The 144,179-nt window shown below is 39.5% G+C and overlaps 1 long non-coding RNA gene across 5 annotated transcripts; it reads left to right on the forward strand.

Annotated features, from left to right (window-relative positions):
- The first annotated feature begins 1,440 nt into the window (after window positions 1-1,440).
- On the forward strand, window positions 1,441-93,086 carry LOC146439675 (uncharacterized). 5 transcript variants are annotated; one of them, XR_014850871.1, is made up of 6 exons: window positions 1,441-1,574; window positions 11,381-11,475; window positions 14,542-14,729; window positions 68,803-70,076; window positions 73,297-73,469; window positions 74,607-74,935. It is a non-coding gene; the product is annotated as an uncharacterized LOC146439675 (long non-coding RNA). The 5 variants fall into 5 exon arrangements; XR_014850874.1 differs by lacking the exons at window positions 68,803-70,076; window positions 73,297-73,469; window positions 74,607-74,935 and adding exons at window positions 82,342-82,433; window positions 92,902-93,086; XR_014850873.1 differs by lacking the exon at window positions 68,803-70,076.
- Window positions 93,087-144,179: the final 51,093 nt, after the last annotated feature.

Consider the following 144,179-nt stretch of genomic DNA (forward strand, 5'->3'; position numbering starts at 1 on the left):
TAGGGTGGCAGGGGTACACCAGCATTTTCACTGGAGTAATGCACTGGCTGAGGCACCTGGCACGGATGTGGGCAAGAGAGTGCAGAGTTACCCTGTGGGCCCCCCTGGCTGGAGGAGGTGAACCTCTTGCCTGTGCTCACTTTTACCAGATTAGGTGGGGTAGTTTTTTCTTTTCATTTTTTTTTCTTTTTTTTCTTTTTTTTCTTTTTTTTTTTTTCCCTCCTTTTTCTTTTTTTGTACTCTGGGAAGATATTCTTGACTCTGAAATGTCAGAGAGAAAATTCAATTTTTTTGCAAGCTATGCTTGAATCCCGATATTTGCTTTTAGTCCTGTTGCATATTTAAGCTCCTTCACTTAGAAAGAACTATTTAATAAGCAAATCTCTATCTATGTTCTTCTGATTCCTTTTGATTCCTCCTTTTGTTTTCTCATACTTCTGTATTCTGCCACAGACCCGCTGGACCTGAGGTAGCCTCCTTTTCCAATATCCCTTTTTTCCCTAAAACTCCTGATCCAAACACTCCTTAACAGTCTTCCCTTCTTTTTTCTTTACCTCAGTTGTAGTTATTCCCTCACACAGCTCTTCTGCACTGCACAGATGAGTTCCAGTTTTGTAGCTGGGTCTTATCCCATGCATTTTTCTTTCAGAGGTGTTCTTTAAGGATATCCATAAAGTTTTAAAGGTTTAAAGGCCAAACTTGAGAGGAAGATCTGGTAAGGGTGCAAGGGACTTTGCTATTCTTTCCTTTACCCCCATTTTTTTCTTCTTAAATATTTTTCCCATTTGCAGCTTTGCTCCATGAAGCCCCTGAGGCCCGTTAATTCAGTCACCCCAATGCTTACACATTTGGGGTGCAATAAAACGGGCTCCAGATATCATCAGCTCCTGCTGTTGGGTAAAAGTCTGACTAATGTTATTTTGATAAAAACCAAAGACCCCTCCCCCTTCCCCCCAAGGGATTCTGCATTTATTTTATGCTTTAAATTGAACAGAAAGCAGCCATCATTTCATTTAGCTTCTCCTCTTTCTAGCTAGCCTTTGGAAGGTTGGGAAAGGTGGGGTGTACTGTTGGAGCACCCCTATTTTCACATTCCCAGCTCCCTGTCTCTCCCTCCCCAGGCACAGAAAGGCACACAGGCAAACAACAGACTATCTGCAACTCAGTTACCACTGCGAGCAACTACAGCTTTTTGTTTAACTGTGTAATTGCTCTCTCGGTGGGTTGTGGGTTTTCTTTTCCCCATCTCCATTTGTTTTCTTAATAACTGACCAGTACATTTAAATGGTCCTTTCCCTTTTTTTTTCCTCTTTTACATTTAAAAAAAAAAATTAACAAGCATACTGGATGTAACAAGATATGCAGCTAGAAACATTAATCATATTAAAACTAATTAAAAACTGCAAAGTTTGTGTGCATTCCAAGCACTGGGGGTGGGAGGGGGCGGGGAGGCCTTTGGTCTGAGCATTGGCGTTTCCTGAGCGCAAGCAAATGCCTGACACATGGACTTCGCCGAATTCCGAAATGTAGCAAAACAGTGCCTGCATATTTGGCAGGAATCACCACCAGTTCAGGTCAGTGTCTGTTTCAGCAAAAGACGAAGCCCTGCATGTTAACAGAGGAAAATAATTCAGAGGAAAAGGGGGGGAACAACATGTGACATTTTGTAAGAGCAGCACTTGCGTTACCCAAGGCGCACCACTCTGTAAACACTTCCTCCGGTGCCAGTGCCTCAGGACGCATTTTTTCGGGTTGGGGCAGGGGGAGGCAGCGGGAGGGGTGAGGGGGAGGTCAGGCCTTTCAAGCTGTTGGGATATGAATGAGCTAGGGTTCCCCCCGCCCCCCCTTTTTTTTTAACTTCTTTTTACATGTTGAGTGCAATACATGTTTTAAGGAGACACCGGTGAATCTGCGGCCGAAAGGATGGGCGAGCAGTGCTGCAGGACAGCAAACCCCTAAGCAGTGGGAGCGTGGGGCAGAGCAGGAGCACAGCTCCGGGGAAGGGGGTGCGAGTGATGGGCTCTGCAGTGCCATCGCACTACACCAGGTGCAGGGGAGGCCAGCTGGGAAGGGTGGGTGGCCCTCGGAAGCCCCTGCACCTCACCTTGCTTCCACCTTGCTGCTCCATAAGCCTATGCCGTGCATCTCGGTGACTGGTCCCCGATGCTGGGGTGGGACAACCCCTGTCCACTTAGGGACATAGTCTGACAACCTCCTCCTCAATTAATTTAGAAGCAAACCCTCTTTTTAAGCCCTTTCCTAGTAAAAGCAAGAGTAGGTCATTAAGATTTAAAACACTGTTTTGGTCATTGTCTTCCTACTTCTTTCTTGAATTTCAGCACCTTAAGCTGCCTTTGTTGTTGAGGAACTTGCTATTTCTTCAGAAATAGGGCTGGATCACTTGTTATTGTAACACTTCTTGGTGATAAAGTTCAGTCTAAAAATTAAGCAGCTGCAATGTTGCAGCACAAATTAGTTTAATGTAAGCAGTCAGGAGCAGCTGTTTGGCTCGGGACTCCGCTCCGGCGGTGGGGGAAGGGCGCTGTGATGCTGACAATGTTTTTTTCTCTACATAAACATTTTCGGCTGTTGCAGCTTTTGTGCCGATCATGTGACAGTGTCCCTAGGCAGATAATTTATTTCTGTAGCTTTCATGAGCAATCATTAACCTTCAGACACTGAGCTTGCTTTCTGCTTTGTGGCATTTGTTATTTTTTTTTTGTATCCTAACTAGTTTAATTCACAGAGTGTCAGGAGAAAATTACAACCAATTTATAATAGACTGTAATGCATAATACTTATGTTTCTATTAAAACAGACCTTGCTTACAAGACTATTCTTACGGCTTAGCTTGTGTTCATGGATCAGAATAATTATTTTCAGTGATGTAAGTGCAGCTGTCATCATGATACTCCCATAGTGTTTTATTCTGAATGCAAAGCCCTTCAGAGTCCTGATTTGGGACCACCCTTTTGAATTCCCCCTTTGCTGGAGACACTGCGAAGTTTATTGAGATGCAACAGGCTTGGGAGAAAGGGCATAGCATTTATTGTGGTGATTGCTATTCTCCCACCATGACCGGCTGCTGAACAGGTATTGACCGCCATAGAAAGTGTGGCTGGGGGAGAGGCGAGGCATTACTGATAACAATTACAGCTCGGATCTCTGCTAACTTAGTCCGGCGTTTCAGAGCACACCCAGGCGACAGGCTTGGATCACAAAGCGGTTGTGGCTGCTAGAAAAAGACTTCATTTTCATTCCTGTCCATTTTGTTACAGTAAGGGAAACAATAAATTAGGTGACTTTGTCAAGGTCACTGAAGAAATAAGTGTCAGGATAGGAATTTCCCTTTCCCTGATCCTTTTCCCCAAGTCCTGTGCTTTTGTCTAGGGAAGATTACAAAAGAGTGAAAAATACAGTCTTGGGCAAAAGAACTAAAAAGTAAGCAATAAAAAAAGCATGAGGTGAGTGGGGGCAGGGAAGAGAAATCATAAAAAGAGCTGAAAGCCAGGGTGACTGCTGACTTACAGTGAATATAATTTCCCTTCAGATCAGAATGTGATTTTTGCTTTTGTTCACTGCCTGCCTGCCTTATCTTAATTCCTTTTTCTAACTGGTCATTCACTAGCACTGGCTAGTTCATAATTTTTGTACCAGAGAGCAAGATATTATGTTTGTATATGCCTGTGAATAGGTGTAATCTAGACATGTGTACTTTTTAGTTTATTTCTTATAGCTTGTACCATAGTGGAATCAGACGTTTGTGATAGAAGTGCTCCCAACATAATGTTGCAGATACAATGGACGAGACAGACACAGGGTGGAAGGGGACAGAGATGGAAAAATAAAAGGATATTTCCAATGCCCCAAGGGAAAAAAAGGATGTTATCATAATCTGGTCAATGAAAGAGCAGTACTATCCAGATAGTTCAACTATTGCTTTATCTCTTTAGGACTCAAATGAAACTTTGTCCATCCTATGATTGGCCCTTAACTTTTGAAAAAGGCATGTAACTGAAAGAAGACCAAAACATATGCTGAAGTCTGAGATGTGGCAGTAGTAGATGCTGTACCATCTTGTAAAACATACAAATGGGTGGATGGATTTTTGCTGTCAATGTCAAGAAAAAATATTGTTTCCTCATTAGTTAAAAAAAAGGTCTGAAATTGGTGTTTTACTGATGCTAGGTTTCCGTGTGGAAAGATGAATGAATGAGTAGCTCACTGTTTGAAGCCTCCATCTTTCAAAATGCTTAATGAAAATGAAAGTACAAGATATGGTAAATGTAGACTGAAATCAGGGATGAAAAAGCAGAAGCCTGGGACGCCCACTGAAGGGCAAATGGGACTACAGAGGCGCTTGGTATGGTGTTACATGTAGAAGTGGGTAACATTTCTGGATGTATTATGAGTGATTTAGGAGTTATCATCCCATTGACTTTTGACTAGAGTCAGGATGTAACTGCCTAAGTCAATTCTGAAAATGGGAATTAGATTTCTAAGTCATTTTAAGGTGCTTTTGAAATTTTTAGCTCTAATCCCAGGTTGATTAATTTGTAACAAGGTGATTCATTCGTATCTTTCTTGTCTTCAGAAGCCTGAATGACACATTTGAGATGCACTCTAAAAGCACAGGTAATAGTCAGAGTGCTACCTCAGCGACTTTAAAAGACGATTAATTTGAATTCATGCTTTTATTCACACTTTTAGAGGATTCTGAAATTAGTAATAGCACTTTGGAGCTGCTTGGTTTGAACTGTCACTTCCATGCCCTTGCCTTCATAAAGGTTTTCCTATTTTTTTCTTTCTTTTTTTCTTTTTCCTGAAAACTGTCCCTATGCCTCCCCATTGCTAACAGCAATGCAGCCCCTCTGGTCAAGCAGGAGTTCTAAGATAGTAGCTGCTTTGCTGCACGGAATGGCTGAGTAGCTTTAGACAAAACAATGTCCAGGAACCTGCTGGGAACTTGTCTCTACTAGTTTTCACTGGGAACTACAGGTACTTTTGCTGGAGCTGCCCTACCATGTGCAGTGCTGGGAGAAAGGGCTGGTCAGACAATTAGTAAGAGAAGACTTTCTTACAGTAAATTCAAGCCACCTTACCTGCTAGTAATTTTTTTTTTGTTATTACTGTCTGTCTTGGTTTGAAAACAAACCAATGGGAGATCACAAGTCAAGACTGAAATTAAAAATAAGTGAAATAATACAAGGAAAAGCACTGACAAAGTCAGATACAACCTAACACCCTGTTAGGGTGGTAGTAGCAGTCCAACTGAAGTAGTCCAGTTGAAGCGGTGATCCTGTGAAGGTCTAGTCTCCAGCTGAAGATCCAGTAGTAGCTCTGGTCCTCTGGGAACCCAGTAGACAGGGCTGGCTCAGGCAGTTCCAAGGCCAGCTTATATCCAGGTGGGAACACCTGGCTCCTCCCTCCTCCGCAGAGCATCTCACAATGGGATGAGATAAGTCCATGAGTCACACGGTGGGTCCCTGATGGCCCATTGCCTGTCATGCGGGGTGGGTCGTTAGCAAGTGATAATAGCTAACGGATGGCCCATTGCCTGTCATCCGGAGTGGGTGATAGCAGCTAATGGCCCACAGCTGATGGTAATAGAATACTTAACTACATCAATATTGCAACCTAGGACATTATCCACCCCTTATTCTATTACCATCTACACAGTTCTCACTTAAGATAAGGTCTCCTTGTGGGACACAACGGGTTTCTCCATCTGCCTGCATCACCCACCAAGTATAACCAGGTCCTTGGGCAAAAACCACTCCACGGATGGGTTTGCCTTTCCCTGAGGTGGGACTAATCCAAACAGTCTTTCCTAAAAAAACCTCTTATGTGTACCACAGGGACTTTATCTCCATCCACTGTGTGCAAAGGTTCGGACTCGGCAGGACCGGCTCGATTGATAGAACCCCTTGTGTTAACCATCCAGGTGGCCTTTGCTAAGTTCAGTTCCCAATTTTTGAAGGTTCCCCCGCCAAGTGCCTTCAAAGTTGTCTTCAGTAGTCCGTTGCACCGTTCAACTTTCCCGGCAGCTGGTGCATGATAGGGGATGTGGTATATCCATTCAATTCCGTGTTCTCTAGCCCAGGTGCTTATGAGGCCATTCTTGAAATGGGTTCCATTGTCAGACTCGATTCTCTCAGGGGTACCATGTCTCCACAGGACTTGCTTTTCCAGGCCCAAGATGGTGTTCCGGGCAGTAGCATGAGGCACAGGGTAGGTCTCTAACCATCCCGTGGTTGCTTCCACCATGGTCAACACGTAGTGCTTTCCTTGGCGGGTTTGGGGAAGGGTGGTGTAGTCAACTTGCCATACTTCCCCATACCTGTACTTTGACCATCGTCCACCATACCACAGAGGCTTCACCCGCTTGGCCTGTTTGATTGCAGCGCAAGTCTCACAGCTGTGGATCACCTGTGAGATGTTGTCCATGGTCAAGTCCACCCCTCGGTCACGAGCCCACCTGTATGTTGCATCTCTCCCTTGATGACCAGAGGCATCATGGGCCCAACGAGCTAGAAATAACTCTCCTTTGTGCTGCCAGTCCAGATCCACCTGTGACACTTTCACCTTGGCAGCTCGGTCCACCTGCTCGTTGTTACGATGCTCTTCATTAGCCCGACTCTTGGGTACATGTGCATCCACGTGTCGAACTTTCACAGTCAGCTTTTCTGCCCGGGCGGCGATGTCCTGCCAAATCTCAGCGGCCCAGATGGGTTTTCCTCTGCGCTGCCAGTTAGCCTTTCTCCAGCGATCTAACCATCCCCACAGTGCATTGGCTACCATCCAGGAGTCGGTGTAGAGATAAAGCCTTGGCCATTTCTCTCGTTCGGCAATATCCAAAGCCAGTTGGATGGCTTTAAGCTCTGCGACCTGACTCGATCCACCTTGTCCCTCGGTAGCCTGTACAGCTTGTCGTGTGGGGCTCCACACTGCAGCTTTCCACTTCCGATCTGCGCCTACAATTCGGCAGGACCCATCGGTGAAGAGGGCATAGCGTCTTTCACTCTCCGGCAGCTCGTTATACGGGGTGCTTCCTCAGCACGTGCTACTTGCTCCTCTGCTTCTTCTGAAGATAATTTAAAAGTCTCACCTTCAGGCCAGTTTGTTATAATTTCCAGAATCCCAGGGCGATTTGGGTTTCCAATACGGGCGCGCTGTGTGATGAGGGCAATCCATTTGCTCCACGTGGCATCAGTGGCATGGTGGGTAGAGGGAACCCTTCCCTTGAACATCCACCCCAGCACTGGCAGTCGGGGTGCAAGGAGAAGTTGTGTTTCTGTGCCGATCACCTCTGAGGCGGCTTGGACTCCTTCGTAAGCTGCCAAGATTTCTTTCTCGGTAGGAGTGTAGTTGACTTCAGACCCTCTGTAACTTCGACTCCAGAATCCCAGTGGTCGACCTCGGGTCTCACCAGGCACCTTCTGCCAAAGGCTCCAGGACAGACCATGGCTCCCAGCTGCAGAGTAAAGCACATTCTTTACCTCTGGTCCTGTCCTGACTGGTCCCAGGGCTACCGCATGAGCGATCTCCTGTTTGATCTGGGTGAAGGCTTGCTGCTGTTCAGGGCCCCAGCGGAAATCGTTCTTCTTGCGGGTTATGAGGTAGAGAGGACTCACAATCTGGCTGTACTCAGGGATGTGCATTCTCCAAAAGCCTATGGCGCCTAGGACAGCTTGCGTCTCCTTCTTGTTGGTTGGTGGAGACATCGCGATGATCTTATTGATGACCTCAGAAGGAATCTGACGCCGTCCGTCTTGCCACTTTACTCCCAGGAACTGGATCTCTCGGGCAGGTCCCTTGACTTTGCTCTTCTTGATGGCGAAACCGGCTTCCAGGAGAATTCTGATGATTTTCTCTCCTTTCCCAAATACTTCCGTTGCTGTGTCCCCCCACACAATGATGTCATCAATATACTGCAGATGTTCTGGAGCCTCACCCTTTTCCAGTGCAGCCTGGATCAGTCCATGGCAGATGGTGGGACTGTGCTTCCACCCCTGGGGCAGTCGGTTCCACGTGTACTGCACACCTCTCCAGGTGAAAGCAAACTGAGGCTTGCACTCTGCTGCCAGAGGAATGGAGAAAAAGGCATTGGCAATATCAATGGTCGCATACCACTTTGCTGCCTTGGATTCCAGTTCATACTGAAGTTCCAACATGTCCGGTACAGCAGCACTCAGTGGTGGTGTGACTTCATTCAGGCCACGGTAATCCACCGTCAGTCTCCATTCTTCACTGGACTTACGCACCGGCCATATAGGGCTGTTAAAGGGTGAGTGAGCCTTGCTGACCACCCCTTGGCTCTCCAGATCCCGAATCATCTTATGGATGGGGGCCACAGAGTCTCTGTCAGTGCGGTATTGCCGGCGGTGCACTGTAGCTGTAGCAATTGGTACCCGCTGTTCTTCAATTCTCAGTAGTCCTACAGCAGACGGGTTATCTGAGAGACCGGGCAGGGTATTCAGTTGTCTTATGTCTTCCGTCTCTACAGCTGCTATCCCAAAAGCCCAGCGATGTCCCTTCGGGTCCTTGAAATATCCACTCCTGAGATAGTCTATGCCGAGGATGCATGGGGCGTCTGGACCAGTCACAATGGGGTGTTTCTGCCACTCGTTCCCAGTTAAACTCACTTCAGCTTCCAGTACAGTCAGCTGCTGGGATCCTCCTGTCACCCCAGAAATGGAAATGGATTCGGTCCCCACATACCTGGATGGCATCAGGGTGCACTGAGCGCCGGTGTCAACCAAAGCCGTGTATCTTTGTGGGTCAGACGTGCTAGGCCATCGGATCCACACAGTCCAATAGATCCGATTATCCCTTTCCTCTACCTGGCTAGAGGCAGGGCTCCTCTAATCCTGTTTTTGGTGCACGATGTTCTTCTGTAAATGTGTTCCTGAGGTTCCTTCAAGAGGATCAGTCATATTATCATTTCCATTCTGTCGGGGGTTCTGTCCACAAGAGACTGGGGCAGTGTTGTACCTAGATGAGCCTCCTGAAGTGGATGTTTCCTTTTTCAATTCACGTACCCGGGCTGCTAAGGAGGAGGTGGGTTTCCTATCCCACTTTCTCATGTCTTCCCCATGCTCCTGCAGGAAAAACCAGAGGTCACGTCGCGGGGTTTGTCTTCTTTCCCTGGCTGGGGGACGTCTGCTCCTGATGGCAGAGACTCTGGTTGGTTTCGGTGTGACATGGAAAAATCCTTCTTTGAACTCTTTCCTTAGTTTCTGGAGGCTCTCTTCAATCAAGCTCCGGACTTGCTCGACCAGGTTTGTTTCCACTGATGAGACCTGAGTGCGTAGTGGAGCGGTGACAGTGTCCTCGTAAATTCTCAGTTTGTTTGTTAACACGCCCACCTGGTCTTCGCCTTCCCTCCACTGCAGTGTTGCCAGGTAACGAGAGTATATCTCTGGTCCGAGCCGCGCGAATCTTAGCCACATTTGTGAAGTGCACCGGACATTATCTGGGCTCTTGGGGAATCTCTCATTGTCTGAGAAAATGATCTCTAGCACAGCCAATTCCCTCAGGCATCGGATACCTTGTTCTATTGTGTTCCATTTCCTTTGGTGCATCTGGAGGTCTTCTTTGCACAGGTATCTGTCCTGTACACTCAGCAGCAATCGCCGCCAGAGGCTGAGAGTTTCCTGGGTTTTCCCAATCCCTTGGTCAATGACCACATCCTGAGACAGGGATCCCAGTTGTCTGGCCTCACTTCCATCCAGAATAGTGTCATTAGCTGCGGCGTCCCAGATGCGGAGCAGCCAGGTCAAGATGGACTCATTCGCCTGCCGGGTGAATTCCCTCCGTAGGTCACGCAGCTCCCCCAGGGATAGAGAGCGAGTGATGATCTCCGGCTCTGTCTCTTCTGCTGGGTGAGATGGTCCTGCCGCATCCTCATCAGTCGCTGTGCGGACTGACTTGCTCTTGGATTTCTTTTTCTGGACGGGGGCAACCGCTACTGGCTTTGGCTGTTCTGATTCGGCAATGGTCTGTGTTGAGACATTGACTGCTCCTTTGGTTCTTTTCCTCTTGCCTGCTGACTTGTTTCTTTTCTCCTCCTCTTCGAGAAGACGCTGTACAACACCAAGTATTGTTCTGTTTCTCAGCATGAGGTACACTGTGCTGGTCGCAGAGAAGAAAGAAAACAGAACTAACAGGAAGATTATGCCATCCTTAGCATCCAGAGAGAACTCAATATTGTCAAAGATGGCTGTGCCTGGCCTGAAATGCTGGAAGAAACCGCTCTCTCCTCCTAGCCCCAGAGGGTGGGTGCGATTGCTGAGGAGGTCCCAGACGGAGCAGCTCAGGTTAGGCCGGGCAGACAAAGTCGAGTAAATATACCGAATGGTGTTCATCGCCTCACAGGTTACTATGCAATAGGCATAATAAACCAATAGAGCAATTTTCATGCCATGCCCTGATCGTAACAAGAGCAATACAACGGGCAGATAGTTTCCCATTTGAGGAAAGATATAGAGAGCGAGATAAAGCACCCATATAGATAAGCTGAGCATCGTGGTGATAGGATTTCTGAGTTTCCCCAGGTCGAGCCCCACGTTGGGCGCCAAAATATGTCTTGGTTTGAAAACAAACCAATGGGAGATCACAAGTCAAGACTGAAATTAAAAATAAGTGAAATAATACAAGGAAAAGCACTGACAAAGTCAGATACAACCTAACACCCTGTTAGGGTGGTAGTAGCAGTCCAACTGAAGTAGTCCAGTTGAAGCGGTGATCCTGTGAAGGTCTAGTCTCCAGCTGAAGATCCAGTAGTAGCTCTGGTTCTCTGGGAACCCAGTAGACAGGGCTGGCTCAGGCAGTTCCAAGGCTAGCTTATATCCAGGTGGGAACACCTGGCTCCTCCCTCCTCGGCAGAGCATCTCACAATGGGATGAGATAAGTCCATGAGTCACACGGTGGGTCCCTGATGGCCCATTGCCTGTCATGCGGGGTGGGTCGTTAGCAAGTGATAATAGCTAACGGATGGCCCATTGCCTGTCATCCGGAGTGGGTGATAGCAGCTAATGGCCCACAGCTGGTGGTAATAGAATACTTAACTACATCAATATTGCAACCTAGGACACTGTCTTAATCTACTGTTGAAAAGCTGAAACTGTAGTAATACTGGTATAGATTTGGCCAAGACATTATATATAAATCTAGATATACTGCTGTCTTACATCAGCAACATTATTGCAAAGGTCAATTTGCATTGCTCCTGTGAGCCTCTGTGTTTTAGGGTGTAACTGATGACACAAAATCCTTTCTGAATTGAAAGGAAGACTGCCAAGCCTATCTGTGGGACTTCTTGAAAACATTAGTGCTTACCAGAAGCAAATCTAAATATTTGACTTGACTGTACTTTCAGAATTGAAGGATCTGATGATCACAACAAATTTACTTTCATTCCCTGGTACAACTGCAATCAAACATGTCTCAAGTTAATTCAGAAGGCAATGGCTGGTATGTACTGTTTGGAGTAAGGAAACCTTGGCTTTCTTACATGTCTTCAAGGAGAAAAGCAGAGTAGAGGGACTGAATGCAACATAAGTTTGATTTATGGACTAATATCACCAACTTTTGACTGTGGAAATTATTTTGTGGAATGATTTGTTTCATGCAGTTTCAAAATAATCTCCCTGAGTGCTAGGAAGTCACCTAAGTTTTCTGAGCTGAAGGCTGGAGAGAATCATGGTCCCAGGGAGCCATCCCGCATTTTCCAGTGTCAGCAGTCTCACCCACTACACATCATTTGATGTAAGGATTCCTAAAAGGTCCAAAAAGGAATACTGGGGACGTCCAAGTATAAGGGAAAACATGCCTCTAAGAATATAGTCTGAAACTCTCTACTCTTAGTCACACAAGAGTAGAAGAAGGGTAAAACTTTATCACAGTCTGAGCTGCAGCATCTGGGCTTTTTTTCCCTGAGTCCCTTGTCTGGAAAAAGTGCTGCACATCATTTGGTCCTTGAGGAATGGAGTGCTTTACACTGAGAGCGACCCTTGCAAGCCCTTCTGGCTCACTGGCCCTTCTGTTGTTTAGGACATCAAGCCCTGAGTTAATGAGAGACAGAGTTTTTCTCCCCAGTAGCCCACAACTGTAGAGGGTGTATCTAGAAGATCTGAAGACTACCGTGAATTTTACCACCATCAGTTCCCTGAAGTTGCTTTTTTAAAAATAAACTGATAAAATATGAATGTGTGTATAATACTTAAACATATTCTTAACCAGATCCCAGACTGTGGACCATGCTCTCAGGAGAGAATGATAAAGCAGATTGATTTGTGCAGTAATAGAGCTAGGAAATGGTGACAAACACAGGGTAGGACTGTGTATGTAAACCTGCTCTTTGAGGGCTTGAACTGGTAAATTTCTTTCCCTTGCATTTTTCATTGCTTAGAGAGGGAAAAAACAACAAACACCCTCAAAAGGCAAAACCACAAGACAAAACCCTAACCCAAAACCCTGCAGAGGAAATGAAACCACAAGAATATTTTTCACACTAGCTAATATCAAGGGTCTGCCATGTTCACAGCAAGCCTAGAAGTTCACAGGTGCACTGTACCATTCTCCAGAATGCATTGGGCTTTTTCTCTCTTGATATACACAGGTGTTTTAATGTAGTTTTAACCATTTATTTATTTTCACTTTTATTTTTTACCACCTGTAATCCATGCATTCTTTTCACTGCCATGCAGCTGACTAGACCCAGAGGCTTCACAGTGAAGAAATCTTTCATCCCAGACTGTGTATAATGTAGGGAAAGTTGAGCAAAATGAATTTATTTTCACAAGAACAAGTGATAGTCCTTATTTTCACAAGGACTTTTAGTTTACGAATCAGTATTTAATTTATATGAACTGCAACACATAAAACAAGGGAGGAGTTAGCAGAAACAGGAAGGAAGTATCTAGAAATCTGTTTTGACAGAATTACCCCCCACCCCGAAAGATTTTTCAATAAAGCTTTAATTTTCTTTACAGGGGATTGAATGTTAAAGGTGTTAGATACCTGAGAATGGGTGAAAATAAAGAGGGGCAACATGCATAATATTAATTAACAATATTATTTAAGTGCCTACACAGTTTTCTCTTGCTACACTGTCTACTTGACATCATCATCGATAAAATTTAATTGGCTCTTCTACAAATGCCTTCTCCCAGAGAGAATGAAATACCCAAAATATAGCGAAATGGAGAAAAATTCCCAGAATCTCCCAATTAGGGAAAGTTTCAGAGGGAGGTATAAATAGAGCATAATTGAGACTTAAGTGGTACATACCTTTTGTGACCTTTTGCAGAGAACATATCCACCTTAGCTAACTATTTGAGCAAAGATATACTTGGTACTGGTCCTGTAGTAAATAAGACATTCCTTCCCTTTAAATGTGAACTACTGTGTGATTTGCAGCCCCAGCATGTCAGTTCAGTTTTCTTGGAGGGGAAGAATCTGGTGTCTGTAAGCTGATTTTTAAGTGCTTAAGTGGATTTGAGAAGCAGGCAGCCATATACTTTGGGGGAAAAAAAAAAAGAACCCCTGAAGAAAAAAATTGATTTTCAGATTTCCCATTCAGAATTTAAAAGCAATTCTCTTCATGTGCTCAATATGTAATAAAAAAAGACCTATTATAGGCGATCACTGCTCTGAGTTTACACCCAGTTTCTTCAGTGGAGCTCGGATTTAGCCCAGTATCTGCCTTAGGAAAGAAACATGTATGTGCAATGAAATGATGGAATTTGATGTAATACAGAAATAGTCCAACCAAGTATAACTAGAAATAAGGGGATGAAAGGAAAAAAAAATCCATGCTGATAATGAGGAAAAATTTCACAGCAGTGAGGTCTGTAAGTCTGCTGAATGGTCTCCCAAGGGAACGAGTTGAATCCTCATTGCTTTAGTTATTTTTTAAATGAACAAAACAGTCAAAATCCTTGCAAGGAGACACTCTTAATTAACAAGAAGACAGGAAAAATGACCTAATGGATCTTTTTTTCCATCTCCACTGTTCATGAGTATTATTGTAGGCAAAACCAGGTTTGGCAATAAAATTATGGATTTCCAATTTTCACAGCAATTTTGCAGCACTCTTATTCCATAATAATAGCAGTACTTTCCCACTTTTCATTTCCCTCTGTAAACTTTTGAGTCTTACTCTTCCTTCAAAGAGGGCTATTTTGTAGACTCTGACTACACTCTGACTACAACCAGCTGTCAGGTAGCCTAATTTACTTTAAATAATACTGCTTGTAAGTATAAGATAAATATTTGGACCTTGTGCCTCATGATTTTCATCAGGAACTCTTCAGTCAGACCTCAAGTCCAGGGTAACAGTACTGAGCAAAATGTCAATGCCTGTATCTATGGGTCATTTTGTGAAATAAGGGGCTGCAAATACAGCCAAGTGTTAGGCTTTTGTTGATTTTTCACAAACATAAATTATGAAGGCACAACATGCACACATGCATGACATCTTTGTGATCAGTATTTGGGGTTCCTGATATGATTTCAACACTTTTCTTCTTTCCATAGGAACCAGTCTTTGACCTGGAGAGTTTTCACACTAGCAAGAGGTCCAGGCAAAGGTGATTCCTTCTCCTCTGTCCAGGCATCCCTGGTACCCATCAGCGCCCTGCATCCCTTCCCTCGTTCTCAGAAACCCCACACTGACCTAAATGGTGAGCTAGCTCAAACAAAGGGTAACTCAGCAAGAATAACAGGTAAGAAATAGTGCAAGGAGAGCAGCAATAACACATGGTCCTTTATGGGCTTGCTCCTCAGCAGCTGGATTTTTTTGGTTTTTTTTAGATGATAGTGACATGAATTTTGATGCTTAATACTGATGTAAAAACTGAAGTGATGCTGCAATGAGTCAGGTCCTACTTCTTCAAAATGCTGTGCAAATATTTGCCAGTTACTCTTCCCAGCAGCCAGCAAGCTATGCAACCTTGTTGCTGCTTTATCAGAAGACAGATTGATGGAGGTAAAATGCAGGAAGTTCTGACTTATGTTACAGTCATACAGCAGGGATGGGCAAAGGGCATTACGTCCGTCATAATCAGCCCCAGATAAACCTGTGAGTAGTATGACCAAGATGACTAGAGTATAAAATAGAGAGAGACATGGTGCTTATGTATATTTATTAGTGATTTACTGAGATGAGCGTTCATCCCAAGAGTTAATCCAGGAATATCCAAACCACTGTAATTATCCCTGCACAAAGGCTCTCTATTATTTGCCTGTTAAGTAACAAAGCCTTTTCATTACCTGGCACTGACATAACTTTAGCTGCAGTGGTAGGTAGGCAGTGAACGAGCTTCCCCTGTTTGTGGGGGATGGGATGTCATGGGATGAAGCCCTCCCCTGTCTGTGCAAGTTCTAGCAAAATACAAATGGGATGGCCAAACTTTTCTTTGAATAAAAATGACTGTCATTGCTAATATGCCAAATTTTGTGTATCACAAACAGCTGAAATCTTACGAACAGTACAAAAAGAACAAAGGAGCAAATTCCTATCACACAGAGAAATGAAAATGTAGAAGCACTGGCCACAGGAAAGTAACTGTATTAAAACTGGGAAAGGATCCAAAATCTGTAGTAGCTCTCTAATCTGCAACACAAGAGCAAGGATTTTCATTATGTTTTGCATTCCACATGCGCCTTTGCTTTGGAGCTCTTATGCAATTGTTGATGCAGTAAAACCATTGTATTCATAATGATTTCAAAGATGTGGATGCTTCCAGGGTTTGACCTATTTTACCACTCATGCATTATACACGGGGTAAAGCTACTCTCATAAGGCAGAGTCATTAGTACTTTAAATGTATCTGTCTACTGCTGTCCCTTTTCTCTGTAAGGCTGCTGATTTTTTACAATTCTAAATCAATTATTTTTTATTAAATAATGTATGTTTACATGCATCAATGGGAACTGCCCACACACATTTTAAGACAGATCTCAGTGTATAAAGATAATGTAAGGGGTTACAACTGTTATTAGCCCATAGAAAATATTTCTGTTCAGGGTTCCTTAACCAAAGTCTAAATAGTCCTTTTCAATTTGGGATGTTTTTTACTTTGGAGATATAAAAACATACCTGTGGTCATTACTTGCCGACCAGCAATACAACTCAGGTTTTTTGGAGGCTCAGATTCAGCAAAATTCCTAATCCCATGCTTTGCTTTCAGTGGGATGAAATCTTCCATAGTTAAGCATGTTTGAGACCTATTAATGTCTACAGGACTCAAACTTTGCTCTGCACAGTAAGGTGCAAACAACTTCTTGAACATAGTGTAATGCTTCAGGATTTTTCCATGAGCCAGACCACAAATTTTGTGTGCTGTAGTAATCATTGCAAGGACAAACCTTCCTGCTTCTTTTCGAAAAAAATAATTAATATCTGATCACCACATAGTGCAGTTCAGAGCTTATTTTGTTTAGAGCTCCTAAGCCATCCTGTCAGGTACTGCCAGCAAGTTTGGACTTTGAAGACAGCACTGATTTCTCCAGGCTCTACCATGGATTGCCACAGTAAGAACAGGCCCAGGACAAATGTATTCTCTTGCTGCTGAAGTGTTACCATAGGTAAGGCATACAGCATGGATGAACTCCAGTGATCCCTTCCAGCCCTAGCAATTCTGTGATTCTGTGAGATGATGGGAGTAGGCTCAGACCAAATGTTTGTTTGCAGTGGTGGGGGAAGCTAGTGACTACCACCCTTCCCCCCTCCCTCCTCCACAGGGATCTTGTTTTCTGTGGGTCAGTCTTTCCCTTTCTCCACAAAAACTGGATTAATCTCTCTGAAGCAGCTGCACAACAAAAGCTTAGATGTCTGCCCAGAAAATCTTTCCTCTGTACCAGCTGCACTAGTGGCATTGGGGCAGAGATCTTCCCTTTACCTGCTGGGCAGAGAGAGGCTCTTCAACATCATGTCACTCCTTTTGACTTGTGTGACTTTTTTGAAACCCTTGTGAGGGAGATGTCACAGCACTGCTGAAGATGACCTATGTGCTGGTCACTTCAGCACTGGAGCAGAGACCAGGGCTCCTCCCAGGACTGAATTCAGGACAGGGCCAAGAGTTTTCCCACTTCCCAGTTGTAGTCTTACATCTCGGCTCTGGGCTGAGGTGGATGGTGTTTCTCTGCCTGGCTCTGGGCTCTTGAGTGCTTTGGGGCCGAAGTGTGGTCTCTAATGAGAAGTTAAATGAAACCTTTGCTGTTTCTGTGACCTCCAAAAATAGGAGCAAAGTGAAAACAGAGGCAAGAGTCAATCAGCCAGTGATTACATTAAAGAAAATGGTTCTCGGCGGAAAGCATGAAAGAGAAAACAGACTGGGTGCTGGGATTGAAGTAAAGAAAACAAGACTTGTGGGGTTTTGAGGTCTTTTACTTTACTTTTAATCCTTTCATAGTGTATTTTAAATTCATAAATAATGGAATAAAAAAGACACCAACAAAACTCTGCTAAATGATCTTGAGCCCTCAAGCCTCAATCAAAAAATAAACACTATAATGATTTTAAAAGGAATTAGTAATACACAATTATAGTATTCCATGTTTAAAAATAAAGCTGTTGAATAAATGAACAATACCATGGCCTGAAAAGTATTTCAGCTGAAGAGTGAAATCCCTGCAGAGAGTGATCTGTGAGATTCTGCAGGAAATCTGCATTACAATACACCATTTCCATTTCCAGGGAGGGACTCACAGAAGGACACATGGAGGAGAAAAAAGAAATGAAAAAGCCCTAGTCCTTTATGCCTAGGTTGTAGGGGGCCTTGGCCCATCATTCTCATGCTAAACAGTTACTTCTTCTACAGGTACCCGACTGAAATGGGAATATTATTTGAAAGAATAGTGAATGTGAAAAAGGCTAACAGAATTGGTTCTTAGGTTAAAGAAAGCTGTCTCCACAGCTCACTTAGATACAGCAGACATGAGTTTACTTCTCTGTCTTCCTGAAAATGAAGTAAGGAGTGTGTCTGAAGCACTGGGCTGCTCTGCTGCTCTTTGTCTTCTGCCTTCCCATTCCAACTACTCCAGTACTTGTTACTAATTAAATACCTTTGGAGTGGAGGAAAGATTTCAAGCTAGATCATTAGCCCACTAGTCAACCAGCTTCTGAGGGATGTGGGATGCCAGGGTCCTAAGGCTGTTCCAGGGACAATCACAATCTGGTGTTGCTGTTCTCCAGTAAGGGAAACTACAAATAGTATCCTTTAGGCTTAAGTCTTCTGGCTGTAGTTTAGCAGCTGGGGAAATGGCCATCCAGAGACTTGGATACACATAGTATTTTGTCCTGGCTGACTGCCCCATCTGAAGGCTAGGGTGCAATGGGCCAGCTTCACTTGTGTGTGGAAAAATTTACACAAGGCTGCTGGTTTCCTTTTGCTGCAGAGCGGGAAAATTTGTGAAATCTTGGTTAAATTTGTGGGATAGGAAAAAGGGAAATCCAGCAAGTGGAAGAAAAAAGGAATAAAGTTCCTGGCTTCTAGTCCCCAGGTTCCTAAGCCAGCCATAGCAGAGTGTGACTGGGTCACTGGCATTAGCATGTTCACATGGTTACTTTGGTGGAGAGCAGCAGTAAACACACAGCACTGGTTGCACCATGCGTAGCAGGCATAGAAAGTGTTTGGCAGATGGAAAGAATGGGCCCATCAGCTGCATAAATCTGTTTGTTGCAGTCTGTACTATAACCAATACAATGGGCTGTGACCTTCTTTGTGGCAGATGAAGACAGTCTTGAAGACAAGCAGATGCCATGTTTCTGTCTCCTTAGCATTTCATTACACACAGAGTGTCTTCTGCTTGGGCATGTATCAAAAGGATGAGAAACTACAACGCAACCAGCATCTGGTTATTTCCGCTAATCAGAAGTTTGTGGTGATTCCAAAAAGACCCAAAATTTGCCCCTTACAAATTTGCCCCTCTACTCCTGGAAAGCATTAAAGGTCAGTCACAAGTGTTTCCTATGTTTTCCCTTAGACTGTCATCTTTTGCTTATAATTTATTGTGGCTCTGCATTATACCAAAGTATGATCTAATTAAAGGTAGAATAATTTGAAATTTCTGCATTTGTGCAAACACAAATATCTGCCTTCATACATGGATTTAGCCACATTTTATATATGTGCATAATGTCTATGGATTTTTGTGTTTGTGTGAGTGTGTGTATGAAGGCAAACATTTCAAAAAGGTGTGTATGTGAGGAGGCAGTTTTAAAAGCATACCTTACATGGTATAAAATATACTGCTACATAAATCACAGGAAGAATTCCATCTCTAAATTAAAGTACACTCCAGAAAGAGCAATTATTGCCTCTAAAATGTTTCTGTTAAATTCATGAGACACCATACAATTTTATTCATGTTATCATCTACGGTTGCCTGAAAGTGTAAAAAAAAGCCTTAGCCACTAGCAGAGAAATGTGCAAAATACTGTCAAAGGAGTGGCAAAGGTCATTTCTATTGCCTGCCTTTTTATGCGTTCCATTTTGTCTTTTTTTTTTCTCATTGCAGTTTGTTTGTGTACATTGCAAAACTTTAATGGAAGAAAATATGAGGGGGCAAAATAAATATAAAGAAACAGACTGCTGTTCAACAGTGCTGAGTTGGTATTTCCATGAATGATGTTAGACTCGTGTTTAGAATAAAAATTCGGAAAGTCCACAAAGAGAAGGTTGCAGCAATGCTTTTCTCCTTTTCTTTCTCTTTTACACTTGATACATTTTAAAATTAACATGTATTTCTGTGTATTTTGATAAACGTGTTATCATTAAGCACAGCAGTACCGATTCTGCAAGGCACAGAAAGGAGAAGCCATGGAACAGCTGGACCATACATTTTCTTTGGTACTGCAGATGGCCCATTGCTCTGTGCATGGGATTTTGTTTGTGCAGGTTCAAATTCCAAACTCGCTTGCTTAACCCCTGCAGTAATAGCAACTGATTAGGGTTTAACACAGCAATAACAACATTTCCATATGCAGGTGCCTGACATCAGACATGAAAGCTGCATCTGAGATCCCTAAGAAAAGGTACCATTTTCCAGGATGGCAGCAAGCATTTAGAGTTTTTATTGAATTCAGTTGTATCAGCATGTCCTTCATATCTCTGAGAAGGAGAAGCCCTTAACTCTGGTTAATCAGTTGAAATATTATCTTGATCTTCTCAGTAAAGTGTCTTAAATTCAGAAGAGCTTTACTTGTTCAGAATCAGGCTTAGCAAAGTATATAAATAAATGCTGAGGTAAAAGGCAAGACTGAGTATAATCAGATACTTAAGTGCTTTGCTGTAGAAGGGCACATTTTAAGTATTTCCTTGAGTCAGTCGCTAATTGTCTGTTATGCCTGCCTTGAAATGAGATTTACAAGTGTTCTGGCAATGTTTAAAGGCAGTGTAGCTTCACTTCTATAGCTACTTCTTTACTTTTTTTTGCTATTAGTTTGCTTTCTCCCTTCTTATTGTAACACTCCTTCAAGCGGTAAAGAAAACTCCATGTGAAGTATGAGCACAGTCCTTGAATGAACACTTTATTCCTTGAGATAAGGAAAAACATTGTAAGTAAAATGTGATGGATAAGCTGACCTCTGTAAAAAAACCAAACTGTTCCTTTTTCCTCCTAAAATACCGCTCAGTAGATGATGGTACAGGTTTTTCACACCTCACAAGAGTCTGCATAGTTCCAAACCTACAAAAGTGAAAAATGGTGTAGAAACAGTGACATTACAGTTAGAGGCTGTACGTCCTGTGCAGATGCAGAAATTACACCAAGCAGAGTTTCTATGAAAACCAGGAAAGCCTTTCTCCAGAGGTCACTGTGGAAGTGGGGTGAAATGGTAGCTGAAACAAGGGTGCCACTGGACAGTGCTTGAGTGCCAGGCAGTCTCAGCTGTACTGCCAGGACCACAGCAAAGGGAGGTAACAAGGTGTTGTACACAAATATTTCCATCAAGAAGGTGGAAATTCCTGAAATCTCCATATGTTGAATAGTCTTAGGAGAGTTCCAGCATAATTTGTCAGATCAGAAGCTTTAAACTTCCAGAGTTTTCAGATATTTAGACTAACTGGACACTAGGATCTCTAGGGCCCTTTTAGAGAAAAGAAGAAAATACTGACACTACAATAAAGTAATATCAATTCCTTGTCTAGTAGCAACAGTGTATTTCAAGGCACTTTTTGTATTTATTTCCTATGGACCTATTTCCTGCAACCTATGGAGAAGGTTAGATCTGGGCAGGGAACCTATTCCCAGCCCTTTGAAACTGTTTATGGTTGCTATTGTTTTTCCTGTTGGGACAAATCCAACATGCTTTTACATTTTTTCATGGAGAGAAAGCACACCACTGAACTGTTAAGAGTCTGCTCATAGTGAGTTAAATCAGGTACCTTACAGAAGTCAATATGGATTATTTGGACTGGAATTTGTGTATTTGAATTCTGAACAATCCATGTATGAACTTGTGGAACTCATGCATTTGGTCTCCAGTGTTTTTATGATTAAAAAGACAGAGAGAAAATTATACCTCAGAAAATCACTGTTTACAAATAATGTCCCAAAAGGAGTTGAATCCCTGTAGTGGAAACTACCACATGCCATTCAAACTGTTTTGTCTACCCAAATTTCTGGCTTTACTGCTTACCTGCCTAGCCAGTAAATATGACTGGCACATTTCATCACTGATGTAGAATTAAGGTATCAGAAAGTCCACATTTGCTTTCACCTGGTCCTGGATTGAGTGCAGCTCTGATTTCTGGCATGAACAAAGCCCCAGATTCCTTAAATTAGCATTGGCTTCTGACTCAGACACTCCTACCTTCTCCCTGACCCGCAAACACTAGCCTAGGCCAGCCAACTCCCCTTCCTACCAATATACCTATAAGCACACAGCTAAAAAAAAAAAAAAAAAAAAAAATTATCTTTTTGCCCCCCAGTAAAATAGTTTTGTCAGTCTACAATTCTCAGGCCTTTATGAAAGGGACTTTCTTTTAACTATGACTTGTGCAAGTAACTACATGCATAATTTCTGTTTGATAAACAGTAAAAACAATGCTAAAATTAAAGCATTCTTTTTGTCAGCATATGTAGCTGGAATGCTGAAGGCTGTTCTTCTAGTAGGGAGAGATCTTGCACACATTTATTTATCTGGTTAAACTTTGCGGCTCATTTTTAAAGCCAGCAACTTCTCAACCCCAAGCAGCAGAGCACAAGTAAAGGCAGATGGTCGAATGAAGCAGAAAGACTGACTATAAAAAGCTCAGCCTTCCAATAATGTTGCTGCCTCCCAGTTTTTTCATACAAATCTCTCCATTTTGCCTTCCAGAGCCTCACAATTAAAATTCTATTCTGCCTGTCTAATCAAGACAGCAAATCTATTGAATTGCATAATACTGGGGATAATCAAGGAAGGATGTGACATGAATCCATTTTTCTTTACAGGTAGAAAATGAAATATTTTCTCTCTCCCTCTGAAAACAGATGGGTGGCTGAGGAATTTTTATTTGGCCTCTCTTCTCCTTCTTGTTTCTTTCTACCTTTGGCACCAGGCATTCGCTGTTGAGTAGATCTGCTCATCAGGGACCACCAGCATGAGGGCAAACAGGTTTCAGTGGTGACAGTGCCTTACTGGTGTGGGAGAGGCACTGCACGTGGCTCTAGATGCAAGTGGATTTAAGTGGCAGTGTTAATCTCCTCACTGCCCACCCCTTTGCTTTAAGGTTATTTTTCCAGTAGCTGGGAGAACTGAATAAAATGTGTATTTGCTCCCTTGTTGCTGTAGCCAAATCCTGTTTATTAATGCACTCTGAAATCCCTTCTGCACCTCCTGTAATTCATGTTTACATCCTTTAGGGCTGGTCTGGGCTCTTGAGAAGAAAAGAAGGGTTTGCAGGATTTGATCCTGCAGTCTGTGGGTTCTCACACTTAACTGAGTGACCAAATGTAACTGTGGAGTGAGGGCACGTCGCTCCCTCTCAGCTGTTTGAAGAGGAGCTGTGTGAGCTTGTGCAATGATTGAAATTAGCACGTAGCTTCCTCTCCACCAGCAAATCCCTGTGCATGGAGGTGAGCAGGCAGACTACTTTTTGTGTAAAGTCAGAGAGGGAATCAACCCAACTGAGCTGAATTGGTTTGTAACCCAATCACGCTTAATTTGGTTACAGGAAAAACAAGGCCCACGGAGTTTCAACCTTGTTCCTGTGCAACATCAGGAATCTGATTTGTGCCGATCTCATAATCGGGTGCAGACAACAAGGAAAACAAGTCCTTGCAGTGGTTTCTTTACTGAGCCTAACAAACCACATCTGATAAGCTATATAATTTGCTACAGCAATTTGTGCCAAAAATAAAAGGCACAGTCCTACAGTGCAGCATGTTTCTGAGAAAAACAGAGCCCCACCTCTTGCCTTTGCAAGAACCCCACCTCTTGCCTTTGCAGCATCTTTCTCTTTCTGTTGCTCTCTCAGTGAGCCTGAGCAGATGCCTTCCATCCTGGATGCTGCTGTGGAGTACCTTGCCTGCCCTGCTCCCCAAATTGATTTTGTCTCCCTTCTTCTCTGCAGGATGATCCAAGGTGATGGCACTAGCAGGAATAGGAAATGATGACAGTACCTTGATGACTTGAACAGTTAAGGTTTTTTGTTGGCTGAGTGGCTGTGACTAGAGGGGAGGAAGCTGAAGATCTAAATCATCAAGTCATAAGCTACACAAATTTTTCTAAAAGAACCCACGCTTTTTTGTTGTTGTTGTTGGTGTTGATTTGACAGTTATTCTAATCTTGCAAGAAATGTTTCTTTTTTTAGTTTAGTTCAGTTTTAGTGACCAGAAAAGGAACTAGTTCATCATGTGTATTTTACATATCAGGCCTCTAATGGAAAAAAAATTCCTACGCATTTTTGGGGGTTTGATTTTTTTCTTTGTCCTGTTTCTTACAGAGAGAGAGGGAAAGAAAAAAAAGCAAACAATACAAAGTTCTGAAGAATGCAAGCTGTCAGCTATGCCATGAAATAACTTGGAGGTTAAATGTGAATCACTGCAGTATGTTTTCTAATTTGGATTTTGCCAAGGTTACCTTAAAAACCTTAATGCTTTTTGCAGTGTTTACAGCAAAAACTGCAGATGTGCTTCTTGGTTATTAAAGGGAAAGCATATGAGAGGGAGGTGGACTAAAAGGAAAGGAGAAAGAAAGGTCAATGATTTTAATTCTACCTCGCTGAATTCCAAAGTTTGAAGGGATATATTTGCTTGAAAGGTCATGCTGTGGAAGGTAAGCACCCTGAAAGCAGCGTGTTCGGGGTTGTACAGTGGAAATAAACAACAAGGTAACTTGCCGGGATGTTTGCGTGTCAAAGGTGACAAAAAACCTGCCTTTCTTTTCAAAGCCTCTCAGCCCTCTGCAAACTCACTGGGATCAGGACTGGAGTTTAAAGGCAACACAGTGGTGTTTGCTTTAACTCCTTACACAAAAGCCTGATCCAGTAGCCAGCAAGATTTCACTTCTTACTGAAAGCAACTAAAGGAGAGAGCAGCAGGCTTCATATCAGAGCAGTACTTGAAACTTTCAGTGTTTGTGGGTTCAGTGAGTTCACACTGTGTTCCCTTAAATATGAAAATTCTAGAAAAACAAAATCTGGGCACAAAGATTTGCAATGCTGACTTCGATTATGAATATCCTTCTGATGGTAACTTTGAGGCCAAATATATAATACTTTGGTTCTTTGCTTGCACATAACCCAGCACAATGGATTCCAAATTTATGAATATTGTCTCTGAGCACTACTACAACACAACAGTGGATACTGATAATGTTATTTATTCTTCAGTTAAAGTTACCTGGAAGGAATGAGATCCTTCAAGTCAAGTATCAAGAAGGTTTTCCTTTAACACCCACCCCTCCTCTCTGCCCCCTGGCCAATTCTTGCATGGCCCATTAATGGATTTTAACTATATAGCAGTACTGGAAGGAAGGAAAGTTCTTACAGGCAAGGACGATGGAGGCGCACGACAGAATAAGTGACTTATACAAGGTCATGCAGGAAACCTGATGCTGTGCCAAGAACAGAGTGTAAGTTCCTTGAGTTCTAGTTAAGCTCTTTGTCCATTTACCCATCCTCCTGCCTGCTTGCCTAAACCAAATAAACAATGACAGCCACACACACACACACACACACACACACACACGTGCACCTACGCACATGTGCACACATTACAAGACAGTATTCCTGCAAACAAACTCAAATGTTTGGAAGCAGGCAAAGCATTCTTGTGCACCTTTAGTTTAAGCAGCCCTGTCTGTATGTATTCTAATGCATGGTGTTTAAACAAACCCAACACTTTAAAATTGCAGCCCGTTGAGCATATGGACAGTGCGATCTTTGAAAGGATTTTCATCTGCCAACATCTTGGTGGAATATGGTTCATCGCAGAAATAAAGCACGCTGGGTTTTAAGTTCCTTCCCCCAAGTGCATGGGGAACAAGGGCTTTTGAAGGAATCATCACTAGAGTATGTTAACATGAGAAACAGCTAATTTAGCCCTTGCCTCATTGTCAGAAATCTTTACTTGAGGCTGAAAAGTACCACGAGCATTGTTAGCCTGAACCATTATAGTCTGGCAGACACAAGCAATGGTAAACAGAATTGTATAATGGTGTCAGCAGATTTAGGACTGAGCTTGTGCTACTCAGTCTATATTTAATTCTACAGTGAATTTGCCTCTCTGATTAGGCTCTACTCCTGTATCCCTGCTAACAGCTGAAATATTGTCTCTGCCTTAAATGCAAGGAGGATCAGGCTTTAAAGAAAGGGGCTCTTATTTTTTGCAAAGCTGTACTCAATGAGCATGTTTTGGAAATACATCAGCATGACCTTTCAGCAATGTGCCAAAAAATGGGAAAAAAAGGGAAAGACTTTGGGAACTGCCAACCAGGAAACATTGTTTTGTTTGTTTAAAAAAGAAAACCAGAAACCCGTCCAAGAATTTTTGTGTAAGTTAGAGGCTAAGTCACTCTCCTTTATAATCACTCATCTTTTTCTGGATACTGTATTTTCAGTGAGGGTAGATAAAATCTGGTAACATGCTCATTGGCTCTGTGTTTGGATTCAGTCCCCTTGACACTCATCTGCCTCCATAAACTTTCATCTCCTAAACTCAAAGCAAGTTCACCCAGGAAAAGAAAAAGAGGGAGGGGGGCTGGGGCGAAGGCTGGCAAACTGCACAATAAAAATCCAAATTGCAGCTTTTGCCATTTCTCAATGAAGAAAACATTAGCAATGGCCAAGAAGTGCAATAAAATGCCATAAATCACCCAGGTTTTATTTTCTGTATGGGAGCCCTACATAAAGATGAATTTCTGGCAATTTCTAGATACACACAGGTTTTGCAAGTGTGATTATTTTTTCAGGTTGTGTTGCACTGAGTGATTTTATATAACACGTGCAGAGAGTGAATTGGAGAGAGACCGAAAGGTGAAAAGCTATATATACTACTCCTTCACCCTCTGCCTGCTCCCTTCCCCCTGTGCTGGCTGTTTTGCAGTGTCAGCCTTCCATGCATCATCAGCTCTCTACAAGCGATGGAAACCCCCTCCCTAGAAGTCAGAGGGCTTGCGCAAAGCCATAGGATTTGGCTATCCCAAATGCACTCTGGTGCATTTCTTATTCTTCTCCTCCCCCCTGTTTACATTCCAGCTCATTTCTCATTTTCCATGGGAAAGAAAGAGATACTAGCAGGTATAACAAGGGGCCCTTTAAATATTTCCTGATTCCTGCTTGCTAATGGGACCCTAAAACTGTGTTTTACAGAGGTTCTCACACAATGTACTTTCAATAGCAGCACAACTTTTATGGAAATTTTGTTAAAGTGGAGAAAAAAGTTAAAAATAAATTATCAGTTCTTTTAATGCTAATTGCTAATGTAAAATGGAATAACTGCCATTTTGTTAAATACAAACAAGTCTGACAAACCCAGTCTTCCAATTTATTTGGAGCTTGGTAATTTTTCTTAGGTGACTGTTCAAAGGGATACTGTCACTTGGTTTAGACCCCAATTTAATTCACTTTAAGGCTGATTTTAATTTCATAGGTAATTAGAGATACTTTTCTTCATGTTAAACATACCCAATCTCACAGAGTGATAACAAAATCCCCAACAACCAATGTTTAAATAGGACATATTAAACCAGCCCCCCCAACATTTTGTGCCCCCTCTAGCTTCACCAGTTGGCTAGTGAGCATGGAGTCAAATTCTGCCTCAGTGACACATATGCAGCCAGCCTCCCCCTGACCTTAATGAGAGCTCTGTGCCTACGTCTAAGGGCAGAATTCGACCCATTTTTTCCCAGGGTGGTAAGGGGCTCAGATGCTTCTTCCTCCTCCTATTTTGCTTTGCTGATGGATGAGTGCAGTGCACCAGCACAAACAGTCGTGGTATAGATCCTAAACATAAATGTGATGTTAATTTCAAGGTCTATTAGCAACACCACGAAAAAAAATAAATGTTTGACAGGACAAAATCTGCAGGGGAAAAGAAAACATTATTCTCAAGCTTCAGGGAGGTTATTATTACAAACAATGGAGAATCGATAAATTATATTTAACACTATTGAAGGCAGTTGACAGTGTTCCTTTGAGTGAGCACACCGAGGTCCCGAACACCGTGTGACTGCTGCCCGAGTGCCCAGAGCTTGCTAACTCACCATCGGGTCACGTTGGGAACACTCTGCACAGCATTTGTGGAAGAGCTGCTGGGAAGTGCACTGTGCTGAGAGCACACACACACACACACACACACACGCATCAATAAACTGAAACACAGTCTTTTTTTTTCCCCTCTGAGCTTGTTATGCTTAATTTCTGAGTTGGTGAAGTGGGCTGGTGCATACTCTCAGGGTTGTTTTTTGTTTCATTTGAAAGCAAGTGGAAAGGCAAAAGCAAACAGGGTTTTGGCTACAAAAGGATGACCTTCCTTGTAAAGAATTTAAGTCTTTTTAACTTCAGAGGGGAATGAGGCAGGAATGCTGTTTGTATCTGAACACTAACATGGTGAAGGGGAGCTGGGGGGAGGGAAGCGGCATCTTCCTCCTATCACTTCGGTGCTTTCAAAGATCCCCATTTCCCAGAAGCACTTCTGCAGCAGGATAATATAATTATTAGCAGCTGTTAAAACAAACAACAAACAAAAACAAAAAGCACAGGCCAGGACTGGCATGTCTGCACATGCCTGAATGCTCTGACCGTTGCACTGAAAACTCCAAAGAGGCCCCTTTCCCCACTGCAGCTCGGATTCTGGCCTGGTGGAGCCAGAGCGTGGAACAGCAGGGCGAAAACTGCAGCCAGAGGCATTTATTTTCATCCATTCATGTTATGAATGCCGAACACTCCTCCATTTGATGAGTGGAGCATTGATTCTTTTGCTTCTTGAACACGCTCTCCCATAAACAAAGGGCAGAAGAGATGACTTATTTCAGATTTAGAGAAACACGGGGAGAACAAATGAAACGACAGAAGGAACAAATGCAAAAAACTTCCACGCTTTTAAAGGGGAATATGGGGAGAGGAGGAGAGGGGGAGAAAGAGCTTAAATGATTGTTTGCTCTGGTGGCTTTAAAAATCTGACAAGTGGTAGGATTTCTGATCACATCTTTTGTTGTCATGTGGCTCGTTCCTAGGATTGCGGGGGGTGGAGGGGGGAATGCAGATCTTTCTCTCTTTCCCTTTTTAACAAGAGCCTTCAGGGCCTTAAATTCTGGCTAAAAGTTTATAAACATGATCCTGGGAATCTGTAAAATCCAAAAGCAAATAAAAGCATTCCCGTGCGAATTGTTTATTAAAATCACATGATTTTTAAGAAGCTCTCATGATTCCTTGGGCCAGTTTCACGATTCTGAATGCTCAAGGCTGGCAGTATAAATTCTACCTGCTCCCTGGGACTACTTTTTCTATTAGCTGGCTCTAGGCAGCTACTTGGTCTGCAAATTCCTGTTCCGAATTCTCCATTCATTTATTAACAAGGCAGAGGGGCACAGGTAGAGTGTCAGCCCCATGAATATGAATGCCCTGCTTGGCTGATCCGAGTGGCAGGCACCAAAGCAGCGACTTACAGCAATGTAAAACGTGACTGCCTCCAACAGTGCGCACCCTGCCTTCTCCCTTCCTGCTCCGAGGATCCCGTGCCCGGCACACAGCAATCCATCCGGTGTGCTGGTGCAGAGCTGCCCTTCATTTCAGCCGTGGGCTGCGGTGGCTGAGGCAAGGGCATGTGTTTGGGCTGTGCTGCCGGAGCTCCAGGGGAAGGCAGGCAACATCTGGCCCAGGGGCAGGGCGGGCAGGAGGGTTTGAGACCGCTGCAGCAGAATGCACAGGCTCTCATCCCTCAGTCTGCAGCTAAAATGAAATGCAAAATGGCACATATCGCATGCATGTCCCCTTTGTCTGCGAGGGAGAGACTTCGCTCTTTAAAGGGGCAGTACGCAAAAGCAGCGAGGTTTCTGATGCTGCTAAGCTTGCTGGTATCTTTCCAGGCTGGATAATAATTGGCAAATGTCAAAGTCTTAAACAATATTTAGCGGTAATTAAAAATGTGACTAAACCCTGAAGGTTGGCATTAAATCCAGGCAAATCCTTTAATATACTGGGCCAGACCTGCTGTAAGTATTTCTGAAACTTTACAGCTTGGACCCCTCTCCACTGATAATGACGGTCAGTCTTGTTATCATGGACCTCTTCCTTTGTCCTGCCCTTGCCTGCCAGGCAAAGAAGCTCTGCCGCTTACATTTTCTTCTTGACCCTCCTTGTCCTTTTCTCAAGTGCCTCTTATGTTGGTTAGATAAAAGGTAGCAGTGTTCTGAAATGCTGCCTCTGTAGTTTTGCTATGTAAAATGACATTCATTCTGAAGAGTGGTAAGAAAATAATGATCTCATTAGAAGAGAGTTTAGCTGTGTAGTGGTTCCTCTCTGTAGTGGAGATTAAATAGCAGCTAACTACAAACAATAGTCATTTAAACAAAGAGCTGGCATCAAAGTTATTATCTCTCTTTCTGCCCTTGAAGAACATCATCAGAAATTGATCCTCTCACCACCGCACATTTTCATCAAAGGTCCTGAATTTTAAGCTTGAAACACTAATTGTTTTGTGCATGCGTGCGTGTGTCTATGTGTGTTCTAAGCTGGTTCCTTGGGTTGGTGTTCTTAACTAATTATTGGTGACATTTCACTTTTTGTTGGTCATGAACTGCCTCAACTGTTGTTTTTTCCTTTCTTCCTCAGAAAGAAATAATACAAATCTTGTCTCAAAAAAGAGAGGTGAAGTGGCAGAGATAAAGGAAATAATAGTGCAAACAGCTTTCTCTCTCCTGTGTATGAGGAATGCTAGGAGCGTGTGGCCACTGCACATTTGGGAAATGGAATAAAAGAGATGGTTCAGAGTTGCAGATGATGCCCAGGCTGTAATCAGAATAAGAGAAGGATGGGAACAATGAACCTGGGATTTCCAGTTTCATACTGCATCTAGGAAAATATTAAAGTCAAATTGCAAGACAAGAAGCAAGGAAGCCTTAAAAATAAACAGCCACCCCTTTCTCCTCTGACCCAAGACCCTCCACCTCCTCTGGTGATGGTGCATCATTTCTTTCCTTTCTGAAACAAGAGCCTGGTTTCCTTGGTTGATGCTTAATCACAGCAGAACATCCTCTCTTTACACTCATGCAACTTCTGAGCCGTGGAAGGGGAGAAGCATGAAAAGCAAACCATACAGGAACATGCTGCTTAAAGCTGGAGCTGTCTGGTTGCTGCTCATGCTGTTGCAATTGCTGCCATGCAGCACCAGTGAGGGGCCTGTGTTTCAGGGATGGCAACAAGCAAAAGAGTGGGGTGTAATGATGATTATGATGCTGGTTCATATATGCATACATGCAGCTAACCCCAAGTTTGATTTGTGGTTGGCTTAAGATCGAGCATATATATTCTACATCAGTTAGGAAAGAACAGCTTGTGAGAAATTTACGCTCACTGTAGTGCATGAAAATGCCTCATTTTTCTAAACGTCTTTGTTCAATGTGAAGAACCAGATTCGTCAAGACCCAAAATATAGAGCTGTCACTGTCTTTTTAAGGGCAGATGTATGCAGTCACCTACGTTCATCATGACCTCCAAATGCCAATTATATCTCTAGGAAATCTGAAAGAAAAATGTCAGCCTTTTTGTTTGAGATTTCCTGTGAAAAGTGAAAATTGAAGCAATAGCTTGGTTAGAGCCTCAGTCTACTTTGGGTTGGTCTGATCTGAACTGATTTCTTTCTGGAACAATTCTCTTTGCCATGGAAATCATTGTAAAGTACATATTTTTCTTTCCTTGAAAGTGCATTTTTATTGAAAGAGACTTTTTTGTCTTTTAAATGAAAAACATTTTGACCAAGTCAGCTAGGGACATAAAAGTGCCCAAATACTAGTGAGTCTAAATTCCTGACCTCTGATCTGGAGAAGTTACGGAATGCATAATTTTGAAGAATTGCAAAAAGGGAAGAAGTGTAATAAAAGATAATAGCAGTGACTTCTACTACCCACATACAATCAAGAAAGGAGTTATCTAAGGACATTGTAACACTCACTGAAGCAGCTTAAAAGAAAGCAGGAAGAAAGAGAAAACAATTTATGATTAAATGGTGAAGTTCAAAATGCTGTTTGAGGTAGCATTTTGGACCTGGAAAATGGAGAGAGAGCAGGAATGAAGCCAAAAGTAGAGAGTGCAAGCTATGATAAGGAAAAAGAAGATGAAAATTCTGAAGAATGGCAATTACTTGATAATAAGGGTTATTTAAATATATGAGATACTGTAAGCCTGTCCGTCCACAGGATTTCAAGGATGCAAGGAAAGCAATTAAGGGGAACAGGGTTCTTCCAGACAATTTTGACAACTCCTTTGATTGCCAGCAGGGTAGATGGTACAGAGGAATCCAGTGAATTTGTGGAAGTCAAATTAGTTTCACACTGGTCCTGTGCAACAGTGCACAAAAGCATTGCCTTGCACAGCAATGCCAGGCGACCTACCCGGGGTTGTGGCTGGGAACACTTCTTGCAGAGCTGGTGACAACCTGCAGGATGACGACTTCCGTGGACGGGCTGAATCTGTGGGAGCTGCCTCTGCTATTTCCGTAGATTTTTTTCATGCTGTTAGAAGCCTCTGGGAGTTCAGCTCTGCTGCTTGCCCTGCCTCTCTGGGGAGCAAAGCAGTCAGGACAGCACTGGCTAATGAACGGAGCACAACAGCAGGAGGTCTTCCACCCTGGTTTATTCATTGTGGCCCCAGGTTTTACTCAGCAAAACTCCTTCACTCACAAAACAAGTTTAATGCTGTCTCTGATACAGTGTATGGCTACTGTACCTTGACTTTCAATTACATTAAATCCTATTATAATCACTTTCTTTATAACAAATCCTCTTTAACACCTGAAAAGCTCAGTTCCCATGGGTGCAGTGCTGTGTTCTTGAAATAAAAAACAGTGGAATTCTAATGGAAATGCATTAACTGGGAGAATACTTTGAAAATGTGCCTGGCATGAAAGGCCTTCAGCACGCAGCTTACATTCAAATAGCAGTGGAGAAAAAAATTCCCAGAGCCAAGCACTTGTACACCAGCTGCCTTAAGATAGAGTGTCTGAATCACTGTGTTATCACAGTAAAACATCTTGTATGGAAAATCATCACTATCCAAAGACAGGTCAAGTACAGGTTATCTAAGTACTATTATTATAGAACTGAATGTTTTCCATCAAAACAGGAGCAAGAATTTGAAGAGATTTACGGTGATGGCCAAAAGGCTCAGTGGTATAGTTGATAAAACATGGAGCTTCTTTGTGACTTTTTTTATTTGTTGTTGCTGCTTTTTTTTTTTTCTGGCTGGCAGGAAGGCACCAAAAGTAGCATGCCATGTTTTGTTAACAATTATTTTCGTGGTTCTACCCTTCCTGGAAAAATAGAAGATTTTGTGCATGATTCACATGATGTTTGGTTTTTGTTATATAAAAATTACCCTGATGTTGTCTATTAAAATGAGAAATAATGACTCAGTTGCACTTCTCTGGGGGAGATGGAAAGAGAGAGGAGAAGCATATTTCTAGTACAGATGCAAATATGGTACCTCCATCCAAACAACTGGGTCTTTCTCAATGCATATTACATACAGCTTGAAAAGGAAATGCTCACTTAGGGGTTCTAGGAGATAGCAAGTAAAATGAATGATGTGAATAATTCATGCCTTTAGGGTACCATGCACCTCTTGGTCTGTTTCCCATACTGGTGGAGTTTGTTGAGGGAATCTGAAAGCCTGAGCTACACCTCTATGCTTACAAACTAACGTCTGGGGTCCTCTCACACACTGGCCAAGCACTGAAGAATAGATAACATCTTTGCATACAGTTTTTAGCAGTAGAAAAATCCTCAGCCCTGTTTTTATACTATCTGAATACTGATTCATGACTTTGCTGTCTCAGTACAAACCCTAAGTGGGCAACACTTTGTCGCTGTTGAGCAGCTAGCAGAGTAATGAAGGCACCAGTTCTCAGTGGCATGAAGGAATGACCTTTATTGTTTTGATTTCATCACATATATAGAGTTCTCAAAAGTCACCCAGATTGGTCAGTCAGAAGCCTTCCCCCAGGCCTGATTGGCCAGGCCTGCACTGTCCAAGTTCTGGGACACTGTTCCAACAACATCCAAACTTTATTTATAAAACACAAGAAAATTTCTCATGGGAAAAAGCTGTGCTAGCCACAGCACATTGCAGTAAATACATTTACTACTGTTTGTAGTAAATGTTTTCTTGTGTATATCTTGCCTGGGAAATAATTTAACTTACACTTTAATTTGCATAACCCTTTTGGGTACATACATACCCCTTCTTTAAATGCCAGCAAATGTGGTTGCATTTCAAGGAGTACCTCTCTGCTAACTTCTAGCAGAGGTGCTGGTAAATGCTTTGCTGAGCTGGGAGGACTACTCACATGGTCCTGCTTGACCACATCAGCAGCAAAAAAATGAAATAATGATCACAGTTTTCCAGTGTAGGCAACTGCCTTCTCACCTAGAGCTCTGTTTTGGTGACAGTGGAGCCCTATATCAGCTCATAATGACTGTGAATGTGCACCCTAAGGGGTTGGAGTCTGTCATTAAGTGTGTGCACACATTTCTCCTTGATTTTCAAGCAGGGGAGACAATAGTGTATGCTGGCAGGTTCTGCTGCTAGAATATGGCAAAATGTGATGGCTTTGTTGAATGGTGAATGTGCGCTGACATAAGGCAATATTCTCTTCCAAAGGAAAAAACCCATTATTTTTTTCTGTGTAGAAATCTTTTTATAGATTATTGTGTGTATAATTCTGAGGAAGTAGCATACTTCTTCTTGCAAAGTGGAGCTAAAAAATTGTCTGAATTCTGTGGAAAGGTTATGTAACTGTACTCTTTCTTTAAATAGTACTTTTTATTCATACTGCTTACTTTCTCATCAGTAGGAAAAAAATATTTTCCTAGCACAAAAGGTAATTTCCAAAGGACTGTAATTAGTTCATGAAAACTCTGCCTTTTGTCATATCTCCTCAGCTGAAATGGAAAAAAGGATGGGCCTTTTTCTTTGTTAAAACAAAAACATAGCATACAAGGTAAGGGAGCCTAAAGGAATCATATGACAATTTATGTCTTAGGTCTACAGAAAATGATATTGCAGCAGTACTGTAGATTCATGACTTCTCACTTTGATTGCCAACTTTTGGAAAACCTAGAAGTGGCAACTGTCATCTCTTTCTTTGCTCATCTCTCCTGAGAGAGAGCCTGGAGCCTCATGAAAAAGAGGTATAGTTCAAGTGCTAATGGGGAGAAAAGTAGGAAGCTGTAAAAGCCCTAATACTGCAAGGTGACTCTAGCACAGTCATGTATACTTTTGATCTCTGAGGATTACCTGAGTTCACCACTGCTTTTTGGCCCCAAACAGGAGGAAAGGGGTACTAACATAAAGAAATAGACTGTCAGAGATTTGGGTAAAGTGAAAGAGATGAGGAAAGAAGAAAAAAGAAAAAGGTATACATTGAAGGCTGTGGATAATAAAGAATGGCACCTAAAAAGCATGGTCTGGCAGAGAGCATATTTGCAAAAACAATAATAATAATTTCATTTTGAGTGATGTTTTTTAACACTGTATAAAAAGATCATAAATTTTAGCAATAGTCAAAGACAAGAAGAAAAGAAAGAAATTTTGGGAATAAGAGGAACGAAAATCTTCTCACCCTCTCATGCTCATCTTTCTTGTATGTTCTTATTATGAAGCACTGCCAATGAGTGATTTATTTATAATAATAAACACATGATGCAACCATTTCTGTTGCATCCCGTAGATTATGGTCATGGATGCAGAAGGCAGAAATATCTTCTGAACAAAGGTTCTTATTTACATAAAGATATAGCTAATCCTAAAATCATAAAAAATGATACTGTAAATAAATTTGGGGCCTAAAAATAGAACTCAGTTTTAAAGGGCTTACTTAAATAGGCTCAAACCACAAAATAGAAGTTTATTGAAATATGGTTTTAAATAGAAGTTTATTTGAGTAGGCACAAGCCATAAATTTCAAATCCAGATTTAGAAACCCCCAAATTTTAGGAGTGTTTGGAGCTATGGTTTTTGTTTCATCCCATTATACTGGAGGTTACTTTTCATTTAGATTAGGGTTCACATTTCACATGCATCCAAAATCTGGAGCTGGGTTATGTGCTCTAGTTGAAAACTATAACTAAAAATGAACAAGAACCTCTTTATTTTTGCCAGTTGTATTCTAATCAAATAGTATGATTTTCTTTTGTAGTTCTGCTGTTCTGTAACAGCCATTTTTAACCTGAGGTTTTTCAGTAAGTGTAAAGACATTGACCATTAAATTAATGAAATTAGTGAGGGTAGGAAAACTATAAAAAACATTGTAAGGTGTTACTAAACATGCATCTAAGGAGATTAAGAATACTGTATGGTTTATTACTTGAGGAGCAACGTGGGATACTGTAACTAAAATCTGTTTCATAATTCATATACACAAGAGGATAGATGTAGGGTTGCAAATGGTGTAAATCAGCATAAATTTAATGCAACTATGCCAGTTTATAACAGGAGGCTCTCTGCGTCTCTGAGGGGTTGAATTTTGCTTCTGAAAAAATTATCAGTGCAGTGGCAGCGTGTCCCACTGCAGCTGGCATTGAAGGGCTAGGTGGCAAAAAGCTGATGTTGCCCTTGACAGGAGCTGGCTCTGACAGACTGCAATGGCTGTGCTTTGAATAAAGGTTGTCTCAGTGGGACTAGAGAAGAAGGGATATGGTTTGATATTCTCTAAAGTGGGAAAGGCAAGGAAGATGCTGCTAGATAAGCGTGTTGCCAAAGCTGCAGCACCCCAGCATTGGTCTGCCCAGTTTCTCTGCTGAGAAGATAGGCATAGGGAAGAAACATTGGTGTAAGGAAGGCAAGGTAAAAAAAGCAGTGAATGGCAAAGCAATGTGTGACTGGAGCTTTTTGGTAGGGCTCCTGGCTAAATCAGATGAATCATTGTGCTTTGGGGAAGCAGAAGTGGCCATGTGAAGTACAGGATAATATTCACAGGGAACTGCACATGTCTTTCCTTCTGCAAAACAGGCTGCTACTGTGGCAGGTAAAGAGATGCCTCATAGGTAATGATGCCAGGTTGCTCATCAAATCTGCTCTTTGGACTCAATTCTGGTTCACAGCAGCAAAGTCTGCTACAGGGTCCTTAAGTGAAAGCCTGGCCCTGGTGAAGCCCATGACTTTTTTGTTATGACCTCCAGTCTAGCAGGGATTTTAGCCTTAGGTCAAATCTGCTCTGAAAAAGTGATGTTAAAAAAAAAAAAAAGTCTCGGTCCTCTGAGACGGGAAGTGCCTAAAATTCCCTTGCTAAGATTACGCTATTTTGCCCTTTGAATACTTTGCTTATACCTTTGTAGGTGGCCTGACTACACATGAGAGTTGGAAATTGGAGTGGAGGGCAGACAGTATTAGCAGGTATTGGTTGATTGTAACAAAATAAACTAAGGGAAATACAGAAAAAATGTCTTAATTTTTCTCAAACTGGCCATCCTTACTTGACTTCTCATAAACTCCTTGAAATTTTACTTATGTGATTCAGTATTTAGCCATACCTGCCTTCAAGTCAAGTAGAGTAAAAAGATCTTTTGCATACGATTGCATTAATTCTTTAACACCTGTTCAAGTGCATGATTCTCCAGGCTGTAGCATGCTCGGAGATGAGAGCCTGCAGGATAAATACTAGCTAATACACTAGAAATAATGCAGTATCCCTGTGGAAGCAGAATTAAGTACTTGATTTTGGCTGGGTGTATAGTGAGACTGTTAGGAAGAGAAAAAGAAGGAAAAAAAGGGATTGCAGAACTGTGATAGAGTGTTTTAGAAATTTTATATACCTTCTTGTGTAGCTTCTGTAGGCTGCTGGAGACCTAAAGGAAGCTTAGTTCAATTAATACAAGGCAGCCAAATCTTTTCAAATAGCAGATAGCCTTTGAGTTTCAGAAATGTATCTTATGCTTTTGGCAAAGGTTGATGAGTCATATATATTCCTTGTGTGTTCAACATGAGGATCAGGCTAAAATTAACCCCATTCTGAGGCAGAAGGTAGGCAACTTGACACTGTGATCCATTATGCTAAAGAGAAATGTTTCTGTCTAAACCCAGAGGTAAACTGCACAGACAAGGAGTCATTGAAATGAATTATGTGGCCAATCTTGTTAGGCCTAGGTCAGAAGCAGAGATATCTCTCTATTTCTGTTCCTCCATCTCCTAAGTACATTTAGCCTTTACACTATTAGACTTCCCTGGGCCCTTTTTTAAAATGTCACCTGCTCCACAAATTCCAGCATTTTGTATTTTTAGATGCTGGGGTCAGGATGAGTGCAAAAATAATGACATTTCTGCCCTTACAAGTAATTCCTTCATTTTATTGCTTGTAGGAATGAGCCATAATACAGAGTGAAGGAAAACTGCTTAACCATTTTAACCTCTCACAGTCTGAGAGAGAAATTACAAAGAAAAGGAGCCTCTTCCTAACCCAATAACCCTCCTTGTACTTACTGCCTTCATGAAGAAGCCTCTTCCTGGTGTGCTTTTGAAGCTACTTGCATGGTGGACAATGGGGGAGTGTGTTGCAATACATTTTGTCCCTCTAACCATTCTGGAAAGCAGCTTTGCCAGAAACCCAGCTGATCTGATACTCTTATTTCTCCAATGGCAATTAAAAAAAAATCATTTAACACTTATTTTTTTCCTTCAGAGCAAGGTCAAATGCTTGTTCTAGGCTCTCTTTCTGTCTTTGAATTAAGATCCTTTTCTCCCCCTCTGCCCCCCTTAATGTGCAAGGCTATGTCACTGCTCCTGAACAAGGAAGTGAAGCAGTTTTGTGTGGAATGCATTATCACTGGCAGACCCAAACACGCCATTCTCAAATGGGAAGAACTGGCTTAAAATTCTTTTCTTCCAAGACAAGTCTTTCTGCTGAGTCCACAGTAATTTCCATTTTATGTGGGGAGATATTTTCTCAAATTAACATCAACTTTCAAAACATAAATAAACAAAACCTTAAAAACCCATTTTTCACTTTTTAACTAGAAGGTCCATTATATTTGAGACCTGGCAGTAAGTGTGGATAAGAGCTCCTCAGTGTTGCTGTATTTTAAGGTTTGGACAGTAACACTGCTAACAGTGCCTCTTACATACTTCAAGGGAAATAATCTAATTTCCATTCTCTTAAGTGTAAAGAATTTTACATGTCCAGAGATAGAAACAGAGATACTGAATGCAAAATATACATGCTCCTTTTTTAAAAATTTCTCAGTAATTCTGGTCTTCAGTGCTTAATTGTCTTAAAATGGTGTTTTCTGTTCCTGCCTTTCACCAGCTGAGATTGCTTCAAAATACGAAGAGCAAGACTATCAAAGGGAAAAGACAATCTCACAGAGGTATTTCCAGAAACAGTGTATTAAACTGAATCTTCTGGGAATGCATTTTTAAAAAAGGATCCGATTTACCATAAGGCTGCCTTGCAGTGGTTAGCCTGGTGTAGTTTTCCTCAGGGGAGTACATTCAAGTGTGGTGGTGGGGTAAAGAAAAGCATGTGTTTTTTATTAAGAACTTTTAGCCCTTTACCATTTCTGTAAGGAAACACCACCACAGATGATAACTGAGAGAAGGAAAGATCATATTTTAAGTGAATTCCTATGCAATCAGTGATGATTTTTCATGCCTTTTCATCACTTTTATTAGTATTTTAAAGGAGCGATAAAGAATACATAGCTATTAAACCCATGAAACCCTCCACAAATGCTCTGATGCAAAAGAGAAAGAAAAACAATCTAAACCATTCATTACAATTTCAACGTTTGTCAAAAACATGATTTAAAAATAGAAAGGAAGGAGAAATTACGTGTTGATCTATATTTAGTGTAATCAGGCTTTTGAATGAAGTTTTGAGGCCCATGTTTTCATAATTGTGTGTGTGCAACTGATTGGAATTTTATGGCAGGCAAGCTTTCCTTGAGGGAGGGAGATAGATTACTGAGTCAATATTTGAGGGCTCTTTTGTTTTGCTTTGTTTTAATGTTATTGAAAAGTCTGGGTGGCAGCCATGAGAAGTGCTTTACAGCTCACAAATTATTAAAAATAAAGAACTAATTATTAAAAAAAAAAAGGAAAAAGCAATCAATTGGTTGCACATGGGCAGTACAGGAGAGCAGTGGTTTAAAATATTTGTCGTGTGTGGTATTTACATCCATGGAAATACTATATGAAGCTGTACTAATGATCAGGATAATTTAGTTGAGAAGAGACTTCTGGATCAAGTTAGTTAGTTTGTATTAGAATTTCAGACCTCCTTTGATTGCTACCTGTGAGGCATTTATTGAAATGAAGAGGAAGGGGAAGAAGGGTGTTGTGCTGTCTGCGAAGTATTAATAAGCAACAAAGCAGAAAGTTTTGCTCGACACTCGAAAGATTTTAAAATATTCTTCTCCTGTGCTAAAAACCTCCTTAGTATCTCAGCAGCTTTGTGCAATTCTTAAGAATCTATTGGGAAAAAAGTATATCTTTATATATCAGTATATATTTAGTATATATTTATATTACCCACTTCTCTCCATGTATAGGTAAGTTTATTCCAGCAGGATGCAGGTGACCCTTAGACCACTACTGCCTACATTCAATATTTTCAGAATTCTGGGAAACACATTAAGAGGTTACACTTCTGGAAACAATAGTCCTCTGTCAAATCTCGTAAAGCAATACAAACCAGAGAGATTCCATAAACTCTGCAAGTTTTGTATAGCCATGTTGCTTGAAAAAGGCAACTCCCCTGTTGCCCTTGGCTCTGAGTAAACTTTTTGACTTGTCTTTTGCCATGCACTTGGAATAAAATGAATCCTTCAGCTTAATGAGATATTGTCAGTTAAAGAAGTTGAGAGACCAGATTTTATTCTTTTTTATTTCTTCTAAATGCTTTACAGAACAAAACATTAATTAAAGTATATAGATGCTCATGTGTGCCCACATATACACACATACACATGCAGATGTAGTCCTAAATGGAGCAGCATTTATCTCCTAAAATGTTGATTAAGTGTTTTATTTTTTAATAAATATAAAATGAAACCACCACTATTTGAAAAACTTGACTTCAAACGTTGTGTTTAATATTTTTGGTGTTTCCAACCTTCTGTGTTTCCCGGAGTGGAGTTTTGTATTCTCACTAGAGAAAACATAAAAGACATACAACTGGACTTCATAAATGTGAAGTAACCCAAATAAATAGTAAGAAAAGTAGCCTTATTACCTTGTTGTTTCTCTGTCCTCTTATACAAAGCAATTTTGTGCCAGACTGAACACTGGATAATTTGTGTTAAAAAGAAGTTGTAAAGTCATAATTTCTAGTTTATTCTCATGTTAATTTAGGCTATTCATAATAATATCAACACTATCTAGCTCTTTTCTGAATCCTTAACTGAGGGGTCTGAGAGATCATAAAAAAGATGGAAATAAAGAAAAAGAGAAGAAAAAAATGTCTAAGCATATGTTTTTCTTATTTTAAAGCTGGGAAGCAGAGACAAAGTAGAGGAAAGTGATTTTCTCAGTGTCACTCATGAGGCCAGTGGCAGAAATGGGGACAAAATTCAGATTTGGTGAGAGCCAATATGACATGGTATCCACTTTCCACAGACTTAAAAGCATTCTCCCCTATCATGGGATGATATCACAAATGCTATTCCTCAGGCTACTTGTCTACCAAGCATGCACAAGAATGATTTTTCTCTTGTTTATTATCACTCAATTTCCCCTGCCCCCCGAAACTAACCACAAGAGACCCATGCTAAATTTCACATCTCAGAATCAGACATTTTTGCAGGAGCTGTGTTACTACCTTTTTTTCTTTTTACAATGAGACTATATCCTTCGTTCTTCCATTCCTCATAAAACTGACAAAAACATTTCCATCAGAATTTCTTTTTAAGAATTGCCTCTGGCACAATATTATAATGAAAAATTGAAAGTAGCCATAAAACTGAATGTTTGGAGAAATCATATCCATGTCATTGGTGTCTTAAATGGAACATACCTAGACATGTTTTTTGGAGGCCACTTAGGAAGGCAATCATATTCATGGCTGTGAGCAGTGTCTGGGACACCCTGCAATATTCCCAACAGCCTGTGTCCCAGGTGTGGCTGGTTGAGTTTTTCCCCCAATAACAGAATGTTTCCTCTGAACTTATTTCTTGATAGCTGCCCTGCATCTCAGGGTTAAGGATTCACATGAATTAAGAACTGAAAATTTATAGGTGGATGTCACATCAGTTTCAGTGAGGCATGTGGCAGATCACTCAAGAATTAGGCTAAGATGGTAACTGCTACCACTAAACCAGACTTTTGGAGATAATGATGATCCAGCATTAAAGTGTTGACTGTAATAAAAACCCCAAACCCTCAAACAAGTAAAAAGCTCTATGACTTACGTGTTTCAAAGGTCCTTGTGATTTGCCTTGTCAGATACCTGTGAAATAGAACAGATAGGGCATGACATCTTGGCAGCAAGATTTGCTTTGGTCTGAGGAAAGATGGAACTGGAATTTTGGCATCAGAGAAGCTTTGCCTGTGTAGTGGAAGAGCTTGCTTTCTGCTCTTCAACTTTCGGAGATGACTGAAGAGTGAGAAGGTTACAAACACTTTGCCTGAGTTTCTCTGGCTCTGGAGCAACTGCAGGGGGGTTCTGGACTTGGTGTCTTATATCTTTATGTTTTTCTTATTTTTTTCAGAGGAAATTCAGCTCCAGTGGTGTCATCACCTGGCTTAGTGATGACTTTGCAGTCACCTGACTTGTTACATTAGGATAAAATTCACTGCCCTTACAGCCGCATCCTGCCATGGGATTGCAGGCTATTGACTTCAATGGGAATTCCGTATATGAAACAATGACTGGAAATGCCTGTAGAATTGCATATAGTGACATTATATCCCATGAAAGCAGCATAGAACAATAGTCAAAGTTCTTCCTAGGCAATAAAATTATGTCTGGTTTCTTTACTTTTTCTCCTCCCCCCATCCTGGGAAGCTTCCACAGCATGAGATGTAAATTTTGGGTCTGTTAATTTCTGACATCCTTTTTCATTGAATGAGATCTTAAAAATATGCCATGACTTAACCACTCTACTGACAAAGTATCCAGTGAAGAAGCTTTTAATAAAAAAATGAACACAACTGACATTTGGTCTTGTAAATTTTTTTATTCTAAAAGAGGAAATTAAACAGTTTTCTTTTACTAAAATTAAACAATGAGCCCTAACAACAGGAATGATACCGGCCTTGATCCAAAACCCTCTGAAGTTAATGCAGAAGCTTACGCTGATTCCACTGGGCTTTGGGTCACACCAATTTTGAATTATAGACAAAACAGTAACTTTGTTACAGAAGTGTACTTGTCCTCATTTGCTTGGTATCACACACCTGTTGTTCACATAGTGCACATATTTTTACCTGTTTAATCTTCTTCAGGTGTGACATGATTAGAATAAAAGAAACAGCTGAACCTCCACACATAGTATGTATGAATATTATCCCAGAGAGCAAAGGATAACAAATTTAATGCTTCCTTAGATGTTTCTTCGCTATATAAAGCTATTATTTTTCTTGCTCTGGGTAGGGGATTTTCCCCTTCTGCAAGTGCTGGGCAGGAATTTACCTCTAAAAGATCTTGTAGGATGAAGAAGTGTCTCCCTCCAACTGCCCCCTTTTTCTCCCACATACTCTTAAGCCCAAGCCCTTATTTGAGGAACCAGAGTTTGCTTAGCCATTTAAGCTGTCCATGAGAAACAGGATTCCTAAGAGTGATATATTGCTCACAAATATGTCAGCAAAGTGCTCATTTACAGATACCAGAATTTTTACATTAATAGGCTCACCTATTTGGGAAGGGTTTTCAAAATATTTGCTCCCTTTACAATGAGTGTGGCACCGTGAGATGGCAGTTTCCTCCACACAAGTTGAGATCAAATTACCCCACCCAGATAAACCAATAGCAAATGTGACTCCAACAGCCAAAACAGGTTTTCCTCTCTCATAGGGGAAAGCATCCATATTTTAAGTTTGCATTGCATCCTATGAGATAATGTTAGACCTTATAATCTAATGCAGTACTTACAATACCCATAAATCACTCAATCTGACATAAATGCAGAGAATATTCATTCTTTTCTTTGAGCAGAATGCAATCATGCCTTCATACTGCCTTAAAACCAGTGAGGAGTCATATCCAATAACTATCCCAATTATCTCTCGGCACAATGTTTTCCACCTGCAAGGAATGATTATGTGTCAGTAATGATGATAAAGTCCTTAAAGAGATGTTGATGCCTCATGGAAAAATTTGAAAGACATATTGTTTAGAGAGAGTTCTGCTTACAGACTGTATCATATGTATCTGATGTATTTCTTTTCCCTATTTTTTATTACTAAGGACATATGCATAAAGAGATGTTGTGTGTCAGGGTAATAATCATTATATAGCTAAACTAGAAACTGGCAATCATGTGTGTTCTATTTTTGTTTTGACAGAGACTTCACAATGACCTTGGGGAAGTTTTGTAACTGTTCTGTGTCCTACTGCAGTATGAAGTGGAGACAATGCTTGTGAGGCTGAGTGTTAATTCATGGCAAGATGTTCCATACTGTTGGACAGAATGTGCCAAGAGAGGGTTAGAGCATGTTCTTGCCATTTGTACCACAAGTTGTAGTTTTCTTCCTATTGAGCCTGAATGCAGAAATGAACGTCTGTCCATTACTGTTTTAGGTGCCATAATAGAAGATGTACTGAAAAAAATTGCAATTTAAATGCTAAAAATCAAGACAAAAAGGGACAGAGAAGACAGTGGTGTTGAGAGGGGACAATCTTTTGTCAAAGTAATAAATTTTTTTAATATCAAAATATGGGAAAGAATTTGTATTTCATGCCTTGGTTGTTACCTCTACATGAGCAGACAGAAATAGAGCTGTCCTAATCCTATTTAGGCTCCACCCTGCCAGAGATGTTAAATCATTGCATTGGAGCCTGGTGCTATGTGAACGGGGCTGGATGGCTTTTAGACAGGAGCTATCAGAGGAGCTTTGGTCTCTCTGTGTGAACAACTCTGGGTCTCACAGCAAAAAAATGTTTGCTAAACCACAGCCCCTCTGACAGCGGGAGGCAGTGAATGTGCTTGCAATGCAGAATTCAGCTGATTTGCAGACCTCACTAACATTCACTCAAAATCTGCTTTCCTAGCAGCACCATTCTGAGTGTATTTTAATGAGCTGAACCTCCTGCAAAACAAGCAGAGTACCAGAAACATATTGCTTCCAGTTCCCTCCTTCCTTTCTTCCCTCCCTTTTTTCTCTCTCTCTTCTGGAAATCTTTGAAGAGACTCTCATCTTGTTATTGAAGGGTTTTCTAAAATATAGGCTCCAAATTTCAGGGTTCTCTTCACCTGTTTCTATCTTTAAAGCAATATGAACATCTTTATACTAAGAATCAGCTTTCACGATGACCAAATGCTAATATCCACAAACAAAATTTTCAGAAGTTGGGCACTTACAAACAAAAGTTTTAACCACCTTCAGCTCCTAGTAACTTTGGCAGGATTAGCAGAGACTGCCATTTCCATAAAGAAATCCCCTCTCTGCACAGGTCTGTGTTTGACTTTACAGGACCTGCTGTAGGCAGCTGGGGGAAGTTGTGGTTCTTTGCAGGGTCCCTTCAGCTTGATAGCATGCGACTGACAGTCCAACAAGTGAACCACAAAGGTTTACATAATCACTTGAACTTTTAATTACACCCCTGTACTGAATTAACTTCTCTAATTTTTGAATTTATCTATCTCTTGTTTTAATTGACAGTGCTTCTTGATCTGGCTGTCATCGTGCAAAATGTATTGTTAAATGGTTTTAATAACTTCCTGCATGTGCCGCAAGTAGTATGTAGCATATGTTAAGGGACACATGTCAATCATAATTGACTTACACTTAGATTTCATTGCTTTTGTGGGTTTAAATCAGATCCTTAATGCTACTTAAATTTTTTTTTTTGTGGTTACATTGTAATGCTTTTTTGCTAAACCTTCCAGAGCAATGTCCTTTCCTGGCGGGTGATACATCGAAACCACAAGTGCCAGAGGGGAAAAAATCTGCCATCGAAAAGCATGAAGATGTGAATGACAGATTGTTCACTTAACTTGCACATTCGAAAATATCTAATTTGTCCTTTCCAGAGTGAAATGGCTGCTTTGACATAATTGTGGTCTCTTGTATGATGTTAATCCATAGTGCTGAAGCCATTATAATTCTAGTTCAGATGTGCATATTTTTAAAAAGAATTATAAGAAAGGTCATTTTGCATACTCAGGCACCTACATATTATATTAATAATATTGGGTTTAATTTCCAAAAAATTTAGAAATATGTCACTATGGGGAACTTTTGGACTTAGTAAATCTCCTAGGTACGAAATTCCTTTTTAGAGAAGTAAACTTCTTTGTAATCCAACTCTAGCAAACTAGTTATTTTCTAGAGGATTAGCATTCATGAAATGTATTGGATTTACAATTCTAGAACATCTGTTTGCTCAAAGAAAGCATTAGTGTAAACAACAAAGAGGTCTTCATATTGCTTTGCTAATATTTTGGCCTCAGTTTGAAGTAACTGTGTAGTTTCAATTTGCTCATGTCCACTGTCTGCTTAAACTCTCAGATGAAATTAAGTGTTCTTTTTATTATTTATGATCTTTATACCTGTTCATTAGGAATTGTAGGGAGTCACAATTAAATTTATGTTGTTCAGTCATTCTTTTAGAGAAACAAAGAACAGCAATCCAGTTTCATCTGCAGCCAAAGCATTTCCTGCTGTTAACCCTATTTCATTATCAATTTCTTTTTGCACAGCATCGTCTGTTTATTCTCAAAGCTTTCTTAGCGCTATGAAGAAATATAAATATCTAACATAAATTTTCAAGTAATGTGAAAATGTTAGAAGGGCTATTAAAAACATTAGGAATAATATTTGAAGAAATTCATCCTCTGCCTTTTCGAATGTCCATCTTTCTGATATCACAGAGCCTAATCTTTTGCTCTCCTGTTAGAAACTGTTGGAAAGGTATAGCTCACTACAAATGTTATCACCAAGAAAACAGAAAAATTAGCACTTTACAAGGGAAGCACAAATCAACACTTTAAATGTAAATGTGGTATCATGGTAATAACAAAATTCCAGAGGTTTTGAACAGAGAAAACTGTTAAGATTGTTCCAGCTTCAGTGAGCAGAGAAACTGAAAGCATCTTTCCAACATATATTGAACAAATGCCAGAGGCAGGAGGTCCCACACCAAACTGGGAAAGCACTCAAAAGTTTATCTTCAAGACATCAAAATTCTTGGCCTAAGTATCTTCTGTAAGAAATTATGTGATAAAATTTGCATTGTTCAGAATTATAGTATTGAAGGACATCAGACAAACTATTAAACCTTAAAAATGGGTAAACTGTGAGGGAAGAATGCTTTAATTTTACATTATCTTGGTCAGAATCTGAAATATGCAATACATTAATGTCTGATTGTGGAAATAGGCAAAAGTGAAGTATGCTTTCTCCTACATTTGAATCTGTCTCAGAAATGGGGTGGAAAAGTTGCCAACATCATTTTATGTTGTATATATAGATGTATACCAGAGAAGCTGCATGTGAGGCAGTGTTCAATCTAAATAAAAACAAGGGCTTATTCAGAAAGATGAAGTTAGAGAAGGACGATGCTACAATGCTGTGAATTATAGTTTCATCATACCAGCAAACTAGTTCCTCAAAATTTATTTGTAGGATGAAAAAAAAATTTAAGATGAGCTGGTATGAGAGCAGACTTTCTCGGTGCTTGTGAAAAGTCCTTCCAAACTTGAGTGGAACCTTGGGTGGAGCATTCAGAGCCAAGGATGGCAATGAAGAGCCTTGAGAAGAATAAAGAAATACCTTCTATTGCAGCAACAGAGAAGATGCTGCTGAAAAGATATAAAAAAGAAATTAGTATTTGGCTGAATCAGTTGATTAGGATGGTCCATGTGTATAGACAAAAGATGATGTGTATAGAGAAGAGATCTATGTAGGAAGTGCTACATAGGACCTGTGGAACACAGGACAGGGATATCTAGAGAAAGGTGCATAACATGGATCTTTCTTAGAGTACACTGGAATTAAAAAAATGTGATATTTGGGATTAGAAAGAAGAATACATATTGAAGGTGATATGAAGCTAAATAAGGAGCACATTAAAAGACAGAAAAGGGAGACTGTTCTGGCTTGAGTCAAGCAGACTGCAAGGGTGGGAGGCTTTGCTCTCTGCTTTCAACCTCAGGAGTGATACACTCCTCTCTTCTTGCACATTATATAGGAGCCTGGCTGCACTTCAGACCAGTCTTTCTTTTTAGGTCAGCTTTTAGCTTGCTTTTTAGGTAAATGCTTTGCTAGCAACAGGACAAGTTGGGTCTGAGAATTGGATCCCATGCATACAGTGTGTAAGGTTAATACCTGTTTTGAGATTTCTACTGTAGATAAAGGTAATAATAACAACAATAATAATAATAAAACCCAAATGCCACCAAACTGAGAGTATGATAACCTTAATTCTAAAATAACTTCATATTGTGGCCTTAGGCAAAATGCTGAAATTTAGATTCCTCTACTTTTATATGTCAGACATGAATTCAGATAAAATACGCTTCATACATATTTAAGATATTAGAATCATAAACTCACCATGAAACAGTGAACAAGTTTCGCTACCTTAGAAATATACTGACTGATGGGATTTAATCCAAATACACATTTTACTCTCTGTGCTCTAATTGCTACTGTAAACTTATGACATTATAGTATTGAGAACACTGTGCACTGCATTTCCCATGCTGCATATGCAATCTTGTAACTCAGAAAAAAGATTCTCATGTGTCTTCTGAAATCGTGGAAGAAATTGCAAGTTAACCATATATTTTAGCTTTAACTGAAGCAGCTCCCTTCTAAACTTGGGAAAATGGTGTGGTGGCTTATAACTGACTCCCATTCTTATTTTGTTGAAATAAAGCAATAACACAAATTCCTCAAGGAAGCTAGCTATCAAGTATGTTGCAGAAAGTATGTCCTAAAGACTATGATGTTTCTTTCTGCTCAGAATTTACACCACAGAATTGATGCTATTGCAGGAAATTTTGTCTTTATGATAGGTTGAAAAGAAAGCATATTTCTGATGTCTGAAAATGGAGCTGTGACCGGGGATCTTGGCTGAAATAAAGCCCATTGCAAATCTCAGCTTCAAAAAATTGAATATGCCTTAGATTTAGATTCAGGAGGAATTTCTGGAAATTCAGATCTTAACCTGTAGAACAAGCAAACAAAACAGATGGAACCACACTTTAAGTCAGACTTTGGGAAAATACAGCATTGGTAATCACAGAGGACAATACAGGGTCACTGGTTCCCTCAAAGTTTATAAGTGCTATATCCTGACAGGATATAGATATATTTCTATTCTCAATGGTTCCTTTACCTGCAACAAATATAGTTCAAGAAAAGGTAGAGTGAGTTTTTTTTAGGTAATAAAATAATTCAGTGGGTGCATTTGTATGAGCAGCATGTTTTTCAATCAATTAATTAGCAGTTAATTAGATGTAGGAAAAGATACAAAGGGAAGAAATGATCAAAGCGAGGGGGAAGGTCAATATAGCCAAAGGGAGCCAATATGGAAGAATTTTGAGCATCACTAAACTAACATCACTAGTCCCTGGTTGTTTAATCTACTCTTTGACCACTTATTTTATTAAATTTTCCAATGGCTTCCTCAGATTGAAGAAGAATTGACCATAGTTGTGCCTGTCACACCTATCTCAGAGCAAGCTCACATCCACAAACTCTTCTTGGTTTATGCAGACTGAGTTAAATTACTTTTTTAATTGTATTGCAATGAGAACTTTTTTCTTTCAAGTCAGTGCTCAGCAGTGATTGATGGAAGGATGTAGGGAAACATTGGCTTTTCTCAGGATATACTGTAGATGACCTTATGTCCTATGTCCTTGTTTCATTTGAAAAGAATAATTACTAATCAATAGTGAAGGGTTAGGTGACACAGTAGGTTAATTTACTAGCCTTTTGCCTCTGGAGAGCTGGATTCTGGCTTAGGTCACTTGTAAAATGGGTTTGGTGGTTTCAGCCTTGTCCCTGGTGGATGTCTGGCTATATCACAGAAAACAAGCTTGAATTTGATATGTGTTAGATGCCTGGCAGTTTCTGCTTGGGGAAATCTCTGGGCTCAAGCTGTGGGGATGCAGGCGTGGGCAGGACGGGCACTCGCTGAAGTCTGCAAGAGGAAAGGCGTTCCAGCGCCGCAGCCCGCTGGACACAGGGGACTCAGCCCTCAGCAGGGCTTGGGGCATGGCTCCCACTGCAGCCAGGGGCATGCAGGCTTTCAAAGACATGAGCTTCTCTTTCTCCCTGTGCCTGCTAGAGTCTTACAGGGAATGTCTTTCAGGACATGAAAGTCACGAAAACCTTTATAAAACCATGCTCTCATTTACTTTTTTCTCAAAATTACCCATTCAGGAAGCTGCTTTCAGTCTGTGCTTCAGAAAATTTCATTATGAGAGTTTTATGAATAAAAATATCTTATCTATTTATAAATTGGGAAAATAATATAGTTTCAGCCATTTTGTAAAAATGTCTTTGTTCAGCAGCTCCAAATCCTTTATGCTTTGAAACTACATTTTGTAGGAAGATACCTGGGTAGCTTATGTGATATAAACCCTTATATGATTATTAGTATCAGCACTGCTTTAACCTTGATAGCCTGTTGAAACTTTATTTTGTTTTTAAAGTGTAACTTTGATTGCAGTCTTTAGTATGATTTGGATTTTTAATGCTCATACTTGGTCTGGCAATGAAATGTCTGACTTCACTGAGAGTGCAGAAGCGGAGTTGAGAAAGATTCTGTGCTTTTCTACTGTGCTCAGAGTGTTCCCCTTCTTTTAGTTGTCTGTCCCATTGAACTGCAGAAGATGGGGAAGGAAGAATGAACAAGGTTAGGAACTGCAGGCAGAGAACTGCAGGCCTCTTGTTCAGCACTCACAGTTGGATTTAGAGTTGAGTAGAACTATAATTTGAGTATATAAAGAACTGTAAAATACATGATGTATTGTTGTTTCATGTTGGGCACGGAAAACTAATGGACAATGTTGACAATTTTGGTCTTACTTTCCTTTTTTTTCTGCTGCAAGATGGACTCTTAATACTCATTCTTTCCTTCAGGACATTGTAAAGATTGGTGCTTGAGAAGGATTTAGATGTGACTATGAGTAACTTAATGAGGAATTGGAAGGGATGAATAATTTTATAATCACTGCGGGTTTTGATAAGCATTAAATAAGTTCAAATAACCAATAAGGAAGATGAAATGAAAATTTGAATAGTCACCCATTTAGAGACTGTGTCAGGGGAAGTCTCATGGGGAGGAAAGTATGTGAACATGAGTGGAGACAATCATACTACATATACAGAAGAGGATAATGAAGGCTGGATAGACAGTCTTAATTCTGGCATTCCCTAATCCCTGTAAGAGTAAATGTGGTGTCCTTTTACAAAGCTTTTTTTGTTTAATAATGTAGGCATGATGCATAATAGTCCAGACATGTCTGGTGAACTGCTGCTGCTCCATGTCTAGGTTGGATTGCCAATTGTCATCTGAATTTTCTTGTTACCTCCTCACAGAAACAGGCTGACTGTAGCACATAGTAATGTTAGCACTGCCCATATGTGCCCCGGTGGGACCTGCTTGTGTAGGCACAATGCCCTGCTGGAAGCTGTACACTGAATTAGTCTTTCCGTGGGATTGAGGAGGCAACTTGGAAAATAATTTCTTAAAGGGCTAAATGCCTCAGGCTTCATGGAGATGTTCCAAAGGGTCTTCCCCACTGACACCATTTTGATTTGACCCCATGGTTCATTTTCTGAGCTATGAAGACTTTTTAAAAAGTAAATTTCTAGCACATATTTCTAATTTGTAATATATACTTATTAGGTTTGCCATGTCATGCATTTTAATTGTGAGTTCTAACTGACTGGTTTAACGATACTTCGCAAAGTAAACTCAACATGTAGGTCATAAGTTCAGAATGAATGAATCCCTGGATGTTTACCAAACACCAAAATTAAATTACATTCTTAATTGTTTTGCAAATACTTTGGCCTAACTAATTAAATAGGAATGACTTTCTGCATTGCTATAGTGCAAGGAATATTAAAGTCTTTAGGACTCATTTCAAATTAGCAAACTCAACTACTTTCGTTGTTCACTATGTGGTCAACTAGCACTTCAAAAATAGCAACTCCCGTATCCTCCCAAAACAGACAAACTAAAAAACTAATAAGATGTTACAACTTCACTTGTAAGAAATACCTCTTGAGGACAATTATTAGACTGAGCATATTCAGTGTTACTAAATTTCCACCTACCTTCCGTGAGGCTCTTAAGGAGTTTTCCTGAGTATCCTAATGAGTTCCTAGACTGGGAAGAATATGAGTTAAGAAGTATTTTCTTTTTGTCTTGTTCCCTGATTCTTTACCAAATCAGTGAGACATAGACCTTGGAATACAGAGGTGGGATGGGAAATCAAAAAGTGAGTTTAGCTGTTTGCGCTGGAATAGGTGAGGTTCTATTGTGTCTTGATGTCTTCCAGACATCAGCTTCATGTACTAGTTCCTTGTGTTCAAGCAATGTGTTTCTCTCTCAAGGCTTGCAGTTTCTTTACTCTGGGTAATAAGGACAAGGCTGTGAACAGGGATACTCACACAGGTGAACCAGGCTATTCTGCAAGTTTCTGAAACCTTGGATTTGACTGTGCTCATCAGAGAGTGAGAACAACAAGAGCTGTGCATTCTCTGTGATCTGTGATGCTGAGCAAGCACACTGCTCCTTCTCAGCTGCATACAGCCTTTTGGTAGAAGACTCTTTCAGATTGTGTCCTGCTGCAAGGGATTGCAATAAGCCAAGGAATTATGAAAGGTTGGGTTACACAGCAGCTGTGGATAGAAAGGACAGATTAAGATTTGGATGTCTTAACCTCATGTATATCGTTGTATCTGCCATGAACCCATGTGTATCCAATATATTCTTGCAAGAGGATGATATAGAGACATCAAGGATTTTAAGGGTCCTTCTGTCTCTTCAACAGAATAATTTGCCCCTCCAGGAGAATCTTTATCCATTTGCTGTTTTCTTCCAAGCTCTTGCAGTCAGTGCTGTTGGTGTCTAAGAAGACTCTTGTGAGCCATGGAATGCACTGACAAATGTAACCTCTTTTTGAAACTGCAGGAGAAAACTGTAACTGAGATTGTTTGCATATACTTTGCTACTGGGATAAACATGGCCTCTGTAGGTCAGGATAATACCCTTGAGTCCTGCCTGGGTCATTTACAGACTTATTCTGCAAAGCAAATTAAAAATGCAGAAGATAAAAAAAAATATAGTGTTTTGCATTGTTCTCAGAGATAACCATTATTAAAATGTTAGTCCTGAACAGCCATTAAGCTGTGCTGGGAAAGAAAAACTTGTGACCCTTTTGACCTCTCTGCTAGTGTTCAGAAGAAGTGGTTGTGTGTAAAGCAGCTGATGACATCAACCATTAAAGTAGAAAATGGTTCTACAGATGTCTGAACCAGAAAAATACCTCAGTCTGCTAAAACTTCTCAGAAGTTTTTAAAGATTTTGCACTAGTTGGTTAGCTCATGCTCCAGAGAGTGGCTGGGATGTTGATACAGGAAGCTAGACCCACATGTAATGTTCTCTAGTTTCTTTATATATTTTTCTCTGTTTATAAGACCTGATTGAACACTTACAGGAAACTACATAAAATTCTTAAATATTAAATTGTGACAAAGGCCTAGCTAGTTTAACAAGCAAGAAAGCAAGCAACTAGTACATATATTCCTAGTATATATGTCTGAATAAGAGGATTTTAAGGAACATGTTCAGTGTCTGAAATTCCACCACAAGTTTAGATTTAGGTAGTTTTTTCTAGTAGTATGATTCTACCTTTACCTTAGAATAGAGCCAAATAATCTTAAAAATACTATTGTCTTCCCTGAAAAGCAAAAAAATCCCCCACAAACCAAATGAGGACAACTAGTGTCTTTCAAAGTAAATTTTTAAAAGTCTGTAAGAATAACAGTTTTTCTAAGGAATGAAGTATTTGTACAGTCATACAAGCGTCAGAGGTAATTGTGCTTGTAAGAATCTCTGTGCATGCTGCAACACTGTGACAAGTGCATATTCAATATCCTAAATGGGGATGGGCTGAGGAAAATTTAAGCTCAAAGCTACTGTTTTTGAAATTGTGTGTAAAATAATGGATTTTGTGGTTATGAAATTCATTAAAGATCAGTGAAACTAATCTCTCAGGAGAAGAACATAGCAACGAAAACAAACAAAAATGTACGCAAGATAATAGAGTGTTGAAATGGAAGTACAGCTTAAGCAACTTTTGTATTTTGAAGGGAGGAAAACATAGCCCTTTTCAGAGAAATTATGCCTCTCAACTGATTTTACTTAGAAAATGAAGGAGGGTTTATTTGCTGGGTAGATTTCTTCTAATTGAAGAGAATGCATTTTCAGGTTTGTGTTAATGATTTTGAATAATCACTTCCTGTTTCTACTAGCAACTCTCAAACAAAGAGATTTCTTGAGTGGTAACTAAAGAAATGCCATATTCAGCCTTGCTGAGAATGTTCTTAGTAAACAGAACTTTGTGGTTTATTGGTGTCAGTTGGGAAAGGGGCTCTTTGCTTGTTGTGTTGCTCATTGTATTTCTATTGTTTATCACAGCTCTTGGTTTTATTGTGCTAATTACTTGACAAGAGGTTACATTTTGTTTTTGTGAAATGACACTTTCAGTGTTTGATATAATTTTGGTTTTTTTGGTGCCAGAGCCCCACCTTGTTTTTCACTCACCACAGTATGGTGTGAACTTTTCTGTTCAAAGGTCATTTGTAGAGTGGCTGGGATCAAACATCTTGAAAAATATCTTTTGCTTTAAGTAAATGCACTATTATAAGAAAAGTGTATCTGTTTTTACATCAGATATCTTTTGGAACAGGTTTTGGCCAGTATTTTTGAACAGTGCTTACTCTGCTTCTGTCCAGAATGAAACCTGATATGATCCTGAAGAGAGTTCATATTTCAAAGTTTATGACAAAAAGATTTAACTTTGTTAATAAAGGCCACAAAAATGATAGAGTTCCTCAAAGAGATACAAGAGCAAATATGATTTCAAAGTCCAGTCATATTATAGGTGAAAAGAAGTGAAACAGAGTCCTAATTTGAGTCTGACTGCTCTGTAATCTACGACACCTTTACAGACTGTCAACACTAAGAATTGGAATCACATTTGCAAATTACAACCTTTTTTCCCCTAGGTGCTGTTTATGTCTAAATTTCCCTTTATTGACAAGGTAAACATATACAGTACTTAGAAGTGAGCAATATACAGTACTTAGAAACAAATTTCTGGCTTCTTTATTTGAATAACCTCAGAGTTCCAAGGCTCATTGCAGAAGAAACTCACAGGAATAATATTTTTACTGATTTTTTTTCTTCCAAGGACAGAAGATTCTGTGAGGCATACGATGACACGAATTACTATGCACAGCTTTTTGAGAAGGGTAGTGATTTAAAATACTGAAATGGCTAACCATTTTTAATAGTGTATTCTAATTGCAATAGCCTCTTTCTCTGAGCAGGCTCTACTAAGAGATAATTGACCTCTGCGTGTGTTAAGCACTCTCACATTTGGCTTGGGAAGCATAATTCACATCACAGCCAATTACCTTGTGATACAGCCTACAAAAACCCCCTCAACTATTGGCATAGCTCTGCCATTTCTTTCCCTTTCTGTCTTCCTTTCGTCTTTCTTCCCTGGCTATAATATTTGGGTTGTCATATTTGTCAGATGCCCTCTTTGTTCTCTTCCATCTATTCTTTACTGTAGAAATCCAAACAGAAGAAAATAACAGACTCAGAACAGCTCCACCGTTTCAGTGTATAAAGCTAAACAGTGATTTACAGTGACATAGAAAATAACTCTCTGTTAAATATTGCTTTTAGTTAGTTTTGTATATAAAGCCTTTCAAACTAGATGCTGAGCTGTGTGCGATAAGGAAGTCTGATAAAAGAGATTCCGTGTTGCTTGCTGCTATAAAATTGTCTGTTATTGTGCCAGGTACTTTTTTATGAAGATTTAAGCAAAGCCATTCAATTACTCATGGTTGCTTAATTGTTTCTTTCAGATCTGCTATACTGACCATGATGTTGGCACCTGGGCAACTTACATAAATTAAAACAGTGTATAAGAAAATATGACTCCTTTGGGAATAAAAGTCTCACTAACTAGACCTCTGCCTCTGTTACTAAAAATGGCCTAGAGGTCAACTGAAAATCAGAGTGATTAATAGATCCAGTAGAGTCTTGCAGACTGCCAAAGTATGGTTCCCTACTAGAAATCTTTAACTATTGGACCAGGCTGACCATAAGCCAAGAAATGACAGCACAAGATGATCTGACTGGTGAATGAGTCTCAGTCCTACCTCAATAACTCATAATCAAAACCTTAAGCTGCTTTGCCATAAGTGGCTGTACTTGCTTAAGCAGGCAGAAAAATTGTACTTTCATGACCATTACAAACGTGTTTGAAAAGCTCCAGTTGGGTTTCTGCTGACATTATCTTATCTAGGCTGACTCTAGTTGCTGCTGTCCCTGTCCCTGCAATTGTCAGAAACTTGGAAATCACAGAAATACCAACACTGGATAACTCTGGATACTGAATTTTCTGGATGCTGAAAGAGTTGTGACTCACAACTTTATTAAAACAGAGATTGCCAAAAGCACTGAAATTTAGATAATCTGATTTTCAAAGATACGTCTGATGCAGAAGAATCAGTACTGCATACCAGGGACCTGCCAGAACCTCAGTCAAAATCTCCAAAAGTAAAATACTTGTCATATTTCTGAAAAATAGTAACATTCTGTGAGCCAGATTTTCTGTGCCTTAACACCTCCTTGAAAGTAGGAACTTAATGAATAAATTGGCCTGAATGATAGCTTTATGAAGAAATCTTCTATGGTCCAGTGTGTCAGGTTAAAAGCATAAGATGCAGTGCTATTTTGTAGAGTAGAATTTCCAAAGTTCTTTCCAGTAATGCCTTGATAATATTCTGTGACTGAATACACTTGCTAAGTCTTTAATTTGCTTAATATCTGTGACAAGATAGTTAATAGAGGTTTGAATTTAAAAGGTGGTGTAATATATATTGTATATACTGTATTTATATTATACTAATCCCATGCTTCAGGGCTTCCAGTGATTACTTTTGGGGCCTAGAAAGAATTTTCCTTCTTTGATCCATAATGGGAGTCCTTTTTTCACTTGCCTCTGGGCAATGGAGGTAGAGATGTATAAAATATTTTTAGTGGCATTAAATTCATATATGTCTGTTTGGTCTATATAGCTCACACACTCAGGATTACACCGGTGACCAGATTTGGGGTCAGGAAGTGTTTTTCCTGTGGCTAAGATTGACTACCTAAATGGTATTTTTTAAACCTTTTCATGTACCATGGAACATCACTTGCTTCCCAGCAATTTGTAGAAATTTTATTTGAAAAATTCCTTTCTGCCAGGTACTGGGAAAAAATCTCTTCACTTTGTGGCGTAATATATTTGTGCTCCTTACCTTTTTATGAAAGAGCTCAAGTTTGTTGCAGGGTGTAGCACAGCTTTAGTAGCTTGTTGTATGTGACATAGGTGTGGCCTAAAGTATAGATACTTTATGGAGTAGTCTCTATGACAGGCAAAAAGACATTTCTAATAGAGTAGCCCATGACAGCAGTTCTGGACACACTACTACATGTATATCTCTCAATTCCTATTTTCTTGTGTTTTGAACAGTTACATCAGAGATGGGCTGGAAGTGATTTTGATGTCTGGCACCAGGTTTTCAGCTCCAAGCTGTCCTTTAGTTTTGTAGAGAGAAAATCAGGCAAAGAATGGTAAGACGGGGTAATGAGGATGGGAATCCAGTGGCTGACTGCCTGTGTGCAGCAGTGTTTGGAAGAGACAACGAGTGCAGCTTGTTGTGTGGAAAGCAAATCGGCTGGAGAGGTAGAGAAGGTTTTGTTTGTTTCCATTTCTGTTTTGCGTTGAGGAAAATGGCCTCAGTTGCTTCTAGGTTACACACAGTGCTTGCAGTCCCAAGCCTGATGCCTCATCTGTTTTTTCCTTTCTTCTACTAAAGCTAATAGTAGTGTAAATGTGGGAAATTGTAGATATGTTTCTGATTTAAATAGAGAGTACAATGTGAACCTATTAGATTAATAGTTATAATGAAACCTGCATGCATTTTTCTTGGCAGTCATTTCAATCACTTCATTGTAAGCAATCCAACTTTCCTGTGTTTCCTCAGTGAAGCATATTTCTAGAGAATTCAGTCTTTCCAAGTGCATTGTCAAGTGCTGATAAATTTTTATGAGCTTCAGCTAGTGGGTGACAGCCACCATGGATATCAGAAATTATAGGAGAGTGCTTAATGTGTTCTAGTTCTCCTCTGGAGTACATCTGCTTCAAGTGTCAAATCATGATTTGTATAATCTTTACTTTTTCTCCCTTGGTTGTTGGAATAATAACTAAAACTCTCCCTAGAAAACCCAAACAAAGCTTCATTAGGATAGTAGACATTTCATGCTAATATCATAAAATCCAACAAAAGCTGGGATGGTCTGGGGTGACAGACCACTGCATCTTTGCTTACCTGTGCCTTAGTCAGGGCATAAGGCAGTGAAACAAGCTAGGACCTAAACCATTCTTAAGTGGCTGTCTCTTGTGCTGAACTGGGACAGAGATTACACCTGTCACAATGGGATTGGCTGTCCACTGAGGCCAAAATTAATTTTGTCCCCCTTTAGACAACTGAGGTTCATAACCTGAGAACAGAGAGGCCTTGCTATATATACTGAAGGAGAAAAGGGATTTCAACACCTAAGAGATCAATATTTACTCTAATATGCTTTTAAATGAGAAAAAAAAATCAAAGCATTTCTAGGCTAATGTAGGTATTGAAAGCAAGGGACATGAGAAAAACAGAATATAATGACAGGTGCTGGCTTAATTATTTTTTACAGACTAAGCTATGAACTGGTAAGCACCACAAAGGAAATTACTATCTCATAGTGTTTATCATCCTGAGAACCGAAAATATTTTGTCAAAATGGTGAAAGTAAAGCAGAAATAAAATGGCTTGCCTAAATATCATACAATTGAGATACAAGTGTCCTGGTCTGTAGTCTAGTAAACCGTCTAAAAGATTGCATCCTATTAGAAGAAGTCCCCAAAACATGCTAGTTACAACTTCTGGAGCAGTAGCTCCAAATTTTCGATATCGATATGCTTGAACACTCTGTATGGGTAGTCCAGCAGTAATGAGCCAATACAGGTAACGGGAGGAGGAGGACAGGGACAGGAAGGCCTGGACAGAGCTTGCACAGAGGGTGCTGTGGTACTCGGTGCACACCCCTGTGCACACCCCTGTGCCCACAGACAGAAAGGAAGCTCCTTCAATAAAGTTTAAATAAGGTCTACTGAGCTGGAAAGAAGGAAGAGGTTCTAGTGGAGCATGGCAAAAAAACATAGAGAAGGAGTGATAAACAGAGGTGGTGAACTGGAATGTATAATCAAGAATTAGAGATGGAGCGGGGGGAATTGTGGTAGTTAGTTAATAGTGGCAGAAGCAGTTTCTGTCTATAAATATTTGACTTATTTATGTGGAATAACTCACAGTACAGTAGAAACATCCACCAACACTTAAGTATTTTGACTTCCATGAAGCGAATTCTCTACCAGCTAAGGGTTTTGTCACATCCCTTGATATAATCCTTGCAGATTTGAGCACTGTTCACTTAATTTTTGACATATTTAGTTAGAGTATAATGAGCATGTAAAGAAAATAAAACATCATTATATATAACACAGATGTACCAGATTTTATTTTTACATTCCTCTGAGTTATAACACTTACATTGCAGTACCATCTGTAATCCCTGGCAGAGCTGAGGCATTCTACAGATATATAAGAAATGACAGGTACCCTATGACAAACAGCTTACTGCCTAGCACACTGAGCAAGCTGATGAAAGAAAGAAGGTACAGAATATGAGCGAGCAGGTTGAGTGAGCTAGTGAGGGAGGTAACAAAAAATAGAAAATTAAATTTACATAGGCATGTAAGTCATCTAGGAACCTAACTCAGAAGTCAGTAGGTTTCAAAACTGGATTTTGCAACATTGTTTTCCAGCAGATATTGGTTTATTGAACACCACACTATCTTCAAAATGAGATGTTGGTTCTCATATCCTATCATATCTCATATCATTGGCCATAGTTGGTTCTCTGTGGCCTATGGGGCAGACTAACGAAAGTGCAAGAGATCCTGGGAAAGCATGGGAAGACATGAGAAATAACAAGTTCAACTTGATGTCCATACATTACTTACATCACTGTGTATTGAAACCCACTACCTGTTAAGTCAGTGGGTAGACTTACACCTTCTGTGTCCCAAAGTATATTTTAATAAAGCATTAATAAAGTAAAATATTAGACTGCATAAGTAGCATAGGCTGCTAATTTGAATTAGTTTAAAAGGACAATCTCGGGCTCTTACTAGGCTATTTATGTGCTCTGCACTTCCATTGTCATTGCAAGAAAAGTCCAGTACAGGGCTTGCCTGAAGAAAAGCTCACTGTTCTTCTTCATAAGAGAGATATCAGAGTCCAAGTAGTATGGAAACAATTAATTGAATGCATAACACTACAGTGGAGGCACTGCAAGATCACTTGCTTCTGTAGGAGTACCACAATTCAAGATGTGCCTGAATATTTCCTTTTCCAGGAGACTACACTCAATAGCTTTAGTTCAGTTTAAGAGGACTTCCACTCTGCTTTGATTATGGTATTTCATTACTGTCCACTTACTGAAAGAAGTTTATTGATGATAGATGCTTGGTGCATGATATATGCAGTCAAAACCCATCAATGAATAACCATGAAATAAAGGCCATGAATATAGAAAAGGCACCAATCAAATGACGCTTCTGTGCTATTATGTAATGTGTTTGTATCAGTATCCAGTCCTCCCTGGGGGGCATTACTGAGTCTACCGTATTTTTTTTCCCTAAGATGTCTAAAACCAAAGAATTACTTGGCCATATTTATTTACATTTAAATAGAATCACCAGTTCTAGAAGTGTAGGCATTTATGGCTGGTGGAAAACCTCGAGGATTTATATATTTTTTGGCATTCTTCCCACAGTGGCAAATTGTCCTTTATTCAGTGATTCATTATTCCAGGTGATGAACTCTTGCCAAAATTTTCGAGCTCAAGTAACTCAAACTAGATACCCAGAGAAAAGGTTCCTAGATTGTTCACATATATTTCCAATTCCTGACAACAAATGAGATAAATTAAGGAGTATTGCACATGTGAAGCAATTTTGAAAATAATTTTATTAAGTCATTTGGATGACAGAATGTGGTTGCTTCAGTATGGAAATGCCTGCAGATTTTACCCGGAAAAGCAAAATCCATAAAAGATACATACAGGGAGGACAAGAGAAGAAATTAAATGTTTTAATAAGCTGGAGAGTGATACAGCAAGGAAAAAAAGTAAGTAAGTGGTAAATGATTTATCATTTTCTAGGTAGCACATTTTTTTTTTATGGTTCATTTCCTCCCCAATGTGAAATCTATAAAAAGAATCTTCAAGGAAGTTGTTCAGAGTGTGGGGTTTCATTAACATATTAGAATTACCCTGTGGCGATTCCTTGCTGTTAATCACAAGACCACAACAATTTCTAAAAATACAAACCCACAAAAGGGTAACTGTTATGAACAGATTTCTCCCCTTGCCACAAAAAACCCTGGAGTTTAAAAAAGAACCCAGACTGTTCATCATATTTAGGCTTTAATTTCTGTCTACACTGTGTGCTCCTCACCTCTAGAGCCTCAGAATTGGTGACTGAACAGCACTGTTTGGGCAGCCTATTGCCTACTTGAAGATGTCAGAAGCAATTATTTTCACAGATTTAAGATTTTATCATACAAATCGGACAACACAAGTGAGGCCATTTGTTAAGCACTTAATAATATTTTATCAATTGTCCAGCGTTTACATCTCACCACAGATTATATCTCACTTTGAATGTGAACAGCAAATGGAGGAGAACCTTAAGTAAATGAAGTTGTCTCTGATTGGTGCTTGAATGGTTTCTTGAAAACTAACTGCTTGCCTGAGGCAGGGAAAGCAAGGAGAAGGGACGTGGGACCTGTAATGTTGAGCAGTGATTAAAACACTCATAGCTTACACACAGCCCTTTCAGTGGGAAAGTCTTCAAATGAGTCACAGACAAATGAAGCAGGTGAAGTGTCTGGAGCACAAGTCTGATGAGGAGCAGCTGAGGGAGTTAGGGGTGTCTAGCCTGGAGAAAAGGAAGCTCAGGAGTGACCTTATCATTCTCTACAACAGCCTGAAAGGAGGGTGTAGCCAGGTGGTGGTCAGCCTCATCTCCAAGGTTACAAGCCATAAGACTAGGAGGCCTCAGTTTGCACCAGGGGAGACTTAGCTTGGACATTAGGAAAAGCTTATTCCCTGACAGGGTTGTCAGAGAACAGGCTTCCCAGGGAAATGACTGAGTCACTATCCCTGGAGGTATTTAAAAGATGTGTAAATGAGGTGTTGGGGGACATGGTTTAGTGGTGGACTTGGCAATGCTGGGTTAATGGTTGGACTTTGATGTCACTGCACTTGGTCTGATCTTAGAGGACTTTTCCAACTGAAATGATTCTATGATTCTGTGTACATGAGATAAATTATGACCAGCTTTTCATACAGGGAACTGCAATGGGGTTTGTTTCATATGCAGATGTTGGGTAGCACTGTTTGCAGGTTTTTAGGTAATGGATTCAGAAGAAGAGCTGACAAAAGAGAATTTGTCTCAACCATGTCTTCAAGAGAAGCTGGTGTCATTAAGATTTTAATTTAGATGTGACGATTGTAAAAGGATTACAAAAAAGTTGGGAAGACTTTACTCATGCCATCTCATCCAAAGTCACTTTTTAATTCCATCTGTCTCTCTAGAACACTCTGTGATTGTTGCAGTTAACACTGGTGACACTGGTACTAGTCCAGCAGCAGCTTCTCTCCCTTCTTTACCCCTTCGTGTTAGTTTCAAATGGAATATCTAATAATCTCTATCAGGACCACCAAGCTCATTATGTGTGAGCTAGTAGGTTAAAGTCAATGTTTTCCTTATAAACTGAAGCCATGTTTTGTAAGCTGATTTTCAGTAGTATTTCTTAACAGTGTATCATGATACTATTATAGAAACAATATTTTATTTTGCTGTGAAATCATTTTGTATTACAGGAATTGTCCATATTTTAATATCTTTGAACAGTAGGATGGACATTGTGACTTATTAAGACTTTTTTCCAGTTTCTTTGTTCAAAATTTATAGTTATTTATATAAGAATATTGCTTTTCTTGTTTACCTCTAGGTTGGGATAATTATAATGCATTAAAATACTAAAGCACTTGGTTAGCACCCCATTTTTACCATTTATATTTTCCTCCAAGTGTAGTACAATTTGTCCATTTTTGTTTGTCAGGAATATCACACATTTAGATGTATTCATAAGGCATCTTGTTCACACATTGTCCACGAATAGAGATATTTTATAATATATTTTTCTTTGCTAAGGTGTTCTGTGAGAACAAATTTCAGCCTCAGACTGAAAGAAAGGGTATGTAATAACAATAGATATAAATTTTTGATTTTTCTTTTTTTATTCTATTTAATGGTTGAAGGCCTAATCTTCATATTCCTGACTTAAAGTGTAATAAGTTTTGTTTAAGTATGGCTAACAAATGGGTGATTAATTATTAACTAGCAATCCCATTGCCTGAGAGCTTTGTACTTGGCACCCCAAGTATTGGTTTTGTTAATTTTATTCTTATCTGATAAATCTGACCCAATGTCATTATACTTAAGAAAACACTGAAAGACCCAAAGCCAAAAGCAAGCCTCTGCTTGGACAAAAACATACTTATGTTAAAGCCATTTGTTGAAAAAACATTTAAACTTATGAGTTCAATCATAATAAACTCAAGTCCTTGAGAAAGTCATTGAAGTTCTCCACGGTTACACAAACAGAGTAGACTGATTCTGAAATCAGATATACATCTGCTTAAAGGAACATTGACTTTAAGCAGCATTTACGGGTTGTCAGGGGCTTTCTCAAATACTTGCTCGTGGTTTTACTATCCTTCTCCTCCAGATGTAAATTGTGATATCACATCAGCTAATACACGTAATTTCCCCATTTGATAGTATCCCCCAGAATGTATTCTATTCTTCTTTAAAACCTCTTTGTCCACCTCACTTTAAAAGTGAAAACATTAATCTCATCACCCCAAATCTTGCTACTTTTTTTGCTACAGAAATTCCATCTTTCTCTGTAGATCTATCTGTGTATCATTTTTTTTTTTTTTGGGTCTGAGGAATTACTGCAGCCTGGGTGTGCAGAGATGGCCTCTATCCAGACAAAAGGCAGATGTTACTGCAGGCTCCAGGAGGGTGGCACAGGCTGGCTACTGCCCGGAGCGAAGTCCCTGCTCCTCATAATTCCACCAGATCTGGAGCACCCGGTCCCTGGGGTCCCATGGCATGGCGCGAGTCTCTCAACCACAGAAATTCTAGCAGGAAACGTAGTGAGATGAGAGAATGAACTGGACTCCATCTCTGTTCTGCTAGGGAGGTTTATTTGGGGTAGGGGGAAAGGGTTGCAGGGAAGGAGAAGGGGGAAGGGAGACAGGGCAGGTAGCAGGTGCTAGCAGTGCAGATATGGAAGACCTCTCTCTGACGCAGACGCTGTCTTTTAAGGGGAAGGAGAGGGGGCGGGGGCTGGCTCCCTAAGAACCAGTCCCAGGAGGAGGAGGGGAAAATTGACAGGGGGGAACACACCAATAGGTTTTCAGGTACAGCAGAGCATATTTCAAAATGAACCAATAGTATACAGAGCAGGGAAACAAAGGGAACGCATGGAATCCTAAAAACCCACATTGCTATAGGCAGAGGTGCCTCCTGATCCAGCAACATGTACAGCCCAACCAAAGGTAATTTCTCCTAAATATGTTATGGGAACTACAGACCAGTGAGGCACATGGAAAACCAAGAGCTGATTAGTAACAGCCAAACATGGCTTTAGAAACGGGAAATCATGCCCGACAAATTTGGTCACCTTCTATGATGAGGCCACAACATTGGTGAATAGGGGCAGAGCAGCTAACATTGTCTACCTGGGCTTGTGCCAAGTGCTTGAGACTGCCCCACGCCTGCATCCTTGTGTCCACATTGGAGAGACAGGGATTTGATGGATGGACCACTCGATGGATAGAGACCTGGCTGGATGGCTGCACACAAAGAGTTGTGGTTAACAGTTTACTGTCCATGTGGAGACCAGTGACAAGGGATGTCCCTCAGGGGTCAATACCCTGGCCGGTGCTATTCAACATCTTTGTAGTCAACATGGATAGTGGAACACAGAAAGCCAATGGAAGCCCGGGCTACATCAAAGGCAGCATGGCCAGCAGGTCAAAAGAGGTGATTCTGCCTTTCTATTCTGCTCTTGTAAGAGCAGAATGCTCCATCCAGTTCTGGTGTCCCTAACAGAAGAAGGACATCAACTGTTGGAGCAAGTCTAGAGGAGGGCAATGAAGGTGATAAGAGGACTGGACCACCTTCCCTATGAAGACAGGCTGAGAAAGTTGGGGCTGTTCTGCCTGGAGTAAAGAAGGTTGTGTGTAGACCTCATAGGAATCTTTCAGGGTCTGAAGGGTCCTACAGGGAAGCTGGAAAGGGACTCTTCATCAGGAAGCGTAGTGATAGGACAAGGAGGAATGGGTGAAAATACAAAGAGGGAAAAATTGGGTTAGATATTTGGAAAATTTTTTTTACTGGTGAGACACTGGAATAGGTTGACCAGGGAAGTTGCGACAGGGTACAAAGCCAGGTTGGATAAGGCTTTGAGCAACCTGATCAAGTGAGAGGTATTCCTACCCATGCCAGACAAATTGAGATTAGGTTGTCTTTCAGGTCTGTTTCAACCCCTCAACTGTTTATGATTCCATGACTCTATGTATGTACAGATTTATTTGCTAGCCAAAAGCACAAACAGAATTTTTGCCTTAAATTGTCATGCTAAATTCAGTTTTTTGCTTCTTCTCATGTTTTATCTCATACCTAACATATACCAGAAGGAACCACCCATGGGTGGCTCACTGAGGCATCTTGAAAGACAGAAATTGCTCATCATCATCCACCCTAAAGAATTAAAGTAATTCTTTTCTATTCTCCCTATTAGATTTGCATAGGCTGCAGAGCTAACCAACTTTAAGAGCAGGGAATAATAATAAGTAATTCCCTTTCCTTCAGCAAAACAACTTAATTTAATTTGACCAGCCACAGGGAAAAAAGAAAACCAACCAAAGAAATAATCCCTTCAAGAAAAACATCACTCTTCTGCCAACTGTGTTTCCCAAAGTGTCACAGACTAAAAGCCAAAGTTAACAGTGCCTTCTCAGTCACATAATGGCAAAGCAGGGAGTCCAGGTTGCATGCAGGTCATCCAGCATACGAAACAGTTTCTCATCTCACTTGCCCACATGGCTGCATGACAAACATGCAATATTTAAATGGCAAATGCAATATTTAAATGGCAAGCCAGATAAGGCATCCCTCTTGTTATGATTACATTTTGACCTTTTCTGAGTTGCATAATATTAGAGTAATTGTATAATCGGTCTCATTTCTTCTGTGCTCTCCCTTGAAAGTACCCAACCAGCAGTGATTCTCACCCTCTTGTAGGCAAAAGCTATTTCAAACCACCCACCTATCAGTTTTATCGCTTTTTCTCACTCTCAACTGGTTCATGCCCTTATTGGATATAATACACCTTCCTGCCCTATGGCAAATTGATGTTACTTAAATTGACTTTTTCTGAGTGCTATGAATACAGCATGCAGCAATTGTGAAATAGTTGAAAGATTTGGATCACTAAGTCTTTAAAAATTATCCCTGATTTGCAGGTAGTATGCTTCAGACTAACTTCTCTTTCTACAGCTCCTCCATTTCCTTCAGTGGTTGCATTTTTTGGCAAGTTATGATGTAGTGACTATCCATATCATAATTTGAACTACTAGTTAATCAAATTGTGTGTCATGAAACAGCAGAGTTTTTTGTTTGCTTCCTATAGTGCTGTTTTCTTTGAACGCTATGTCTTTAATATTTCTGCTGTAGCTTGGCTATGGCTCTGTCATAATTATTTCAGATATTCAGTTAGCCATTTGAGAGATAGGCTGTTACCAACAGGAATATTGTCAAGGACACCTCTGAAGCAAATAACCAAACAGGACTTCTTAGGTGCTTTGATGTCCTTTGTTTTTCAAACATTTGCACTGACTTATTTTCCTATATAATTATCACAATCACAAACAAGATCTGATCAAAGCATTCTGCTGCTTATAAAGGTTGAAACTTTTAACTTTTAATTTTTGGTTTTAGAGATCTTGTGCTTACGGTTTTAAAAGCATCTGGGGAAGCCCTATTTGGCAGGTATATATAGATTTGAGTGTCTCTGATACAGTGATTTTTCTGTGGTTTTATGTGCAGAAAAAGTACTGGATCTACCTTCTAAGTTGACGGTACTGCACTGCAGTGTAAATAGTAAAAAGCCAAAGCATTGTGTTACATGAAATACTGAGAAGGAAAACTGTGTCACAGCCGAATACAGTGTAAATTTCTTCTGCCTTATTCTACACTAAAAGTAAATATCATACAGGATTGACATAGATCTACTGGCAGGTAGAAGTAAGAAAACAGAGTGCATGAAAGTGGTTTCTATGCCCATGGTCAGGAAGCCCATGATCTTTGTTCCTGTAGTGGGGAGGGCTGCAGGTGTGAGGGAGGGTTGGCTGACACAGCATCTCAATAGCCTTCAGAGACCTCACAGGCAATGAGCTGAACACATCCTCACCAGAGCTCAGGAAGCAGTCTTCCTGTCAGCCTGCCCACAGCTCTCACTCCTCAGCTGGCTGACTGCCTTACCTGTACCCAGAGCTGTGGTTATCTGTGAAACCAGTCCTGCAACTCCACGAATGTGAGCACAGACTGTGCTGCAGGAGTGCTAACAGGAGGGTGCTCTCATCATGTGGCCCATCCTTGTCAAACGATTTGTGTTTTTGGCATTGCTACCCCTCTTCCCATTATCATGACTGTTTTGCTACTTTCTCCACTCTTCAGATAGTTACCTTTTGTTGATCTCCATGAAGCTTCCTGTCTTTCTTCTGCTTCCAACTTTGCTTTTAATGTCTTTCATAATAAGCACAGAAGGAGAAACAAATCTCTCATTTATTTTTGTGCCCATATACATTGTTGCCTGTCCTATTAAGTGTGTTCTTTCAATGAAATTTAATTTAGCTGCTGCAGCTGGACTTATTGCTTAAAATAAATATATTAAGAGGTGTGGAAAATAGTCAGGTATTCAAGGAAAGTGCTTGCACTTATGCTTGTTGCTGACATTTGCAGTGCTCTTTAAGAGGCCTGAGCTGTTGCAATATGTTTCTGCAGGATAAAATGACTTAAGATTCTATTTCAGTCTCTAATTTCTATCATTAAATGAACATCTCTGGTAACACTGAGATGGAACTTCAAGTTTCCAATGCATTTTCCAAAAGGAATAGGAGATAACCCAAGTGTCTTAAGCAATGTAAGAGCCGCAACATTAGGACTGGAGATGAGCCAACGCTAAGGTCTGTGTGGCAACTGTGTCTACGTAAGCAAGTTAACTTAATGCTCAGTGGGCTGATGTTTAAGAGAACAGATTTAAAAGAACAACTTTCCATGTGACTTTCATAGAGCTATTAATATGCTTTAAGAAAGGCACATAGCTAGAAGTTTGCAAGTGTTTTTGTTTTTTTTTTTTATTTGTTTGTTTGTTTTCTTATACCTTTTAAGTTGTGCTGGACGTTTAGCTCCATATTTTGTTTTTTCTTGTTTTGCAGATGTAGCATCCTGCATACTTCTAAAGTTAAAATAAATCACTGATTTTCAGTATTGGAGTAAAAAGCAGATAAAAAAATGTGGGGAAAGAAAGGAGTTGCTCTGGATAGACATCCAAATGACACACATAGAGAATTATTATGTTTGAAGCTTAGGATGACAAAGTAGAGAAAGATATTTCATACTGCCCTATTGTATGTGGGGAAGTGTAATCCATCAACTGCTTTGATAAGCTTTATCATTTTTTTGGAGGTTGCTGTGCAATGATCTCATGAGCTGAATCAATTTAGAAATTCTAAACAAATGTCTTTTAAAATGCCCAAATTATGTATATGAAGAAATGACCGTTATGTTTGTGTCTAGAGATCAATGCATTTTTATTCATTTGCATTATGCTCTGACACTGCTGCAGCTTCTGGAGTTGCATTTCAGTAGGACTTGCTGTTGATTTATTTTTAATTTGATCTTAATCAGCTCTGTGTTTTTATCCCCTTTCTTTTTGTCATTTTATTTACTTAAGTATCAGAACAGTTTCTCAATAAGAGGCTTGGAAAGAGAAAGCTCACATTGTCTGGCTTCAGTAACCATCAGCTGTATTACCACATGCACATCCATCAAGATTAGTTACTTTTCCAGTACATAAAATCCATTTATGTAACAAGAAAATCAAATAAACACCGCTGTGTTTTCTTAAAATCTCTAGTGTCCATGCCTTTCTTTGGCCACATAAAAATGATTTCTGGGAATTTAACAGCATAAGGTTTAGTTGTTATGTTAAAGTCTCAAGTGAACTGAATAAAAAACTGGACCTGTCAATATCCTATCTGAAAAGAGAAAATAGGTGAGGTTGCCTTTTGTTTGAATAATGTGAATTTAAGTAAATGCTTTGTTATTTCAATATCATTTTACATCTGATACATAGACACTTGCCTGGCTCTCTCACCAACAAAAACACATTAGTCTCCTCCAATTGTTCTGGAGCAGACATGTGGAGCAGTCTCCAATTTATACATGCCTCCAAAAAATTCTAATCATCCAAGAGATCCTCAGGAGGTGAGTCAGTGATCTATCACAATCAAAAAGCATCAACTTAGTAGACAATATAGCCAAATTCAGAGTGAGGGGCAAACTTGGCTGCAGGGAGTCTGGGAGATGTGTCAGACCTGTGGCTGGAGACCACCTGACTTGTGATGGACACCTCATCTTGGGGAGAGCTGTGGAGCTGAGTCGAGTTGAGCACAGGGGGCCAATGCTGTGGCTGAGCCCACGGGCACAGGTAAGATAATGTGATGGGGTCTCTCTTTCAATGATGGATTTTGGCAGGAGTGTTCTGCCTGCTGCCTTCACTGAGATCTTGGACTGAGTATGAGGAGTGCAGGGCAAGGCACTACAGAGACCACAAAGCAGAGCAGCCTGTTTCTTCCTCAGACCATGGCAAATATTGACAGAAGGGCTTTAAGATCTCACTAGGCACCTCTATAGAGGGGCACCTTCCTCTCCCTGCCCCAATTTTTCTTCCTCCTCTTTTCCATCAACTTTTCCTGTACCCAGGATCCTGACACTTTGTGCTTCTGATGGGGCATCTGACCAGCCTCCTGGAGTCCTTCACACCACAGCAACTGTCTATGACAGTGGGAAGTTTTCTGTTCCCCCCAGTTTTCTGAGATGGACAGCTCTAGGGAAGGTTGCAGCAGCTCCCTGAAGAACAGAGTGTTACCTCTTCTTATGTTTTCTTTATTTCAGGCATTTTCATACCCTGCATGAGAAAAGTTCCTAGTAAAGTATGGACATTTCACAGAGTCAAACTAGTGCCAAGACAGGCTTTTAAGGATAAAGAATACTGTGCAGGATTTATTTTAGGGTGGTTTCTGATTAGCTGCTCATCACTATTATGTCTGGATCACAGCATTGGCTGTTTTGTATAGTCAGCTGTTTGGATAGCATGCTCATTATCCAAAGGTAAAAGAAATGTGGGAAAAAATTACTCTAAGAATTTCTTTTATGCACATTTTTTTCTCAATCTGATTATGTTCCTTTATTGCATACAGACTCTTTCTAACATTAAGAATGGTTTCTGAGTGGATTCCCTGTCAGCAGAAGTAGAAATGGACCAAATTTTTAACTTTTTCCTTAGATTTATGGCTATCTGGAATTCAAGGAAACATAGTATGAATACATGGAATTTTTTTTGTGCTGCTCTTTTCATATTTGATCCATAAATAAATAGCATTTGATTCTCTAGTCCTCATTTCCCAATCCACCAGTATCCATCTTCATTTCCCAGTGGAAGTCAAAGCCATTCACTTTGACATGTTCTTTTTTGGGGTGGTATTTCTACATGGGAACCAGGCTATGTGAGCCTGTGTGGGGAGGGGAATGACTGTTACAAAAACTGGGAAATGCTCCTGGAGTCCACAGAGCAGACATAGGTTATGTCAATATCACACTATGGGGCACGGTTTAAGGCATTTCCCAGAAAATAGTCTGAAATTATTCTAGTCAGGTCAGCTCCAGTTCTGGGGAGGCATGAGAGGGGATTGTTTGGTATTTTTAGGGCAAGCCCTTTACATGTTCCCTAACATGGATTTCATTTTTGGAATCTCTTCCTTGAGAAAGAAAATGAACAAATATACATGCCTGTGTGAAAGGTGATCTGTGGGGCACACCTTAATTCAGGAGGTGTGTTTAAAAAGAAAGATAATTCCTTTTTCATTAAGCATTCACCAAGTATAAGCAAAGCATGAATATGCTGTAAGCATGTTTTTTATGATTTTTAAACCACTAATGTGAATTTGAGGAAGGATCAGGAAGTTAGAGTGTTTCAAGTTAGAGATGAAGAACTTGTGTTGGTTTCTTTGAATGTAAATTTCTGCAATGTGTTTGGCTCTAATTAGGGTTTTATAAATCCTTCATTTTCACAAGCACTAAATTCACTTACAAATTTTGAGAAGTACCTTTCATTTTTCCTGAGTGTTGTGTCACAGAGGAAAGTTGAAGACATGAGAAATGCTTGGGCTAAATGCCTCCTTTGGAGTAGCTGGTTTAGGTGAAATATCTAAGGAATGTTAATCCTTTTAGTTTTAGTCATGTTTACAACTAACCATTTTAAAGTGACGCAATGTGAAAATTCAGATATCACTAAGCATGTTATGGATGCAGAGGATGGAGAATGATTTGTCAACTTATTATCCAGTATCCTCTTAAGCTCTCATCATTTCATGATTTTGCCAGGCTTGCAATAATTCACAAATGCAGTAGGTTCCTTCAGAGAGCCTTGCAAACCACCACTCACAGGTAGTGTAATCTGACACGATCCTTGTAGGCTTTTGTTTACTCTGCACATGCACTAATAAATCCTCAGCAAGCTCTTGTTTACAGTTTGAAGGAAAGGTGGTTTTTGAAGATAGCAGGGTCACACAATCCATGGTACTGCTGCTCCTTTTAACTGCAGGCTGGAGCAATCTATGTCAAGCCTCCCTGAAGGATACTGGACTACAAAATGCAGCAGTAAAACGACAATAGCTGGACATTTAAGAAGTCAAGGATTTAAAGAAGCAACCAAAATCAATTAGACCTTGATGTAATTGGTCTGAAAACAGACACAGAGACGCTTCAGGCACTTTGACTTGAAAAGTGTATTGTATAGTGTGGCTAGTGTCTTTTATGTTTGGCAGGTGGAAAGCTTTTTAATGTTTCTAGAAAGCAATGTTCATATGTGTTCTCAGGCTCATGGCCTCCCTTTGTATTGCTGTCTGGAAGGACATACATCCTCCTTGAAAAAGAGAGATGAATTATCTCGTTCCTCATTTCTGGAACTGCATTGGGAACCCTAATGGCTGGAGTACTTAACTTCAAGCAATTACTCCAGTTTCAACAGATATTAGGCCACTAGTGGGATGTTGACCCTGACTGATGCCAGGCACCCTCTAAAGCTGTGCTATCACTCCCCTCCAACAGCGGACAGGGGAGAGACAATACAACGAGGGGCTCATGAGTAGAAATAATGAGCAATCGAACACTGAACACCATCGCAGTAAAAGAGACTCAACTTCAGGATATTAATTGAATTTATTTCTGACAAAATTAGAGCAGGGTAACAAGGAGTAAAATAAATCTTAAAAACTCCTTCCCCCCCTCCCCTCCCTCCTTCCCACCTCTACCTCTTCCCCCTCAGCAGCACAGGGAGATAGAGATTGGGGGTTAGGTCAGTTCATCCCATGTTGTTCCTGCCACTGCTCAGGGAGAAAAGTACTTCCTGTGTGAAAGGCTGTGGGAGGGTTGTGTTCAATCTGAAATGCTTTGTTCTTACTTTGCTGAAGTTCAAATGCAGGTATGAACAAATTGTGTGATGCTGCCTGATTAAGATGCTGTGGTCTCCTGAAGAAGCCACATTATTGCACAGATTAAAACATTCATGGCACTGTGATTCTTGCTATCTGTTTTTTTGCATTATTTCTCACCACGTCTGAGATTTTCCATCTTCATTTCCTGTTTAGGTTAAACTGCTGAACAGAAGCTCATAATATGTGGATACACAGTTTTCTTGAAGACTTTTGTTTTCTTTTAAATTAAAAGTGAAATCCAATCAGTAGTATTCATCACAGACTTTTGCAATGCAGACACCCTGACTCTCTTGAAGTTTGTGGAGAAAAATAGATATTCCCAGAAGGTAATTCACTTGGCTGGTGTGGATGCTTACTCTGGGAGGAGATTCATGCTTTAAAAGTTCCTTTTTTTATTTAATGGATTATTAAAAACTCTATATGACTAACTTAGGCCAGTACTTCATGCTTCTAAGTCAGAGATGTCCAAAGTCTTATCAATCTTACCCTAAAGTTCCTCTGTATGCATGGAAAACAGCACAGGATTGGAGTAAAGGATTGGAATTAAGTTGGATTTTTTTTTTAGTTACAGTATTATTTTGCTGAGTTTGATTATTTTTTTCCATGTGTGTGTGAAGTACAATATAATAACAATTAAGTAGGAGCATTGTGTATTAAGTCCTCTGCAGGTAAAAAAGGTGTAGCTCTTAGTAATAGAAATTTTCTTTTGCAAAATTGTAGACAAAACCTAAATGGAATTGCATAAAACATATCTATTAAAATTCCACATATAAAAAGAACACAGTGAAAAAACACATAAATGCAGGTGTAGCCTACTCTAACCCCCCAAAACAACTGTTTGAAAATTGAAAAGTCCATAGTGGAGCCAAAAATTTCTTCAGTGGTGATACGTTTTTTATGATTTTTGCATTCAGATCAGCTTAAAGGGAAGCTGGATTCTAGTCTTAGATCCCTTCTCTAGGTGATCTCTGAAATAATCAGTGATTTTTTTCCCCAGAAGTTCAGTCCACTGTTTCTTGTGCACGCCAACTCTCCAATAACTCCGTGAAAAATTTCAGAGTTCATTCAGAGGTGAAGTAACTTTATAAATTGCAACCTGGCATTTTATAATTCCAGACTGATTTTACTGGCATAACACTACAAAATAGTAGAAGTCTCCTCTTGCTTACCTGTAAAGCATCAGCCAGAGAAGGTGACTGATATTTTACCAGCATAAATATTCACTTAGTTTTTAATCTATCAGTAGGAATTAGCAATCAGGATACCCACATGATTATTGGGAACTCTTCTCCAAAGCTATTCTTCAAGAGGCTAAATGCATGCAGCCTGCCTTTCAACCACTCCACAATTGCATTGATTATGTCTCAAGGAGGAAACACTTAGCACTTAATTTGTGAAAAGCATTTTGTCTGAGTTATGTCATGTTTATTATAACAGTATTATAACATTTTTTACTCCTGCAGATTCCCAGTGTAATTGGATGGTGGAACTTTTGGCAGCAACCCACATACAGTGTTCCTCCTCTTCTTTTCTGGGTGTTTCTCACACTGCAGTGATAAAAGAACGGTTGTGAAAGTTGCTGAGTGCAGCATACCTGCTTTCAGCAGGGAAAAGATATTCCTTCGCTGCACATTCCATAATCACCCAAGTATGCACAAAACATGAGTGGGCACTGGGTTAGTGGCATGTTAGAGGGCTGTTGATATGTAACATGAATTGATGTGTGAGATTGGACTGTACTAATTGAACTGATTACATAATTAACTGGAATAAAAGTGAATTGTTTGCATTACCTGTGTTTGGAATTTGTAAATTTGCTGTGGGCGTTTTGGATGGATAATTTTCAAGCTATGTGTTGTTTGTAGACTGTCAGTTTTAACTACTCACTTTTCAGGGCTTGCATTAATAATGAGGTTCAGTTTCTGTTCTTTAATTGGATGACTGAAGCCTTTTAACAAATGAATATTTTTTTCTGGAGGATGCACTTCAGGTATGCAGTTTTTAAGATTTGGAGACTTTTAAAATGAAATTATCATTTCAATATTTGTGCATAAGGCATATTATAAGCAAAAATCTAGTATATTGAATTCAAGCTGTGTGCTAGATAAACCACTTTGAGGATCTTTTTCCATCATTCAGCTTTAATTAATATACCTCCATCTTGATAATGATTGTGTATGTCAAAGATCTATTAAAGATAAAGATCATATACTGTGCAAGAAATATGTTTGTGAAGCTTTTCTTTTCATGTTAGAGAATATCTAGAAAATGGGTACTAAGCCCTTAAACACTGACATCCAATAACCATCTCAATATGGCTCTGGCAAATGTGTCAGATGGAACAAGTAATTAGTAAGTGGCATGAACAAAGAGAAATCACTCCTAGTTAAGTAGAATATTGTAAATAATGTATTTTATTCAAACAAGCAAGGTTCTGAATTACTATAAAGTAAATATCAATTATTCATTTAGTTTAATATTTTATTGCATCCCTCATAAACATTTACATTAGAACAGCAGTGAGCGTACCCTAGAGATTCAGGCTGAGCAAACAAGCTCCCTTCCTGCTTCCCGGGCTTACAGCCTGACTGTCCATCACTATGTAAGCTCTGGATGAAACAAGTTGAAAATTGTACCACTTGCCGAAACTCCAAGTAGTGCCAAGCTGCTCCGTCATGCAGGGAGCCAAAGGAGTATCTGGAACTCTAGTACCTTGCTGAGCTTGAGATGCCTGGTACAATAATCTCATTTAGATGGCATGTTTGTCTAGTGGTGAAGCAGCATGAACTGAGTCTTATAAGAACCCCTATGATAGATTTGAAGAATCAAACTGAGAGACTACTGACTTACAAGAGATTTGCTGTAAGAGAAAAGTGCCTCATTGGGAGTGCAGGATACTGATATATTCTCACTTAGGGCAAAAGGGTCTAGAGTTAAATGAAATCCTTGCACAGGGTCTCTGCCTGTGGGTGAAGTGTTCCTGGAAATCTGCCAGAGGGAAAGCTCCAGCGACTTTTATACTTACTTTCCTACTGTTGTACCAACCCTACTTGGAGAGGACTGACTTGAGGATATACAGGTGGTTCAGTTTTTGTGGCTTCATTTTGCCAGAAATTTCATTACTATGTCTGTATTGCAGGTTGCAGCTTAATATAACCTCACTTAATGCTGGAAAGCACCTAGCCATTATGGAATTGACTTCCACAAAGCCTGATTTATTCTGCTTCTTAATTAAGGTTAGTTAGAATATTTCTGAACAATAATTCAGTCAGCTGGCTATGTAGATGTGCTGCTAACCAGGGTATTAAGTCGTGGCTATTGTCTTAGTCATGCTGTGTGAGACCTACAAATATGTTGTGAGAAATGGACTTAGGCGATATATTCACTTCTCTTGGGTCATTAAAGAGGCAACACATAAAAACAAGCTCCCATCAGTATCAAGAAGGACCAAAAGTTAGGTAATGCTGAATACCACCCTCAGCTTAAACTATCCCTTGATTAATTTGGAGCACTTTTGTAGGGAGGAAACTCCTGATTTTAATACCACCTTATTTAGAAGCCTTTTTCACAAAGTTTCCAGGCTTCTAATTTCTGTTTTGAAACATGTGATATAGTGCAAAATGAAAATAAATGAGATTGAAGGAGCAGCTGGTTTGAGTGAAATCCTGGACAAAACATCCTGAGAATAAGAGAATGCAACCTTCTGGCAATCTTGTAGAATGACATTATCATAAAGTGCTTATTCCAGAAGAAGTAGCTAAATAATCTGGACAAGCTACTTGATGCTTCACTGTTTGACTTCTGTGATTGAGGGCCAGAGTTTCACAGGGTGCATGACCCTCAAGTTGAAGGAAGGTATTTTGGAAGTTCGGCCAGGGTTTGCAAATGTGTATTTTCAAGCACTTAAATCTCATGGAAAACCTCAATCTGAAGATTCTTGGAAAAACAAGGATGTCTTCATAAGATCTTCATGCCCTTTGGATTGCTCTCCCAGCAGCATACATAAAGAAATATTTAATTTTCCGTCAGGATTATTGGTTGATACGGTAGCACCCTAAGCTTTAAAAAGCCCTTCACCCTGAGCACAAGCTGCACTGTTTGATGGAGCTCTAGATTGACACCAACCAGATAGCCAAGAGATCTGGGCTGTGAACCTAACCCACTCCCTGCTTCTCTGGATAAACTTGAAGGAGCCAACTCGACCAATACTATGGTTAGAAGCCAAATAATTTTGGCTGTCTTATTTTCCAGTCTTTTGGATTTATCTGATTAACTTATTCCATCTAATTCTGAAGCTTTTGATGCATGAATTTTTCAGATCTTAAGATCCATGGCATGTGCAATGATCATGACTACATATTTAACTAACATTACTTGGCAATGATTTAACATGACACAGAAAGTTCTCCATCATAATCATAAGAAAATTGAATCTATTCTGAGGAACCAGCTTTCACTCAATTCACTAAAGACTGGGTGTCAACTGGACATATAAAAATTAAATTCCCTGTAAAAGCTCTTGTATTTTTCCTCCCGGGATTAATTTTGTTATTATTCCGTTTGAATGAGACAAAATACCCTTTGGGTAACACTTTATAACTCAGCTCTTTTAAAAGGCTCTTGTGGAACATTGCAGTGCCAGTATTTTATTGAAACAATGATATTTGGACAGCTGAAAATAGTGAAGATTTCATGGAAATAAAAATGGCATTAAAATTCTGAATTTTTGAAAACTGGAGCAAGTGGGCACTGACAGTTGTTAGTGGGTGCCTGAGGATGTAGAGATACACTTCCTGGGCTATTTTGTGCACTAAATCCTAGAAGTTGTGTATAAAGTACAATGGACTGCTTCTCTTTTCAAGACAATACCAGGGTCATCAGAAAGCCATACAATAATTTGCATCAGCCAGTCAGGTCTAAAGAAGTCTTTGATATTGGAAATGTTACCTGCAGTTATTTTGCTATCTCCTGTAAGCTTCCTCTAAAGCTAAAATCTATACAAGAGGCAAGTGTCCCACCTCTCTGGAGGTGCACTGTCAGGGGTGTTTCTATCCCTGCAGCACAATAAAAGTGTGTTTTACACCCTTGAAGAAATATTGCCTGTCCATAGCGCTATGTTATGCTTGAAAAGGGGGAATGAAAGAGGCAGACAATTTGACTGTGACAGGGAGAAAGAAAAGGAGAGAAAGGCACCTCACTTCAAAATGGGAGGTGGCAGGAAGATGGATGAACTGAGGAAGATGCATTTGGGAAGGGAAATGAGTTCTTTCAAGATGAGTGACCATGCTTTCCCTTTCATCTTGCTCACTGATTTCCTGAAGCTCACGCTTCCCAAGCTCAGGTGACGGATGAAGCAGTCCATCCATGCACTCCCAGCTGGAAGGGCAAGGAAGAGGATTCAGCAGGGCAAAAAGCTGGAGAGATGCACCCTTGTGTCCCTTGCTGTGGCTAGCAAGGCGGTGAAGCCTCCCTTTCACCAAAGCTGGGTCACATCAGCCCTTGATCACGAGCAGTTCTGTTGTAGGTGCTTCTGGAAGGTGTGAGTGTGTTGGTCCAAGGTGTTCTATAGCCTCCACCCCACCTTTTGTGTGGGGAGACCCCTGCCATGACTGCAGCGAGCTGGAAGGACAGAAGTGAGAGCATGGGTGATCAGGACACTCCTGCAAGATGCTGAGACATTTATCTGAACCCAAGCATTCAACAATGTGCTAACAGTGGATCCATTTCTGAAGTGTCCCTGAGAGCTGGGTCTGCCTGTCCGGTTCTGTTTCTCCTTGGGTGGAAGTGAGAGAGCAACCTCCCATTTTTTTTCGTATTCATTTGGTAAATACTTCAGATAGGGACTGTTCCTACTTCATTTGTGGAGTTATTCAGTAAGTTTAGTTGTTTGTAAGACAAGCTGAAATTCTTCCATGGTGAAAGAACTTCTGCCAAGTGTTAATATTTTGAAAATATAAACTGTGTTTTGTATAATACAAGACTTTTGTGCATAATTGTATTAATTTTGGCAGTGCAAGTTCAAGGACAAGCTTGCCAACTCAGTATTCTTGGAATAATAAAAATAAAATATGTGATTTCTTAAGATTCTGTTTTCAATATACATTTTGAGGGCCTCATCTTAAACTAACAAGATGATGTAACCTGTTTTTGTCTTCCTCAGCAGATGTGCCTCAGGGCAAAGGTTGGTGTTCAAACAAAGATTTTATTTTTCTAAAACAAAGTTGATTGTAACATTAACTGCCTAATCTTAAGAAGCCTTAACAGGATGTTTGGTAAATGTAAAAAATGTTAATTTACAACCAATGCCTGTGATATTCCAAAGAATCTCAGTCAGGAGCATATTCTTACTAGCTTTACAAGTCCTATATTTGCTTAGATCAGTTTTAAGATCGACTGAAGTTTAAAATTCCTGAAGCTGGCTAATGGTATTCTTTCTAAAGATTGTGTGCTACTGACATTATACTTTTAATGTTAAAGCTCCTTTACCTGGAATGTAAGCACATGAAAGTGAATAAAGGCCCTTTCTGAGTAAAAGAAATACAAGGTTACCAGTCCTTCACTCCCACAAATTTTTTCCCATTTAATCTGTGAAGGAGTGATGGCTATGTTGTCCTTAATGCTGGTCCCAGAAAACAACTTGGAGCTGCAATGAACAATGGCACTGGGTGTTATGGTGGAAGTGTCACTAGTTTGGTGTGCTCTGCCCTCAGTATTGCTAGTCTGGTTAAAAGGTTTCATCAGCATTGGCAGCCATCTTGGTCCATTTCTCATGTTTGTCACACTGTTCTACTAGCCACAATTGTATTCCCTCTTTCTCTGCAGTTTTTACAGACATTGTATTAATATTTTACTTCTCAGAGAAAAAAAATGGATAACAAATGAAACAAACTCAATTATGATTTCAGGGTCTTGGAGGTTCTTCAGAAATTCTTTTTTTTTCTAAACCAGAGGGGTGCAGATCGATCTATCTATATCTATCTATTATCTATCTATCATCTATCATCTATCTATCTATCTATCTATCTATCTATCATCTATATCTATCTATCTATCTATCTATCTATCTATATCTATATCTATCTATCTCTATCTATCTATCTATCTATCTATCATCTATCTATCTATCTATCTATCTATCTATCTATCTATCTATCTAATCTATCTATCTGTCTATCTATCAATCTATCTATCCATCGTGCAGTCCAAGATGTCAAGGTAGTCAGGTTTTATCAGGAGTTTTTAGAATGACTCATGTGACTCATTTAGCACACACAGATAAGTCTTTGACATCCCATTACAACTTTGTGTAATCTCTTGTAAGCCCCTTCAACTACCCCATTTGCCATGTGTGCACACATACCCCACTTCCACTGAGGCAGGTGCACCACAAAAAGTTTGGCTAACAGCACTTCTTCCCCCATTCTGCCACTTACACCTGTCGACCCGGTAATTTGCTAAACTGTATGAGAGCAGCTCAGGAGCTTTAGCACTTCTTTTCCCCTTCATGATAGCAGAGTGCTACAAGTGATCATATGTCCATAACATCAGGATAAAATATTCTATCTCTTTTCAAACATCTTAACAGCTCTGCTTTCCCTAAGATTAGGGGGTAAAAGTGGCAACAATAATGCAACTGACATTTATGATAATGCCACATGCTGTCACTTAGAATCAGACATACTACAGGATTAGTAGTAAATGTTGTAAAAATGCCAAGGCCTTCCTATGTATTGGGCCTGATTCCTTATTTTCTTATGCCAATGTTAATTCATTGACTTTCTTTATATGCCCAGCACCCAGGGATTTGTCTAAGCCTGAAGGAAGTCTTAGGCAAGTATAGCTCATGTCACTGCCCACTGATTCTTGTCAGATGTGTTATTTTGGTTACAAATTCTGGTATAAAATTGATTAAATCAGTTCTGAGTACCAGCAGGCTTTCTGCTGTCCACGTGTCTGTCAGAAAAGAAAGCTTTCAGATTCAGCTGGAACTTCACATAGGCATTTGTAAGTTCTCATGATGAAGTCTAAGCCTCAAAAAAATTCTCAGTGATGCAAAGGGAGTTATTCGAAAGTTACCAGAATTTTCTTCTCTTTCTCTCTCCATTCTCTATATGAGTTTTGAAAGGCACTATATTATGCTCTGACACTGTAGAAACTTTCTATCACTCTGAAGAACTTGGACTGAATCCGGAGGAACTGGAATTAGAGTTAGCAAGGACCAGATCAATCTCTACTCTCTGGCTGATTTGGCTAAGTAAAGGCAATTTTTTCCAGGACCCCTTAGGGCTTTCCAGATGAAGTAGGATGCAGCAGTAGGCAAAATAGCAGGTTTTTTTGCTTTCAACAGGACCAACAAAATCATAAGGCACATCAGGTAGCTCTTTAAATTGCATGCAGAGTGTGAAAATTCATCTGGAAAGTGGCAGCTTTTTTATTCAACAAACCTTGTCCTTTGGTGCGATGTGAGGGAGAAAGAGGAAATTAATCTATTTCTTCATGTGCATTGTGCATTGTCAACAGTCTAATACATTCCAATCAACTGCACCAATAATAAGACACTAGAATTTGAGTTATACATGGCTATCAGAAAGAATAATTTGAAGCCAACAGGGCTGCACATGTATAAATGAGCAGTTACCTTGGTGTGCAACTCCCTTTGTTGAGGATGTTCAGGGAAGTCAAGGAAGTTCAACTTCATTCTCAGAATCCAGCATGGTCTTGCAAAGCTTTGCAAATTGATGGAAAAGCCATAATTAGAGTGAATGCATTTGATATGGAATTGGAAAGATGACAAAAAAATTTGCAATTTTTGGAGAGCAGAACTAGAGTTTAATAATTGTGAATATGCTGTAAAAGACTGTGAATTTTGGTCCTAGTAAGGAAAGTAATTGATTGCAGATGGAGAGATCTGGGCAAAATACATATGTTGGCAGTAGCAGCTTTTAGATTCAGGGGTGCAGTGTTTGGGACTGTGCAGTGTGGTTATTCAAGTTTATAAGCACACTTTTATTAGAATGTAAATTTGAATGCCAAAGGCATAAGCCACACTGCTTTTAACCAAACCAAACAAAACTTTATTTGCCAAGAAGATTTGAAAGAAGGCTTTAAAAACATTCCCCACTATAATGTGTGCTTTTCTTGTTTTTTTGAAATATTTTTGTCTCAGAAAATAAAATTTCCCTCTCCTTTATTTTTCAGGCTTCTGTCTGTGCAATGGAGTGGCATAGTTCAAGTTCTTTGGTCTCAACTGGTGCTATTTCTTGCAGCTCCTTATATGTAAATACATTGTGGTAAGCCAAAATACTTCTTCCTCTCTTCTACTCCTCTGTTCCTTTATTTCTCCCTCATGTTTAGAATGGTACCTAGGGAAAGAAATAAAGTGATTTGAGGCAGAATGTCTATTTGAATTGGATACTCCTTAACAGATATTTTTTTCACACTAGAAGTCATCAATTAGACTTCACTCCAGATTACTAAACCCTCACTCAAAATGCAGGTTTACTCTTTTATTTTTTTTTTTTTTAATTTGGAAAGAATAGGAGCTTAGTCTCTTTTACTGCCAGTGACTATGACAAAAGCATGAGAAATGAAAACAGGAATGAGAAAATGTCATCTTTGCAAAGAGGAATGGAAGACAACTGGGTGTAATTACTCTTGGTGCCTTGCTGGCAATATTTAATAAATAGTTTCATCAATTATTCTCACATAAACTGGCTATCTTTTCTTCCTGCATGTTTCAGCTGAAAACATTTTACATATTTCTCTGTACTAATGAAAAAGATTGCACAAGGAGAGAGGCAGATTTTGGCAATGCCTAGTGTTGAGTGAATAGAAAGTAAAAAACAAAAATATTGGGTTCAACATCTGGATTGGCCTCAGCAGAGTTGAAAGCAGTCCAAAATGTTTCCAGTCTTGTGTGCTGAGTACAAATGACATGGAAGTCATACTGAAAGTGAATATTTTAAGGGGAAAGCTTTTTTTTTTCTTTTTTTTTTTGCAGTCATATAGCTTTATTTCTTCAGCAGAGTGTTACTTTGAAGTTGTGGGAGATAAGGAATTTTTAGAATTTATCCTCATCTTATTCTGAATGATTAATATGTCTAAACACCATTATAGAAGGCAAATAAAATGCTAAAGAATATTAAAGAGCTCTTAAAATAAATTATTCAAGAGACCTACCATGAATTATCCATTGATACAAATATAAATAAATAGCTTTATATCAGTAGTGTAAGCCATCTGAAACAGCTTGACCGGCTACACAAGATGAGACTTGCCATCAGGTACCTAATCCGACATGAAGTATAGTGCCTTCCCTAAATCCAGCTTTGTGTGTGTTTTATTGTGCTGCCCTCATTCTCAGATGTTGTGTCAGCATTTGTTATGCCACCACAGTGCAAAATAGGATGTCAGATAAGCAACGTAAGTTTCTCAAGGCATGTGCTTTGGAACAACAATTTTTGTTTTTTCAATCTGCACCCTTTTTCATCAGTAGGAGGTAATTTACAGGATTTAAATGCTCTCATCTGGAATATGAGATCCATAAAGTTTAGGAGGACTCTTGAGAGAGCAGACTGTCAGGAAGGAGCTGGGCATGGGCAACTGCTCCTACCTGTGTGTTGGAGTCTGGTTCTGATTGACTGGCAACAGAAAAAAATCAATAGTTTTCCTTAATTGAGGTTTTCTTGGGGTCAGGAAGTGTGGAGACCTGATAACTTACTAAACTGTATGTCTGGCCACCACCACCACTACCAACAAATTAAGCACAGCCCACATCCAGCAGTAAATCCCAATTTGTTCCCCTTCCCCAGGTGACCATGAATTAAATTGTGTGAAACCGGTTTGCCTGAGGATGAAGTATGCAAAGCATGTCAGCAAGCATGTTTTCCCACATTTTCCCGACAGAAGCAATTTCCACCTTCAGTGCTATTTGGGAATTATATGTGGAACAAACTTCGAATTCACATAAAACTTCACAGGTCCTAGGTTTTAGGACTGTTGCATTGAAATCTGTGTTTTCTCTGACTCGGAGATACTTGAGAGTCTCAGGGAATATGATAATCTCTTTTCTGGGACTAGGAAAAAGAGAAAAATGAGGTTGACTGTGGTCAAATAAAATGATCAGACAATATCTGAAGCCCCAAATTCAGGCATTAATTTGGTGATTTATAGAGAAGCTGAAGACCATAATCAACACATACCCAGCCTCACAAAAAAAAGCTAGATTTGGTACAGAAATCTAGCAAAGATCTGAATTTGACTGCCCTCCTCCTGGTGTGCTGCAATTGCTGAAATCTTAGGTAATTGCTTTTGTTTCCTATGGCCAGGAGAGATTGTCCTCTGACCTTGTACAGAGGGTGCCTCTAAAGAAATGTAGTATTGACTTAGTTTCAAATATGGTCCACACAGCCCATTGCTGGGTGGTGTGCACAGGCAAAGACAAGTTTATGCTCACCATGACTTCCATAGAAGTTGGAGGTTCGTATAGCTGTGACCTCACCTTTTGGAGAGAAGGGACATCCGTGGGGGATTTTCTCCATGTTGATCTCTGATGCATCCCCTGCAGCTGCAGTTTAGCCAGTAATTCCCCTGCAAAGTCTCACTATGGATTTCCCTCTCTCCAATGGGCAGTCATTAGATTAATAGCCTGCAAAACACTAATACAGTGATGGTTAAACTTAAATATCACATCTATTTCAATGTCTGATTTTTATGGTTTGAGGAGCTTTTTTTTTTTTTTTTTTAGTTTGAGTCCAGATACTTAAAAGCACAGGCAAAAGCTGAGACATTGTAATTGGCTGGAGGAATATGGTAGTAAAAGTAAACAATACTTACTTTTTCAGATTTTTGTTCTTTAAAAACATGTTTTTTGTTGTAAATAGTGAAAAGGAGGAATGAATATGTATTTCCATATTTACAGTAGAACAGTTAACTATCCAAAAATTTTTATGTGCATATGCACATAAAAATACCCATATTTACTACATACTGACTTGTGAACTTTTAATGGTATTGGTTCAGGCTATGTTGAAGTGTGTGCGGGTATGTGTATGTGTGCCCATACTGGGACATATTGAGGAACTGGGAATGTGTTAGTTGTTTTCCTTGCCTGAAGCATGACTGACAGCACTGTTGTTTTTCTCACTGGTAGCAAGGTCAGTGGGCTGCATGACCAAATTAAATATACTTTGTGAGAACTGCAACAGTTCACTTTGCAGTGAGCTGTGAGCAGAGTAGGTTTTGCTCAGATTATCCAGGGCCAGAATATTACCCTTTGTCATCAAGTGCTACTGGCTGTGTCTTCCTCTTCTCCGGCCCTGAAAATGAGAAATAGTAAATATGCAGTTTGTCTGTTCTGTCTTTCATTTTCCTTCTGTGTATTAAGTAATAAATTGGCTCACTGTGGCACAAAGCTGCAGAGCTTGGCTCCCACTGGGGTTGCCTATCAGAAGATGCTATCACATGAGAACCTTGCTGTAACATTTGATGGGAGCACCTTTGGTAATGGTGAAGCCCCTGCGCTATCTGCATGTACAGCTGGTGCAGTATCTGGTGTTACCAGGAACCTTGTCCTGTCCACTCACCAGCCTTCAGGAAGCTTGACTGATTAATGCACTGAAATATCCACTGATTTTGATATGGTGCACTCCATGATTTTCAGTAGAGGTCAGGTTTTAAATACAGGCATTGATGACAGGGAAAGAAGCTTTTGGAGCTATATTTGAAGCCTACAAACTTTGTCTTGGGAAAGGAGCTAATTCAATAAGGGCCCAATGCAAACTCTCCTAAAGTCAGTTGAAAGGATCCCACACAATTCAGTATGATTTGGATCTCTGCCTAGCTGCAGTGTTTCTTAAATATCTCCAAACTTACTACAGGGACTATTTACAATTTATAAATACTGTGATTAAGTTAGTTATCTAAGGCAGCTGGCAAAATTTTAAAGGGTGACCATACATATGGTTCTATTTATAAACAAGAAGTGATTTATTGAACTATATTACATTTTTTTTCTTTTAAGAATATCTACTTTATAAAACTCTTTAAAGTAAAAATGTCAAGACATTTGTCTTTTTTAACTAAATGAACAACAGAGAAGTTACTTACATCAGACTTTTAAAGTTTAAAAGTGTTCTAAAAGCAATTCTTTGGAATAGACAAAGAAGGTGCACCTGAGGAGCAAGCAGTAACATTTAATTACATCTGTTGCACATAGTTAGATACTGGACATTCATTTTCTAAAATATCTTTTTGTAAAGAAGCTCTGAATGAAATTACTTCAAAAATAGGTTGTAACTTGAAGCTTTAGATGAGCATTTAAATAACCAATAAAGTGAAAACATGATGAATGTTTTATTTTCTAATCTGGAAATAGATCTTCTACAAAGAAGATCTCTTCAATAACAGGCACAGGGCTGGATACTACCAGTGACTATACACTATAGCAGCAAATTTTTGGTAAACATGGGGAGAAAGCTTGCTGAAGTCTCTTCCTGCATGGATTTCCTTCCCAGTTTAGTGGCAGCTGTCCCTCTTCCCATTCTTTTGTATGTGCAAAGCTTGGGTGCACACTTTTGACAAGAGCTCAGTCATTTCTTTTCCAGAAGCAACTTCTGTGAATTTCCTCATTATGAGATCACTGAGCTAACAGCATCAGTAATTGCCATCCATCATTTCAGACACCACCATCACAAAGAATTGTCCATCGGTGTTGCTGGCATGAATTTATTTTCTTCTTCCTTTGAGCTTCTTCTTCTTGGGAGAGTTGTGAAGTTCAGCATGTACTTGTGAAATGCCTTGCAATTAATGGGTTAAAAGGGTTCTTTGAAATTGCATTGATAGAAAGTGTTTTTTCTATGTAACATTCTGTCATTGTGCTCCAGAAGTCTCTAGACTGCTGTATTGTATTAACCAAATAAAATTAACATAACAGGCAAGTGCCTTGGGACAACCAGTTTTACTTTTACACAGATAAGTAGTTTTACACAATTTAAAACTTGGAAGCCTTAATCAATCAAACTTATAAAGATTCATAAACTAAGTGCAAATATTTTATTTCTGCATACTTTGAGATGATGGGTATAAGGGTCACACCTTAGTTTGGGTTACAGGAGACCGCATTTTGAAACCAGTCAATAATAGGTAGTACTGTGTAATCTCTGCAGAGCACAGAGCTCACTGAAAAAACTATCAAGAATTTGCCATGGTGCTCAGAAACCTAGCATAACCAAATGAAAAGGAAATCTAGGCAGGCCCATAAAACTAAATAGGAACTCAATGAATTGCCATTTAAAAGCTTGATGGCCACTGACTGCAATAAAAGGTTTAATTTTTAAAATTTTTCATTTCCAAATTAAGTTTGTGCATGAATGAATGTGAAACTCCATGCAGATTGTGTACTTATCCCTTAGCTGCACATGCAAATTGTCACTTGGACATGCATTGGTTTGGTTAGACCAGCAATGTGGTTGAGCTTAGCAACGAGCTTGGAGATGAGACAAATTGGCATGGAGTGTAAGGAAAGTTTCCACAGCTGCAGTACCACCCCTTTAAACAGGGAACATTGGTTTTGTGCACTTCTGCTTTGGCACCTTTTACTAAGTTTGCTTGCATACAGAAATGTTCCATAAAAGTAAGCTTATTGGGTGGGACTTGTAAAGCTTGGTCTCCACTGCCCTTGAGTGGCAATGTCTAACTCGTTATGAATAGTGCAGTTTTCAAATAATCTCCAGTTTGCCATTCTGTTTAGATGTATCACTACATATGGAGGGCTTCCCCCCAAAAAATACACTTAAAAGCCTTGTTAAAAAAATAAAAGTGATTCCACAAATAAGTGGTTACCATGGTTATGGAAACAAATTGGGTTTTTGCAGGTGCAAACAGTCTATTAGTGACCTAACTGATCACTTCTTCATGCAGTTATTTCCTCACAAATTTGTGGCAATTGCATGGGAAAAAATTATGCTCAGTGTGGTGCCCACATCTTGGTAATTCGAACCTTGAGGCATCAGGAGAAGCCAAAAGTTCAGTAGGTTTCAGAAAAGCTTTAGACATTGTTATGTTTAATGAGCTAATTCCCAGCGACATAAACCAAAACACCCAAAACCAACTTGTTACAATGTCTGTGCAAGTCCTTTCACCCTGTGGGAGCATTACTGCTGTGTCACTGTGATGGTGAAGAAGAAACTATTTTTGTGAGCAAGCTATCCCATGGCTGACCAGTAGAGGTTTAGCCAGATCATCCTAGGTCTGTTCTTAGAGGCTGAAATACAGAATAAATGGTTTTGGGGCTCAGAACTCTTAGCTCTTGCATTTCTTGAGAGAAATTATCATAGCTTGTGTCTAATTAAACCGATGGTGATATTGTTTGATCTTTTAAAAGTAACACAGTTTGCTTACTTTTTTTTTTTTTTGGTGTTGTATGGATGCACTTGAAAATGTTATTAGACAACCAATGAAGCTCATATAAAGGTAGTAATTTGCCATTACCCATTGCGTATGTCTTGACTTCAAGTTGTGCATGTGAACCTCAAGAAGAGTGAATTAACCAAGGCAAATGTGGTTTTTATAAATGATCCATAAATAGTCTCTGGTTAACTCTCGAAATGTGGAAAGACTAGGTTTCTTAATTTTTGATGAACAAGACTGAGTTTTAATTTAGGCTTGTACCCCATTATGTGTCTGCCTAATCCCTGGTACATGTCTGTGGTAGTTTATAGCTTCTCATTCTGGATGATATTGGCAGTAGGTCCCAACGAAAAGTTCACAAAGAGCAGTGAAAATCTTATACTTGACTCCACCTGATTTTGTTCTCTTCTCTGTGCAGATTCCTTGTGCACAACTGATGGCAAACTAATAGTCTTTGGCACTGATGCTCTCTCCAGAAAGGAATAGATACTTTCCAGAAGGGAACAGTCCCAGTTAGGAATAGTCAGCTGCCCAAATATAAAATGGGAATAACTGGTTGGGTGGCAGTTTCCTATGAAAGGCTATGGGGAGTATAATATCTAAATATGAGCCTACATACCACACTGTTACCAAACAAGGCAATCATTGCACTCTTCTTGTTAAACAGATTTATGGTGTGCAGCAGGTATGAAATGATCCTCCTTGGCATTGGTGAGGCTTCAAACAGAGCAGTTTCCAGACTTGAACTTCAAGAAAAGCATGGACTAGCCAGAGGGACTGGAAGAGGGCAAACACAATGATCAGAGAGCTACAAAACATGGCTGTGAGGAAGTTTTAGCAAAATGGCTTTTTTTCAGTCTATTAAGAAATTTTTGAGGACTGAGTAGGGACATAGTATAGTAATTTACAAATAAATGAAAGGTGTGGAAGACAGGCGTGCTTTCTGTCTGTGATGGGTAAGACAGAAGCAATAGGCAAGGCATCTATAAAAACCTTGTAATAATAAGGACAGCAAAGATCTAAAATGGGTTACTCACAGAGGTTATGGTATTGCAGTTGGTGTATACGTTACAAAGACCTTTTTAAGAAATGACACACATATAGCTGATTTTGTTTTAGGTGAAGCAAAAGGAACAGCTTCAGTGCTCATTTCCACTCCTGTAATTCTTTGATTTACCCACAGGTTGGTATGCATTGCTCTGTCAACTTAAGACAAGATTGTTTTTAACACTGATTGAATCATATTTTCAGTAAGAATGTTAATTAGACATTTTGGTAGTTTTACCATATGAACATGCACCTTAATTACCTTGACAAAAGTAGCAAAGTTGGGAATAGGAAAGCCAATTCTTCTGTTTGATTTTTTCTTTTTCTCATTTTTTTCTATAATGCTGATGAGTTTGTTGGCTGATTACAACTTGAAACATCTTGTTTGCATTTTAACCTTTAATGATAGCATTGCAACAGTATGGTTATGCTCCTGCCTATGTGCAAGTCAGATTGACCAATGACCTCTTGGAAAATTGAGTGACTACTTCGGGTGAATTTGAAAATCACAGAACATGTGTTTAGCTGCATTTTATTATTTTGCCTATTCCCAGTGTAAAGCCAGCATCACAGGTCTTGATCAGTCTCAGTGATTTCTCCTCCTGTCTGAGTCCTTCATCTTCAGCTGTCAAAATCCAGCCCATTCACCACTTAAGCTGTCAGGACTAACGTCTGTGTCTGAAGGAGGAAGGATGGTGCACATGGAAGAATCTGGACAGGTTGTCTCCAAGTCCACCTTTAGCAATGTCAGTTGTTTTGTATTCGTAGCATTTGGGTTTCCTCAGTAGTGTTTCCAGCAGTGAGAAAATGCAGTCTGAATAAAACACACCCAGCTGAAGGAAGAAGCCTTGGCTATTTGTGCTACAGACAGACTCCCTTTAGTGTTTCTTTACAGCAAGGTGTGAAGATGCCTTTTACTCCGTATGCATTCTTTTGTCTTGTTAAGTGGAAGGAGCTGCAGGGAAAACTGGAGTTTTGGGCTATCTTTGTGCTCAGTGGTGATGACAATGACTTCAATCTACTGCTTATAAAGTTTGCAGTGCTTTCTTCACATAAATAATTCCCAGCAAGCGAAAAGCACTGATCCACACTTTTCCTTGATATGTATAGGTGAACATTCCAGAGAGAATAACAGCACATAATTTCCTCTTACTCATGAAGGATGATCAAGCAGAAGGATGAGTGATCATTCCTAAACAGCACCTATAATAATTAACATAGCCTTTGTATATATATAACTTCACTCTACTAGCTTCTGCAATGGACAGACAGGATTCAATGCTAGTGCCTTCCTGCTTCAGATGCTGAAAGCCTTCTATGTGACAAGTAAAGTCCTTCTGGGGCAAATGAGTCAGATGGTCAGTTTTTTCCAAAGAGACAGGTTTGGAGGTCTTGGTGCCTGAAGGCAGGAAGCTAGAAGAAGATACTTAGCATTGTGAGTGTACATGGTAGAATCATTTTTTTTTTCAGCAAAAGCTACTCTCGATAAGGGTCTTTATTTCAGATTTCTTAATTTTAGTGTATTTGGGTTTTCAAAAGAGCATTTTAAAAAATACCAGTAACTAACACTAATTCCAGAGTGAGTTCTCATTCTGGTAGGTGTCTGGAGCTCTCTCTAATTGGTCTTAGCACTCTGACAGGGAGAGCACACAGGTCTGCCTTTGATTTGAATTGGAACTGAGCACTTGTATCAGTGAAAACATTTGACAAGTACAGCTGTCCTATTTGGGATTAGAAAACTGTTATGTGACAACAGTAAAAATATCATTCAGAGACTCACATATTTTTTTTTTCTGACAGTGTATGCTTAGATTTCTTAGAAGAATAAAAACAATATCATGAACCTCAAAGTTATTTGGTTCACTTCAGTGAAGAGCTTATTTCTTAAATGTCCCTTCTGACTGTCTACCAATTAAAAACTCAAGCAAACCATATAGGACTTGCCTGTTATTTACTTGATCACACAGTTTTCTTGCTGACAGGTATGAATTTATGGCAGCAAACCTTAAGCAAAAGCATGAAGAAATTGGAGGAAACATGAGTTCAGAAACTGTTCTGATATGTCTGAAACATTTTGACAACTTAGAAAAGGTTTGTTTTCAAGTATTAATAGTGGAAGTTCAGAAAATTAAGTGCTAAATTAGTAAAGTAGCAAGGCATGATGTCTGATTGTCTGGGGACCAATGGTCATACCCAAATTGAATTACCTCTGTACAGTAAAATAAATGGTATCACTGCCATTTCTTTGACTTGTGTCCTGTTGCCGTGGTCTGGCTGTCCCCATATAATTTAATTTTGCTGGTTTACAAAGAAGGAAATAATTTGGGTATGTCTTACTGTGTAACTGGAAAAGCTTCTGAGTTAATTTCTGGTTCATACCTGTGAATTGATTGGGAGAGTTTTGGGTGATCTGAACAAAAAGCATGCTAGGGACTGTTTTCACCACTTGGCATAGGGAATGAGCAACGAGATTGTGAACCTGAGCTTTGCAAAGTATTTCCTGCTGTATTGAAATCTTGAGACTTTGGTTGGTCTAAGCTAAGTTCAGTGGGGAAACAGTATGGAAAAGAGGTTCCAGCCACCTGAATGAACAATTACTCACTCCAGCCTACTTCAAGGCTCTTCATGTTCTGGTTTTTCTCACTGCAGCAGATACTTGACTGTGGATCCTTCTGGGTTTCACTTTCCCTAGCAGACTTGGTATTTGATGTGGTTACTTGCTAGAGTGGTGTGATGGAGTACAATGGGTGTGCTAAGGTGGAGGGCAGGTATTGTCAAGGTTTTGTCAAAGATAAGGTGTTGTCAAAATTTCAGAGGTGTCAGATTAGTTTTTGAACTCATGTTTCCTCCATGTCTCCCCTATTACAGTGTAACAGTAGTGCTGTGAAGAGCTCTTGCTGAGACTAGGTTGCATAGACAATGAGAAGCAATGTCCTCTCTCATCTCATTTTGAACTCATGATAATCACACTATCTTTGGGCATGTAAAGTGGTACCCACAAAGATAAACAGGACAGTTTTTCCTTTCAGGGATCCTTCTAATTTTGGAAGTGTGGCCAGTCCCTAATGAATCATGACTTGAGTTGGTCTCAGGATGAACCTCATGACTGAGGCTGACTCAGCAAACACAACAAAATAAGACCATGATAAAAGCTTCAGTAATGGAGTGCCCATGGTGCCCATGGTGTCCTGTACCCCACTTACACAATGCACTCCCTGTCTGTTTTCCTTGGGAAACGTCATTAGACAGGTTAGCCTCCCTTCCAGCATGTTCCCAGCTCATGCGTAAATGTGTCTGCCACAGGTTTCCTGTGTGACACTGAGTTTGTCACGTGTGGTACATCTGCACTCATCCTGACTTGGGTGCTGTGTCATAATGATGAAGTCATGTCATTTCTGAGGTGAGTTGTTATCTCTTCAGGGAGCTGTGCTTTGTGGGCTTTCTGGGCAAACCAGGTCATCTGGAACTAGTCTGGAATTTTTATTGTACTTTGTAATGTACAATATTAGCATATCCTTGATTGCTATGTGTCTCATTTGTCTGCTTGAAAACTGGACTAACAATACTTAATTTCTTTTATTCATTGATTTTATTATCTATTTAAACTTTTCAAGAGAACGTGGCCTTTTTTTGGTGTCTTTTTAGAAATGCAGTTTCTAGCACTACATAAGACAATAATATAAATACAATTAATAATACCATTATGATGACTCTGACTGGTTTTAAGGGATGGTGGGTCATTATTATGATGTTACGAATTGCCTCAGATAGGTAAATGATTTTGCAGCAAAATTTTACTCCCTGCAAATATTAGGTTATTCTATTTTTCTTTCAGACAAAAATTAAAGTTTTAAGTGCTTTCCTTCCCTAAACCCTTCCTTCCTCCCTCCCCTCTTGCCTCACTTTCTCATCCTCCCTCTTTCCCTCCAGGGTGGGATCAGAGTAGCTTTTTTTGACTTGTGGATTTCCAAAATCTCCAGGGAGGTGAGGACTCCAGTGGAAGCTTCTTGTAGGTTGCTGTGAGGTGTATGTGAAAATATACTTCTTTGGCACCACTCATGGACCTCTTTGGAATATGATGTGGATCCCTAGGAGTCCATGGATAAAAAGTCGAAAAACATTCACTTGACAATTATCACAAACACTGATGATTGGAATGTCTGTATTTTTTGGTGAAAACACCTCTCAAACGTTGTGAAGATTTGTCTGTGAGCATGTATGTATAAGTGTATTTCTGAGACTTCTGAACTCATACCTTTCCTTCTCAAAAATTGCAGGATCTCTATGGGATTGCTGGACTATGTTACTCCAGCTGCATCTTGATAATTTTGCTTTAGATATGGATAATTAATAAGAAATTGAAATTTCCCTTCCTTGCCTACTCTTCTGAAGAGTTTAGCCATCCACAGCAAGCACTGCAGTCATGCAAGTCAACTCACCATATTTCCACGATGTCACACTTGTCCTGGTGTGCAATGACTTCCAGCTCCTGTTTGTTGCCCATGCTGTGTGCCTTGCTACAGATGCCTTTCAATTGGGCTGTTGCTTCCAGTAACTTTTTGGAGGGAGTAACCCTAATTTCTACATGACCCTTCTCAGGCATTTGTCTGGTTCCTAATGCATCAATAACCCTTGTGTCTTTGAGGTGCACAACTCTCCATCCCTTACCTCCACTGAGGTCAGACTGAAGGACCTTGCTAGCACACCATCCTTCAAACACTGGTCTGCTGACCCTAGGCTTATCTCTAGTGATAGTTTTATCCTTTTCCCCCTTCAAATCCAGTTTCAAGCTCTTTCAATGAGCCTTGCTAACTCCTGAATGAGAAGCATTGTTTAATATATTTAATTTCTCTCTCTTTTGTTAGCACAGCAGAGTCAGGGGGATGGCTGCTTTGTCTGACCTCCTCTCCATGGGAATAGTAACTATAATGGGTTTAATTAACTATGTGGTATTGACGTAATTAGTTATCCCAGTGATTATACTTTAATAAAAGCACTTCATTTGGGATGCATTTCTCTTCTGCATGTGCAGAGCCCTACACCTATAGTTCATAACTGTCTAGACATCAGAACTCTCTGCATATTTTAGCATCAGCCCTTGAGAGAGAGGTTATCTTGCATGGCTTAAGATAATTGGGAAGAAATTATTTTGCCCCCTGTTTTCAGACTCACTTGCCTACTGAGAGAAATGCAGATGGGGGGAGGGCTAGTTGCTCAGTTTGGGGAAACCAAAATGGGGAGAGGGGAAGGGCTGGGTTTGGAAACTGCACGCCCAGGCACTGGATCCTTCTAACTTTTCAAGCCCAGAGTCAGTAGCACTAAAGGGAATGGATAAAGTTTAACCTGTGGGTGAAGTAAATTCTGTATATCTGGTTTATTTATCTCTATTTATGTACCTAGAACTATTACTGTAGGTGTTTATGACATAAACCTACATCCCTTGTGTTATATTTACATATGCCAAGCCTCAGTAACTCTGTTATAATCACACAGCCAAACTCACAATAAGAAATGAATTTCAGTTTTCAGTTTGGTTTTGCCTTTTGTTGGATTTTTTTTTGTTTTCCTGGGAAGTCACTGTTCTTTTTTGTTTCATCCTTCTGGCTAATCTTGAAGAGCAATGCTGCAAGGAGGAGAGATTACCATATGAAAATGTCATTTTGTATCATATGAATACTGAAAGAAAAAAAAGAAACCAACCCAAAGGTAAAAGGTCTAAGGGAGGAGATTAACTCACTGTTCATGGATCAATCTACCACAAAACACTATGAGTGAACTCCTTTAGCTTACATCTCAGTTCATAGCTGGGGGGAGGGATTCCTATCAGATAAAATATACTCAAAGATTAATGCATTCTGCACACAGCCTACTTCATAGGTAGGAGGTGTTATTCCTGTTGCTGTGTTTTATCTAACATTAAAAAGTTTTTTCCTCTCTCTCTCCCGATCTTCTCTTCTTCATCTCTTTAGTTTACAGAACTATGCTGCAATCCCTTCAGTCTTTCTTTCTTTCCCTGTTGATAGAGACAGACTGAAATCACTGCAGGCATTTGAATGCTTCATGCAGCACAGGAGTGAACTCTGTGGGTCATTTAAACAGCCAAAAACATAAACAAATTCTCAAGAAATGGGGAAAGCCAAGCAAATGGGGAAGAACTGGTTGTGAGACCTGCAAACACGGCTTGTTCTCTGATCATAAGGAATGCTCCACTGAAGCCTCCATCCCTCATTAAATCAATAAAATCATGTGTCCTTTATTTTAATCCTGTATTCAAGAAGCAAGCACAGAGACTGAGGCTTTTCATTTCATTGTTTCTAAAAAATCACTGAGATGATATTGACAAAGGTTGATTCTTTTACCTTGGTGCTTCAGAAAATGTCAGTATGGAGGCAGGTGCTGGGCACTCAGCCACTTTTTTCAAAAGCAGTAAAGGAGATCTGTGACAGCCTCATTGCAAATACTGTAGCTTTCTGAGACATTTTGTTTGGTTTGATGTTGTGCTGCAATGACGAGAGAGGAAGGATCTGTTATGTACAGCTGCATGAATCTCTGGATTGAAGTTTTTACAGCCTTAGATCCTCTTTTATACAGTAAAGGGGAGATGAAAGCAAATAACTCACATGCCATGAAACAGGTACTATGGGATTCTGAAAGGCTTAGCATTCCTGGTAAGTATTTGATCAAAATTCAGACAAGGGAACTTTGCACTGTCATTTGGTGGAGTGACAAACATGGTAAAAATACCTCCAAAATCTTCATTATTTTGTCAGCTCCAGCTTGATTGAATTAGCAAAGAATGAGTCACAGTTAAAAAAAGAGCCATTCTCCCCTGAAATGTATTAAAGTTTGGGTGGTAAAGAAACACATGTTTATTTCCTAAATGAAATGCAGGCAGAATATGTATCAAGCCATGGAAACAGTAGTGCTAGTTTCCTATGCAAGGCATGCTCAAAAATTATCTTTTACTGAGATCATAAAATGGCTCCAAATCTCACTGTAAATGGGGTTTCTGTTCCTCACAGTTATTTATCCAGTGTCAGATCTTGTATATCTTACATGAAAAAATGCTTGGGTGAAAATGGTGAATAATGTAAATACAGGCTGGCTGTTTACTGAAGATTGTTCATCTTCAGGGAGAGATTTTTTGTTCTGAAAAGTGTTCTGTATGTATTTCTTTTTTGAAAGATGCCACTAACACTACTGGTCAGTTTAGGTAGGGCTTAACCAATGTATATGTTAGTAACAAATCCGGTATTACATGTGCTGTTACTTGTGGTAACATTAAATACTGTGGTTACTGACCTAGTCTGCTGTTTACTTATTTTTTAAGAATGTTACATGATGATAGAATAAAAAAGAAAAAAAAAACATTCAGGGAATGAATCTACCAATTCTCAGATAATGCTGGGTAATAATAATAATGAAAGCAAAACAAATGCACAAAAAGCACTAAAAGAAGAGACCCTTAGGATAATGTGGATCATTCTCACCTTCAAATAACATATGCCACCACACAGCCTTTCACTTGATCGATGAGTAATTGTAGTTTGAAGTCAGTAAGACCCCAGCAAAAATCCTTGAAATGTTCTACATGTACTATGTTCACAATTGCAGACCTATTAGGCACTTAAATGAACCAAAGTAACATGAGTCAGCAGAGTGCTTTGCCCACAGATTAGCTTTAACTAGTAATTTGCTTCCAAGAAGTCATTAAAAAAAGTACTTATAACATATTAGTTAAGTTAGAACATATCTCATGCAGTCAAAACTTACCTGGCTGCTGCAGCACCAATGGGTAAAACAAAAGTCCAGTTGTTTCACCTGTTGTAGAAGCAGCAAAGGCCCACAAAGATGACTAGGGGACTCGAGCAGCTGTTGTATGAAGAGTGTCTGAGAGAGCTGGGACTGTTCAGCCCCTTCTCTCAGGAGAAGAGAAGGCTGGAGAGGGTCTTACCAATGTGTATAGTTAACACCTCATGGGAGAGACTGAAGATGCGGGAGGCAGGTCCTTTCCAGCACTGCTCAAGGCAACAGGCAATGTGCGCAAATTAAAACATGGAATTCCATCTGAACACAACAGAGCATGCTTTCACTGGGAAAGTGATCAAACACAGGAACAGGTTGTGGAGTCCCCATCTGTGGAGATACTCAAAATTTGACTGGACATAGTCCTAGGCAACCTGCTCTAAGTGACCCTGCTTGAGAAGAAGGGCTGGATGAGTACAATCTCAGGAGGTCCATGTTTATCTATTGAGTCTTCAAAGTAGGACTTCAAGTGCTTAGCACAGAATTAAAAAAATTCTCAAACTGCAGCAGCTGCTATGCAATACTTTTAAGCAAACTAGACTAATATGATACCATCAAGAGATACCTGTCTCTATTTGCAGACAAGAACTGTCTTGTTTTTGGTAGTGCCAAAATTAAGTCCAGTGTCTTCACTTTTAAATACTTTACATGTGCATCATACATATTATTAAACCAAATTGAAATTATCAAATTAAATCAGTGTTATTTTAAGTAGTTTAAATTCTGAGTTGTCTGAAATGTAGAAAATATTTGGACAATCCCAGTGAATTTTCTGAATTCATTGAAAACAAATTCGAAATTCTCTGAGGACTGGAAATCCCCATCTTCAAAGAGCTCACAGAATGCTTTCTACATGCATGAATCAAACACCCTGGCAAAATCAGTTTAATAATGCTAAGCTGCATGTTGGCTGTGGAAGATATACAGGACGCTGATGCATTTCAGATTGTACAAGATGTGAATATGAATAGTGTGAAAGATGTCACATAACAGCAAGGATGATACAAGTAACAAAAGACTGTGGATACTGTTATGCAATGCAGTCTAAAGCATAACTGAAATAGATATCTACTGTGCCAGACTCTACCTGTTGACAGTCATAGATTTGCATGAGTTAACCATAATCTATGTTCCATTAAAGATAATGGGAGGAAAATATTATAAAAGTTAACACTGCTTAAATGATGTAATTGCAGGCTTCAGTCATGCAACTCCTTTACTAACATCACTATCAGTGATGTGAAAGTCATCACTGCAGAAGGATAGAAGTGGGAAACCATATTATTATCATCCTTATTACTTCTGTATTTTTGGTTAAGACTCATGGGAACATTCAATTCTGGAGAAATTCAAGACCTGTTTTACAATTTAAATGGTATTTTCTTATTTAACCTGTTTGAGCCTTGAATTTAGTCCATTGTATTTATTCACATTACTCACACAGAAATAAATCTGTAACTCTATTTCCTCTCTCAAGCCTTGCAGAGCCAATGCTACTGTTACTGAGAGACTCAACCTTTTCCTGTTAAGCCTATGAACAGAATAGCTAACATGGATTTATTTTGGCTTTTGGCTCTCCCAAGGAAGGCAATAGCCTTGCACAGGTGTAAGACACTAACATTTGGCTGCAAACTCTTACAGTGGGCTATGAGGCAAGAGTCCCAAAAAACACAACTGACAGTCGGAACCAAGGCTATGTTTGCAGAGCTGTCTGTTTAAAAATATGTCTTTTTGCATCAAGAGAGAACAAATGTGACTTTGAAGTTCAGAGACTTTGGTGACACAGCATGAGAATATGTACAGTCATCTGGTTAGAACAGCATGCAGATTTGAGTAATATACCTTATTTTTGAAAAACTGAGTTAGAATCACCTGAAATATGTTAAAAAGACTGATCTTGTACTGTGCAGCTGTAACCAGAAACACTGGAAAGTTCTGCAAAACCTCTTTTCTAAGTTTACTAAACTGGCACTGGCACTTCAGTCAAATATTTCCTGTATCTGTATTGTCAGTCAGAAATAATAACAGGAATCTTTTGATGTGCACTGCCTGGTCCATGGAAATCCCTGGTTATGCATTTTAATACAGGTACTAAATTAATATCTAAAACAATGTTTTGCAAAGCAAACACTGTTTGGTGAGCTTTACAGAGTTTGTCAAATCTTGTCATGAATGATTTTTCAAATACTTTAAGGCACAAACCCAAACAAATAATCAAATAAATCATAGAAATATTATCCAATGAACTCTGCCTTTGTGAATTAGTATCATTCTCTTGTGCTTCAAAACAGCCAAGCTTCATGAACTATTTAAAGAGACTGGAAGTGAGATGAGTTCAGTGGGAGCACAGAATGGTGATCTGCCCAGTCTAAGGGTCCATCTCAAGTGGGCACACTTCTAATAGAAGAACAAGAATCCTATAACCAATACAATCCCAGTCAATTGTAATGCAAAACTCTCTGGAGCCATCAATATAATAAACCCTCCTCAGTAGCCTAGTAAATTATGATGTACAATTGAAGATGAAGGGAAAATAAATGAACTTTGGAGTCCTTTCACTGTATCAGCTTTGACTGCATGAACATTTTCAAACTATTTTTAAGATGCTCTCAATGCTAAGTTGCACTAAAGAGCATTAGGAATGCAAAACAGTAGAGCTGTAGCCACTGATTCAAATAGGCTATATTAACCAGGAAAGATATATCAACAAATATTCAGAGAATTCATAGACTCACTGGACTGAAAGACTGGGATCATGAAAGTTTCTAGTCAGATCACAGGCGTCTGAATTGCACCTCTTACTCCCTGTACTGAGCCTGTAAAACTCAATGTTATTTTTCTCTGACTTCAGCATTAAGCCAGAAATCCAGATTCCATTGAGTAGTTTAAGTCAGAGGGAAAGAGAAGTTGATGCTAAAATCCTATTTATTAAAAAGAAAAAAAAAATTACAAAGGCTTCTTTTCTTCTGTATGACAAATATCAGATGGGGAGAGATGTTATCTTTCTTTGAAGCTCTGAGCTCTTTTCTAATCAGCACTTATCCCATACAGCTCTCTCTTGGCTCGGCAGTGGGCTGTGTTCCCAGTTTGTGTTCTGGCTTTGTCTGCTGCTCTTTTAGTCTTTTTTTTTTCCTACCTACATTTCAAAGACACATACTAATTCATAGATGTCATTAAGGGCAGTTACACAAAAGTGTCTAAGAAAGAATTAGCTAATTTGTTCTAATTTTTTTTTGTTTGTTTGTATCTTCCAAAGAGATAGCTACATTTTACAGAAAGTTTCATGATATGAAGACATCTAGAAGTTGAGTCCTTTTCTCCCCTTGGCAGATTGTTCATATGGTTAATCACCTTCACTAGCAAATCTCTGTGCTTGATTCCTCACCTGATTTTTCTTGAGAACAGTTTTCAGCTTCTGATGTTTTTATTCTTTCTTTACTACATTTAAAGGCCTTCAGTAACTGGTGAGTCCTTATGAAAAATAACTTATAAACTATGATTAATTAATTAATCTCTTGGCATGCTTTTCGATGAACTAAATAGAATGAGCTCTTTAACTTTTACTGTAAAACATTGCCCTCAGTACTCAGATAATTTCTGTGACTCTTCCTTGTACCTTTGCGAGTTCATCAATGCTGCAAAATGTGGGCATTGGAACTGAAAAATAAGGATTTCTATTGGTATCCTATGTTAAGCTTAGCTACTCGTTTCTGCTCTGCTTTTCTGCATTACTCTTCTGCTTATACATGCAACAGCTGAATTAACTGGAATTTGCAGGAGCACTGGGATTCATGTTGAGTTGCTTATCCAGTGCAGGACTTACAGTCTTTTGGAAGCTCTGTTTTCAGTGATGTCCTGACACTTCCAGAGTAAAGAAGCTACTGGGTTGCTTAGGTCACAACTGTTGTTGTAAATGAGCAAGTGCACAACTCTGAGTTTACCAATAACTATTTGCAACGAGCTGATGCATATTGAAATGTCTGTGGTCTCTGTGTTGCACGTAAAGCTGGGAAGCTTAGATGTCCTACAGAAGGCCTTGACACAAATACCCATGGCTGTGAATTGTGGTCTAAGCAAAATCTTTTTCCGTTGCAAAGGCTTTAAAGAGACCATACTGAATAATCAGCCTGCTCAATCACCGATTAGAGAAATTTCTTGACTTCAGGGTCATGACCTAATTTGCATTATTTTTTGAAGTTAGATTAAGAGAAAAGGGAACAGATCTCTCAGTACCACCAACGAAAATATAAAGCACTACACAATGAAGTGGCCAAAGGATAATATAAATTGGAAAACCAGAAGATTACTCCCTAGGGACCTCATTTTTCTGTGGGTTATTGTAGCAAAAAAAAAGCTACAAAAGGTTTATTTCTTTTAAATATGTAGTAAGCATCTGGAAAAGTCATGTGCCAGGTGTGACCTAAATATAAGTTAAAAAGTTGGGGGAAAGGCGTGGTCCCAAAGTTTGTATCATGAACTCCATTGTGCTAAGTGGGAAAAAAAAGTCATCTATTTTCACCTCTGGTCTGGAAATAGAAGCCTACAAACTTCAGTAATATCCTTTTCACTGAGATCTTCCCCTTATCTATATGAGCTTTTAGGTATTCTGCTCTGTATTCTAGACTATCTCATGCAAAATAGGTCTAGGTAAAAAAGATAACCTACACACAATAACAAAAGATTTAATGTCCAGATGAGATCATTTGGGTCATTTCTATTTTGTCACATTATTCCATATGTAATCCAGAATGTGTGATTGGTCCCCTCCATAGAAATTTCAGGCAAAGTCCATTATATTAATTTGAATGGGGAATCCTCATAAGTATTGCAATTACCATTTTACTGTATCTATATTTTAACAAAAGTAATAATTCTGTTGCTGATTGTGTGATCAAATACATACAGGATCCTTTTTTTCACAGGAAAAGATCAGAAATACATATAAAGCTGTTAAAGTAAAGCTAAAAATGAAGCTAAGTATATGGCCCTTCATCTGAAAGCTGCTTTATCCACATTCTCAATCCCCATTTTATTTCTGACAAAGCCTCTCTGAAATCCATGGCTTTGACAGAATTGAAGGAATCCAGGTTAGACTCAGTTTGAGGTTTGTATTTGGCCAGGCATTTTTTATAAAAAGAATTGGTCCTTGATGTATTACCATTTGGTATAATGTACATTAGGAAAACAAAAAGATTTACAACAATTTAAAGTGGAAGTTCATGAGATTTACAGACTGTATACACTGATTAGTATTTGAGCTTATTTAAAAGGGATTCCATGGGCTTTGCCAGGATCATATATTTTGAAAAATCCCTCTCAAAGTACTATTATTAATACCTTGGATTTTTTTTAAAAGTATATTACAATTTAGAATTAAGAATAGAGCAAATTTCCACTCTGGTGTTCTAACAGGAAAGTTTATTTTGGCAATATCAAAATCAGGATCAGAAAGTGTAAGACACATCAAATTAGTTTCAAACATGTAGTAGATAAAAAACTTCCTGAATCTACATTGTATAGATGGGTGAATATTTTGGTACATAATATGAATATGGATGTCAAACTATTAATATTTTTTGCTAAATTTTTAAAGTTACTTTGTCCAAAAAAAAAGGTGTAAAAACCAAAAAGGATTAAAAATGGTAAATTTTTACTTCTGAAACACTGTCTGACCCTGCTTTCCTGTAGTGAGCATGACCCTGACCCTCACCCAAATGGTCATTTCCCATCTCAGCTTCATCCCATTTCCGTCCCCAGGGAGATGCCTGGTGCAAGGGACTGAGGCTGCCCTGGTGCCCCCAGCTGTTCTCTCCTGGGATGCTGGGACAGAGCCCTGCCCTGTGCCCACCCCAGGGCTGGAGAACAAGGGTGCCAAGAAAAATTGAAGAAGGAACAAGTTGCTTCTGACAAAACTCAGCCATAGAAAAGAAGGGAAAGCCTGAAAATTAGGCCTTTTGTTTAGAAACCTCTACTGGAATTTTACTTCCTAAAGTCATAGAAGATAGGTAAGCCATTTAGACTCCTTACTAGGAATTAGCTTTTTATTTATCTGACCAATGTTAGTCCAAGACAAAAACCAAGTAGTTGATTCAAAAGCTTACTATTAGACACAAAAAAAGAGACTGAATTTTTAAGCTGATATCAAGGTCTTAAAACTTTAACAGATGGTTTTACAAGGAGCGCTACTTTTTATTTATTTTTTTTTCAGAAAAAAGAGAAAAATATAGAAATGCTTCTTATATAATAACTTTTTTTTTCCCAATGGCTTATGAGACAGGTAAAATAGAGTCTAATACATCTTTCTAGATTATGCAATAACAAAATAAGCCCTGGCTGGCAGACAGTCAAATAGAAATATTTGACGTTATTTTCAGATTGCTAGAATCATGCTATTCCTTAAAATGATATCGTATACATAAGCAATTTTTAGGCATGATGCTAAAAAGAATACATTATTCCAACCAGCTGAGAAAATTTAAACTATAGAAGTTACAGTGAGATCTCTTGCAGAGATGCTACCCTGATTGTGCAAAAGAATAAACCTTACACAAAAAGCCAAATATCTGACAGGTGTACATAGAACAGGGAAGTCTTAGGAAAACAATGTTCCCATTAAGGAAGTTTTCCAAATGCCAACATTTTTTTGGCTGCAATTTCCTTAGCTTTTGATTTTTGATTAGTGATTCATGTGCAATGCTCTCCTTACGGTCTGGATAACTGTTTGAAACATACTGAATTATGCTCCTATCTATCTAGTCAAGAACTCAGAGGGGCCTGGAAATAATAAAGGTTCTTATATTTTTAATAATATGATTTTTTTTAAATTAGAAAAAATGCAGGTATTTTTCACAGACGTGATGTAAAGTCTTGCTTAGATTTATGGTGTGCATATTGAATTTTTTTTTTTATTTGAAGAATTTTCTTGCTGTGGCTCCCAGAGTAACTGAAGTGAATGTTTTCATCACAACACATACTATGCATTCCTTTCTTGGAGAGTTAACAGTGAATGACATTATCTGTGACTCTCCAAAACATGTTTATTCCAAAAGAGTGGGTTTTTGTAAGTGAATAGTTAGTTTGTGCCATGCTCAAAGGACAAATGTTTCATCATGCTTGCATGGAACTACAGGAGTGTGTGAAATACTGCTTGGATCACAGGTCTTTATTTAAAGAGTGATGTTGTGTTGGAATATACAGATACAATGGCTGGGATTAAAATAATTCTCTTTATTCAAATAATAATAATAATAATAATAATAATAGTAATAATTTTGTTTCAGAAGCAGTAGCAGTTGTCTTACCATGGGCCTAAGACTCCGAAGATCTCCTGTAAAGAGGCTACACTGTAAGTTAGTGAAAGCAAATTGCTAGAGATAAATAGAGGAAGACTTACGGAAGCAGTAAAGCAGATCTATACAGCAGACAGTGGTATATCATCTCACCAGTATCCGAACCATTGACAATCCTTTCTGGAAACTGATTGGCAAGAGAGATTACTAAGAAAGAATTAAAACTGTATAGTGAAATGTATTTGTTAACTGGAAGCTTCTCACAAACAGAAAGAAAAACACAGGAGAAAACACTGAGATTTTAGTGAATGAATAAGGGCAGTATTGGTGGAATGGGAAGGAGTAAAAGATATTAATACAGGAATACTATTTTTAGACACTGTTATACTGGCTAAATTCCTATATCCTATACCTCTTCCAGTATAGGAATACTGTCATGCAATCTCATGCACTTGCTTTATCTGTGTAAGCAGATATCTGCAATATAAGACTGGTCCTGGAGATGCTACAATCTGAAAAATTTAAATGCACCCTGCAAATGTAGACCTAGGGAGCTGCAGATACCCTAGCTAGGCAAAATTGTGGTACAGTGGGCGTGAAGGAAACTGGGCTTGAGTGAACTGAGGATCAACCTGGGACTCCTGTTTGATCTAAAGAAGATAGACATATAGCAAAAAAACAGCTTTGTGAGGTGCTTGCTCAGAGATAGCAACTGAATGAATGTTTGCTTAAGTGATTACCTGGGCTATAGGTGGTAGCTGAGTTAATGTTTGCAGAGGAGATTATCCAGAAATATGGTAGGTGTAGAAGGATGGCCATTTCCCAGTTTAACATTTTAATTTTGGAAAATGCTACCTAGCAAAAAGTGCAATGTTTTATAGAGGAAATTATTCTTCAGCATCAAAAATTTGCCTGGTAAAGATTACAGGAATTTTGACTTATGAAAACAGAATTTCAGTTTATTTACCAGGATTACGGTTGGAGAATATCTGGCAAGAAATATGACTTTTTTTCAATTCTACTTCTGAGTGGAAAAAATATGGTGAAGATATCAGTGAAGTAGAAATCTTGGTTCTTATCTAGGCTGGACCCTGTGGATCCTGTGTCAACATGAAGCTGTTTCCTGTGTTGAAAATATCAGTCCATACACAGAAAATACAGAAGAAGTGGTGGTTGTTGGACAAGGAAGAGATTATTAAAGATTTTCCAGACTGATTTCCAGTGAATGGATTCTCAGTTGGGTGTCAGTGGTAGGAAGAGATGAGTGGACTGAAAACAAGGTCATCTGTCTTGGATGAAATCAGTGGGACGCTGTGAGACCATGCAGACAATGCCACTGCTTCATTCCCTATGAGTGCTGCTTTCAGCTGCCCCTTAAAAAACTAAATATGGTCCCTTGGAATCACACTTGGGTGGGTGATTATATGAAACCTATGCCAACCTCTATTTCATATCAGCCAGTACAGGCAGTAGGAGTGTTTGGATCTAAAGGGAGCAGAACCCTTTCATGCTGTGTTCTACCTGTTCTTTGCTAACCAGTTTGCGTGTAGGAGCTTCTCTTGAGCCCATGCAGGTTTCTGGTAGATCTGGTGAACTTCAGAACAGAGCTGGAACTGGGTATCACCACTTCTCACCTGTTAATTTCCCTGCCCAGAAGTAGAAATGGAATAAACAGGGTTGATACTGCAGCTTTCTAAAAGACACAATTTTCTTGCATTGGTGCCTTTTTCCATTCTACTTCAGTATTATTTCATTTTAGCTAATTCTTGGTGTTTTCATCATTTTATAAAGTTGCACAGCAGATGTGATGGAAAAAGACATCTCAAATCATATGCTCAATAAATACTGGAGGAATCTTATATGCTCTCTCTTTTGTGCTCACTGGAAGCATGCAAATTTGTCCTAACTCAGCTCTTGCTAGCGAACTTCTGTACTGAAAATCATAATCATATGAGCTGCTCATGGTACAATCATGAGAAAACCATTTGTGTGTGAACCAGCTGAGTGTGCTCACAGGAGGAAGAATTCAGCCCAGCAATGCTATGCATTTAATAGCTTTATCCATTCAGCTTTATAGCTTGCCATTGGGTGCAGATGTTTTATGACTTGTAACAGTTTAATGTGTCCTGGTGGATTACCCTCCAAGTTTCTCTTCATCAAAGCACTTGCTCCAGGTAACTGGAATGTCAGATTTAAATGAAGTGCAATGCGAGAATGGGGATTGCCAGATTTTAAATGAAGCACACAGTGGTGCTAACTAAAGTTTTAAGTATGGTATGGCATTTCCATGGCCCATCTTACAGGCTCTCTACACCTCTCCTTCTTTCAGTGTGCAAATTATTGTAAAGAGGTAAAACGGTCATATACTACATTCAAGTACAGCAAACAGCCAAATTAAAAATTATCTGCAAAGAGATAATGTTTCACATGAATTCAAAGTCAGACAAAAGGTGTAACAGCCAGGGCAGCACCATTTAATTCCCCAAAGATAACCAAGCCCCTCGTGGGCACACTGCTCACTAGGTGAGCGGTGGGCCTTTTCCTCACTCCTCTTTTGCTCCTCCTCCTGTTACCCACATGTTCCTTGAGGCTATGAATATGCCCAGCCCTGCTTCCTCTGTCTTTCCAGACATTTCTTCCATCTGTGATCTTCCAAACAGGCATCTTCTTCCTTCCGATCTGACCCTGCCCCCTTCACTGCTCATCCCACTTGCTCTGGTTTAGCACTGGTGAAAAAACCCTCTGGAATGCTTTTGTTGCTACAAAGAGCTGAGTGGTCAGGGGTTCCATGCTGGTAGTCCCTAGGGTCCTCGAGTACCTTCTTTTTCTCCTTTTGCAGAAATTTACTGAGGCAATAAATCTAGTGCAATGATGGAGAAAAACTAAGGCAGGGGATCTCTGGAGACAGGGAGAGGAAAAAGAACAGTAACACCGCAATAGGGGTTGTGCTACTTTTGCCTGCCTCATGTCTTATTGTCATGTTTCCCTATAAAGCTATATGTACTATGAGAGGGGAAGGGAAAACAAAAATCCTTTCCGACAGAGGACGAATTGCCATGAAGGTCCCACATGGCAGTGAAGTCCGAATTTCTCAACATCTGGAGAACCAGCATTAAGTAGGTTATCTGAAACCTAAAGAGTCACAAAGGTGCCACCATAAATGGTATCTTTTCCTGAGGCAGACAATGAGGTAAAGACAATTACGGTGCCAAAAAGACAATGCATGTCATGCTGAAACAGATAGAGTACAAACCTCCAAGACCTCAGAGTGTGTCAGAGAAGAGATCTTTAGGTCTTTTTGACAGGTTTTGCATGTTTGACTATTATTAGCAGAACAAAAGGTTGCACATGGTTATTACTGAGGTGCCAACCTCCCCTGGTTCAGTCTTTTTGTTTGTTGTTCTAAGAGGAGTGCAAAAGAGTAACTTATTTTCTGTCTTTGCACATTTAAGCTGTGATGGCTGGAGAAGAAAAGAGTTTTCAGATTAAAAGTCAAAATAGAAAGCCAGAAAACACTCACTCATGCAAAAGGAAACAAATTACTTTTATTTTCAAAAAATGAGGGGGCTTTGGAGGTCCTCAATGTGTTACTCTATAAATATCATTGAGAAAATAATTTGTATGGATAATATGCTCTGGTTTTCATTAACAGAATACCTGAGAGCAATATTTTCCATCTTTGTGGCTGTCACTGTTGTTTGTATTTTGTAGATGGTGAGACAATCTTATGATCCCAACTAACATTATTGTTCTGCTGCACTAAGTACATTTTGTAATTTATGGGCCTGCTGGCCTGAAACAACTCAAACTATATTTTAATATATTAATATTTTAATAATATATAATAATATTTTAAGGTCTGTGAATTGTGTTGTGTTTCATTTGGGTCTGTCAGCCGTACTTCCTTATATATATGGTATTGTTTCTGTTTTCTAGGTTGGATAGAGATAACAATGTTATTCCTGTAACTGCAGCAGGCAGCAAAATTAAGATCTGAGGGAATTTCAATGTATAACCTCCAATTCTGCTTCCCATGAGTATTTCATGCAGGTTACATTGAAACTGAAGAAAGAAGGACAGGGTGAATGTGACTTTATGCAAATCTGTTGAGAATGTGGCTTGAGTATTCACAAAAAAGCTTTTCATGCATTACTTGTTCCTCCATAGTTAAATATATGATGCTCATCAACTATGGCAGGTAAATGTGCATCTGCAGAAAGAAATCTGGTGAGAATATCATAAAGGTCTTGCTTGGCTAAAGCACAAATTTTACAACTAGACTTGGGTGCAGAAGTTAATCATATGATTATGATGATGATTCACTTGGGGAAACTGGAGGGGGTTTGTAATATGAGTTATATCAATTTGTTGTTATTGCATAAATGAAAATATTTAGACAGAATGTTCAGAGTAGTTTGCCACAACAGGAAAAAGTAATGGTAGAGGCAGGATTTCTTACTTCTCACTTATGTATGTAACTGTTGTCCAAGACACTCTATACACTCCATGGAGAGATACAGACACTTTAAGGAAGTGATTCATCTCAGTTTTAGACGTCTAAAATAAGGCAGATGGAACAGTCTATCTCTTTCCACAGAAGAACTTTTAGTCAGAATTGCATTCTAACAAGCAAGCCCCAGGTTAAAGCAATATGACCACCTGCAGGCAAACACAGTTCATGTCTTAGCACCCTGTAACCAGGTCAGTCAAACACAAAGTAAAAGTGCCTGCCTATATAACAAATCCTTTTTCCTCTGATGAATCAGTCACAATTGTGCTTAAATGTATAGTCAAATTTACACACAACAGTGTACAGTATTCCAGTCTACCAGGAATTAACCCCCATCGTGCAGAAAAGTTTCAGTTTGCATTTGTGAAGTTCATATTAAGTAAGAACTATTCTAGTGTGGCCATAAATTCAGATTTCTTCCCCTCCCCCCAAATAACTGAGTTGAGATTTAGGATTTGATTTTGCAAAGATGCAGAGAGTTTTCTGGATGCTCAGTTCCCTGACTACTTTGAAGAGAAGGACATGGTGCCTCACACCATGTAGAATGTCTGCATCTGAGCTGCTGTGCTCTTCAGATGTGTAATGTTTTGAAATGCCCTGTAAAACTATCACTTACCCTTCACTACTGCTTCCAGCTGCCAGCCAGAGTGAGTCAGGTGTCTAAGCTTGGCTGATTGGCCAAGATCTATCTATAATTGATGGAGACAAGCACTTCTGAGGGGAGATTCAGCTGGTCTATGGAGACTGTGATTCACAGTCTTTCTCTTGCCCCTGGTTATTTCTTGGCACCCCTGATGGACTTTGTGGCACCTTTCAGTTGCACTGATACTGCTTTTTGTGTCTGTGGAATTCATCAAGTAGCTTAAATTGTTTGGATTAAAAAAATCAGACCAAACCAGAAACTAAAACCCAATCACTCCTCCCCATACTACCAGTTAAAAAGAAATCTATTCCCTGCCTGTACCTTATTGTGTGTTGGTGTGGAATTTTATGAAAATCAAGTATTTTTAAAATGGCAATGGCAATCTATCCAGGGAACCAATTTAAATAAAAAATGTGTTTTTGTTGTGTCTCGTGTGCTTTTGTCCAGGCATTAAAGAAGGAAATAAAAGGATGTGTGTTAAACAAAATTGCCTGCTTTGTAGTTCTTTTTCTTAACTCTCGAGTACTTTCCCTGCCTGGTTCAGTCCTTCCCAAGTCCTGCAGATCCTGGGGGAGGGAGTATGTACTAAATTCCTTTCAGCCTTGGTAAACATACTTTGCACAATCTAAACCAGGGTAGTGTTACACTGCTTTGCTGGACCTTTTGAGAGCCCTGAGAAGGTAAAAAAAAAAAAAAAAAAAGTGGATATTTGACATCTGCATTTTACTGGACAGCTACAAGCACTGCCTGGTATGGAGGAGAGGGAGAGGGACAATACTAGGGATTTTGCACTGAAAGCAGCTGGCCTGGAGTTTTGGGCCTCCTGTCTCCCTTACTTCCTTGCCTGAAGGGCACTAAGCCCACCCTCCTTCCCACTGGAGAGGAGCATGACAGGCAGGCTACCGGAGGGACACTTTACTGCAGATGAGATACAACCTTTATTTCACATTCTAAATACAATTTTCTTACAAAAGGATTCAGACTTTTGAATTCTAATAATACATAGATCTTTTGGTTGCTGGTGTTATTTTCACAGTCTTTCCTTTTTCTCTGAAGTAAATACTTCACACAATTTCCTAGGCTCTGCAATAGCACTAGTTATTGCAATGAAATACTTCAGGTTTAAATAAATAAATAAATAAATAACAAATACTAGATTTACAGTGAGGGTCATGGATCCTGCTTGTGGACATCTGAGTCCCTGTAATTGTAATTTCTGTTTTACATCTGCTTGGGAGAGAATGGGATCTCCCCAACTAATGTTAAATGCTTTTTGAGATGGTCTTTGGTTACTGACACAGGGAACTCGGTTATTTCCTTTGTGCCCAGGATGTGTGCGAGCAGACTCTCTTGTTTATTTATTTTGGTCCCCCAAATGCATTTGTTATTAAAATTACCTACCACAGTCTGCTGTGCAGTCTCAGACTGCTTTTGCAAGCAACTTGCAGCAAGGGCTTGATATTTGCAACCCAAGCTGTTGGTAACCAGCCACAGAATTGACTCTGTCTCTATTCCTTCAGTGACTGAACATAGCTAACATACAGGAGAGGGCTTTGAGAATCCACTGAGGATGCACTTTTCCCTGAGAGAGTTAGCAGATAAACAGGATTAGAGTATTTACACAGTCTTGAAATCTGGGTCGACTAGGTCTTGCCCAAGGCATCCTTCTTATTTAGCAGCAAGATTTGATTGACTGAGTGCAGTGTCAACATTTAGCTTTCTATCCTCACTTCATGCAAGCTAATAATCTGAATACAGGTGGCTCCAAATGCAAAAGGTGTGGTCAGGTTTTTTACTTGGTTTGTCAATTGGCTCAGCCCAAGGCTGTGGTGGATGGTTTGGGAAGCATCATCCTTATCCTCTACCAAGCAGTATCCCAGCTCTGCTGAAGTTCAAGCTTTTGTTTTGCTATTGATCTTGTCTTAATATAGATGAGAATTGAATTGAGCAGTAGATTTGCCAGTGTGAAGGGTCTTTGTTAGGGCTTATCTTGCCTGAGCAGTCAAACCGTAGTGTTGAACTTCAGGGTGAACACAGTGCCTGCAGCTGAATGTGTGTGTGCAAAACCACATGTTGGGCCTAAAGCTGCTCAAGGGACTTCCACTGGTGGCAGCTCTTCCTCCCACCCTGTCCCCAGTATGCTGCTTGCTTTCCTTCACCACTCTTAGCAATTGCTCCTTGCACTGATGTAGCTGCGCTCAACCAGGCCTCCGAAATCATCTGTTTAAAAAATACCCTTGCCTTCTTTCCAGGAAAACAAAACAAAACAATCTTTCAATGGAGATCCTTGGATGCATCTTAGGGTACAAAACAAATAAGGTAGCACAAATGAAGGGATTGTGGGTGTTTATGGAAAGAAACACATTGTGTAGCATAAGAGTATCTTACACAGCATCAGAGAACCTGAAAATGTAGCCTAAGACCATGATTAGATGATAAAAAATAAGTAGTGGCAGTTCTGAACTCAGCAGTTGATTTTGTCTCTCTGTTCTCTATTGTTTTATTGTTTGGTTCCTGGTTTGTGTGTTTTGGTGGTTTTGTTTTTTTGTTTTTTTTCTTTTTAAATGAATCAGTTTCCTGATTTGGTGCAACCCTGCAAATGGTTGTGGTGATGGAAACAGGAACAAGCAGCTGGGAGCAGGGAGGAGGGACAGCTTAAGCTGACATTTGGTGTCATTGACTACTGCCACAGCATTTTCCTGGATAAACAGTAGCACAGTATCGTCTCATCTAGTGACATTTCACAGGTTATCTTAATTCTAGTTATATACATTTGTCTCTATATTTATTTTCTTCTCTATTGAAACTGTGCTGTGAGCAAGTTAAAATAAAGATATCAGACTCAATTGTTTTATGGTATTACCATCAGCTCAAGGAGAACAGTCTTTTTTAGCTTTTCTGGGCAATTTCTTTGAGCTAATACCCAGAAAACTAGAACTGCAAGGAAGCAAGCAAGACACTTAGCTTTGAATGACCTGGGTGGACTGCTTGCTTGGGAACAAAAATGAAAAAAATAAACTAGAGTTTATCACAAAAGATCTTTGCCTTACTGCAGCAGAAGTGATACAGCAAAAACATATTGATTCTCTGGATGACTGATAAAGCTACAGCACTGAAAGGATTCTTTGCAGTAAATCCGACTTTAATTTTTCCATTCAAATGCCTTGAATAATGCAGCCTTCATCTGCTGGTCACCTGTCTTCAGTGCTGTTTAAGATGATGATAGCACTGTTTATCCAGGATAGGATCCTGAATTGTCCTGCACTATCACAATTCCCAGGAGCTTCCTTGTGTGAAGAGTGTTGCATCACATCTAGAGTGATTATCTGAGAACTTGCCCATTGCACAACAATAGAAAGGCTCTTTATTGTTTCTTTTTTTTGGCTGTTATTCTCAGCCTGGTGAAGCTACTGCTGAATTTTCATTAAACCAGCACACTCGCATGTGCACATGACACATACACATGCACTTTGGGCTGCCTGGCAATCCGAACTCATTGTATATTCATCATGTTTTCCTTGTGGCAGAGTCCTCTTAACCAAGACAACGTGAAATACATTACACCAAAAGGTTTCTCCTGTGCGTGTGTGTAAGGATTCGTGCACACAGAGAGAATGCAAAACGCTCGGTGCTCTAAAGAGCTCTATCTCCGTGTATCTCGGCCTGAATGGTATCATATCCCACAGCCGTGCCTCCCCCCCTCTGCTGTACAGGATAATAATGTGGTGGAAACCTTGTGTCGGTGGGGGGAAGGGTTTAAAAGCATCATACTGAGGCTGGGCATTCTGCCAGGGGGAAGGGACAAAAGTGAAGTGCGCCTGGAGGTTTTCTTTTTTTAGACAGTGATTACTGAAGGGGAAAGAAGGCCAGTCATCATAGGAGTACAAAAAAGACAAAAAAAAGTATTTACTGTGGGCTATTGACAAATACTTAAGTCTCACTTTAAGCAAGAATTCCTCACCGGAGATAAAAAAAAATAAGGCACAGAATGATTGTGCTTGAACAAGAGAGTCCAGGCTCACCAGCTGTTTCAAAATTAGTGATTAAAACGAATGATATCTCTATGATTTCCCTTTTTCACTCCCAAACATGCACAGATGTATTCATACTCATAAAATGTGTGTCCTTAAGGTCCTAGGGACTTGAAGAAAAGGAAGGTGCAGAGGGGATGTCTTTGAAAATAAGTGACTTATTTTCACTTAAAAACTGAAAAGTCAGTGTATGCAAGTCCCTTTGAAGAGATAAAATAACAGAGTTATAGAAATAGCAGGTCAGTAAGTCTCATTTGCCCTGAGCTCTCTACAGAGTCATTCAGCTTCTTGTTACAGTGAAATGTGGAATATTTATACAACTCAGAACCTCTGGCATCAGCAACAAAAGCCTCATGTCTTGCTGGCAAGGCAGGATTGATAAAGAAACTCTTATATCTGGTGTTTTGATTTTTTTAGGAGTGGGGAGGGGATAAAGTCCCCACCAGCCATGTGAACCCTGTCATTGTATTACCACTTGTGGACAAGAATATCTACAAGATTGCACCGTCTTTTCTGCACCTAAAGAAAATTGTAATTATAAGCTTTGAATTCACATTCCTTGTTAGATGACAGCATGTTTAGGAAGCTTATGTCCCTGTTAAGCTTCTGACTTTTGAAATTAAATTAGACATGGCAGAGGGAGGGCTTGGGGGATGAGGGAATATTTTTTGGCAAGTGAATGCAAAACTGAAAAGCCAGATTTGCCAAGCATTTTTCCAGGGATGTGTGCATGATTTGCATGTCCCCACTCAGTCTCATAACACATCCTCAGTGTGAAACTGATGGGGAGTGGTAGGGAAATGACAGTGGTGGTTGAGAAATTAGGGGCAATTTGAAAAATATTTGGGTTTTTTGATGCAAACAAATGGATCCTGGTGAATCAGTGGATTTGTTCCCTCCCCCCACTCCCCCCCCCCAAAGGAAAGTTTTCTTTTTCCTTTTTAGTAAATGCTTAAAAATGAGACTGTGATCATTGCATTAGCACTGTTTTGTGTACCTCAGAAGGAGGTATGAAAATCTTTTGTAGCTAATCCAAAAGCACAACAATGCATTTTGTTTTAGAAATCAGAGTGAAAATCTTTCAAGATCAAATTCCCTTGTGAGATTTCAACTTTTATATGTGCAGAAAATATCATGAGACTGTTCTTGCATATCACATCATTGCAGTAGTTCTCACTGCAGGAATTACAGTTATGTGTGAATATTAAAGTAAATAAATAGCCAAGCTAAAAAGTTTTGAGTTCATTTCAGGTTATAGGCAATGACTTTCTATTGCTGATGCACTTTCTAAACTGTTTCCTTTGTCCTTAGGCTTTAATTTAGCAAACCACTTTAAAGCATACTCAAATAAAAGCATCTGGGTTTTCCCATCAAAGTCACTACTCTATTCACATATTTAAAGCCAAGCAGGTGTTAGAGAATTATATCTAGGTAGATGATGCAGAGAAAGAGTTTCAAAAAAGAGTCAGAGCTGCCTACAGTGGAAGCAGGAGATTCTGCCCCAGTCTCCTTCCATTTACTGAAAATTAGAGTCCTTCCTACTGCTCTGCCCAAAAATTCAGTGTGCTCAGTGAGCAAGTGGCTCAGTTTCTAGCAAGACTGTGATGATTTTGTGAAGATTAACCCTTAATTACTAAGTGGTCCTCATATGACAGCCACCTGTAGGATGGCTGGTGGTATCAGGATAGCAGATATCAAATCCAACACTTGGGAAACAAGTCAGTGGCATCAGTGAAGCTCAAAAGTCTCATAAATTATCAGACTGGATTGATTTTTTTTTTTTAATGCTATGGAAACGTGAAATAGTTGAAATTTTGACTTTTGGAGGAGAAATGGTCTCCTGCTGAAAAGCAGTGTTCTTTGGTATTGTTGAGATTTATTCAGACATTCTGTAAAACTTTTGGCATGGATAAGGGCATAAATAGAATCATGCATTGTTTTCTGGAAATCTAATAATGTCAATGAAAATGCACATAAATCATAGGTGGAACATCATGAAGAGACAAGAAGAATTGGTTTATGATAAAAGATTAAGAGAATCAAATTTATCTAGCTTGTCCAATTAAATATCAAATCATAATACATAAACACTAAGACTGTGAACAGCAAGGACAGACACATTATTCAGGGGTTTTTAGAGACTTGTCACTGGAAAGATCAGGATGAAAGTAAGCAGTAGAAGATACTGACTGGGTATAAGTAGAAATGCTCCATAATGATAGAGAGAAGCAGGCTCACAAAAGAAAAAGTAGGTCAATAATTAAAAGTGTATTGGACAAAACATTGGAAAACTATCACATCTCTATATTAATATGTCATTCATCACTATGATGATACTCCTTTTAGAGAACACAATTACACTTACACAGGAATGTGATAGTGGTCCATCTTTTTCTTATTTCACTAACTCTGATTTCTATTTTCTTTTCTGCCTCTACTGTCCATTTCTAGCTGAGAAATGTGTATTGGTTTGATGTCTAAGATTGAGTTCATAATCAATGGTGTCTCAGTTATTACTTTTTTCTCTCTTCTCAAAGAGATTGCTGAGGGCCCTATGGTACATGATTTTTCAGTATTGTTCTACTTCACCCTGTCTGCTGCACCTAATAGGAATTCTCAGGAATGTCAGGATGATGGTCTGGTCAGACTCCTTCTCCCTAGCCCCAGAACTGGGGCTGTACTGCTTTTCTGTAGTCTCACAAGACTTCTCCAGCACCCACCTTTTACAGTCAAGAAGTCCAAGCAGTTGATTTTGCTATCCTGATCACTGATGAAAACACTGCAGACTTCCCCAGTGACTTCATTAAAAAAATGCCCAATTTGAGATGACAGTAGAAGCCATCAACCTATGCATAGACTTTAAATTTTTCCTGCACTGGCACACTCTACTGCTGTTGGACTAGATCCTTCATAATGCTTCCTAGTTTCTAAATTTTATTACTTCTACTGTGAAATGCAAAATAACTGCATTTACCTTCATGCCCATTTCAGTGTGCCCTCACAGGTACCAATTTCCTAGTGCAGCACTTCCGTTTCACTCGATAGAAGGACCTTGCAGAAGCATCTGTTCCCTTGCCCCAACTGTCTTAAATACTGTGGTGGAGGCGTCCAAAGCAGCAGGACTTCAGGGAGGGCAGCCAAACTTCAGTGATGATCCTGGCAGCCACAGGCGAATACTGAATCAACTCCATGTGCAGGGAGAAAGGGTTGAATGTGCTGCTGAGGTGCTTTAGCCATGTGCATGCTTAAGTTTGTGTAGGCAGAGGAGCTGCTGGAAGAAAATAAATGTCTGTCCTTGTGAGTGGCAAGGGTAAGTGTTGGAAGAATACTTGTGGCTCATCTTGCCACATTGGCAATGTGATTTCTACAACATTCCTGTGTTTGAAGCACATGGAGCCATTGTACAAGCTTCACTGAAGTACCATTATTTTGCCCCAGACTCTTTAAACTTAATAGATTTAAGCACATTTGGCAAATGCAAGACTCTTTCCTATCCTCAAGTGCTTGAAATCCTTGTATCTTCTTTCCCCATCCTTCTTTAAGAGGCATGTTTGGCAGACCCTGTGGTAAAACTGAGCTGCATTGAGCCCTGTAGGACCCAACCGGATAGAGAAGTCTCATGGCACTGAGCTTACTGCAAATTCATGGATTTTTACAGACTTATGTCCATATAAGAATGATAAAACAAGTTTTATAGTAATTCCTATGGTACTCCCAACAGGAATCTGGGCCTTATATAACCACTTACATCTGTGAAACAGGGCAAGGCTCTAACATTGGCATGGTAGCTGGTACCTGCCATCATCAACTGTATAAATTCAGTAAGAACAGGGGGGGAGGCAGATATTCAAACAAGAATGTGAGGTGTGTTCTGGCCATTGTTAACATGAAAATAAAATTTATTTCTGCCTTTTTTTTATGGTCTCTTAAGAATAAAGATTAGTTTATTACTGAGACAACTCTTACTATGGAAATTATAGAATGTAACAGAGAAACCCCAAATCCACCTTTCTTATTCCAGAAAAATACCTTTACTGTTTTCTGAGTACATATGGCAGGCAAATGCATACAGCTATTTTTGCTGGTATCTGAAGTTCAGAAATCACAGACTTTATGGAGGAAAAGTCTTTTTCCTTACATAGTGTATGGCTGGCCACGAACTATCTGCAGCTCACTGTACTTTATCCTGAAGCTAGCAACAGATCTTTTACACTGAAAAGCTGTTGGTGGTTTAGTTATTGGTTGTAGCACATTCAAAACAAATGGTTTAACTGCAATTTATCCAAGTCTATAATTATTCAAATTGCTCAAGGGGCTCTGTAGGTTCCATCCCAGCTGGAATTCTTCTTACTTTTCTTTAAATAACATAGAGTGTTAAACAAAATACACATTGTTTTTAATTTCAGAACAATCTCATGCACTGCTTCAGCTGTCCCCATTAGTTTTTCCATGCCACACTACTGCAGCAGCCTCTACGTGAAGGGCTTTTTTAAAGTTTATGTATCTCTCCTTGTTCTTTCCTTTCTCTTTCTTCTTTCAACCTCCCCTTTTTTTTTCCTCTTTCTCTGCCTTCCCAACACCCCAACCAACAATTGGCCTACAGGAACACACTCAAAGCTGTAGACTAAGAAACTTCTGTGAATTTGGGAACTTGGCTGCATTTTTGTAAGTGTTAGTGGTTTAGTATTTATAATTTTCTTGACATTTTGTCTTGGCATTTGGAAAAGAAATAAACAGAGAGACGTAAAATAAAAATAAGTAAAAACCCCAGGATCCTTTGGATCTCATAATAACAACTTATTTTCCTATCTTTCTTAATCTGAGTATTGTTGATTCTTTAGGTGCAGAGTAACAAAATGTGACATGCAATAATGGACAGCTATTACGTAGTTCCAAAGCAATTAATGGGTAAGCCTGAGGGGGTTATTTATGGCATTGTTTGGCCCACAGCCTTTGTAGTTCTATCAGCATCTGATCAGCAATGGTACCATCACTGTCACCATTTTTCCATTTGCATTCACATCTGCTTATTGCAGTCTCTTTTGGTCACACTGCAAGTGGGAGCTATCAGGGCTAGGATCAGCATTACACACTACTAGATCTTCAGCTTGTTGTTTCGAAAGTCACACTGTACAAAGTGTTTTTGTCTGACTGGCTTACCTGTAAGAATGATGCCTGTAAAACCCATGCTGCATTGCAAGTGGGTGTAGAAAAAAAGATAATTTCGGTCTTGTTTTGGTATCAGGTATCATCTAACTTATCAAATTGGACGAGAAAGGATGTTTGACCTTTCTGACCACTTGAAAGGAGGACATAACAGATTTAGTATGGATCCAGCCTGAGGTCCCCCTGTACTATTGTATGGTTTTTGACATAGACCCGTAGGTGGAGGGATGCTGACAGGTTTACTTGTGGGAAAACAGATTTTTGGAGTGATTAGAGGCATTTACTGGGCTGATACTGGAGCATTCTTGCTTGGGCCATCTTCATCCAGCTTTTACACAGTGGTATGAAATTAGTCCCTTCAGTTCCTCAGGTTCCTTTATAAACATATCCAGGAAATTAATTTTGCCAAAATATAATTCTTGGAAAAGAAAGTATTAGGAATGGAAAAGTTAGAATGACTTGTTCTTTCTGTTTTTTTTTTTTTTTTTTTTTTTTTTTTTTTTTTGGTTTTTTTTTTTGTTGTTTGGGTTTTTTTTTAATTTTAACTTTTAAAAAAAATTTTAAAAATTCTGTCTGAAATAATATTATTTTCAAAGCAGGGATTCAGTCGTCACTGGAGCCTGATGTAGTCTGGTGGCTTAACTAACCCTTGACACTAGAGGTTTGCAGTGGGCTGGGAGCAGACTCTGTCAGTCATCATGTCCCTTCCAAGTGGTGCTGCACTGAGCAGCTTCCAACTTAGAGGGAAAGGCATCATAACAGAATCAGCTGTGATCAATGAAGTGTAGCCTTTAGCTGTGTCTACACCATGCAGTGTTCTTGGAACAGTTAGGTTAGTAAGGAGGGTAAAAATACATTTGGGGATATATGGCAAAACTTAAATCAGAAACCTTCCCTGCACGCAGGTAAATGCAATTAATCTGTCCCTAGTTTCTGCATAATTATGACTAAGTGTTAAAAGATCTGCTGCTTTGGCTTCTCATACAGTTTCAGAAATTATTTTATGGCATTATTTTCAAATTCAGGCTTGTGCATTCTCCAAGTTGCTCTTCCCAAGGGAGAGTACTGAAATAAATAAATGAAAATATCCAAGGCCTTTGTGTAAGCCTTGAAACCAGCTAAAGCTTAAAACAAAAAAGCTTCATAAACGGGTCCTCAGATAAACAGCTGATGTAACTTAGCTGTGAGTGGGATCAGAAAAATTCCCGTTATCAATTTTAATTGCATAGAAAGATGTAAAGACTGATTTCAATTAAGTTTCATATACAGTGAGCTGTGTTCAATACAATTGCTTTCATTTACACTAGTACAAGCAAAAGGAAGGCTGGGACCATTTTTACTACCCTGGATTTTTAAAATAGTTTAGTAAAACTAACACATCTAAATCTCTTATTATCACTTCACTATGGTAGTGTTTTATAAGAAGGAATGAAATTCTTTCAGCCATGTCTCTGCTGGAAAGACTGTTCCCATTTCACAGCCAGGGAGCTGAGGCATGTAGGTCAACAATCTAACCCAAAGCCCAATTTTTAGTACTGTTATGAAAGACACTTGGCTTATTTCATTGTGAATTGAAGGTAGGTTTGCTTACTTCTAAGCCAGAATATAATCCTGCAATTTGTAAGGCAGCTGTGCCCAAGCACAGCACTCAAGGATAAGGCAGAAAAGCCTTAGCCATAAATTTCAGTTATGCAGAACTTTCCTGTTGCATCCCTGTGACTCTTCCAGCCTATTCACAGTCTGGGGCAGTGAAACCAGTAGCATCATGGAGGTCAATTTCTAAAAACACCAGTAGGGCTAGCACAGAGCTGGTTTTGGGGCTGTGCCATCTGGAGAGAGACATTGGTGGCTCCCACCTTCTGGCTCATTCTGAGAGCAGCAGGAGCTTCTGCCTCGTACAGATGCAATTTAATGATGATAGAAAATGGTAGCATATTGTTTCTGTAAGAGGCAGTCTCTCATGGATCCCACAGCGTTCTTACCAGCATGTTTAACCTCTAATCTGGGAAAGAAAAATGCCATCTGGTACACACCATCCTTGAAAGTTTGCTGTCCTCTGCCTTGATGTGTATCTGGAGAGCTCATGTAAGTGCTGCACTGAGTTTTCTGTGCTGCGTGAACCTGCCCAGGCCCCAGAAGAAATGAAGCAACATTAGTGTGATGTGCTGAGTCAATATAGCTGATTTTGCAGCAGGGCTAATGACCTGGTTATGCCAGGGTGACATGTTTGCCTGCCTAGGCTGCTTCCAGTAAGGGAACTGGCTTATAGGGTGCTCCCTTAGGTATCTTACCAGAACTGCAGGCTGTGTTGGCAGATCCATAAACTCTTAATGTTTAATGAGGAATATTTTGCTTCTTGATTTTATTTATCTTATCAGGGAAATGTCACACTTTCTGCCTTTGTTTGCCTATTTTTGCAGTGTTAATCCTTTCTTCACTATTGAGGTGAGAAAGATTCTGGCACGAATGAGAACTTGCTGTTAAGCCCTGACAATCCTGGCTCACTGCAGTCTATGCCTTACCCTGCATTGTCTCTGTAGCAGAGAGGACAGGAAGGGTTGTGTGTCCACTTGCAATCAAAACCTACTGTCAGCTGGCCTCTGGATTTAAATCACCACCATCTCAGTACATGCCCCTGGGTAAACTGGACTGTGCTGCCAGAAATGGATCTGCTCTGTCTGTGACCCAGGTGGATTCTCCCTTCCTGAGGCAACTTGCTGATGTGAGCTCAGGGATCATTAGACTAATGCCAAACTTGATGTGGAAAACTGGCTGAGCACACTGAGGCTCCAGGCTCATGGGCACCCACCCACCTCTGGAGAAGCTGGGATGACAGGCATGGCCACACCCAGCTTTCTCCTTAGAAGTGGTCAAAAATTGCCGATGCTGACTGTATTTCGGGTCATGAGGGGTGGATATTGGAACAGTTTTCAGTAAATACCATACCTTGGATTGACCTTGCTGGTGAAGACACTACTGCTGTGCAAACACACAGCTTATTCTGCTACCCCTGTGAAAGAAATGAGGTGAGACTTACAGGTGTGACCTCATGAGTTACTGCTGAGCATAGGAATCAGAGCCCCAGCCCAGTGGTGGCATATGTGCCTTGTGAAGAAGTAATTCTTTCTCATCCCCATTCTGCAGTTCTTTAATAATAAAGTGTTTTCTCACAGACAAAATGAAAGCTTGAGATAGAAGTTTTAAGAAGGAGGCTGGATTACAGGCTTTTGTGTGCATAGGAACAGAACTTACTGGCTGCTGCTGTGGTCTGTTTGGAAATCTCAGTCCTATTACTGCTTTCATTCCTTCAGCAGGTTGCAAATAGAGTTGTTTTGACTTAAAAAGATTCCTCATGTACATGCTAAAATGTGCTTATTTCATTTTTTAAAAGTGTCTGTAAAGTACCTTGAAAATAATTGGTCCTGATGTTTAATTAGGTAGTGTTTGAAAAGCACTTTGAAAATGAAAAATGAGGTAGAAGTGCTAAATATTCTTGCCTAAGGTTGATTAATTACGGACAGTAAATCTTACATTAGCCTATGTGATAAATGTGAGCGAGTAGACTGCATAACCTATTAAAGAAACCCAGGCATATACATTTTTCCTTCTGCATATGGACCTGGGAATGATTATCAGGAGGTTGGAGAATTGTGTCTGCTTTATAGCTTCTCATCCCCTTTTTCATTCAATATTGTTGAAGACTTTAGCAGAGAATTCAGGATCTGGCTTTCCAGAGCTAGCAGAGGGGCAATCCAGGGCATGGGAACCTGCTGGCTCCTTCAGGAGCGTCCACTTTCAACTTCCCAGGAAGTTGTTAGAAAGTGAGGCTTCTTCTATATTAGTAAATCAAACGTGTCCATCTCTTTGCAACTGAAGTCACCTGGCACTGGATTGCCTGCATCCACACAATTAAACACTTTTACCCTTTGAGGGCAAGGTGTTTGTAGCCAGGTGCTCTAGTGGAGAGAATCCCTGGCCTGTGCTAGCTCAAGAAGTCTTCCTGCAGATTGCTTGGGTGAGTGCAAGTTGGCCCTGGGTCAAAATCATTCTAGAAATTTAACAGTGGAGGTGATTGAGGCTCGGTGCCAAAGCCAGCCCAGCACTGCTTATTTTACCAGTACAGATGTAGCCTGAGGGGCTGTAGCCTCAGCTAGAGCACTTACCTCTGCTGTGTTCAGGGCACCTTCCACTGATGGAGAAGCACAAAGCTGCTTTCCTACAGGGTAGGTCATGTCACACGACACATGAATCTTGCCAGCTGCTCTGAGCTATGGCTGTTTTGAGGGAGCAATAGTGATATCTGGTCTTAAAGGACTGATGAAGCCAACCACCCAGATTCACTTGCACTGCAGAATAGATGATATATTGCAGGACCACTTGGTGTCTTTGACAGATTTTAAGTGGGGCTAATGTATAAACAGCAAATGTTCTTTTCACACCTAGACCAAATATATGAGAGGTCTGTGCTAGTTCTTGCAAATATGGTAAGTGCCTTGAATAAACTGACAATGACTTACCTCAGATAAAAACTCTGGAGAAGCCTGTAGAATGAAAGAGGAAAAGGAAGGAGATGAGTCCAGTGACACTTCATGAGAATCTGTGGAAATTATGGAGATCATAATATGCCTTTTATTTTTTTTCTTATATGATAATCTACTTATGTGCTATAGTACAGTGATCTTTTAAGACTGGAGGAGAAAGTTTTCTCCTTGAAACTGGGGGATTAGGTCAGTTAACATTGGCACACTGGAATCAGCATTGAACGATTTATGTGAAATTGTTGCTTTAAGAGGGTATTACTTTGAGATATAAGGATAACCAATGACTAGTCACTAATGTTGTTGGCTTACAAAAAAGAGGTGGAAGATATGAATCACAAAATCAATTAGGTTGGAAAAGACATCCTAGATGATCAAGACCAACCTATGAGCAAACACCACCATGTCAACTAGACCATGGCACTCAGTGCTATGTCCAGTCTTTTCTTAAACACCTCGAGGCTTAAACATCTCGAGGGACAGTGACTCTACCATCTCCCTGGGCAGCTCATTCCCATATTTAATTACCCTTTTTGTGAGGAATTTCCTCCTAATGTACAATTTGAACAGCCCCTGGTGCAGCTTCAGTCTATGCCCTCCCATCCTGTTGCTAATTCCCTGTGAGAAGAGGCCAACCCCTACCTTGCGACAACTTTATTTCAGGCAGTTGTAGAGAGCGATAAGATCTCCCCTGAGCCCCCTTTATTCCAGGCTAAATACCCCCAGCTCCTCATGGGACTTGAGCTCCAGACCCTTCCCCAGATCTGTTGTTCTTCTCTGGACTTGCTCCAGCACCTCAATGTCCTTCTTGAAGTGAGAAGTCCAGAGCTGGATACAGTATTCAAGGTGTGGCCTCAGCCGTGCCAAGTGCAGGGGGATAACATCATAACTGTGGAACTGTCACTGAGGTCTCTGATGCAGAGTATAGTGGGAGAGTAGGAATCATGGCACCTTGGTCAGAAAAGGAAGTACAGAAGCTTTGCTTTTCAAATCCAGGTGACAGATCCCAAAATGTTAAATTAAGATCAGTTTGGAAAAGATTGTCACATCTCCCTGAAAATGAGTCCTGACTACAGACATAAAGACTTCAGCAAAAGCTCTGGCTCTTTTGGCTTTGGTAAACAAGCTACAGTGTGAAAAGGTAGGGGAGGTCAGATTTAGGCATTAGGAAGTTGGGGCAAAAAGTAGGGCCTTAGGCATAGTCTTTTCTGGCCCTCAGAATTTCCCTGTCTCTGCATCTATTTGCCAGGCCCAGCCTGGTGGGAATAACTCTGAGAGGGGTCTGTGAGCCTGAGTGTGATAGCTGGTGTGCAATACAGGGGAAAGTCAGATTGTGCAGACAGAACTCTTCTGGAGACAGGATGCTGTTTGATTGTCACAGGTGTTCTGCTGAAAAGGTGCATATTTGCTGCTTCTTCTCATATCCCCATCCTCTTGCATCACTTTCCCATGCCAAGACATTTCTGTTCATGTTTAGGTAGCAAAGTGATACTTTTTGACATGAAAAGTAATCAAGTAAGTTCTACAGAGGTCTTCAAAATGTCTCTGTAAAAGACTATGAGCTGGCTGTGGAGGAGCAGGTGAAATGGCAAGTCACCCCGTGGGTAAGAAATTTGAATGCATGGTGTTCATTGAAAGGAGGCAGTGGGAAAGAGATTTTTGGAAAATACTTGCAAGGGCTGAGGAAAGAGAACAGAAACTTGGAGGGCAGGATCTTTTTCACATTGAAATGGAAAATCCATACAATGTGTATCCCCCCCGTTTCTTGGACTTATAGAAACTCATAGAAACTTCTGAAATCTAGTTAACTAAAGGCATGCTGTTTAGCACCTCACTTTTGATTGATCCTTCTCTCAAGAATGTGTGAATGAGATGCTGAGGTGTGAACAGGGACCATGAGATGTACATCTATGGTGAATTACACACACCCATTCTATTAGCATAATTCACTTGTGTCAGGTGCTTTATGCAGCATTTCATTTATTTCATTTATTTTAGCAAGTTTCTCAGTTGCAAGAGAGGCTTTAAAACACAAAAGCAAAAGATCTAAAATGTTTTCCTTATTTTTGCATCATTATATCTGATGATATAATATGCAATGGTATCTGCTTCACAGTGCTATGCAACTTGGTTGCAAACTATCACAAGTGACCTATAAAACAGATTTATTTGACATTAAGTTCAAGCTGAAAACAACTTCCCAGAACCCTAGAAAAAGCAGTGAAACTCTATATACTCACTCCAAGGAGGCTTGTACGCACTTTCAAATATGCATACTTTTATGCACAGATATAATCATGTATCATATTCTTGCTGACCATCTGTTTGCTTCCTGTGAGCTCTGAAATGATTCAGTTGCTATGCCTTTGGGGAAAGCATTGGGTAAGACCTGCATGTAAATGTGAAAGGACGCATTTGGGGATATGCAAACTCCTGTGTGCTGGGACCTGACATGCTGTGCCTGGCTCCAGCTATCCCATGAGCCCTCCTGGTTGTGCAGCCGAGAGGCTCTGAGATCTGCCACCAAAGCTGGAGTGGCAGGACCACCTAAAAGTGAGGATGGGTGTGAAATGTAGACAATACAAAATCTGACTTAGTTTAGGTTGCCTGAAGGAGCTAGTGTGGTTCAGGAGCACACAGAAAGCAGGTGGCTTTTGGTACCACTCATCTGAGACAAAAACATGTATCTATATCTATATAATCTATATCTATATCATGTATATCTATCATCTATCTATCTACCATCTATATCTATCTATATCCATATCTATATAATCTATTTATCTGTATCATTATGGGACAGTGCAGACAATAAACCAGAGTCATGCAAAGGGAGCTGTAGCCACTTTATTTAGGTGGGAATGATCAATTTGAAAAATAGAACATCGTTAACAAGAGATACTGAATCCAAATGGTTTAACAATCATAAGAATACTGCCTTCACATATGTCACTGGTGAAATCTGGCAGTCAGGGTTGGAGCTTGATCTAAGGCAGATTTACCTGTCCATTAAGGAAGTTCTTTAACAAGTGCAATATTACATTAACAGTACATCTCTACTTATTCAAAGGGAGTACAGTTGTGCATTTCAGATAGGTCTGAAAAGGCCCCACAGCTGGAAGACATGAAGCTTTTAATTTATATTTCCGCAAAACTATGTTCTGTGTAATGTTTTCTGTATTCTTCCCAATGCACAATATACCTCTGTCAGGCTTTATAACCAAAAGTACATCACTGTTCCAAAAATCTACTCTGCTTTTAGTATAGTGGACTTTATTTCTGGCCTAATTTAGGAACTTACAGAAACATTGCCCTAATACAGGAGCTCAAACCCTTTACCTTACATAGCTATTCAGTGAGGCTTTTTATTACCAGCCATGTTAAAATTAGGGCTGCTTGCAGGAAACTTCCCTGCAGTTCTCTGCTCTGCAAGGGCTGGCACAGGCAGACCCCACAGCTGTGTGCAGTCACATGCAAGATAGAGGCCTGGATTTTTCTTGTCAAGTCAATTCACAGTTGCAAGCAATTGAGATTTGATATTTTGATTAGAGTTGTTTCTTATTTTTCTTCTTCCGAGTCAATGATGAAGGAAGCTCTCAGATCCACCCTTGTATTTTTGTCCCAGTGAAGTTGAGATTTCTATGGTATTTTCTTTCCTCCAGAACTATTCATCACTAACACTGTGTTGATAATGTGATGACAGTTGTTGCCAAAACTTTCCTGTTCACCCTAAATCTGTTTTTCTTGGTATGAAAATAAAGATCCGAAGCTCAGCAGAGAGGGAACACTCTGTGGTATGAGAGCTCAAGGTGACTGGGAGGAAGGTAGTTATCCAAGGACAAAACCCAGAGTGGGCGGGCAGCATTTTCCAGATTCCAGAGGGGAAGGGGAGAATAGGGGTGTGAGGCTAAAAGGGGTGGGATGGGTGGGATGTGCCTGCTGGGGGCTGGGAAGAGAGACAGTGCTCCTCTTTTAAAGGAAAATGAGCAGCCAGCAGAAACGAGATGCGTCTCACCATGGGGTGAGGGTGGAGAACCCACCAACTGCTGAGACAGTCAATAGGCAGATTATTCATCACACATTGCTAGGAGATTAACTGAGCAAACGTTCTGACAAAACTGATTAGAGCCTTTATCCTGTATGGGGGAACAAAGAGACACCAAGTTATTACACCCAAGCCAAATGCCAGATGATGACTACATGTAGTGGAAACACAAACTATGGAGTGATTTTTTTCCCCCCACACACACTGGGATGACTCTCCCTCCCTTTGTCACTGGAGTCATCACAAGTTACAGTTTGCAAATACAGCTACCTACAGAACATTTAAAAAGCCAGATTGCTGTGATGTAACAGATAAAGTACCCCCTCCCCCCAGTTTGCTTCTCTTAAAGTGTTTTCTCAGAGTGTTATCATGTCTAGAGTCATCTCTTTTCTAAACTGCATTCTTTCCCGGTATTATCACCACTGCTTACAATTGCAGATACTTAAAATGAGCAAAATACTTGACTTACCCTTATAGTAAGGTTTGGATGGTACTCCCTCAGGCAAATGTAAACTTAGTGAGTGCTTCCTGTATCAGCATCTGCTCAGTCACTAGCAGAGGTAATGGGGGAAGTGGGTATGGTTTTTTACTGTGTTCACTAATTACCATATTTTCTAGCTTTGCCACCTCCTAAAACAAGAGAATTTATATCAGTAAAACTCAATCACTTAATTGCAGAGTTCTGAAGACTAGGAAAGTCCTGAGAATTAGCCTGACAAGAAATAGCCTGGAATCCCTTTCCAGAAAACTGTTTTCTTCTGACAGTCAAAAATTTAATGAGTCATGCACATGATCAGACTAAAAGTGCCAAATGTCTACTTCCTCTAACAAGTGCCTGCCGACAAGTGTCTAAAGCCTAAGCTCAGCATTGGTTTAGACACACCTGTGTATGTTCACTGTTTCTCAGGCATGAAAAGTCTCCGTGTAAGTTGTCCTGGTAATGTACTGACACTTTTTGAAAGGAAGGCCATCATCTGTCAGGGCTCTGAAATGTAAAATTAGACAGCCCAAACCCCTTGGGAGTGAGTAGCAGGAGCTGGGCAATGCCATTGGTGTCTCTTCCCTCTCTAAACCCCTGACTCTGAGTGTAAGGACATTACAACTAATTACATCTTTAGACTGTGCTGACATGAATAAACCATTTGAGGTTAACTGTCTTGCTCCTTAATGTCATAAAGCCTTCATTTCATAGAATTAAAGCCTTATTACATAAAATTGTGTCAAATCATTCCCTTGTGCTGGGTTAGATCATATAAACTAGTCAAAAAACTTTTCAGGAAGAGTTGGACTCACTCACTGCAGGAGTGTCCAAGTAATCTTTTATTATAAATGTGGTTTTTTATGTGTTGGAAAAGTGAATGTTAAATATGCAGTGGCTTTTGAAAACCAGTGTTTTCTAATGTAATAAGAGAAATGTTCTCTGAACATTTGGGCGAACACTGGGATAGTTAGGAATGTTCCAAAATTGTTAACTAACTTCTCAATTGCTACCTCGTTGGTGTTTTTAAACTTGCATTTACCTTAGCTATGGTGTTCAGTGTCATCTCTTTAACATAAGCAAAGAGGAAGGAGAGGAAGGAGAGAGCAAGTGAAAAAAAGATCTTCCTATTTAATATTGTGAACTCTAGATATTCGGTTAAAGAATGCTTCACATATTAGAAGCAGAACTGATGATAGAAATATTAATAACAAACCCAGAAAAATACAATATGCAAGAGACTACAGTAGTACATATACTGTAATAATATGTAAATGTAATAGGAACTGTTATGCATATGATCATTTTATGGATCCAGTTGATGTGTTGAGGTGCAGCACTGAAAAGTTAACAAACCTTGGGAGAATTGCAGATAACTTACAAAATTTATAGTTGATTTTCCCTTAAGTTATTAATTCGCTTTATCTAGGAAAATATTGCATGTAGGACAGCATTTCAGAGCTAGCATAAATCTCAAAAGATGCTGCCACCAGCTGTTTGGGGTTGTTTTCTGTTTGTTTGTTTTTTGGTTGGTTTTCTTTTTTGTTAAATAGGAAACTTATTCATCATGCAAATGATTCTCAATTTTGAGGCTACACTAATCATGAGATGATCTTTGAAAAGACAAGCATATACATCTGGATTGCTCTGGCAAGGCAAGGATTTTTTGAAATGAAGAAAACAGCTTCTCTTTTAAGAAAACCTTTTATATCCTTGTAAAAGGCAATAAAATATATATCAAACATAGATGACACTGACTGCTCTTTACAGTTGCTATTAAGATTTATGGTCCCTGAAGTTAAATATTGACTTTGGCATCACCTTGGTCAATATTTATCTCTCAGATCAATAAATCTTAATATTGACTGCAACTGAAGTCACAGTACTTCCCGGTGTTACCTCTGAATGATTTGTATCAATATATTTTCCTCTCCCCTCAGTATATAATTTACTTTCCTGTGTTCCTATTTGATTGAGTTGGAGGATCTTTTTGAATGAGGCAACTTCTTCTCTGTATAGAGCATCGCTATTCCCATCAGCTTGCTTTACTTCTTTCCTTATTTATTTTTAAGTTTTTCTGTAACTGCATAAAGCATCCTAGAATGAAAAGATTTTTCCTAGTGCCTAACTAAATGTAGAACTTCTGAGAGCATACTAGGCTGGATCATTTTCATTATGATGTTACATACTGGAAGTTATAATCATCATAATCATCCTAATCAGTATTAGTGCTTTCTGTTATTATCCTTAAATTTCTATATTAACGTGTGCTTTCCTGCTTCTCAATGTTTTCCTTCAACTGTTAGAGTTACAACACAACTGAAAATTATAGTTTATTTAAAATTTAATTATTTAGTCCCACTTGGCAAGTTTTTATTATCTTATTTCCCCAACACTATTCTGTTCATGAAGCAGTTGGTGACATGATCACAACTGGCTTTTCATATGTATAATTTTTCTAATATTTGTGGATTTTTGTGTTAAGAGACCCTTGAACTAATTGAACAAAGCTCCTCTACCTAGTCCAATTAGAAGTTCTTAGTAAACTCCTCTGAACATGGTTTATAGATGCTTGTTAAGGCAAAAATGGGTTTCTGTCTACCCTTGTTGTATTATCCTAACCTTTGAAAAATTTCAATATTTTTTACATAAAAGATATGTGAGCTATTTCCTGAACTATATTTTCACCAATTGAAATCTACAAGCATGTTCAGCAAAAATAGCCCTTTCCGTTATTTTTTCCCCGTTTCATTCTGTTCTGTTTTACAATGTCGAAAAAGCCATCTTTCTTTTGTTCCCCTGTGGAAATGCTGCCTGTGCCCTGACTATGCTGTGCCTGCACTGGCTGCTCTGCAATCCCACCTGAGGGACAGAACCAGTCCAAGCACCCTGTGAATCACAGCATTGTGCACCTACTGAGTCTTTGATCCAGGGTTACCCTTTTTCTACTGTGCAGCTCCAAGCACAGTCATAGCTCAGCGAAGCAATAGTGATATAAATGGTCTTTGCACCAGTATCAACTCCAAGAGTAGGCATTTGAATACAAGGGGATACTAATATTTTTTACATTATAATTCAATTCTTGGGACTGCAAAATGTCTATATGACCTGTGGTCATATTTGAACAAAGGAAGAGTAGGAGTTTCTAGAACTTCCAAGTTTTATTCCTGCCACTGGAAAAAGCTAGAGGAATGCTAAAGTTAGATAACCAAATGAAGAATACTAACCTGCTGCCAAATAATCAGCTAACCTTTTTTTTTGTTGTTGTTGCTGTTGTGCTCCCATGTGAGGGTTGCACCCTACAGAATAAAATAGTTCTCATCTACTGAGAGTGTCATGGAAAATTTGCTAAAAGAATCAAAGGGCTTTCTTCCACTTCCTCCTTCTGATATAAACAGCTGCACTGCTGCATGTGATAAATTATCAGAATGGATAAAAATCTTCCTTTCTTTCTGTTTTCTTTAAAACGAGATCAGAGTACTCAGATGAACGCAGCCTCTCTCCCTATCTGAGAAACAGAGTGAAAATGGCTTCTGATGACCTTCTTCATTATTTGGGTAGCTCAGCTAATTAGGGACACAGCAGAACTCCCTTGTGACTTGCCCTATCATGATCTTTCCCAAATGACACAGTTCAACCTCTGGCTGCACCAGCAAAAAGCAGCTTTAGCATGCTCCTGGTAATCAAGAGATAAAACTAGTTTTCCTCTACATGGATGGAAAACAAAGTGGCTGGAAGGGAGAAAAAAAGTAATTCAGCAGTACATTTGTGAATGCAAAATGAACCTGAACAAGAGTTTGAAGCTGAAATACAAATAATTTTATGGTCTACTCCTTATCACGTATTAAGGTCCTAAACTTCTGCCATTAGCAAAACTGAATAATTTTCTGTACTTCCTGCCTTAAACTCTGGAGTTGCTTTGATGTACAACTACCAGCCTGTTGCACTCCAGTCCAAGGGGAACCTGTTTTTTCCTGGTTGGTGAACAGGCCATCCCTGCAGGTACTGGGGTGCCAGGGATCACAGGAAGTGCTCCAGAAATGCTTTAAAATGTCAAGACAAAATGATAAATAACAGTTTATTAGCTCTATTTGTTATTATTAACATCAGTACTATTGGTATTAGAGGTATCACTGACAATCTGTTTTAGGAATGGGAGGTAAATTTGGTATGAATATCCTGTACAGTAAAAATTTTTCAGGCTGTTTAGAGACAACTGTTAATATCAGTGAAGAGTTCTTCAGTGTCATGCCACAATTCCAAACAAGGTGATACAGAAGCATTCCCTAAATTCTTGACTGGTGACCTGGTTAACAGCATACCTTGCTTCTCAGACTGCTAAGAAAACAAGGCTGAAAATGCTGGCGACTTTGCACTGCCACCCAAGCCAAGATGACCCATCTTTCTCTGCCACTGAAGTTGATGGTTGCAGATGAGGACAAGAATGCTAATGTGGAGCAGAGATGGATGCTTCTACCTTCCAGTGCAATCCACAAGGTTAAAACCCCTCACTTGATGTGGCCTCTGTCTCCCAAGCTAACTGCAGCAGAGCTGGGTGAGTGCAGATGATGGTTAGACCCTTGAGAAATTGTAAGGAGAATTTATCTGCCACTTGTGTGAGCAAGTTGAATTTCTTCTTCCTCAACAATAGGAATGAAATTCGTTCTATAGGTCCTACAAATCAGATTTACAGCCACTTAAAGGCATCTGGGCACATGTGCTATGCTTCAAAGTCCAGCTTCTGAAGTTAAGACAGACCTAGCAAATACTGTGATGCTCTGTATGTCAGATAAGGCTTTGAGGCTGGAGGGACTGATCTGAGAAAAAATTAGAGCAATCAAATACGTTTACTTTGGATAAACAATAGCTAGTGGGTTGGGAATGCATAGCATAAAACTGACAAGTTTGAGAAGGCTGTAAACAGCAAAGGCAGTAACATAATTCTGAAGGTTCAAGTAGATTCAGCTAAAGAGTAAGGGCTTGTTTACACCGAGAAATTCTCTGTTCTAATTATGCAGCATAATTATACAGCATAATTGTAATTATCCTGGAATTATTCTGAAGGAAGAGTGTCCACATGGGGAGTTATGCTGATATAAAGATACTGCTAAATTTCTCTGTGTAGACAAGCTTCAGCAAAAGAAAAGATTGTTTTTGTGTAAAGTCTCTGTGTGCTACTGTTACTAGTACCACAGTGCAATACAAAACAGAGAATGTAAATTGCAGTCATAGCTTTTAGTTGACTTAATCTATCTAGTTCAAGCCTTGTCCCCAGAGAGAGACCCCCTACCAGCATTGGCTTGTGTGGCTCATATTCCCATTTCATATGAAGAGTCTTCGCACTTTTCAGTCCCCTGATTCATCTGAGCCTGTGTCCTGCTCTGTAGTTTAGCTCAGCTAAATTGCTTACATGACAATAGCTCACTCTCTGCCTCTATGGCACTGTCATCCACAGCTGTAAGGCACCTGTCACAAAGAAGATTTACTCCAGTCTTTTGCTAGTGTGTCAGTATCTAATAGTTTTTTTTTTTCCATACTTCTCTGGATTTCAGTTAACAAGCTTTGAGCTTCCTCTGGGAAACAATATCATATGCTTAGGCCTGTCTCTGCAAAATGCTGTTCTGCATTAATGATACTAGAAGAGACAAAGTGATACATTCCCTTCACTTATGGATGCTCTGATACAGCCACATCTATAAACCATTTCCATTATTTTGTTCTCTATCATCTCATTGGACCAGAAAACCAGGCTAAAAATGTGTGCCATCAGTGAACAAAGTCCATCACTACCATGAATCTGCACAGAAAATAGTGCAGCTGCTAGAGGTGGAATAATAAAACTTCAGGATAATCAGAATGTCCTTCTTACAGTGTATGTACAAGTAGATTTATTCCTATGGTTTGTTTAAGATTTCAAACTGAGCAATCCAGAGGAGTTTAAATATTTGAGGGAAGGTTCAGAAAGCAAACAGTATGGCAAGGAATCACTGTGATAATTAGTTTGAATAATAACATCGCTACTCTTGCCTTGTCTATTCAACAGGAAGACTGTCATAATCTTCATTTTATAGATGACAGACAAAGAGGGGAAGTGGCCTACCTGAAGTCCTATACCCCCTTGTAGCTGGGAGAAGCAAACTGGTTTGCAATATCTGTCGGACAGATATTGCTGAGAGGCCATGAACCAAGGACAAGTTCATAATGAGATGTGTTTTAAACACTTTAAGAAGCTGTGTGACTGCATGTAGAGGAGACACCACTTTCCTGCTGAAAGAGGAGGTTGGGAGGTTTCACTGAAATAGAGAATTTTAAAGTGCAGCTGACTGTGGGATGGATGAAATCAATTGTCCCAGAACTGTGTTTTTCTACTGCTAAGCCTTTTGCTGTTCTTTGTTAGTACCTTGAGTTTTGCAAACCTGAGTGTTTTGTTTGCACATTGCTTGTTCCATGCTCCTTTATTTAAAATGACACCCTACCTCGTATTCATTTTTGTGGATCCAAAGTGAAGAATTTTTTTTGTCTTCAGCTTGTCACTGTGATTCCTTTTTTCTTTTTCTGTTGTAACAATTTTAAACTAAGAAAGCACAGAAAAAATAATATAACTTAGTTGCCTGTGAGCTCTTCCATGCCACAAAACCTATGTCCAAATTACAACTTTAAAATGGGGAAATGGCTTTGATACAGCCTTTCTCTTTCCCAGTTTCTCTTTCCTATTTTATGACATCTTTTTATTTAATTTCTACATCACATTCTTCCTCTGCCAATTTGTGTACTGCAATTTAGATTCACAAAATGACTTAGGCATCACCTGGAAAGAAGTGTGGCATCACTGTGATGCTATAGCCCAGGTTGTGCTTTCTTGCCATGAATGACCCATACAGACCTGGCCGTGGACAGGGTTCAAACAAAGCTACAGGTCTGACCTGTTAAATATAGCTCTGAGGAAAAGCTTGGGAGAGTGCTACACTCCCTGCTGCACCTTTGGAGAATGTGGCACTTAGCTCTTCTAAATGGGTTTGCTGAGACCAGTGTGCCCAAACCGATGGAATGTAAAGCGTGAGAAAGGTTTTGTCTTTGTCTAACGCTCCAGTGAGCACAATACTTCTCTGGGAAGCAGGATATCCAGGTTTGTCTTTGTTTCTTCCTTAAGAAAGACTGGAGAGATTGACTGGAGTCAATCTCTTTCCCCGCTCAGGATACTGTCATCAGCACCAGGCACTAGCAGGAGACCTCCTCTGATGAGGCTTACAGCCTTATTGCTCCCCTCCTGAGACAATTCCTTAATCACCTTGGTATTAGGCACTAGTTTAGATACCTCTGCAAAGCACATCTCCAGGATGAAGCATCTCTGGGGTTAAGCAGCAGCTGAGTGGGATTTAGAATTAGCTTTGTGTGGACAGTTAGATGGTTTTACAGATTTATCCTTTTCTTCCTTTAATACTGTACACTTTATCTTCAATTCTAACTCCATCACTATTGTGTGGGTTCACCAATTACTAGTCCATGGTGCAGAATTCTTCTTTTTCTGAGCCGTTATTACATTTACAATCACAGTGACTTTTAAAGACACCATGGCTTTGTCATTATGCAGAATTAAAGTCAATGTTGATTAATTCAACCTAGCATACACTTCTCAGAATTTCACAAAGAAAATTAAAGTGGGTCTTTAAACAGGGTAGGCAGTTTTAACTATAAACTCTTAGCAGCACAGCTTAACTAGTTCACCACCTTTTATGTTGTTGCTTTCTATACACCCAGAAAAAAGGGGAGAATCTATCAACCATGTTATTCTAGCAATGTACCTGGTGCAGGCAAAACTGAAGACCTCTGTTTAATTTTCTTCCTTTGAAGACAAGGTCAAATTGTCTTTTACACCCACACACCCACACACCCACACCCACACATCCACACCCCCACACCCCCACAACCCCACACACACCCACACCCACCCACCCTTGTCCAAAAATGGGGCCAATTTTCTCTTCAGAAAATATCAGATTCACAGTCTTAGGTGGAATTCAAATATTTTGGAATACTGGCTTAATTTTGGCTTTCCAGCACTTGAAAGATTCTACTGTTGGAAATAGTGTTGTCTCTGCTGGAACACTATGGCACTACAGTATAAATAAAAGATTGTAAATTATTGCTGCCTAACATTATTAGTAATAGATTTTGCTGTGGGGAAGAAGTTGTCGAGTCAAATCTCCTGTTCTAATTGTTATTATTGTTGTCTTTGTCTAAAGGAAATTCTGTTATGAGACCAGGCAGCTTTATTCAGTTAAAATGTTCCAGGAAGATTCAACACCAATTGCATTTAAAAATAAACATTCAATAACACAATGAAGAAATATACAGTAGCATATCTATTACCTGTGTTTCCTCTTGATCTCCAGTCCATGTTTTCTTGTATTCCCTGTCTTTTAAAAACAAATACTGTGTTGATGGAAGCTGTTCATTTGACTTTACTAGGAAATGAACTCTGCTTCTGTAGGTGAGTTAGTAATGCACGCTTTCTGCATGTGAACTAATCGTTTATAAAGCCCTGAAAATGCAATCCGGTATTTATTTGGTAAGAAGACTTAGTTGCAAACTGGTTGTAATCCTGACTTTGAAAAAATAAAACGTAAGTTTAAGTAACAGTGATCTCTTCCCCTCATATGGATCTGTTTTCCAGCTCTGGAAAAGTCTGAAATTTGTCTTAGTATGAAATTTTACTCACAAGCCTGAAGTCTGCATCCACCTGATAAAAGCCTTTTAGGAAGGAAATCTTTCTCTTTAAGGCCAGGTCCCACTTATACCAACATATCAGCATGTTTTGATAAAATCGTAGCTCTCTACACTAGCATTAGTAAAAATCAAAACTCACACATATAAATTTGCTGTGGTAGCTTAACAACTTGTCAGGTGTCAATTTAACTGTGCTGTTGGTACAATTTAGACACATGCTCTGAGTCTGCTCATCTGTGAAGTAATAAATTCCTTAGCTCCTTAGTCTGAGGTGACCATGCATACCATTGCTCAGCTGGTGGGAGGTAACTTGTGCACCATAAATTTATTGTGTATTTATGTTTCAATCATCATTTTCTTAGAAATGTGTTTAGGATTGCTGGTAGCAGTAAGTGATATTTCCAGCAGCTGGAAGATATGTAGGCTTTTATAGACCTGTCAGACCTAAAGATTGAAGCCACCAAGATACTTGCTCACCCTCAGGTATCAGACAGTAACCCTTTCAGACCTCAAGAGTCTGAGCAAGACTCTAACCTCTGTGGTAGGGACTGTCACTTGGTTAGTATAGTAGAGCAGTATAGCAATCAGCCCATTCATATAGTGACACTGTATAAACATAATTTCTGTCTTATTCTCAGCAAATTTTCTCACTGTAATGATCTCAGGCACTGATCTCCTCAAGCATGCAGAATCTGTCTTTCTTTTGTTGGTCCACATCATTAGCTATTTGTGCTGTAGATTATGATGAAACGTGTTTACATACATGGAACACATGGCAGATTCCACATTTGAAGCATCTTGTAATGAAGAATATCTGTCTGAATTGTCTTTAATATCTGTCCTTTTTTTCTTGCTCAGCATCAGCTTAAACCCACATGACTCCAATTAATTCCTCTCTATCTCAAACCATTTATTGGCAGCAATCTGTTCTCTGTATTGCCAAAATACATAAAACTGTTACAAGTCCCATGATTTTTCATGGTTTTCTTTACAATTAAATTTCAGATGAATACCTTAACATTACAATGAGATGAAAAGAAGTGAAAATTACCTTTCAACTCAGAAAAACAAAACAAACCAGAGCTTGGATCTAATTAACCTTAGCAAGAAAAGAAATCACTGAAAATGAAAATCTCTCCAACTCAAAGAGGCCAAAACAAAACCCTCTGAAGTCCTAACAAAACTCTTGAAATAGGATTTAACTGGTACATCAGTGTTGCTCAGGCTGATGTTGATGCTCTCTATGGAGATTAATTTTCCCCTCATAAAGGAGGCTTCCTGCCAAATACATGCAGTCTGTTTTATTCATGACTTTAAGTCCAGAAAATCCTGGAAGTTCTCTGCTTGCTCCCCTGTATTTCAAAGAATTAGGCTATGGCAAACATTGCAGGGAGTATTTCCTTATGTCTGGACATTTACTGATATTTCAAGTTCCAAAATTTATGTAGGGCAAAGATTTCTGGGGCTTTGTATTAATTCTTCACTGTCACTACTGCAAAATTTTCAGGTTTAAATAAAGTTAGTAGAAATTTGGATAGAAATTATCCAGAGCTCACCCCAAGGGGTCTAATAAGCAAGACAATATAAACAAATCTCCAGAGAAGAGTATATGTCTTTACCTTTTACCCCAGAGAGGTACTCTGATGGTTTGCATAAGAATTGAGAATCAGAATTAGGGACAGGATTTTTGACATCCCCTTTAGGCAATCAGAGCATTGATTTCATCTCAGTTTTAACACAGGTAGAATCTGTTCCAACTGTGAGAAGAACTGTAGCTTGGAAGTATTTTAATTTCACTTCTCTGGTAACAGAATAACTTTGGGGAATGAGAGAATAAAAACAAGGGTAACAAATCAGGTGACATTTGAAACAGCATAGCTAGCTCCCCATCCTCTGCAAACTCAAAGACAAAATGCATTTTGCAAATTTCAAATGTATAGGTGATACTGGCATACGTACAAAGGAGGACAGAGGTCTTTCCCTGCAGCCCAGGCTGTGGTATCTGTTGGTAGAATCTTTATGGAATGTGCCAGAGGGGTATGTCATGGAGATCTTGCAGACTGAGACCCCCAAGCACCTTGTTGAAAATTATAGAAGCTTCATTGGCTTCAATACCACTTTTGTGTATGTGAATACTTTGTCACTGAATGAGTGTCTTTCTTCACTGTAATTCTCAGCATCACTCCAGCTGTCAGAAATTGAAATTTTCCTGCAGACATAAGCCAAGCCTCAGATTATGGCTCAAAAATAAAGAAATGGGCATGGTGTTAGAGCAGCTTACAGCCCTTCTGACTGTCATTATTTCTGCTGCTGTTTCTGCTTTGCACCATGCCTTCAAAACCACATGCTTCAGTACTGGCATCCTCAGTACTTCTGTAAAAGTATTGGAAGAGTAGGATGAGATAATCATATTCCATTTTGATTTGGGATTGGAGCAGACAACAGAGAATAACTGCAAAATCAGGACTGTTCTACATAATAATTCCAGATGAAAGCTTCAAGTTCAGCATCTATCAAGAGTAACATAAAACACACCTGAAAGAGTATAATTTTTGTAGATGTCCTGCTAGGCCTGATGATCCCTTCTTTTAAAAAAATGATCCATTTCTGAAAGGGGAAGAACTCTAGTATCAAAAGGGACAAAACTGTGTCTGGACATTGGTACAATAGTGAGTTTGCCTGGCCTTGCCATGAGATCTGTCACCTCATGGAAAAGCTATATAACCACATGGCAAACCTGTTAAATTGATCAGGAAGAATGCTGTGCCTGTTGTTTTTGAGGTAAAATTGCATGAGATGAGCTGCTCTAAAAATTCAAAATCCATTGGAAAGGTTCTTCAAAAAGGCTGTCCTACTCAAGTCACTCACCCCCTTCTTTCAAATGTTCTCTGCTGGAATGGGGAGGTCCCATCTCTTTCACTCCCACACTTCTGACTTGCTTCTGATTTGGCTCTGACACTCACTAGACCTTCTTTTTGGACAATTCAATTTAACCAAGAAGAAAAAATAATTTAATTGTTTGGATTTTTTTTTTTTGCCACATTAGAGAGCTGTTTTATATAGGAGGCTAACAAACCAACACCAGAGCTGGTGCCAGAGTGGAAATATGTGGATGAAGTGTATGGATCAATGGATGGAAGATGAATGTCTGAAGGGAGGGTGTCAAGAGGATGGAGGCAGGCTTTTATCGGTGGTGCTGAGCAGTAAGATGAGAGGAAGGAGGCAGAAACAGGAACATGGGGACTTCCACCTAAACGAGAGGAAGAACTTTATTGTGTGGGTGACCAAGCACTGGAGCACATTGCCCAGAGAGGTTGTGGAGTCTCCATCAGTGGAGATGTTCAACTACCATCTGGATGCAATCCTGTGCCAACTGGACATTCAGTCCATGTGCTCTAGGATGGCCCTGCTTGAGCAAAGAGGTTGGACCAGATGACCTCCAGTGGTGCCTTACATCCTGACCCATTCCACAATTGTGTGGTTCTGTGAAGTGGCTGGACCTTCCCCTTTCAGCCACAAGGACCTGTTAGATTTACTTATTCATCTTTTATAGCTTAATCCTTTCTAGTAAATGGAAATACTAAGAGAAACTAATGAACTCATTTAATTTGTATGTGGGATGTTTTTAGTGAAACTGATTTCGGAGAGAGGTGCTCTGTTTTATTTTCAAGATCCATTTGGATCTCTGCTACAATGCCTTTCTACAGTGAGTTACCAAAATGAGGGATTCAGCACTAACCTCACATGTTTTACATAATTACCATTTATATTTTCTAAAGTGGCCTTTGAGGGGAAAAAAGAACTGTATGAAAACTGTTCTAGAGGGGAGAAAATATACAAATATGCTCCAAGTCAGCAAAAAATACCTGCAAACTTTCAATGAAGTGTTATTCTGCAGGGACATCTACAATTTTATAGGATGTAATTTCACAGTTCAAGCTTGGCTTGCCATGTGTGGAGAGCAGGCTGATTACATCAGGTGGTGGAGTATTATCAAGTCATTGTTAACTCATTGCCACAGAGGACATAAATGGCCTTTCACCACAGCAGTCACTAACAGTGACATGGTAAAGTGGTTTGGCCAGGCTGTTATTGGTGGAGGGAAAGTTCTCCAAGCTGAAATATGAAATTAGTGGAATGAAAAATATAGATTTTTTTTTTCTAATTAAGATCTTAGGATTTTTGTAGCAATGACATGCTTTACACTTTAAGAGCAAAGACTCTCTTCTGTCCTCTACAGTTGCAAGACAGCATTAGCCACCTCACCACTCAAAATACTTCACAGTTTCCCTTCAAAGTGCTTTTTAAAGTCCTTCTTAATTTCCATCCTAAATATCCATTGATGGGCCACTGGTAACCTTTGACTTTTTAGCTAACTACCAATTCCAGTAATTCCTGTATCCTGAAACTGCTCTTGGTGGGATCTTAATTTTATTCTGTATTTGCACAATAACCTGCATCTATTTTTGTCCATAAATATGATGAGCCAGACTAATGCAAATCATAAATACGTATAATAGTAAGCCAGCTGTATTGGCCTGAAAGTTTATCTTTGTGTTATTCAAATACAGATATTGACATACAGACCTAGTGTAATGAATAATCACATTTTGGCAAACTGTATAGAGTAAGATATAGCAGCTGATTCTTAGGAGATGAATATAATGTGCTGAAACAAGTAATTCCACTAACCTTCTACCTGACAGGAATTAATGGAAGGCAGATACCAGAGAAGATTTTTTGTCAAAACCAATAGGGAGGCCAGCCTTGAAGTTTATCATGGAAGAAGGATGCTACAATTTTTACAGGAATTTCTGAATTTGCTTGGAGTAATATTTCCTTGTGTTAAAATTACTGGTTTGTTTATCCACCTGTGCATTCCATTTACCCCTTTGTGTCCCAGCAACATTTCTAGCATATACATGTTCCACATACTATTGTAAATGCAATCAAAACCTGCAACTTACTGTCAACATAATGTCCAAAACCTCTAAACCTTGATTGCATGAACTGTTCATTTTGCATCTGCTGTTCAACTTAGCATGGGCTTGCAGCAAGATGTGATCCCACTGATTCCATGTGTCCAGGTAAAAACAGTGATGCTGCAGTATCACTCTGTCATCCCCACAGGAAACAGAGATAGTAACTGCTGCCCCTGCACGGGGTCACAGGCCATCAAGAGAGATGATGGAACAAAATGAAGCTGCTTGGCTAATAGAGTAAATACTATGAGATTACAGGCAGGGAGCCAGACCATTCATGAAAGTGCCATGGGATTAATAAAAGAGCAGATGACAGAGCATACTCGTGGAGGCCAGAGGACCACACAAACTTTACACAATAGTAATAAAAATAGGAATTATTAATAGTATTCTTGTTAGTATATTGGCCAAGACAAAGCACAGCATCACAAAAGCTTAGATGGATAAGCCAGGCTACTTGGGGGGATTACTTATGTGCAATGAATCAATTGCCTGACCAAGTGTGCGAGGAGATTTCAGAGTTATTGCAAAGCAGAGAATTCCAACTGTGTTCTGGAAGTGCCCTAGTTTGGAAATAATAATAGGACATAGTGGGACATGACTTATTACAGTTTTCAACAAGCAAGTAGCTACCCACTTATCGGTCTTTCTGTCAGCAAATTAGTGATGAGAAAAGATGGAAGCAGAGGACATGTCTGCATGTGACAATCTGAATTAATGTAGAAAGTATCAAGGCAGAGCATAGGAATAGCCACAGTGGGTTGAACCAAAGAACCACCTAAGCAGCTATCTGAAAGTGACCAAAAATGGGTACCACTTTTGGATAAGTGATGAACAATGCTATAGTTAAAGAAATAATAGTTAAAGTAATAGATAATGAACTTCTAGAAATCTGCGATTCATGTATTTCTCTAATTACTGACATTTTCTCTGTTTTTAACAGGTATTGATGTCTTGTCCTTTTATTACTTTATTAAACACTTTTGGGAAACCATTTTGACATCCATGATGTGCTGTGTCAATAAGTGATTTAACTGTACTTTCAGAGAAGATTATCTCATTTTGTTAATTTTCAACATACCACCATTTGTTGTTTCCTAACTCTAAACAGACATACCTGTTACAGTGGTATCACCTCCAGTTGTATTTTTTCTATGTGCTTTTAACTATGCTGTAGTTTGATTAACATGGCTTCACTGCAAAGGTTATCAGCATAATATTTCTCATGGTATTGGCAACAGAATAGACTCTGGAGTCTTTGGTCAAATATACAAGGAATGCATATTAATTGTCATCAGACAGTGTCAGCGGGACAGCATTCCACTGATGAGCAGCAGAAGACAAGTGTAGATTTCCAAAGAGTCAATTTCAGATCCCAAGTGGATGGAAATGTCTTCCCGAAATGATTGTTTTTAATTTAGTAGCCAGTTTTACGAGAAGGTCATGATAAGTATGAGGTCTGTCAAAAGAAATGTCAGAAAAACCCTGTTTTTCTGTGGTCTGGAAAACTGTTTACATTTCTGCACTGCAGAAACACCATGGAAGTAGGAAATGCATGCAATTAATGGCATAACTGAGAACTCATGGTGAACCCCATTTCAAATTAATTTTATACATTTCCCATATCCATGATGTGGGCATTCATCTAATTCAAGCCATCCTAAGGTTCAGAAAGGCTCTGACAACATTTGTGTAGCTGAACTTACTGGATAGATTTTCAGACAATTGTGTATTTTTGAAGAGAAATATCGGTATTTTGGAATATTAAGGCAGGTAGTTGAACTGGAATTTAATGGAATTGTTTGTGATATTTGTATGGCTTCTTTCATACTACCAAGTGTTCTTGCATTGAGGGAAAAACAAACTACAATCAGTTCCTATTCACCTTTTTGTGATATTGATTTTATAGACTTCTGTCACATCCTTCCTTGGACATCCTTTTTTCAAGCTGAAAAGCCTTAGTCTGATTATCTATTCCTTGCCCAAAAACTGTTCCACACATTTATCGCGCGTATTTCTCTTTCTTCAAATTTTCCAGTTCTTATATTTTGACAGGAGGCCCAACATGTCTCATGGCATTCAAGATGTCTGTCACCAGGTGTTTATATATAATAATGGAATAAAGATGACTCACACTTTATTCTTGCTGTCCTTTTTTAATAGATCCAAAAGGTAATGTACTTTTACAAGTCCTGATCAGCAAATTGACACTTTTTCCTTTCCATTATTAGACTAGCTATATCTAAGATCTTAGGTTTTAATGATTTATGTAGAGCCTCAAACAGAATTGATCACAATTTCACCTTTCCCATGAGCAACTTCTAGAACTTGGGTGGCATCATGCAAGTGCCTAAAAACTTCTGAAT

This window comes from Lichenostomus cassidix, chromosome 3 (genome assembly GCF_008360975.1).
Source record: "Lichenostomus cassidix isolate B80296 chromosome 3, HeHo_3.0, whole genome shotgun sequence".
Lineage (NCBI taxonomy): Eukaryota > Metazoa > Chordata > Aves > Passeriformes > Meliphagidae > Lichenostomus > Lichenostomus cassidix.